Source organism: Muntiacus reevesi, chromosome 1 (genome assembly GCF_963930625.1).
Source record: "Muntiacus reevesi chromosome 1, mMunRee1.1, whole genome shotgun sequence".
In the NCBI taxonomy this organism is placed as follows: domain Eukaryota; kingdom Metazoa; phylum Chordata; class Mammalia; order Artiodactyla; family Cervidae; genus Muntiacus; species Muntiacus reevesi.
The window spans coordinates 230,451,699-230,592,778 of NC_089249.1; the positions used below are offsets into that span (position 1 = coordinate 230,451,699).

General features: G+C 46.6%; 5 protein-coding genes, 1 non-coding gene and 1 pseudogene across 15 annotated transcripts; 1 reads left to right on the forward strand and 6 right to left on the reverse strand.

Annotated features, from left to right (window-relative positions):
- Positions 1–11,018: 11,018 nt before the first annotated feature.
- Positions 11,019–56,163, reverse strand: LOC136156221 (protein diaphanous homolog 1-like). 2 transcript variants are annotated; one of them, XM_065918768.1, is made up of 17 exons: positions 55,920–56,162; positions 26,450–26,476; positions 25,283–25,438; positions 22,771–22,872; positions 22,292–22,422; positions 22,016–22,102; positions 21,141–21,204; positions 18,603–18,742; positions 17,420–17,528; positions 16,830–16,940; positions 16,414–16,532; positions 15,633–15,749; positions 15,052–15,167; positions 14,462–14,526; positions 13,612–13,791; positions 12,118–12,840; positions 11,019–11,248 (listed from the first exon to the last, which is right to left on the reverse strand). In XM_065918768.1, the coding sequence occupies exons 1-17, from the start codon at positions 56,034–56,036 to the stop codon at positions 11,024–11,026; spliced, it is 2,589 nt and encodes an 862-aa protein (XP_065774840.1). In that variant the 5' UTR covers positions 56,037–56,162; the 3' UTR covers positions 11,019–11,023. The 2 variants fall into 2 exon arrangements, with proteins under 2 accessions (XP_065774840.1, XP_065774841.1); XM_065918769.1 differs by lacking the exon at positions 26,450–26,476 and having other exon boundaries at positions 55,920–56,163.
- Positions 46,669–46,775, reverse strand: LOC136156683 (U6 spliceosomal RNA). The gene has a single exon (XR_010661171.1). It is a non-coding gene; the product is annotated as a U6 spliceosomal RNA (small nuclear RNA).
- A 2,027-nt stretch (positions 56,164–58,190) lies between the features above and the next one.
- HDAC3 (histone deacetylase 3) lies at positions 58,191–71,192 on the reverse strand. Its single transcript, XM_065935573.1, has 15 exons — positions 71,045–71,192; positions 70,855–70,937; positions 69,391–69,533; positions 67,017–67,098; positions 66,830–66,886; positions 66,649–66,704; positions 66,128–66,261; positions 65,569–65,649; positions 65,115–65,188; positions 64,894–64,958; positions 63,503–63,592; positions 63,326–63,384; positions 62,996–63,075; positions 62,532–62,689; positions 58,191–58,839 (listed from the first exon to the last, which is right to left on the reverse strand). The coding sequence occupies exons 1-15, from the start codon at positions 71,097–71,099 to the stop codon at positions 58,770–58,772; spliced, it is 1,287 nt and encodes a 428-aa protein (XP_065791645.1). The 5' UTR covers positions 71,100–71,192; the 3' UTR covers positions 58,191–58,769.
- Positions 71,193–71,384: 192 nt separating this feature from the next.
- On the forward strand, positions 71,385–75,164 carry RELL2 (RELT like 2). Of its 5 annotated transcripts, none has more exons than XM_065918779.1 (7): positions 71,385–71,489; positions 72,520–72,753; positions 73,136–73,201; positions 73,297–73,363; positions 73,812–73,997; positions 74,263–74,638; positions 75,030–75,164. In XM_065918779.1, exons 2-7 carry the CDS (start codon positions 72,570–72,572, stop codon positions 75,048–75,050), a joined length of 900 nt encoding a protein of 299 aa, XP_065774851.1. In that variant the 5' UTR covers positions 71,385–71,489; positions 72,520–72,569; the 3' UTR covers positions 75,051–75,164. The 5 variants fall into 5 exon arrangements, with proteins under 5 accessions (XP_065774851.1, XP_065774848.1, XP_065774850.1 ...); XM_065918776.1 differs by lacking the exon at positions 71,385–71,489 and adding an exon at positions 71,512–72,108 and having other exon boundaries at positions 72,514–72,753; XM_065918778.1 differs by lacking the exon at positions 71,385–71,489 and adding an exon at positions 71,512–72,100 and having other exon boundaries at positions 72,514–72,753.
- Positions 73,652–86,239, reverse strand: FCHSD1 (FCH and double SH3 domains 1). 3 transcript variants are annotated; one of them, XM_065918773.1, is made up of 20 exons: positions 86,176–86,239; positions 85,846–85,943; positions 85,224–85,269; positions 84,780–84,847; positions 84,321–84,456; positions 84,098–84,234; positions 83,938–84,001; positions 82,988–83,116; positions 82,458–82,580; positions 82,178–82,273; positions 80,688–80,813; positions 80,175–80,279; positions 79,837–79,998; positions 78,881–79,009; positions 78,720–78,803; positions 78,436–78,553; positions 78,110–78,330; positions 77,294–77,381; positions 76,081–76,136; positions 73,652–75,945 (listed from the first exon to the last, which is right to left on the reverse strand). In XM_065918773.1, the coding sequence occupies exons 1-20, from the start codon at positions 86,194–86,196 to the stop codon at positions 75,880–75,882; spliced, it is 2,073 nt and encodes a 690-aa protein (XP_065774845.1). In that variant the 5' UTR covers positions 86,197–86,239; the 3' UTR covers positions 73,652–75,879. The 3 variants fall into 3 exon arrangements, with proteins under 3 accessions (XP_065774845.1, XP_065774844.1, XP_065774846.1); XM_065918772.1 differs by having other exon boundaries at positions 84,321–84,462; XM_065918774.1 differs by lacking the exons at positions 85,846–85,943; positions 86,176–86,239 and having other exon boundaries at positions 84,321–84,460.
- Positions 86,240–88,726: 2,487 nt separating this feature from the next.
- Positions 88,727–114,955, reverse strand: ARAP3 (ArfGAP with RhoGAP domain, ankyrin repeat and PH domain 3). 3 transcript variants are annotated; one of them, XM_065918781.1, is made up of 33 exons: positions 114,878–114,955; positions 112,679–113,228; positions 112,506–112,567; positions 112,303–112,414; positions 108,660–108,860; positions 108,454–108,523; positions 108,065–108,185; positions 107,789–107,973; positions 107,590–107,696; positions 107,130–107,329; positions 106,952–107,037; positions 106,613–106,795; positions 106,340–106,475; positions 105,586–105,702; positions 104,990–105,137; positions 104,783–104,885; positions 102,609–102,828; positions 101,797–101,860; positions 101,388–101,551; positions 96,532–96,744; positions 96,168–96,273; positions 94,873–95,020; positions 94,489–94,557; positions 93,782–93,856; positions 93,569–93,683; positions 91,694–91,822; positions 91,466–91,599; positions 91,147–91,229; positions 91,015–91,050; positions 90,846–90,909; positions 90,610–90,747; positions 90,386–90,424; positions 88,727–89,894 (listed from the first exon to the last, which is right to left on the reverse strand). In XM_065918781.1, the coding sequence occupies exons 2-33, from the start codon at positions 113,209–113,211 to the stop codon at positions 89,409–89,411; spliced, it is 4,647 nt and encodes a 1,548-aa protein (XP_065774853.1). In that variant the 5' UTR covers positions 113,212–113,228; positions 114,878–114,955; the 3' UTR covers positions 88,727–89,408. The 3 variants fall into 3 exon arrangements, with proteins under 3 accessions (XP_065774853.1, XP_065774854.1, XP_065774852.1); XM_065918782.1 differs by lacking the exon at positions 114,878–114,955 and adding an exon at positions 114,448–114,542; XM_065918780.1 differs by lacking the exon at positions 114,878–114,955 and adding an exon at positions 114,448–114,486 and having other exon boundaries at positions 112,679–113,196.
- A 7,953-nt stretch (positions 114,956–122,908) lies between these two features.
- On the reverse strand, positions 122,909–122,981 carry LOC136156581 (U4 spliceosomal RNA; annotated as a pseudogene).
- Positions 122,982–141,080: the final 18,099 nt, after the last annotated feature.

Below are 141,080 nucleotides of genomic sequence, written 5' to 3' on the forward strand. Positions count from 1 at the left end.
TCAGACAACTAGGATCCCACAAGCTGTGCAACTCAGCCAGGGACAGACAAGGTTGGGATGGATGAATACTAGGAAGGGAATGAGACTTTTTAAAATATCATCTTGACTTCTGAAGTACTTATATTGTCTGCATAGAAAATGAGGTAATACAGAAGCAGAAATGAAAGCCCCAGAAGAAACATTCTATAGTGAAGACACCCTTGGTACTCCCTGAAAACTAGTATGTCCTTATGTTTGGAGGGACTTTGTCTCCTACCAGCAGAAAACCAAATTCAGACCCAGTGATTCCCAAGGACCATAAGGGATCCTCAGAACAGTGCTTTCCCCTTGAGGCAGCAGTGCCAGGCTCCAGTAAGGAGCCCAAGAGCACCAATGCCGCTTCTGCAAAACCCGCCCAAAGCACAGCTCTGCTCTGACACTTCCCTGAGACCCCGTTCCTCTTACTAAACACATCACTAATCTCTACCGACTCCAGGTGTCCATGGTGAGAGAAAAACCAAACGTGAGTCAGAGTTCTTTCCAGTCAGATGCAATATCCTTCCATCATGATCTGGACCCCTTCCAGGCCCTCACAACTCCATCTCTGTTTTACAGGCCTGAGAGGGCTCTCACCAGCTGCCCTCCACCCACCCTATCCAGGCCAGACAGTTTCTCAGTACTTCCCAGCTACCTCCCTGACTCCAGAGAACTTCTTGAGAACCTTACCTTCTAAGATGCCTATTGAGATCTGGCTGGGAAGATGGCAAGAAAATAAGTTTGTAAAAGCAAGTGTGGTAGCAGTTAATAGAAAATGTCATATTGTTTCCTAACTGATCTTCATGCCTCCATAAAAACAAGGATAATTGTACAATATTCACTCTGACAGAGACATCAAAAATGTTATTACCAGAAAAAGTAAAAGGCAGCTTTCCGACTATGGCAGAGAATGGAAGACAGCGAGCAGAAAATGGAAAAAGAAATAAACACTAAGGAAATGGATCGAGCCATATTAATATAACATATATATATATATCTATAACATATATGAGGAGCTCGTTAAAAACATACCCTCTACAGTCCCTCTAACTCAGACTCTGGAGGTATAGAGCCCAGGTATTTACCTCCTCATGTAATCCTTATGAGCACTCAAGTTTGGGAATTACTGGGAGAAATAGATATTTAAAGATAGGAACTAACTGCACTATGATGATAGGAGCTGAAGCAATATTCATCCCATACAGGATGGCATAAGTCTCAGACAGTGCCATACAAAAGGACATTTTGTCAGAAATCACATCTGGAATGTGTAGGTAACGGGAGATGGGACCTTGAGTTTAAAAGCTACAGTTGCAGTCTGTGTGTCTAGAATAGTAACAGAGGCACACACTAAAGTTTGAATAGCTAGAGGGAAGCTCTAAAAATGGGATTATTTTAAGATAATCAGAAGTTAATGAATGACAGAAGGGTTGACTATAAAAACCTTTCTGCACCAGCAAATTCTACCAAGGCAGGCCAGGGGAATTCCCTGAAGGAAATTAATACAGTACAGTATCTCTGGGAAATTATCAGTAAATAATCAGGGGGTAGTTCTATTACTACTTGTGCTTGTGCTTGAAGTACCTATTCAGTAGAAAATGAGACAAAGATGATATTAAGAATGTGTATATAATGGGATTACAAATATATACATATAATGAACTACCAAAATGGTAAAATATCAATATAAGCCTTTCTTTAAGTCCTCTGAAAGGAAGTCTGTTTTCATGAAGCTATCAGACTAAAACGAAAACAAAACCATAAACATTCTCCAGCCTCTGGGTCTCCAGAGAACAATAATAGCATTGCTCCTATAGGAATAAACGCGGCAACACGACATGATCCTTTTCTTAAAGGGCAAGCTACAACTTCCTGTCTTCATTTTGCTTCCAGTCCTCCAAGTGAATTTCCTGACCGGTAGAGGGCAGCATACCAGGAACTGTGTATTTGAACACAACAGAGGTTGCCGCTCTCTAACGTGTCTGCATCACTGCCAGACGTAACAATGACACAGCGAAAATAGAAGCGCTCCATGTGCCATCTGGTGGCAAAAAAGGAGAAGCACACACTGCAGATAAAACATATCAAATTCCTCTAGTTTAGAAGGAATTAAAGTTAATTAGCTTTATCTGATGACATCCTTCCTCAAATCTCCACGAGTAAGTCTTCTGTGGAATCTGTATCAGCAGCCTTCATGCATAAGTTTTAAAGTTTTACATCAGTTTAGCTCTTTATCCCCAAATACCTGTTGTAAGCAAGGGGCAACTCCTAACGCCTGGCTCCCCTGTATGGAATAAGCAGCATAAAACTCAGGACAAAACAAGCAAACCAACACAAGAAACTGTTCAGCTGTCAAAACAAAGAGTGAGATGTAGACAGATAGCACCAAAGAAAGCTTATTCAATAAAAAAAGAAAAATACAGTATGAGAACCATAAATTTAGAATGGAAAGGTATCTTTAGGTTTATCTATCTCATTTTACAGGTGAGGAAAGAGTCAAGGTAGGAAGGATAGATAACCTTTGGTTCAATCTCATTAGTGATCAGATAACAAGGTAACACTTTTGCCTTATTAGAAATTACCCAGTTTGGAAGGAAGTATAAAGTGGTACAATTCTACACTTAGTAATTTGGGTCCAGAAATTTTATTTTTAATCATTTACTATGCAGAAATACAAGTATGCAGGGATAAATAGAAAATGTTTCTGGCAGCATTGCCTGTTATATAAAAATTAGTAATTGAAATTCTCAATAAAGGATCATCTTATACTATTTTACCTGACAGAATTCAACCATCCATTAGAAATAATGAGGTAGAATACAAAAAAATATATATATGTATAACTGAATCACTTTGCTGTAGACCAGAAACTAACACAGCATTGTAAACAACTTATACTTCAATTTAAAAAAAGAAAAATGAGGTAGACCTGTTATCTAATGATATCAAGAGATGCTGAAACTTGTCACGCAAAATACAGAGTATTATATACCAAATGGGATCATACACATCTCATTAAAAATATATTCCCTCACATTTCTATAATGTTATCTTTTAATTCCTCTGCCCCTTAATTTTCCAGTAAGGTTCTATTTGAAAAGTTCTCACATTTTCTTCTCTGAACTAAAGAAGAAAAGGATTTTGCTTATTCCTTTATTAGAATAACATATACATATGAAAGGTACCTGGTCACTCTGAGAGGTGAGGAGAATTTATACTTTCAGTGTGTTCTATACATTTGTTAAAGTGAAGATATGATGTTAGACCAGAAACTGGCTTTAGACAGGAACACAGTCACAGAGGAAGACACAGAAAGTAGGTAAAAAGAATGGTGTAACTTCCTCTTCTGATTGTTTCAATTTTTTCAGTGAAGTAGGAGAGTAGGAAACTGAATGGACTAGAAATGTTTAATATCTGATGGCCTAGCAAGGCCAAGCAACATTGCAAACTGAGCAGAGGAGAGGCAGGGAAAAGAACAGCCACAGCCAGCGAGGCAAGAGAGAGACTGCTGTCCTGAGAGACAAGCAAGTAAAGTGTATCAAGCAGAGCAGGTTGTATCCCTTTCTCCAGTGTGTTTGCTTGCACAGCTACAGGTGCAAGATGGACAGACAGAATCAACCAGGACTGTGATCCTGCCAACCAAGCATGATGAAATGAGAGAGAAAGAGGGAAGGATTATTATAATTTTGATGATAATTTTACCTGAGGAGAGTGAAATCTTCTAGGAGGTGAGGGATGGTGAAAAAAGGATAAATGAAGTGGCTTCCTAGTAGGTTCAGGACTTTCCTGGTGGCTCAGACGGTAAAGCAACTGCCTACAATGCGGGAGACTGGTGTTTGATCCCTGGGTCAGGAAGATCCTCTGGAGAAGGAAATGGCAACCCACTCCAGTACTCTTGCCTGGAAAAGCCCATGGAAGGAGGAGCGTGGTAGGCTACAGTTCATGGGCTTGCAAAGAGTCAGACACAACTGAGTGACTTCACTTTCTTTCCTAGTGGGGTTGGAAGATTGCTGGGGTTAGGGTACCAAAGACAGTGAGGTAAAAAGATGGAAGGTGGTGCTATTAGGAAACACCCTCTCGTCCTTTTTCTGTTTCTAAACTTAAATCCACAGAACCCTGTTTTTAATTTGGGGACCATATCTTGGGTTCTCTAAAACCAAACTACTTTAGCATTTTATTTTATGCTGTTCCTATGGTTCAATTTCTCTTCACTTAGCTTTCTATCTAGTTTTTACTACAGTGATGGATACATATGCATATTTTGGGACATGAATTGTATCTTACATAAGAAAAAAAAAAAGGTGGGTAGTTTGAAATTGAGATTGCAGAGGGGCTGCAGTTCTGGTGATGATGGTAATTCAGATGGGTGAGATGGGGTGGAGGACAGATCACTGGAAAAGAAGAGTGCAAGGAAATGTGAGGCCAGACATGGTCTGGTCCTTCTGTATAGGTCATGACCCTTCTGTATAGAAACCACTAAGAATTAAGACAGAAGGAGTCCTGGAGTACTGCAGAGGAGGAATAACTTGGGGTGTTAGTAGATGACAGCAAAGAGAGAAACTGGATGATTATGATTCCATGTCATGAGATTCAAAATTACAGGTTTTTAGGAAAGAAAAAGATGGACTGATCTGAAAGTGGCAATGAAGAACAAAGGGGACATGGACCCTATACACTGGGGTGAGGAGTGTGAGAGGAACGAAACAACACATGAGAGGGAAGAGGGAAAGCAGTGTTGAGGGAAAGCCAAGTTGCTGTTAGAGCAACAGAGTAAAGTGATGACACAGGAGATTCTGTTAGTAATGGGCCATGAATTCCAGAGGGCACAGTGGACGCGTTTCAAGAGCTCAGATGAGATGGGAGGAGGCGGCAGAATAGGAGACACACAGAACCTTATAGGGATTTGAGTATGGAGATGAGGACAACCTGGGAGACTGGGACTTCTGTGGTGAGTGACATAAACCAACATAAATGACACAACATTAGATTCAGTGGGTTCAAGGCAAACAGTGACTGCAAGGTTTGGAGTACAGTGGGTATGTGTTGTAGTTCTTTTACACTACTGATGATGGAAGATCAAAACCCAGAGAAGGTGTGGTACTTATTCCACAGGCAGGAGTCCTTATAACACTAGGTGATACAGGTAGATTTATGTTTTTAAATCACAAGGGAGTAATATCTGATATTACAGAACTTCCCAGCTGCTCTGTGCTAACAGTCTGACCCTGCTCAAAATCCAAGACAAATTAGTAACTAAAAGACAAATGTTCACTTGAACAGCACTTCTGGTCCTAATCCTATACTCCTGAGAGGGTACGGAACTCATGAAACAAGTCACCTTTCTGCCGAAAGACTCACTGAGTAAGGTAGAGCGTGATGAGCTCTTAGAAACCCTTATTTCTAGAGGTTAAAGTTCCAGAGGCTGTAAAGAGTCACTAGGATGTTTTCTAATAAAGATCCAAATGGGTGGGTGCCACCTAGTGGACAGAAGAGGATCACAAGGAAAAGACCCTGAGGTCCCTTTAGGGAAAGATGGGGTTGCTTCTCCAACACAGGCACCTGATGCTGCCTGAAGCCTTAAGTAAGCAGGTTCTGGGCCAGCAGGAGACAGATAAACCTACCACTTGTTATCAATAGTTCTGACTTGGACTACAGCACAAACCTTGGAATCCGGACTCATAGTCAAATCCTAATTAGAATACTGTTATTTATGAAATCCTCAGCTTTTTGTCAGGATCTTAATTTCAAAATTAAGAGCTTTTTCAAAATTACTGCCACTAACCACTTGTAGAACTACTCTGATGCGCACTATTCTGGAAATGCACCTCACACTTTAACAGGGCAATGGCTGATGCCACATACTGTCCACCACACACCTACTAAGGATGATTATTAGCCTGTGGGTCTTCTAAGTCCAGAAGTTTTTTTGGAAGGAAGAAATAAACCTAAAAAGAAAAACATCACTGTACTCAGAACATCAGTTTTCACTTACCAGCCTTCATTTTAAGAAGCTATACTTTTTTTAATGGAAACATGATTATCTACAAGAAAGAGTAAGAGTTAGAAGAAAAGCACAATGAAAAACTAAAACTAGTTACTTGTATAACAAATAATGACCTGAGGCTACCACAGTGATGAAAATGCTCCCAAAGAGAAGATGAACAAGAATAAAATTTAACTACTGAACATGTTCTCAGGAATTCAAGAAGCAGATTCAATAAAGAAACTATGATAAAAGATTCCTTGCTGATCACCCTAAGGAAAGTGAGAGAGTGAAAAAGGACTAGATGTTTTACAGCACTGCCTATCAAATCAAAATTTAAAATATTCTCTGTCAAGGAATAAATCAAATAAGTAAATCCTTGATTTACAGAAAGTCAGGAGATCAGAAACAAAAGAATAATCCTAAAGAGAAAAATGCATAAAGGATTCTGTAGTATCAATTTGGGGACCACTTCCTCTCTCTTCAGGGCTTCCCCGGTGGCTCAGAGGTTAAAGCGCTGCCTGCAATGCGGGAGACCTGGGTACGATCCCTAGGTGTGGAAGATCCCCTGGAGAAAGAAATGGCAACCCACTCCAGTATTCTTGCCTGGAGAATCCCATGGATGGAGGAGCCTGGTGGGCTACAGTCCACGGGGTCACAAAGAATCAGACACAACTAAGCGACTTCACTTTCAGTTTCCTCTCTCTTCGCTCTTCTCTTAGTAAACAGCACACATCTTCCTGAACCTTAATGAAGCAATGGCTGGAGACCTCTGACTACAAGAGGCAGATGTCAAGAATAAGGTGGATGTTGTCTTTAATGGTCATTCCTGGAGAAGCCAGTCACTATATGGGAGGTTTCAGGTATCACTAAAATGTAAGAGGAATACAGACACACTTAACAAACAGCAGAGAGTTGTGTTTAGCAAGTGAGAGAGGAAACAATGTAATATTATGAAAACCTTGATGACTTCCTCATCAAGACTGGCAACTGTTGGGCTGAAATCAACTAAGCAAGACGTCTACTGTACTAGACACGCATGCTATACTTCTCCAGCTGGATTAGTTTGACTAGAGTTCAATATACTGTAGTCAGAAAATGGCTTCTCTTCTTCAACCCTAAATATCTGATATTTTACTTTCCCTAATCGAATGTTGCTCCTTTTTTGTACTCATAAGTGTCACTTTCAATTCAAGAATACTGGTGCCATGATGAACGAGGTGGTAGCAAAAGCCCTTCTTCTTCAAGCTTTCATCTGGATCTCAGCCTTCAGAAGCTCTTAAGAGCAGGAACATACACATCTGGAAAGGAGAGAGCTAAAGCAGGACTTTGGAGTCACAGCCTGGAGTCTGAATCCTGCCTCTGGCACTTACCATAGAGCCTTGAAAAAATTATTTAACCAATATCTCTACTTCTTCATCTGGAAGATGAAATAGTTAGAGTGGTAATGGTGACTCAGACGATAAAGAATCTGCCTGCAATGCAGGAGACTGGGATTTGATCCCTGAGTCAGGAAGATCCCCTGAAGCAGGGAATGGCTACCCACTCCAGTATTCTTGCCAGGAGAATGCCTTGGACAGAGAGGAACCTGGCAGGCTACAGTCCATGGGGTCACAAAGAATCAGCCACAACTGAGTGACTAACACTACTACTACTACTGAGTATTTACTTATCATTTAATTATAGCATCAATATTAAGACTGTGAATGAGACTTGGTTACTGAAACTGGTTACCTACTTGAAAAAAGGATTAAGAATGAAGGTATTCTGCAGTATCATGCTAGAGATGTTCAAAGAACCAGAAACCTTGCCTTCACACTGAGGACTCGGTCCCCTGAGTTCTCACCTCTGAAGTTTCTATAGCTTGAAATTCTTTACCTGATGAAAACCTAAACTCTAAGAATCCTAGTCTTTTTTACTAAAATGTTTTTGGGGGGCCAGGTTGAAAGAAAGGGGCTACCTGGGAAGAGTTTGTATTAAGTTTACCAACCAGAGCACCAAGAAAGGGAGGCTCAAAACTGCTCAGGAAAGGCAGAGCAGGTGAGCTCCCTGGATCACAGTGCATGCTGAGGCCCTGGGTCCACATACAGCATCTCCACCTGCTACTTGGATGTCAAAGCAACTATCCTGTCCCCGAGAAACACACATTAGAACCAGCCCTGACATTCAAATACTGCTTAAATCACCACAGATTTGCAGAATAAGTCAAAGGGAAGGAAAGCAAGAAAATGTAGAAGAAAAAAAATCAAAGTCAGTAAAACACTGAAAATCGAAAGAAGAAATAATTTTTAAAGGAAGAAGTGTTTGTTTTGGGTGGGAAGATAATTGGAAACATAGAGGTCTAGTGTGGTTGATGACAAGTAGGAAAGTTTCATTGCATGGGAGTGTTGCAGATAACTGTTAAGAGTTGGGTAAACTATAAGTACTTATTTGGCAGGAAAAAAAATTTCCCCCAGGAATTTCTTAAAGTGATTAAAATTTAGGCTGTTTAGAAAATTGCTCATGTTTTAATAATTTTCAAGACTACCCTCTCTAGTGCTTCCTAATAAAAAAAGACTGGGAAATTAAGACAGGGTGACAATTTAACACCTGAAAGTCCTAACTATACAGATATTTAAAGACTAGCTAGAACTGTCCTTCGTCAAAGTAGCAACAAACTATTAATGATGATTATTACTGCATGAAGATAAAAACGGACACTAAATTGACTAATTCACACTTATTCTTTTCAGATTAAGATACAGCTATATTTAAGAATAACTTAAGGGGGTGGGGAAGCCAAAGCTGTCAGGAAGTTAGAATCATCAGTGACTAGAAAGTAATTTCCAGGGCAGAAACTGAGACTAAAGAACATTGAAAAGTTTGGTTACACTGTTGAAAAATAATAAAAAATGAGATAAGGTCTTGCTTAGTACTTAAAAAACATTATATACCAATTCATAGTGGGAATGTAATGCCAAGGAAAACCACTAAACTGAAGAACTCTGCTGCAATCAACAGCAGTACAAATGTACAGAATAAAAGGAGGATGGTGACAGAGCAGGGAGGAAAAGGGACCCCGTCATTTGCTGTGGCACTCAGGGCAGCCACCAGAAAGAAAGTGACACCAGAAGCCAATACAGGGATAGATTCTGTGAGCTTACAAATTAGCAAATTTGATGTTGATCTTCACTGTCAACCAGTCTTTGTTGATATTCTAGAGTAGTATAAGTGGTCCTTATCACAGTGTTTTTATTTAACTAAGAGGGTGGAAGTAATTTTCTGGGCTGAACTTTAGTTCAGAAGGTGATAAATCTCTTAGAGGAAAAGGCAACTTTGCCCTGAATACTAGGGCAGCAGGACAGGCCTGAGCACTGTTATCTTTGACTCCCAGATACACACATATACCTAAGGACTGCCAGCAGCATGGGCTGTTTTGGGTTTTTGTTTTTATTTTGGCCCTGCCATGCTTCCCTGGTGGCTCAGACGGTAAAGAATCTGCCTGCAAGGAAGGAGACCTGGGTTCAATTTCTGGGTCAGAAATTTCCTCCAGAGAAGTGAACGGTTACCCACTCCAGTATTCTTGCCTGGAGAATCCCATGGACAGAGGAGCCTGGCAGGCTACAATCCGTGGGGTAGCAAAGAGTTGGACACCACTGAACAATTAACAGAGGTATGCCATGTAGCATGTGGGATGATGCCCCAACCAGGGACCAAACCTGGGCCTCTGCAGTGAAAGCACCGAATCCTAATCACTAGGCACCAGGGTATTCTCTCCAATAGATTTCTTATTAGAACAAAGTGCGGTCTAGTCTCATCAGATCACTTAAGGAAAAAGGTAGTAATTGTCTTTAAAAATGCTTATTTACTGATGAAGGGGAATGTTCTTAGCTGCACTCAGTTGTTAACACTAGGATCAAAATAAACCTCTAAATAAACAAAAAGCAGGTAGACGTTGGAAATACAAAATTATTAGGTTCTAACTATCATTAGGTAATGACAATATTTTTCAAATACTGCATCTCTCTGGGGAAATAACTACAATGCCCCATCACAAAAGAGTGTGAGACCACAAGAATTAGGAAGTGAAGAAAGAAGAGGCCAAAAGAGATCAGCTCTTCTAAAATAAAAGGGAAGATACGAAGGTGAAGATGAAAAGCAAAAATTTATATGAAAAGACAGACTAGAAGTCAGGATCCCTGGATCTGGTCATACAAACTTTGGCAAGTTACTTAACTAATCAGTCTATGAACACTATGGAATGGAGATAACATACACCCTGCCTATCTCATAAGGTTTCTTTGCAGGCTTAACAGGGTAAAATATGTTCAAGAACTTTCAAATTTGTAAAACACAACACAAATGTAAAGTAATAGCATTATTATTTAAGTTGTCCCTCACCTTCCAAAGAAAGAACAAGTATATGGTAGCTTTGACTTAAAATAATTTTTGTCCTTGTCAGTTAACATCAGAGTTACTGGTCCTTCTGGACTCTTAAAAAAAAACTAGCAAAAGAGAAATCAGTCCCCAGTTTCTAGTCTTAGTTTTTAAAGAGAAATTCCTTTACATCTGTTTCACTGTTTTCTCTAATATCCAAGAGACCCAACTACATGGCTCTTCGGTACACTTACCTTTTGAAGCTGTAGGAGCAAATGGCCAGGAAGGAGAAAGCATCAGATATTGGAAAGAAATGGAAAAAAAAAAAGGGATCACATATGGTTCTCTGTTATTGTACAAAGACAGTTGCTCAGCCACCTGACCTACTAATACTAAGGACTCTGCCCAACTCTGATCAACTACGTATATAGGTTTGAGGATAGCGCCTTAAAGGCAGTGCCAGAAACCTTTCAAGATGGGCCCAGCCTGAGCTCTGTGATGTTAATCTCACATCCCTACATGCTCCACTGACATAAAATACCTACATGCACAAAAACTGGGGGACAAAACACCTACATGCAATAGTTCTCTTTGCCAACTCCAGCATCCCCAGAACACAAAACCAAACTTACTTTCTTCTGAATAGGAACCCCCAGCTCTCTTCAGTCCTCAACCAGGGAAGGGAAAGAAATGGGAGACCACCTTAATGAACCTTCTAAGTCCTAGTCTGGCCCCTAGTCCTAAATCTGGCCCTTTGCCAGAAAGAGGAAAGGACTCACTCTTGGTCTGGGCAGAAAAGGTACTGGTAAGTTTGGCGAAAAGTTCACTGTTCTCAAATCGGTCCTCCTTCACCTTTGTCCAGAAGCAGTCTTGGGAAAGGTCCTCAGCAACAAACTGTAGATACAGGTAGGTATTAAGAGTTACTAAGCTGAGCTCTGTACTTCCCATCCTAGAAAACTGATTGAGATGCACAAGCAGCAGCTGGCTGGTCACTGTCAACATCTTACTAGAGCAAGCCTAACCTGGGACACAGAATAGCTATGCTCTTTGTGGTGGACCAGATGATGATTCCAGCTTGTGTGTTTATTGGTGTTTATTCAGAAACTAGACTCAGATATGCTGCTTATCCTCCTTCTAATCCCAAATCCTCTACTTTTAGAAGCAATAAGGCTTTATTTTACATCTTCCCTTGCTTTACATTATACTTGCCCCATCAATGTGGCTAAATGTACCAAATTTGTTCATTTTATGAACAAATCCCTAAGTTCCTTTATTTTCACTTGGTTTCCAAAAGCAAAGGACTGATGTAGAATCATAAGGGTCTCAAACACACACCATACCTGTGCAATCATATCCTGTGTAACTCATTTACTGGTAGGCAGAGGTGGTAGGGGGCTGTATCCATAAATCTATGACTTTTGGATCAGTAAAATTATCAGTACCTTGCAGATCAGTGAAATGACTATTATCAAACTGTACGGTATCATTGCACTCATATCCTCAGTGAAAAGGGCAAAAAACATTAACTGTAGGATAAGTTTAGGTTTTCTAGCAGAGTACAGGTTCCAAGAACTCTCCCAAGTGATATCTGGCATGCAGGATATGTCTCTTATCTGCTGAATAAACATATGCATGAGTGAACTTGAAGACATACAGATGTGAACCAAAAGAAAGGGTAGTCCAACCATGCACAAAACACAAAGTAAGAAGCTGAAGGGTTTTTTTCTTAATCTACTAATGAAGAGATGGACAGAAATTCTCACCTTGGACCAGTTTGGCCTCCGGAGCTGCACCTCTGGCTTGTAAAGTTTCTTTGGGGTTAACCCAAATGGCAGAACTGGGGCTGCAGGAACTCCAAAAGGGAGAGGCGGAGGAATGCCAGGGCCTCCAGGAAACGGAGGGGGTGGGGGGATTCCACCAGGAAAAGGGGGAGGGGGAGGCGGCACTCCTGGTTCTCCAGGCAAGGGAGGAGGGGGTGGGGGGATGCCAGGGCCCCCAGGCAGGGGAGGAGGTGGTGGTGGGATGCCAACACCTCCAGGCAAAGGGGGAGGAGGTGGTGGGGGGATGCCAACACCTCCAGGCAAAGGGGGAGGAGGTGGGGGGGGGATGCCAACACCTCCAGGCAAAGGGGGAGGAGGTGGTGGGGGGATGCCAACACCTCCAGGCAAAGGGGGAGGAGGTGGGGGGGGGATGCCAACACTTCCAGGCAAAGGGGGAGGAGGGGGGATGCTAGGACCCCCAGGTGGGGAGAGGAAAGCACACCCAGGTAGAGGAGGAGCAGGAGGTGGGGGAGGAGGACTGGCCCTGGCCTCAGGAAGTGGGGGTGTGGGGAATGATACAGGGGGTACAACAGGCCCAGAGTCAGCAGGTAAAGGAGGCGCAGGGGGAACAGCAGCACTGCTAGGAGGGGCTACAGCAGTAACTGCAGCAGAGAGAGAAGCCACTTCTTTCTTGGCATCTTCCAGTTCCTTGGACAGCTTGGCAACCTGCAGAAACACCACCAAGAGGACTATGTCTCACTCCACTTCAGGGACCACTGGAAAGCACCTAAGAAATTACTTGATCCAAACTTCTCATTTTACACATGAAGGGAGTGAAAACAGTTAGTTGACAGGCTCCACCTAAAGTCACAGAGCTACTTAGCAACAGAGACAAAACTAGAATTCAGATTTTCATGTTCTTAGTTCAGTATGCTTTGCATTAAGAAGGCAACTTCAAAGTTTATGTTAAACTCTCCCTTTGATTAGAAATTGCAAAGATCAAGTAAACCAAATATTCTAGTTATATAATTAACATATGTGCTATAAATGTAGTAATATAAACACATAAAGTGATCAAGTTATCAGGTATCACAGATGATATAAATATTTATAACTGCAGGCAGAGTATGTAGGCATAGATCTGTCCAGAGATGACTCAAGTAAGAGAAAATTAGTAAATAGAACAGTTTATTTAGTATTTACTCCTAAATTTACTAGAATATTTCTATACTAGAAATATTATCTTTATCTCTGGGTAGTTCGGTGACTCATTTTATTCTTTGTGTTGTTGTGTATTCTCCAAATTGTCTATCTTATGTATTACTTATCCCCAAAACAGTTCATGACTTAAAGACTATGCACCACCTAACTAGATGACCTATTAGTATCTGAACTCCTCCTAGTTGTAAGATGAGACAGTCCTGCTCCAACACATGCTCACCCTGAAGCTGCTGATGGCAGTCCCAGGTTATTCTGCCTTCCCTGTTCGGAAATTACCTCTCCTGTGAGCTGAGACACTTCTGCTTCCAGGTCCTGTTTCTCCGTGGCAATTTTTTGCTTTTCAGAATCCAATGCATCCTTTTCTCCCTGAATATCCTGGAGCTTCTGCTCAAAGTCACTTTCCATCTTTTTCATTTCCACCTGGAGCTCATGTCGAGCTGTTAACTCGGAGTCCAGCTAGAAGAGAAAGAAATCAGGTTCTCCATCTCAACAAAAGTCCAGTATTATTCCCCATAATTTACTGTTTTGTGTTAATCCTTGATCTGTTGAGCTCACTGACCCAAGGAATGCCTGGGAAAACAGGCCACTATGATTTTGACCTTAAAATCAAGCTTAAAGGTGGGGGAAGCCAGGGATTATTTCCATAGACTATCAATACTTGGGAGTGATTTTTTAAAAAAGCCACCACCACCAAGAATTTAAGGACATTTAACCAGGACAGCTAAGTGCACAGTCCCAACAGTCTCAAGGATCAAAAAGTTATCAACAATAGGAGTCCTTAATCAAAGAGAAAAAGAATTCAGACATATTCCAGTTCCGATTATTCTATGGCTAAGAGGCCTGAGACATCAAGTAAACCCAAGTGCTGACAACGTTATATGAGAGTTCCACCTGTCTTCCTCCTGCTCGGGGGCCCATGAACTGTGCAAACTCACAATGGACCAGCTCCTCATGATCACACTTTCTCCACTGAATAACCTACACCAGAAAGGTTTCCCCAAGGAACTGCTATTGTGTGAACACTTCCAAAATATCATGAGTAACTGTGTCACATGTCGGAAAAATCAAAACCCTTAAACAAAGAAAGAAAGATATAGCTCAATTATTTTTGATCTCTCATACATACCTTTTTTTCCAGCTCTGTAGCTTTGGCTTCTGATTTCTCCACCTTTGTTTTATCAATCATTTGGTCTAAAAAGAAGGCAAAGAGTGAGGAAGTCAAGTTCCCAATTCTCCCCTGCCCCTCTCACTAAGCCCTTCCATATAAACAAAAGGAGCAAAGACTGCCCTTTGGTTATTTTTCTTATCCTTCTTAATGTTCTGTATGGGACAAAGAAATGGAACTTTCAGCTAAGTTCAACATATAATTTCTGAGTGCCTGTTACACAGTATGGCCACCATGCTGGGTGGCACAGAAAATGCCTACAAGTAGTACTTATGAATCTCTGGGACCAGCAGGAGTTAGAGATAATACCTGAAGTCCCTTCAAAAGGTGGGGAGGTATATGAGAAGGGATAAACTTTTATAATTTTTTGGAAATAAACTAAAGGCCTGTATATTCCTAGCATAGATATTGTTATATCACCTAAGAAAGAGTGAAAATGGAAATACCCATGGGCTAAAAAAGTACCTTCTCTGAAATCTTCACTGAAAGAAAAATGGAAAATGAAAGGTGGAAGCAATGTTTCACAGAACCAAATAGATGAATACACTTACCAATCAGTCCCTCAATATCAATCTGGAGGTGCCGACACTTGAAGTCAGGATCAGCCCCGTTCTTATGCAGAACTATCTGAGAAATACATTCTTCAATCAACTTATAGTACTGCGGTCTACAGAAGAAACAAAACAAGGTTAATAATGGAAAACCAAAATATAATTTTGGTATTCAGGATCAAGAAAGGTAAATTGCTTTGACAATAGAAGGACCTGAGGATAAATGTCCTGGAAAAGACTTTTTCATAATATTAATGGAGTACTGCTGCCATTCTAAGAAATCCCCCTCTTCCGCATCAGCTATGCACATCTACTTCACAGAGTCAAAACTTCTTGCCATATGTCTCCCAGTGCAAATCATTTTCCATCTAAAATTCAAGCTAGACCCTGCCTGTGACGGACAGTACTATTGCTGAATCTCTAGTCTATGGCTTGAATCTCATGTTCCAACATGAAAGAACTTTATACTGCTGCCTTCCTTGGCTATCACCTTCACCCCACTATGAAAAAGGGCAGTTCACCTGAATTTTGCTCTCTCCATTTATGTTCAGATTAATCTTCCCAAAGGTATACCATCTCACCTGGCCTCATAGTCATTTCGGACTAAGAGTAAGTGCTGCAGGATAGACAGGAAGTGCTGCTCTGCCTTTGAATCCTTCACTGTGTTTAACAGAATCTGGAAGACTTCACTGAAGTCAGTGGAAAAGAAGAGGCTAAAGAAAGCATATACTTTTCTAAGTAGAAAATATGTCTGACAGGTAGCTTGACAACTCTCATGAAAAGGAACAAGATGCCACTTCTATTCTAACAGCTGTTCCTTCTGTACACACTGGCCTAAACTTTAAGCTGTGTAAACTTCCTTTGGCCAGAGGACCAGTAGGTCAGTGGTACTACACACAGAGACAAAATGTCTAGTACTTGACTTGAAAATCGAGCAATAGACAGAAAGAAAAAGGTAAGTGCCTTAAAGTCACTTGTGGAAAATACCGATAGGTAACCAAATTATTCCCCATGTCAGTCTCAGGGGCACATACAAGTTACAGCCCTATTCCCTGACTTGCCTATGTCCTTCCAAAACCAGTTCCACATCTTAATAAGCTAAGCTATTGTGTTCTAAGAGATCTATACTAACTATGATGGCTGCTTCCATGCTGAGCAACCCTCAGATGAGCTTTCCCAACTTCTCTAGTCCATGCTGAGGTAAATAAATCCACAGCAATCAAAAGACAGCTGCCTTATCTACTAGGAAGACGGACTAATGCCCTCTTCTGATCATCAACTCCACACCATTCCATATAGGGATCTATAACTGAAAACAACCGAATGTCTTATCTATCTTCAACCCAGTCAGTAAAAGGATATTCCATCTCCATTCGAATGTCATCCAGCCGTCCCTTCAGGTCATAGGAATCTTCTTCTCCTTGTTCATCAAATACAGCAAGCTGCACTCTCATATCATCATTTTCAATCTCTCGAAGGTCCTGTCAATGTCAGAAGAATAGGTCAGGGAACCCAGAAGTGCCTGATGCTGGCTAGAAACCCAAACCTTTTACCCTGTTTTTTTGGTTTGTTTGGCCACGCTGCATGACCTGCCATGGTTGCCCAACAGGAACTGAACCCAGGCCACAGCAGTGAAAGTGCTGAATCCTAACAGTAGACCACCAGGGAACTCCCTCAACCTGGTTTTTAAACTGAAAATGGAAGTTATCCCAGGGATGGTGGGGCTATAGGAACAGGAGGAACCAGCCCAGCCTTTCTAATAAAGAGCTGCCTCTCACCTGCAACACTTGGTGCAGCCCCAAGCGCATCAGTTCACTTCGGATGTGAACTCGGAAATCAAGTTCTTCAGCTGGTGTGATGAGAGCATTGATGAGCTGTAGGCATCCCACCTAAGATAAGAAAATTCAGCAGCTGTGTCAATGTTAACTCCTAGAGATCAAGATCCCACTCTCTTTACATGCATTCTGAGGCCCCCAAATATTACCTAGAAGATGGAGTACAAAAACGACAAGAATGATTTTCTGTTACAGCAAATTAGCCTGGTTTAAACACAGGTCCAGAGAGCTCAGAGGTCTAAAGAATTCCGGGGATTTGAAAGTGTAATTTGTTCTGGGCCTTGGTTTCCTAGCTTGTAAATAAATACCATGACTTTTTTCCACCTCGTAATGAGGAAAACAGTTCTTTCTCTGCTTTTTAGAGAGAAGAGTAACCATTTTCCCTTCAGAAAGAACTCTGAAATATAAAATACATTGTTGGTAACCACTCCATGTGTTCTTTTAAAAGGTCAAATTAAAAAAAAAGGTCAAATGAACTTCAGTCTTTCTATCTTGAATTCCACTTGTGGGCCATTTCACAGGTATATACATGCCTTGAGAGCAATGGAGGTCCCACTTTTTAATCCATCCAGCAGTGGCTGAAAACGTTCCACCTCATCCATTTCAGCTCTTTCTGTCATCGCCTCCAAAACCCTTTCATTCCTGCCCAAGAGTGAGGAAAGGGAGAGAATTGGTCAGGTGCTCCGGTCAGGTAGATTACACAGGGGCACAGATCAGTTAGGAAACAGACAATATCAACATTCTAGATTTCTCATATTCTTCTTCTTATCATATAGAGCAGAGGCCAGATCACCAGGAAACTAAGGACTATCTCTTCAGAAAAGTGCACTCCCTAAAAATACAGCCCTAGAGTCCTATCCATATTTACCAAATTAAGACCCCTGTTCTAGGGCGTATAAATTGGACAACTCTTGGAGAGGTATTTAACAGTACCAATTTTTAATGCCGGTAACATTGGCCTACTCCTAGAAAATCTACCCAACATAAGTACATAAATATGAAATAATATATATATATTGTACAAACAATACATGTATGTGTGCTCAGTCATGTCCGACTCTTTGCAGTCCCATGGACTGTAGCCCACCAGGCTCCTCCATCCATGGAATTTTCCAGGCAAGAATACTGGAGCAGGTTGCCATTTCCTACTCCAGGGGATCTTCCCAACCCAGGGGGAAGTGTCTCTAGCATCTCCTCATTTGGCAGGTGGATTCTTTACCACTAGCGCCACCTTTCCTTAATTCTAAGATACCATCTTTTGGAGTGGCAGGTATGTTATAACTTAGTATATTTGTCTACGCTAGAAAATGATCCATGAGATTACACCACACCATTAAAAGTGGTCACCTCTGTAGAACAGGGTTTGCCAAAGGGATGACATTGTTTAACTGTACTTCATATATTTCTGTGTTGTTCGGGGTTTTAAAATAACCTTGTGTTATTTCTGAATTTTAAAAAATTAAAAAGAAACGCTTGTCCTAGACAATACAGACATTACTGGAGATCTAGGAGGTACTCTGCTAGCAGCAGCAGTACATGCAGAACAGCCTCCATCTCTTAACAAACATTCTTAAATATTAAGATTCACAGTGTTCACGTAAGAAATATAGTTTCACCTAGTATTTAAGAGTAAGTGGACACCCAAGCAACTCAATATTCCTCAAGACTAAGGAAGATGATAAAAAAGAAAATAGAAAAATCATTCCAGCCACATACATGTCCTCTGGCTGCGGCAGGATACAGAGAGCAGACAGCAGCTTAGCAGCATCAATCATCATGTTGGGAACAGCAGGATCCATGGCTCTGACCAGTAGCAGAATTCCTTCTTCTGTCTCCAACATGGTCTTGATTCCAAACTATGAGAACAAAAACAGAAAAGAAAGGCTTAAAGATGAGAGCACCCAACCAGGGACAAGTTGATGAGTTGTTATGGGTTGAATGGTATTCCTCCCAAAATCCGTATGTTGAAGCCCTAACCCCTAGTACCTGAGACTGTGACCTCATTTGGAAACAGGGTCACAGGCAGATGTAGTCAGTTAGATTACCATTTGGTCAGACTAGAGTAGGGTGGGTCCTTAACCCAATATAACTGTTGTCTTTACAAAAAGAGGAGATGTAGGCAAACAGGGAGAACACCACGTGAAATCAAAGATGGAGACTGGGTGATGCATACACAAGTCAAGGAATCTCAAAGGTTGCCAGCAAGACACCAGAAGCTAGGAGAGAAGCATGGGACACACCCTCCCTCGCAGCCTTCAGAAGGAACCAATCCTATTGACACCCTGATATTGGACTTACAGCCTTTAGAGCTGTGAGGTAAATAAACTTCTGTTGTTTAAGACACCTAGTTTGTAGTACTGTGTTCTAGCAACCCTAGCAAACTAATACAGGATAGAATATGCTTCCCAAAATAGCTAAACAAAAATGAGCATAGGAAAAATAATTTTCTAGCAGACACAACAAGTAATGCTCAAAATTCGCCAAGCCAGGCTTCAACAATACGTGAACCGTGAACTACCAGATGTTCAAGCTAGTTTTAGAAAAGGCAGAGGAACCAGAGATCAAATTGCCAACATCTGCTGGATCATTGAAAAATCAAGAGAGTTCCAGAAAAACATCTATTTCTGCCTTATTGACTATGCTGAAGCCTTTAACTGTGTTGATCACAATAACTATGGAAAATTCTGAAAGAGATGGGAATACCAGACCACCTGACCTGCCTCTTGAGAAACCTGTATGCAAGTCAGGAAGCAACAGTTAGAACTGGACATGGAACAACAGATTGGTTCCAAATTAGGAAAGGAGTACATTAAGGCTGTATATTGTCACCCTGCTTATTTAACTTATATGCAAAGTACATCATGAGAAACGCTGGACTGGATGAAGCACAAGTTGGAATCAAGATTGCCAGGACAAATATCAATAACCTCAAATATGCAGATGACACCACCCTTATGGCAGAAAGTGAAGAAGAACTAAAGAGCCTCTTGATGAAAGTGGAAGAGGAGAGTGAAAAAGTTGGCTTAAAGCTCAACATTCAGAAAACTAAGATCATGGCATCCAATCCCATCACTTCATGGCAAGCAGATGGAGAAATAGTGGAAACAGAGCAGTGGAAACACTGACAGACTTTATTTTCTTGGGCTCCAAAATCACTGCGGATGGTGACTGCAGCCATGAAATTAGAAGACGCTTACTCCTTGGAAGAAAAGTTATGACTAACCTAGACAGCATGTTAAAAAGCAGAGACATTACTTTGCCAACAAAGGTCCGTCAAGTCAAGGCTATGGTTTTTCCAGTAGTCATGTATGGATGTGAGAGTTGGACTATAAAGAAAGCTGAGTGCAGAAGAATTGATGGTTTTGAACTGTGGTGTTGGAGAAGACTCTTGAGAGTCCCTTGGACTGCAAGGAAATCCAACTGGTCCATCCTGAAGGAGATCAGTCCTGGGTGTTCATTGGAAGGACTGATGCTGAAGCTGAAACGCCAATACTTTGGCCACCTGATGTGAAGAGCTGACTCATTGGAAAAGACCCTGATGCTGGGAAAGATTGAGGGCAGGAAGAGAAGGGGACAAGAGAGGATGAGATGGTTGGATGGCATCACTGACTCAATGGACATGAGTTGAGTGAACTCCAGGAGTTGGTGATGGACAGGGAAGTGCTACAGTCCATGGGGTCACAAAGAGTTGGACACGACTGAGAAACTGAACTGAACTGAACTGAGCAGACACAATAGAATTCTATGTCTTCCAAGAATAAAAACTGACTCTTACGTTTCTTTTTCAATGCCCCCACAAGCCAATAGAATAATTATAATAAAATTAAACAGTCAGGAAGACAGATTTGCACTCATGAACAAATCATTGAAGGCTCCCTAGGTTTAAATACTAAACAGAAAAAAATAAAGAGAAAGGAAATATTCTACAGTAGGAACACACAGGGGACAAAATAACAAAGCAGAGAATAAAGTAAATCTTCCAAAAATTAATAACTGCAGGTCAGGAAATTCAATCATTAACAAAAGTATAAACAGAAGAAGAAAATTAACCCTTTCCTCTGAAATAGACATTACAACTGAGGAAAAAGATATGTAACAGTATGTGTATGTGGTAATCAAAAGTTACAATACTAAAAAGGAAAGCTAAAAGTCTTGAACCTTGTATTTCTAGGTTCTTCTTTTTTAAGTTTGCCAACAGAAGAGCAAGAACAGGGGTCATGATGGGAGTCAGAATGAGAATGGGAACAATCTTACCTTGTTATTCATAAAAGCTTTCAAGCAGCGAATGATCTCATGCTTGTTACGGCTGTCATAGCCTCTGTGTGTAGAAGACATAATTAGTGAAGTCCCTTTATTCTACACCTGTCTCCCACTGACTTTTCAACTATAAACAAGGGTCTTAAGAACACTCCCAACTAGTAGCTGAGTAAACTCTAGCACATAGCACTTTGTCCTGAAACACTGGCAAAAAGAGATGGCTGAAGAAAAGAACCACTGGCTAATCCTCTCATTAACCAAGAATTTAGTATTATATTAAAATCTCCCCTTTAACTCCTAGTAGGCTCCTAAGGGCTAAATTCTATCACAATAGCATCCTATCTATTATTGCCTGCCTCATCTACACCAAAGGTTTCAAGTCTGTACTTTCAGGAGGCAGAGGACCTGTGTTTTGCTTTGGAAAGATTCCAGGAAGTAGAGAAACCATACTGGGTCAGGTTGGCTTCAAGAAAGCCTAACTTAAGTCAGTGCAAGAATTATTTCAACCCTGAAGACTATCATAAAGTTAGTCTCAAACTGATCACACATATTTCCAAATGAGATTATGACCCAGACCAGATCACGGGAGAGCTCTGGACTAATCAGACCACATTTCCAGATGGGATAAGAACCTGTATTGGGAGACTCACAATCATATGTGGTATATACTGAGAAATTTAAGTTGCTCTTCCTTTTCCTGTACCTATAATAATTATTCATCCTCCAGTCACTCCCACGATAAACCCCATTCTCAGCCAACATATAATGTCCTAGTCCTAACTTTACATTTATGTCATTTCCTCCTTTACAGCAAACAGCCAAGTCCTCTACTACCCTCCACCTAGAATATGACAAAACTTGGAAGTTCTCACCCAGCAGTCTCCTCCTTCTCATCATGAAGTCGTTTAAGGATGTCCAGTAAGGAGGCCAGGCCCTCAGCACCAAATGTTTGGACCCAACTGTAAGGAACAAAGACAACGCAATATCAAATCAATATACTCTTTATCCACAAAAATAAAATGTGTCCTGGCAACTTCTTACTCCCAATCCAGAACATTCTCATACTTCCCTGACTCCTCTGATCTCTAATCCCCACCAGTGAATTCTACAGTGGGCTTTTACTCCTGTTTCCACCTTCGAATCCTCACCTGACAGGGTTGTTGTTGAGGGAGACACGAAGGGACTCCAGGCAGCTGAGGAGAGGCATATCCCGCAAGCCTGACCTCAACTCCTGAATGTACATCATGGCTGACCTAGAGCTCTCCTTCTGGCTCATGCCCTGGAAAGAAGCAAATAGAGGTCAGTAAACACTGGACTCAGTCATAAATTGGACTAGTATTAGTTAATACCATTTAAACAGTATGAGGGCAGACACCCATCATACATACCACAGAACGATGAGATTCAGAATTTCCTTCCCATTACCCATACATACTTTATGATGATTGAATTAGGCAAATGTATGTAAGAAAAGTAACTCAAGTAAAGGTAAAAAATGAGTAAGTTTACATAAAAGAATGAAATAGAACTGACGTGGACATAAAATGTTCTATGAAAGTAACAAAACAAACATGGCCAAGATAAGGGCACAGTCTCCCATGTCATGGGTACCTGCCCCAGGACTCACAGCCTTGGAGGTGTGTAAGTACTGGGACACCATCTCTCTCTTGATGATAATGTCCTTCTCTCTCAAAGGTTGCTGTTTCTCCTCATTCAGGTTCATATCCAGCTAGTAGCAGGAGAAAAAAGGGGGAAAATTGCTTTAAATTCTTTATAAGTTTGAGTATTTAGTATTTAGTACAGCTAGTGAAGAGACGAAAACACTAAATGCTTACTGAATAAAGAAATTTTCCTGACCCCTAGAGACTTAAGCTATTATAGATGATGGGAATTCCTCAGGAATAAATATGGTTAATATTTCAGTATAAATCCCAACAGACATTTTTATATACATACACTTAAATTTACTCCTAACAAGAACGGACTCTCAATACAGAGGGAAAACTTACTTTGTATTATTGAAAGAAAAGCAAACATAGCATTAATATTTTCTGCACTTGGGATGGACTTTAGTAATTTCTTCAGGCTGAAGCACTGAACCACTGGCACCATTCAAACACCAGCAAAATCTGTGCCACTCTAGGCCTAAACACCCATTACTCCTGGTTAACTAAGTCCCTGGACAAACTCCTCCATGAAGAACAAACTGGAAACTGACAAATTCCCTCAACAGACATAATCTGGAGTGTGTTATCAGGAGAAAGGCCCTGCTTGAGCATGTTACATATGAAACCATCTGTCTGAGCCTCCTAACTCTGTGAGCAGAAGTTCAACCCTAACAAGTCCAGAATATTATTTAAAATGGGAATGTATAGGAGGAAAAAGTGGAAATATTCAATTTCTTCTCCGTGTGTGTGTGTGTGATGTGTGAAGGAATCACCACCACCAAACCGTAATAGTAATCTGACTTTTTTCTGACTCAATTTCTGGTGCTTTCTTCCTCCTTTTACAGATAAACTGAACAGAAAAGTTGCAAAATAGTGGCCCGGAGGCTGAATCAGACCCAAAGATGAAGTATACTTTGTCTTCTAAAATTTCTAAGTATGCTTTGTCTTCTAAAAATTTCAACATTTTAAATTTGAGAGACTTCATAAAAAAATATGAATTTCTAGCACCAAGGGATACAATCAGCAAATTTAAGATTACAGAAAACTGTAAAAGTCAAACAGCTTCTTCAAGAAACTTTTTATAGCAATAGGAAGGAAAGGAAAATCTATAGTTCAAATGAAACTTCGGAGAATATTACAATGGACCCTATCTGGAATCGCGACTTGAATAAACAAAAAATTTTTTTTAATGACCTTATTAGGGAAATCTGAATGCTGGCTATTTGTTTAAAAAAAACAATTTTTGTTGCTTTTTTAAAACGTACAGATTTCTGGCTTCTTGAAAAATAGAAACATCTGGGATTACTGGGCTAGCATTCCCAACCGGAATGCTTCAAAACCTGGAAGTGAACTGTGGCTGGCTTTTAACAAAAACGCCAAATGCTCTTCATTTTACTGCAGTCTCTTTTTCTTTTTATCATCTTTTATGTAGCCCTTAACTTATTAATGCTACCTCCCCTTGCCCTGAAGACATCTCAATTTGCAATCCAAAGCCCCTAACAGATTGTCTTAGACTCTTAACACACTTGGATCATTATGAGACAAACTGAAAGCTTCAGTGAAAAGTAATAGTAGCAGTACTGGTTGAGGGTTTACTACCACAGGTACCAGGCCCTGTATTAAGGGTTTTAATCCCATGCTTTTAACTTAGTTAGACTCGCCACTAGTCTCTAATTGAAGCTGAGATGGTAAATCTAAGTTAATCCATAGGTCTCATGAAACCGTATAAACATGCACTCAAAACTCTGCAACCCTCAGCACTGATGGACATTCTCTGAGTGTCCTTACTCAGCGGTTCTCACTGAGGGCAGCAAAGTCAGTGTCACCCATGCACAGGTTATTACTGAACTGACCCAGCCTCAATCTTTAAAGGTCTTCTAGTGATTATAACATCAGAATTCTCTTTCCAGATTTAGCACTAAACAGAAGACCTTGGGCAAATGACACCTTTCCACGTCTCCAAAGTATCTTCTTTGTAGAGATTTTGTTGTGAATGTTTTAAATCTTTATCTACTCTGGCTGTCATCACACTACCACATTAGTTGGCCCAGTCACTCTGTATCTTTGTGGCTTAAGTGCTGCTGGGCTAAAAGAGACTAACAAGGTGGTCAGTGATCAGATATTTCTAAGCCTAATTCACAGATTCCAATCTACGGACTGGTGCCTGTATATTTAGTCCCTTCATTAATGGAACTGCTATTAAGTTCTCTATTAAACCTAGAGCGTTTTTTTGGTAATTAAGGGCTAGTTAAGGAGGGCTGTGCATGAAAAAGGACCCATCATGCCTATAAATGGAGAAGGAAATGGCAACCCACTCCAGTATTCTTGCCTGGGAAATCCCATAGACAGAGAAGCCTGGCAGGTACAGTTCAGGAAGTCTCAAAGAGTTGGACACGACTTAATGACTAAACAACAAACATGCCCATAAAAGCATTTTCAAGAAGAAGCAATGTTTTGAGGTGGGGAACTTACCAGCATCTGTTCAAAGAGTACTAGAACTTGCTCATCTGAAACATCTTGCAATGACTGTGCTGTGGGATCATCCCCATAAAATGCAGAAGAATTTCTATGAGCAGAATTGGGCTTTTCTTTCTCTTTCTTACTTCTCATGCTGGTAAATCTCTCCAGCTGAGAAAGAGAAAAAAGAATTAGCAGTGATCCATTTTTATTTACACAACAAACCATACCTCAAATAGCCTCTAGCCTCTTTATATACCCATGGTTCCTTTGGTTTGTGGGCAATTCCAAGGCTCTTATGACATGAAAAAGAGAAACCAGTCTTTCCTGTATCTAATTTACTACACTGACTCTGTACTCTCACCTTCATCCAAAGATAAGGAGAATGAAATACTAAAATTTGGAACCTGTCTAAAAGAGAGAACTTTGCTCTTTAGCTCCTCTGCCATTTCTAAGCCCTCGAGCAACCCAGAACTGAAAGCACCTCACATGCGGAGTGCTCAGTAAAATGCCCTGTTTCCCTCTAGTTACCCAATAATAACTGTGGCCAGATCCTCAGAAGATCTCTCCCTTTGAGAGCTTAGTCTGATCATGATTTTGATATAAGTTATATACAAGAAACAAGGAAATGCCTTAAAACCAGGAACCATTGTTATTTCTTTCTTCTGTACACTACATAGCACTTGTGTTATGCAAGCAGCAAAAGTTCAAAATATATTCTCCAAAATCGTCTTTGCAAAGAATATAATCTATTGTACTTCAGGCTTCAGGGCTATATATGCCATCTCTCTGTCAACCAACCTCAACCATTCCTCAAACCACAAGGACAGGTATTCAACTCAGAAAGAGCTACAGATAAACTGCAGCTTATCGGCACTACCTGTTTGAAAATAAGAGTTAGCATCTGCAAGCATTCTGGGGCTTCCAATGATATGAATGGCACCCAGACAGCAAGTCAGCTCAGAGTTTAAAGAACATGCCCAACCTTGGAAGTCAGTGAACATGCCAGGGAAATGCATGCAATAAATCAAACAGAGCAAAGAGTTAGAAAAAGCTGTGGGAGGACCTGAGAGTAGAACCCATATCACATTTATAAGTTATAGAAAGTCAAAGTTATTGTAACTGGCAAATACCGTAAGTGTAGGAAATGAGCCATGCACATGCTGAACAAAATTTCCTTACCTCATCTGCCATGAGTCTCTTCAGAGTCTAGGAACAGGAAAAAGGAAGGAGAAGAGAGGGAAGAGAGATGAGTGAAATGCCAGGAAATTTCCTAAATACCAGATGGACTGGGGAAAAAAAGAGGAGAAAACAAGTTGAAAGGATCTAGGCTCCTTCCTACAAGCTAGATTTCTGCCATACTCCTTAGTACATTCCCTTAGGTAAGGGGCAGGAGGAGTTTTAAGGTCACTAACATATAATAATTGGGGGAAAAGAGGTAGAGAACTAAAAACTCTAAATCAGATAACCGATAAACCTATGAAATGTGTTCAACTTCATTAGTAAACAAGGAAATGCAAACCAAAACCACAACAAGATTATCATTTTACTCTCAAGACTGGCAAAAAATTGTCCTGTGTCTAGTCACATAGCAGCAGGAGCTCTCACACATTGTTGGTGTAATGTAAATTGTTATGGCCACTTTGGAAAACACAATGGAAAATGGAATCTAGTGAAGTGAAAATACGCAGATATATTCCAACTCAACACAACAGTTTCTATAAATCTACCTTTCCTTCAGAAAGTTGCACTTACATAGCAGGCTGAGTATAACAAGAATGTTCACAGTAACACTGTAATATCTAAAACAGAGAACAATCCAAACAGCCATCTGGAGTAGAATGGGTAAACTGGTGTAATGGTACAGTGGAAAATAATTATGTGCAGAAAGTGAATGAACATGTAGCTACTCACAAAAATAAAAGTGAATGTATTATTTCTTTTACATTGAGATTAAAAACATGCAAAATTAAATTACATTATCTAGGATGTATAATCATAAAGAGAATGATTACCACAAATGGCACAACAGTGGTTACCCGGGGTGGGTGGAAGAATAATGACTGCAGAAAGGGACGGGGGCTTCAGGGGTGCTTACGATAATACTCTATTTCTTGAGATGGATGACGGATACATGGATGTTCTGTTTATAACTTTTCTGTATGTTTTATATTCTCTTCTCTTCTGTATGTGTGCTGTACTTTACCAAAAAAAGTCTGATTCAACCAGGTACAGGAAAGCAGGAATTCTTCATTCTAATACTTAGTTTTAAACCAGGGATTTCCCTGGAGGTCCAGTGGTTAAGACACTGCCTTCCAATGCAGGGGACATGGGTTCAATCCCTGGTTGGGGACTAAGATGCCGCATGCCATTGAGTGCTGCCAAAAACATTTTTTTAATCTTATTTTTGCTGTTGTTCTTAGAAGAGTATAGTAAATGCCTCTTGACTAACATTCTTCAACTAACGAAAAACTATTTGACACTGCCACAAAATTATTCTACTAACCTTTTTACAGACAAGAAAAATCTATGTCATTATGCTCATGTGCCCAATGTCAAGAGTTTGGTTAAATCCCATGTAAACTGTGAATTTTAACTTTGCCCTCCAGAGTCCAGAGGAGGTCAACCTCCTGCTGATGGAATGCTAATCACTCACCCGAAACCCTAAGAACTTTGCTCAGTGTCCATGGAATCCGAAGCTACTCTGTGTGTGCGCTGCTCACTGGGCAGCCACGGCAGAAGACAGAGACAGAGACAGAGACAGAAACAGCAGGCAGACTCACAGTTCCTTTTGTCATCGCTCTGGGTCGCCTGACACAGAGATGAAACAAGCCACACAAAGAGTGAGTGTTTATAGTCAGGTTGCCACTACCAAGGTTACACTTACTTGCTCCTAGAGCAAGTGCTTCCAGTCCAGAACCTTGCCCTCCAAACTCAAAATGTTCCGTCAGAACCAAACAACCACCGAAACAATTCTGGGATGGATATAACATAGATAACAGAACCTGGGTCTAAATGAATCAGTGCCAGCTGGACTCTTCGTAGCTGCAGGTTAAGTTAAAGAACAGGAAACCAGCAACCTGTTTTTTTCTGCCTGCAGACTCATTTCTCTTCCCTCCATCTAGTGGTATGAGCTGTCGCTTGATTTACTGTAGTAGCCTCCTAACTCATGTCCCTTCCTTCACTCCCATCTGCCCAACACAAAATCTACGCTCTATACTAAATCCAAGAGTGATTGTTCTAAAATGTCGAGCTGTCTGGGTTATTCCTCATTTAAAACCTTGTAATAGTTCCCTACTGCCCTTGGGTTGAGATCCGAATTCCTCAGCATGGCATAGGACACTTCTGACTTCTTTGTTTTGACTCATCTCTCAACAAGTCCTCTACCTCAAACCCTATCTTCTGGGCATCCTGAATTCATTGTAAGTCCACAGACAGATCACGCTGTCTCACCACCACAAACCTTCCCTAGGCTGCTGCTTCCCTCAGTGGAGACTGCTTTCAAGGCTAGCTCCAACAGGCCCTCAGGATGACACCTCCTCTAATTGGAAAGGTACCTCTCCTTATGTTTCTGCAGAAATAGGTACTTACCCGCCTCACAGCACTACAAGTGGATTACAACTGTATTTTGATTGTCTGTCTCCTCTAGCTATTTCCAGACTAAGTTCCTTCAGGGGAGAGCCTAAGACTCAGTCATTGAACAAATACCATAATTTGGGGCTGCTCTCCTAAAATACCAATCCCTGGAGATCTGTTCCACCTTTTCATTTCACCGGTGAAGAAACTGAAGCCCACACAGATGGAGTAAATCACTGAGGTCATGTAAGGGCAAGCTGGGTATGGAACTCTGGTCTCCAGATAGCCCTAAACCTTTGCATTCCCCAAATTCTTGTCTTGTTCCCATTTAATGCCCACTGTTGCTTTTAGACATACACACAAAAAAATCTGTTTTCTTCAAAAGGAAAAAACCAGTCTCCTTAGGTTTCCTTGGTGCATCATTAGAAACTGATTAATTCCTTAAAAAAAAAGTATCCATGTTTTAGTGCTCAATTTGAGTAAGGACAGCAAAACTGATCCATGTATTTCTCAACTACTCCCAACAGAGGGCAGCATCTACCAGCAAAGTGAATCACAGTACAGGCAAAATTCTGTTTCAGAACCCAATAGAACACCCAAATTGTAGGCTCAGCTCTATTACTGAAATAGAACCTGCTGCTACAGTATATTGAGGGTGTATTAATTTACTGATTTAATGCTGATTTAATGTGTTTTCCTTAAGGATCTTACAGTTTACAAATGGTAAGTTTTGTGAGGCTTTTTTCCTAATTGTATCATTAACTGTTTTGTGAATTTTCTAAGATACAAAATATGCTTTGTGGATTCTCTGAGATAGGTAACAAGAGGTTCCTAGTTCATGAAAAGTAAGAATGACTAAAAATAGTGGAGTCCTAGAAGATAAATGCTACTGGACCTGTACTTATGCATTATGCCTCAGAAGTTCAAGCTTTTTGATGATCTCTAATGATCCCACCTACTTCTATATGCCTCTGTGCTCATCTTTTCCCTTGTTTGCTATCAATTATTTTCTGCCTTCAAACTACGAACCCTTACTGCACTAAATACTTCATCTTCCTGTCCCTCCTACCAAGTCTTCTAATGAAGCTATATACTAAAACCTTTAACTACAAATACAGATACTGAAGGAAGCATAAATACAGAATGAAAAATTTTTAACATATCAAAATCTGCTCATGAATACAAATTAATAGGGACATCCAGGTAAAAGACAGTAAACTGAATTAAATTTCCCCCCTTTTTGAAATATTTCTACATGTACAGAAAAGGAATTTTCAGAAAAAAAAAAAAAGGAAGGAGCCTACAAGGTTGGGAAAAACAAGAAAAGTGTAGTTATAACCAACTTTTGAAGCTGGAACTGAGACTCAACAGATCTAAGAAAAATGAGCCCTAAACCTGACGAAGGAAAAGCTAGTAACTATCCAGACTGTACTTAAGAATCCTCAACAGGCTCAGGAATTAGCAGTACCAGGTATAATCTTACAGATATGAGCAGCTGGAGGAGAGGGAGGCCAAAAATAAGATTGGTTTACCAAAGGCTGTTTAAAAAGCAGTTACATAGTTCAGTTGGTAAAGAATCCGCCTGCAATGCAGGAGAACCCGGTTCAATTCCTGGGTCAGGAAGATCCGCTGGAGAATGGATAGGCTACCCATTTCAGTATTCTTGGGCTTCCCTTGTAGCTCAGCTGGTAAAGAATCTGCCTGAAATGCTGAGACCTGGGTTTGATCCCTGGGTTGGGAAGATTTCCTGGAGAAGGGAAAGGCTACCCACTCCAGTATTCTGGCCTGGAGAATTCCATGGACTCTACAGTCCGTGGGGTCGCAAAGAGTTGGACACAACTGAGCGACTTTCACTTTTCATGTAAAGAAGCAGTTGGACCTGTAGATCCTCCTGTTATCCCAAAGCCCCTCCCCTCATGCCATCAGGAGACTACCCTCCCTTACTCCAGCATAAATCTGTAAATTTATTCTTAGAAGAGGGTAAAACACAGATCTCTGGCTCGGGGGATGCCAGGCACAGTTGTGGGCAGAAATCCTATACCAAAAGGACAAGTAAGTTAATCTATGTGTACTCTATATACTGAGACACCCAGCACCTTCCCCTTTCTAGTTTCTCAGGACTCCAGCACCCCAAAATCCTTACCCTTGAGGCAGAAGGTTGGAAGAGCCTTCTCTGGGGAACTGAAAAACAACCTTATACTACTGACATAGTCCAAGCAGGTCACCGTAGAGCTATGTAGTCCAATATGGTAGCTACCAGCCACAAGTAACGATTAAGCATTTATTTTATTTTTAATTGAAGGATAATTACTTTACAATATTGTGATGGTTTCCGTCACACACAAACATGAATCAGCCAGAGACATACAGGTGTCGTCTCCCTCTTGAACCTTCTTCCCACCTCCCTCCCCATCCCACCCCTCTAGGCACCCATAGAGCACTAGCTTTGGGTTCCCTGCTTCATCCAGCAAACTCCCACTGGCTATTTATTTTATATATGGCGTTGTATGTTTCCATGCTTTCCTGGTGGCTCAGATGGTAAAGAATCTCCCTGCAGTGTGGCAGACCTGGGTTTGATCCCTGGTTTGGAACGATGTCCTGGAGAAGGGAATACCCTGGAGAAGTCCATAGGGTTGCAAAGAGAAGGCACGACTGAGAGACCAACAGACACACACATTCCCACCAACAGTGCGAGAGTGCTCCCTTTTCTCCACGCCCTCTCCAGCACTTATTGCTTGTACATTTTTTGATGATGGCCATTCTGACTGGTGTAAAGTGATACCTCATTGTAGTTTTGATTTGTTTGTCTCTAATAATGAGCAATGTTGAGCATCTTTTCATGTGTTTATTAGCCATCTGTTATGTCTTCTTTGGAGAAATGTCTGTTTAGGTATTCTGCCCATTTTTTGATTGGGTTGTTTTCCTGATGTTGAGCTACATGAGCTGTTTATATATGCTGGAGATTAATCCTTTGCCAGTTGTTTGCAACTATTTTCTCCCATTCTGAGGGTTGTCTTTTAATCTTGTTTATTGTTTCCTTTGCTGTGCAAAAGCTTTTAAGTTTAATTAAGTCCCACTTGTTTATTTTTATTTCCATTACTCTAGGAGGTGGGTCAAAGAGGATCTTGCTGTGGTGTATGTCAAAGAGTGTACTGTCTTTGTTTTCCTCTAAAAGCTTTATAGTTTCTGGCCTTCATTTAAGTCTTTAATCCATTTTGAGTTTACTTTTGTGTATAGTGTTAGGAAGTATTCTAGTTTTACTCATTTACATATAGTTGTCCAGTTTTCCCACCACCACTTATTGAAGAGGCTGTTTTTTCTCCATTGTATATTCTTGCCTCTTTTGTTAAAGATAAGGTGCCCATAGGTGCATAGGTTTATCTCTGGGTTTTCTATCTTGTTCACCACTGAGCATTTCTAATGTGCCTAGTGCAACTGAAACAGGAATTTTAAATATTATTTAATTTTTAAAAAATTTAAAATTAAAAACTAGTATGTTAATGTTAAACTTAAGTATGTTTGGAATATGCTAGGTATGTGAATCTACCTTTCACTTGTAAATTTTATGAAATCTAAATACACATCAAGTATATCCATAAAAATTTAGCATTCAAATTGAGATGTGCTGTAAGATATAAAACAAACTGCAGTTCAATAACTTCATATAAAAAACAAGGTAAAAACATCATTAACAATCAATATATATCTATTACACATTAAAACTATTTTAGATATACAAGGTTAAAAAACATTATTAAAGTTAATTTCACATGATTCTTTTCCCTTTTTTTCATTTTGTCTTTTTCTGTGGCTACTGTAAAACCTACAATTACATGTGACTCACATTATATTTATATTGAACAGGGCAAGCCTACAATAAACTGCACAGCTAACAAGCTCTACCCATGGATCCAGTTTCCAATGAATTTTTTAGTCCCTCATTCTTAAATATGGACAACCAAGGATTATTAAACACATAAGGAAAAATACAAATGTGAGAGAGGGAAAAAGCAATTCCTTATATAGAGACAATGCAAGAAAAGAGAATAGAAAAAAATTAATATCTATGAGAGGACATGATGCCGTTTTTTGTGTTTGCTTTTTTTTAAATTTTTTGGTCACTCAATGCAGCATGCAAGAGCTTAGTTCCCTGATCAGGGATCGAACTGTGCCCCATTGTGGAAGCATAGAGTCTTTTAACCATTGGAGCCTAAGTGAAAGTGAAAGTCGCTCACTTGTGTCTGACTCTTTGTGGAATATACAGTCCGTGGAATTCTGCAGGCCAGAATACTGGAGTGGGTAGCCTATCCCTTCTCCAGTGGATCTTCCTGACCCAGGAATTGAACCGAGGTCTCCTGCATTGCAGGTGGATTCTTTACCAGCTGAGATACCAGGGAAGCCCACTGGAGCCTAGGAAGTCCTCATAATGTCATTTTAAAAAGAAATATTCAGAGAAAAAAGAACCCTTAGAAGTTGAACCCATGAAAACAGAAACTTAACAGAAAACTCAAGAAAGGCTGAAAGATAAGAACTTGAAGAAATCTCCCCAAAGTAGAGCAAAAAGACAGAGATGGGAAACTGAGAGTAAAGATAAGAAAATTAGATCAGTTTGGCAAGTATAATACCCAAACAACAGGAGAAAACAGAGGAGCAAGCTATCAGGGAAATAATTCAAGAATATTTCCTAGCACTGAATGTAAGCTGGTACAGCCACTATGGAAAACAGTATGGATGGAGGTTCCTCAAAAGACTAAAAACAGAGTTGCCATTTGATCCAGCAATCCCACCCCTGCGCATATATGCAGAAAACTGTAATTTAAAAAGATACATGCACCCCTATGTTCATAAACAGCACTGATCACAATAGCCAAGACAAGGCAACAACCCAAAAGTCCATCATCAGATGAATAAAGAAGATACGGTTCATATATACAATGGAATATTACATGGCAATAAAAAAAGAATGAAATAATGCTATTTGCAGTAACATGCATAAACCATAATTGAAAAAGATATAAAAAAAGAATGCACACATGTGTATATCTGAATCACTCTGCTGTGCAGCAGAAACTTACACAACATTGTAAATCAACTACACATTAATGTAGAAAAATATTTCCCAGGACTGAAGGATGTCTCCACCACAACAGACAGATCACCACACAAAGGCATATCATGGTGAAATTCCAAAACACTAGGAAAACAAAATTACAACTTGAAAGAAAGGGAACTTCCCCTTGCTATCCAGTGGTTGAGACTTCATGCTTTCACTGCAGAGTAGTGCAAGTTTGATCCCTGGTTTGGGAACTAAGATCCCAAATGCCACACGGGGGGGGGACGGGGGAGGTGTGAGAGAAAAAGAAGGGAGGAAAATTGGTCAAAGGAATCAGAGAAGCTTTGAATTTCTTCAACTAATAGTATACACAAAAAGCTAAACGACAAAAAAAGGCAGTTTAAAATATAAAAAAATAAAATAAAATATAAAAAAAATTTTCTAACTTAGAATTCTATACCCAAATTATTAATCAAATGTGAGTTCAGAGTAGACATTTTTCAGACATTAAAGTCTTCAGGAAATGTATCCAAGTGCACCTTAGGAAGCAACTGTAGGATACACTCTACCAAAATAAGTGAGCAAGCCAAGAAAGTGACAGACCTGAACTACAGGCAACAGGAGACCTATCGTCTGCGAGGTAAAGGAGACTCCCAGAGCAGAGACTTCAGGTTTGTACGCTGACCCCCACACCCCGTGGCTTGGCCACTGACACCCTCAGAAGGAGCCCTTGTAAGCAATCGGGGAATCTAAGGTCAGACTGTGCCTCCAAGATAGTACTATTTATTTTCTCCTGGGAGCCTCGATCTCACAGGAGCAATACTGTCACTTAAACATAGTCTAGATTTTTTCTGGTAACTCAATTTTTATAATAATCTTTCATTTATATGCAAACAATTATTGATAGAAGCACAAAATGTTTTTAAAGGGGCAGAATAACAATTTATTTGATAGCAATTTTTTGTTCAATAGAATTAATTGAGCAAATAAATTTCTGAAGGTCGTTAGTTGGTACAGGAAAAGAGCTTAAACTGCATTTAATAAAAATTCAATTTCTCTGAAAGATTCTCAGTATTATCAAATCTTACTTAAATTAACACAAATTGCTCAAAGGTGCACTGCATCAAAGTAATAGCATCAAAATAAACATATTTGGCTGGGCACTGCTCTGCATTAAGATCATCAATCAAAATAAAAATGAAAAGCTGTCCCCTCACTCTCTCCTTCCAGAGTGTAATTCAAAGCTCTGACTCAGTCACCACATCCTAATGTAATATGTGGTAAGATAAATCTTTTGGTTACCATCTACAGGAAACAAGAAACTTCCTAGACACTTTACAGTTTGGTTTCTCAAAGAAACCAAAAATTAAAGTCAAGATCCCAAAGTATGCCCTGTGAGGCCAGACTAATTAAATTGATGACTGAATGAGTTTGAAACATACCCTGATCAATTAGTATCATAATAAATGCAAATGAAATCTAAAACTCCTTTTCTATAGCTGGATTTGTTGTGGTGGTGGCCAATAGCCAAATAGCCAAATCTATTAATACTTGAGCTTTTTAAAAGTGGGTTGATTGGACTAAATTTGCCAGTCTTTTGGACTGAGGTTCCCTCTGTTTGCCTAGTAACAGAATTGGACTTATTATAGATTAAAGGATATAAGAAAATTCATCCAAGGCACTGATTCACTTCTAACCCAATTCCCTGAATCTTTAACTTTTCCCTCCAGTCACAAAAAGGGAATTCTCAATGAAGGATAGTCTCTCATGTAGCCAAACAAAAGGTAGTGTAATTAGGTAGTGTCCATAGCAGAAGAGAGGTAAGCAGAGATCTAATAAGAGAATATGATTAAACATTATTCTAATCACAGAGTACATTACACAGCAAAGAGTGTTTCTAATTTCTACCAATGTGCTTCGCAAGAATAGTTAATCATGAACAATTACCTCATGAACCATGTGGCTAGCACAGGGGTAATATAAGCCTACAAGAGCAAGAACATATTTTAGTACCTTCCAAAGATTTTGTTCAGGCTACCTTATCCGGAACAACTATATCTGAGCTCTTGGCTAAGGGAAAACACCACAGCTGAATGCCCCTTGGCCCCTACTCTGTGATGATTCTTAGGAGGATTCCTGGGAACTACAGGTTTTTCTCATAAAACCCACAATCACAATGCAGTTCACTGCCTCAATACACTTAATTCCCAGCTCTCCCTCTTCTGACATCCACACCTGCTCATGGGCTAATTCAGAGTGAGGGAAATGTTTAGTGTGGTAGGAAGAATTCTAGGACCTCCCTCAAGATTTCTAGCCTTAGGTACATAACCTGTATAATTATCAAAACTGTAAATATGATAGGCTATCACTCTTGTGATTAGGTTATATTATTTGCCACAACTGACTTTTAAGAGGGCTTCCCTGGTGGGTCAGTCAGTAAAAATAATCCGCCTGCAATGCTAGACACCTGGGTTCCATCCCTGGGTTGGAAAGATCCCCTGGAGGAGGGCATGGCAATCCATTCCAGTAGTCTTGCCAGGAGAATCCCCAAGGACAGACTTTTAAGGAGAAATTATTTGTGTGGGTCTGACCCAATTACACAAGCCCTTTAAATCTAGGGTGAGGAGTGAGAAATACAAGGTTCAACATTCCACTTCTGGTCTGAGCCAAAGAGGCCAAACGGCAGGGATTACAGGCAACCTCTAGAACTAAGAGACAATGAAGAAACAGGGACCTCAGTCCGACCACTGCAAGAGACTGAATTCTTCCAACCTGAATGCACTTGGAAGGCTTTCCTCCAGCAACTACAGATGAGGACTGGCCGGGCTGACACCTTGATTTCAACCCTGTGACACTGAGACCACAGCCGCACAATCCATGATGGACTCTGACCAAGGTAACTATGAGCTAACAAGTGGGTTTTATTTTAAGCTATTGAGTTTGTCATGTTAAAGCTAGCAACCAAAACGTTAAGCAAACTGACAAAATTTATCTAGAACTTTAACTAAAGGAAAAAGATTATGAGTCCTATTTTTTACTTCTAGCATCCTAAAACACTGCAAGTATGATTCTGAGTGAATCACATTAATTCTTCATACTTCAGTTCCCCTATTTATTAAAAACAAAACAAAACCAGACACACTTCTAGGAACAATTCAGTTCAGTCCCACAGTCGTGTCCGACTCTTCGCGACCCCATGGGCTGCAGCACACCAGGCCTCCTTAGGAACCATTAAGGTCATAAAATGTAGTAGTGAGAACATTCTATAAAAATAATGTGCTCTTATTACTACAGGAAAACTTCTAGAAAACATACACATGAAGATTGTACTAGTTGACAAAGCACTCTTACAAAATGTCGAAAGGAAAGTTATTCCTCATCTATAAATTGTATACTTAGCCATAGTAAGTCATGCCACAAAAAGATCTAAAGGACTCAGTCAAACCAGGCTCTAAATACTTTTATATTGGGTCCTTCTTCAGACCGTTTATTGTAGCTGTTTTTGTGGACCGAACTGTAAGTTGCTTGGGGGCAGAAACCCACGTTTGGTTCATTTGACATGTCTCAGTTCAGTTCAGTCGCTCAGTCATGTCCGATTCTTTGCGACCCCATGAACTGCAGCACGCCAGGCCTCCCTGTCCATCACCAACTCCCGGAGTTTACTCAGACTCATGTCCATTGAGTCGGTGATGCCATCCAACCATCTCATCCTCTGTCGTCCCCTTCTCCTCCTGCCTTCAATCTTTCCCAGCATCAGGGTCTTTTCAAATGAGTCAGTTCTTTGCATCAGGTGGCCAAGTACTGGAATTTCAGCTTCAACATCAGTCCTTCCAATGAATATTCAGGATCCATTTCCTTTAGGATGGACTAGCTGGATCTCCTTGCAGTCCAAGGGACTCTCAAGAGTCTTCTCCAACACCATAGTTCAAAACCATCAATTCTTTGGCACTCAGCTTTCTTTATAGTCCAACTCTCACATCCATACATGACTACTGGAAAAACCATAGCCTTGACTAGACAGACCTTTGTTGGCAAAGTAATGTCTCTGTTTTTTAATATGCTATCTAGGTTGGTCATAACTTTTCTTCCAAGGAGTAAGCGTCTTTTAATTTCATGGCTATAGTCATCATCTGCGTGATTTTGGAATCCCCCAAAATAAAGTCTGCCACTGTTTCCACTGTTTCCCCATGTATTTGCCATGAAATGATGGGACCAGATGCCATGATCTTAGTTTTCTGAATGTTGAGCTTTAAGCCAACTTTTTCATGCTCCTCTTTCACTTTCATCAAGAGGTTCTTTAGTTCTTCACTTTCTGCCATAAGGGTGGTGTCACCTGCATATCTGAGGTTATTGATATTTCTCCCGGCAATCTTGATTCCAACTTGTGCTTCATCCAGCCCAGTGTTTCTCATGATGTACTCTGCATAAAAGTTAAATAAGCAGGGTGACAATATACAGCCTTGACGTACTCCTTTTCCTATTTGGAACCAGTCCCTTGTTCCATGTCCAGTTCTAACTGTTGCTTCCTGACCTGCATACAGATTTCTCAAGAGGCAGGTCAGGTGGTCTGGTATTCCCATCTCTTTCAGAATTTTCCAGTTTATTGTGATCCACACAGTCAAAGGCTTTGGCATAGTCAATAAAGCAGACGTTGGCAATTTGATCTCTGGTTCCTCTGCCTTTTCTAAAACCAGCTTGAACATCTAGAAGTTCACGATTCATGTATTGGTGAAGCCTGGCTTGGAGAATTTTGAGCATTACTTTGCTAGCATTTGAGATGAGTGTTATTGCGCGGTAGTTTGAACATTTTTCGGCATTGCCTTTCTTTGGGATTGGAATGAAAACTGACCTTTTCCAGTCCTGTGGCCATTGCTGAGTTTTCCAGATTTGCTGGTATACTGAGTACAGCACTTTCACAGCATCATCTTTTAGGATTTGAAATAGCTCAACTGGAATTCCATCACCTCCACTAGCTTGTTCGTAGTGATGCTTCCTAAGGCCCACTTGACTTCACATTCCAGGATATCTGGCTCTAGGTGAGAGATCACACCATCGTGATTATCTGGGTCATGAAGATCTTTTCTGTATAGTTCTTCTGTGTATTCTTGCCATTTCAAATGTCTAATAGTTAATAAACATTTTTAAAAATTATCATCACTCTAGATTTAGGAGCATCATTCTAAGTCCAGTATATTAATTTATTCATTACTTTATTGAAATGAACAAACAAAGGAAAAGTTTCAAGTCAAGGTTTATGACAGTACCTTATGATTGTTGTAGACAGCTCAGACAAAACTTTTGAGAATAATGTCTTTCCCTATGAATAAGGCCAGGGGACCCTGAGTGGAGAAGGAAATAGGAACCCATTCCAGTATTCTTGCTTGGGAAATTCTGTGGACAGAGGAGCCTGGCAGACTACAGTCCAGGAGGTCAAACAGGATGGAGTGACTAAACAACAACAAAGAAACAAAGACATAGGCTACCTATGGGTAAAATGGGAAATAAGTCTCACCGTAGCCAACAATAGTTTCCTTCCAAGTCCTAATACACCTACCTAGGAAGGAACAGGTAAGGTATCTGTCACTCAGAATCAAAGTGAACAGAGAGAAAGGTGTGGCTCTGATTCAATTTTTTTTTTTTTTTTTTTTTTTTTTTTCAATTTTTTTATTTTAGTACAGGACTGACATTGTTTCTTAGGATAGCAAGGCAATGGATGATCATAGCAAAAACTTGAATTCAGTTACCAAAGAATCCCATTCCAGCTTTGCCACAAGATTTGCTACGTTTCCACTAAAGGACAGGAAAGGTAATGTAAGCTTTTCTTTTTATCCATCACAATTTCAGTCTTCCTATCTTTAGGACTATGTTGTCTCACAGGGCTTCTGTGAAGAATAATAAAACAGATGTAAAGCACTTTGTTTTGCAAAGTGCTTTGTAAAAGGTATACAATTTATGATGATGGAACCAGTGAAACTCCCTTCAATTCCCACTCCTTATAAAGAAGTCAATTAGAACTAGAGAGAAGGAAATAATGGATACCTTCCAATGTAGGAAACCTTCCCTTCCATTTTCAAATCATGGCCCAAAGATGGCACTGAATGAGCCAATACCTCATTGACCATTTACAGAGAAACAAACTAGATTCTGACATCATTACTTTCTGGTGCCAAAAGACTCAACAGGAGTTGTGTAGAACTGAAGTACCCACTTGGAAAAAGAAAATCAAAAGAAAAGGGTATATCTGAGGAAAGGAAGTCTACAGAAGAGAAGCAAAAAATGATGAGAAACTGAAAAACATGAACTATAAAGCTAATTTACCTTTATAAAGTTAAATGTGTTTCAGGGAAAGAAAACTGAAGATTATCTAGCAGACCCCAGGAATGAGATGGCACACTCCCATTCTCCGTGACTGCTAAGGAAAATGTGCTAAAGGAGTAAGAAGACTGTCGCAGCTTATCCACTTAGTTCCACACTGCCTGGGCAGCCCCACAGTTAAACTCAGTATTGTCAGAATTCATGCAAGAGACAACAAAGGAAACACAGTAGAGAGGAGTCCAAGATCTTTTATTCCTAATTAAAAGACTTCTTTCAGTCTACCCCTGCCTTCCAGAATCAGTATGTTTCCTGATACAAACCAGGGAGCGTGGAAAGATTCTAAGCAGTAGTAGCCTATGTGAAGCACAAGTGAGAAATGCCATATAAAGAACATTAGGTACCTATATTCCACTCCCTTTTTCATTCATTTACTTATAAACTGGAAGCAATTTACTTAGAAATTAAAGCAACAAACTCAATTTCCCTCATAACCATCTAAAACTGATGAGAGTCTGCTTTCCAATAAACATTTCCCAACTATTATTAAAATGAGGGGGAAAACTATATTAATATTAGAATCAATCCTCTGACAGATAGGTCCAGTATATTCTAACAGTTCTCTAGTTGTCCAACAAGGCAAGTCTCATGAAGAAAAGGAGAAGGCAAACTTTTGCCTCCAGCTTAGCTCATCCTGAAGCCTGGGACTGGTAGAGCCTGCATCCTAGATAGCTGATAGCCTCCAGGAAGGACAGTCCACTCAGGTTTCACTATTCCAGCTCAGCAGAACAGGTGGAAACCAGACTGGGAACATTGCATTCTTCCCCTATGTCCATCCAAAACAAACTGCCACCCCCTTGCACTACAAAGAACTCAGGGGTTGTGAAAGCAAGCTGCCAATAAAGCAAGTACTCAGGTTCTAAAGCCCTAGTTTCCTACTGTTTAGTCAAGGCTATGGTTTTTCCAATAGTCATGTATGGATGTGAGAGTTGGACTATACAGAAAGCTGAGTGTCAAAGAATTGATGCTTTTGGGTGTTTTTTTGTTTTTTTTTTTTTGTGAAAGTCACTCAGTCATGTCTTGACTCTGTGACCCCATGAACTGAAGACTATACAGTCCATGGAATTCTCCAGGCCAGAATACTGGAGTGGTTAGTTAGTTAGTTAAGTCGCTCAGTTGTGTCCAACTCTTTGCGACCCCGTGGACTGTAGCCCACCAAGCTCCTCCATCCATGGGATTCTCCAGGCAAGAATACATTTCCTTCTCCAGGGGATCTTCCTGACCCAGGGATCGAACCCAGGTCTCCTACAATGCAGGCAGACGCTTTAACCTCTGAGCCACCAGGGAAGCTGAATTGATGCTTTTGAACTGCGGTGTTAGAGAAGACTCTTGAGAGTCCCCTGGACTGCAAGGAGATCCAACCAGTCCATCCTAAAGGAAATCGATCCTGAATATTCATTGGAAGGACTGGTGCCGAAACTGAAACTCCTATACTTTGGCCACTTGATACAAAGAACTGACTCATTTAGAAAGACTCTGATACTAGGAAAGATTGAAGGCAGGAGGAGAAGGGGACGATAGAGGATGAGACGGTTGGATGGCATCACCGACTCAATGGACATGAGTTTGAGTAAACTCTGGGAGTTGGTGATGGACACGTAGGCCTGGCGTGCTGCAGTCCATGGGGTTGCAAAGAGTCAGACACGACTGAGCGACTGAACTGAACTGAGTTTCTGACCAATGTGTCACATGGTGTGGCAGACACGCCCATCTCCTTTGCTGTCAGGAAGGAGGTGCACACAGAGTCTGTCATTTGTGTGAGAGAACAGAGTAAGTAAAGCTTCCTCTCTTTCAAACATCTGAAGGTTCTAATAAAACTTCCAAATACATAAATAGAAAGCAATAAATAATGTTAACCTACTTTTCCAAAGTTTTGACATATTTCTCAAGATCCAAATACTGATACTTGTTCTTTACCTTCTTGTTAGATCTCATTACTGCCTTAGCTTAGACAAGCTAAGGAAAAAAGGGGTGTTGTTCATTCATTTGGAAACAGTCAATGACTCAGGAATGCTGTTTCCCAATCTCCGTAGCAACGGTCTTCTCCTCCCATGTTGTGATGTGAGAAGCAGAACATCTACCCTTCCTCATGGGTGAGCCTGTGACTGACACACCCAAAGGCCCGCAGACAGGAAGCTCCTGCAGCTGACACTGTTGCCACACACAGGCCCTGAGTGTGAGGCCACCTTGTGTTAAACACCATTCCAAACCCTTCATTTCTAAATGATGGTTACACCTCTTTTCTTTTATCCTCACATCTGATGTGAGGATAGAAGTCATCAGGGCCTACTGACAATAGCTTAACTGATCCAAAAATTATACTACTACTCAAAAAGCCAAACTAGATCTTACGAAACCACAGCAAACATTTACTGGCCTGTTAGAAATCTAGAACTAAGATTTTGCGAAAATTTGGGGAAGGGAGTAGGGAGACAGCATGAGGTGAAATCTCATTACTCCTCTGTAATGAGAAATATTGGTATAATCGAGAGTTAAAACAAGAACTTTCTAATACTTCCAGCACCTGTACTTGTGTGGAACTATGTTCTAACGCAAACACATTACAGAATTTCATGCCAAAGTACTCGGACTCCAACGAGACTTCCATATATTAACATGTATTTTTCTCTTTGGATCTAATTATTGAAAAATAAGTATGATTTCTGGAAAACAAGAGAGGGGATTGTTTTACTTCATTTTTATACACATCTATATTCTCTTAGAAAATGAGAATAACGAAAATCACTTTTATAATGAAAATACATTTCCAAGGAATTTCCCGGCAGTCTAGTGGTGAGGACTCTGCTTTCACTGCTGGGTGCCCAGGTTTGATTCCTGGTGGGGGGAACTAAGATCCCACAAGCCATGTGGTGTGGTTAAGAAAAACAAATTTCCACTTCAAACAAAAGTAGTAATTTTCAAAGATGAGAAAGCTGAAAAATGTTTATGACACTGTTTTACAAGAAGAAAACATGTAGAAACTGTAATTGCAATATTGTAAAAAATATCTGTACATAAAGATAATGACTAAAATGTTCAAATACTAAGTGAAATAAAAATTTTAAAATTGAGGGTTCTTAGACTTTGCTATTTTGAAAATGTATGTAAAAGTCATTTCAAAAGAAAAGTATAAAAAATCATAGCACAGCCTCTAAAGGCAAAGCAACATCAACCAATCTTCATATTCAAAATGCCCACGAGCATTTACTCTTTTCCAGTAATACTTTCCTTAAGGAAACACTTTGGCAGGGCACGGTTAATAAACTTTAGTTACAAAATGCAATATGAGAAAGAATAATGAACAGTTAGTGGAGTCTAAAAGCTAACTCACCTAATTACATGACCTTGGGCAACTTCATACCTCTAGGCCTCAGTGGCCTTCTCATGTTAAGATGAGGAGGCTGGGTCAGATCACGTCTAGGGTCTCTTCAGGGACCCTTAAAAGCAGTGCTTAGTTACTACTGCTCTTTTGAGGGCAGCCCAATGCCTGTTGCTTGCTGAATAGGACATATCCTACAGTGGCTTCTCACCACTTCTTGTGGTTTCAATCACAGGAAACAGACGTCACCCATGGGCCTAGAAGTAAGTAACGAACAAACTCTGACGGATGCAAAGAGCTGCCAACTAAGGCCAACTCCCATCTTTTTAAAATACCAGAATCAAGAAATCACTAGAAACCTCTATGCCTGGGGAGCCTGACACACATCTTTCACAAAAACTAACAAAACTAAAAATATCTCTTTAGGCCCCATGAAAGCAAGATGATATAATTTTAGAAGAGTCCAAAACAACTTTGCTTCTAAGGCCAAATGAAGGAACTGAAGGAACTCCATTGCTATAGGCAGAAATATGTGACTTTGGAGAAAAAAACAAAGGCAATCTTACTGCCAGCAGCATTTTTCGTGGAGATCCAGACATATCCTAGGGACTTGAAGACTCATCTTCATCTTCTTTATTCTATTAGACCTTTAATTTAATATTCTATGTAAAGCTATGAAAGACTACTGTACTAACAGATTCAGTAACACAGGGACTTAGCAATTGTTCACTTTAACTGCATGTTAAAGACCCTAGGATCAAACCCGGGTCTCCTGCATCGCAGGCAGATTCTTCACCATCTGAGCTACTAGGGAAGCCCCAAATGTATGTTATCAATCCCAAGACCATCGGGCCAAATACTGCTCTCATTTATAATGACAAAAGTTGACAGCCCTGTTCTGTGTGAAATAATGCTGAGATTTTTAATCCTATAGACATGTCCCTTCATTAAACACAAGACAAAAACTTAAGATACTATCTCTAGAGAAAATTAAAATCTTTTCTCAACAGAGTTCTTCTGGTCTGGTATAGTCATATCAGTGATTCTCTTTGCCTTACCGTTACCTTGGTGAGAGGACTAATGTTTTCAAAACTGTCATTAGATCACAGAAATGGAGAACCTTGAAAGTAATCCCAAGATTCAGAAGACAGTAAAACTAAAATACGTTAACAGGATATTGTTAACATGAACTAAACTCCATCACTGCTCTTAGATACCTTACAAGCTAGATGGGAGGTATGACCCACCCTCCCCAAAAGAGATCTCAATATCATATTCTCTTTCTCTTCATATATAGTGCCTTCACAAAAGACTAAAGAACATTTCAAATTAGCATATGATCAAATCCTACACTGCACTGTGCTGGAGTATGTTTAGAAGAAAATGAAAAGACCCAAAGATAGGCTCAGACTGTTCCCTCAATGGCAGTTCCTACCTGAGCCTACAATTTGACTTCAGATGAAGACAGTTACATCTTTTAAAATCTAGAATGATCACTGGATGTTTGAGAAGCTGGATTATTATAATGGAAAAGGAATGGAAATCAAACAAACAACTATCTAAACTTCATCTTGGCAGCAGAAGTGATTTGCTGGAACCTTAAGATTAATGTATTCAAGTTCTTCACCATCACATATTCACAAAGCCAAAAACTGCATCAACATGCATCATGACATGCTACCAAATGCAAATTTTCAGTCCTGCTTTCTATAGGTTTCTACAGAAAGAAAACCTAAAAGCTCTTCCCAGGGATAAAATAATCTCTATGAAGTGGCTTTCTTTAAATGATTCATCTCCCACTATCCCCTTGATGGCTATAACCAGGCCATTTCTTTTTACTACAGCCACACATTCAAACTTGAGCCTGTGTTCACACCACTCCCCACCCCATGAAACCCCTTACCCCTCTCCTCTACCAATCCTTGGATTTATTTCCAGGGCTGATCATGTTCCCCATCTTCTATGAAGCTAACTAGCATTGCCTGCAACTATATTCTAAATTATTCATGCAGAGTTTGGGATATTAGTATAGATCTTTGAAATCATTCACGCTATTAATAATTCTCTCATTTCATAAGAAAAGACCAAGAAAAGAGGAGTCACTTGCCCAGAGTTCACATGGTTAATTAGTAGCAGAGTCAGACTAAGTAGAAATATATGGAAAGAATATGTCACTGGGAATGAGAGATGGGGGTTCTAGTCCTAGCTGTAAATTTGGACAGATCACTTCTCTAGGCCCACATTTCTTTACCTAAAAGAGATATGAATTAAATAACTTTTAACCATCCTTTTCACCTCCAGCATTCTAAGATTCTGAATCCTAGGTCTTCTGACTCTCAGTTCAGTAATCTTTCCACTTAATTCCTTAAATTCTCTGAATTTCTACAACTTTTGAACAGCCAGAGCCTATAGCACACTGAGTAGTACAGGAAAACAAAAGGTTTCCACCACCACATACGCAGTGAAAATGCTTTCAGGACAAACAGAATCTCAAAGGTCCCCACTCCTATGCTCATGGCCTTTGAGCTTTTCCTGTCCATTCTTCTACAGCCATGGATGAGATTACAACCTCTTAAAATGCATGGACTGAACCTGTTACGTCAACCACATGACTTCTTGATCTTCCGCCTTTTGGATCTAGGGCAGATTCACACAAACAAGGAAACTGTATTCTCTACTCTTTGCCACCAACCATACAGAAAATCCTAGTTTCCAGGTACCTGGACCTCTGTGGCAATGTCTTAATTATTAACCAACTGCTAGGTCTAGAGAATAAACTTCAGCAGTTCCCAGACTCAGGAAAGACACTGGAGTTGGTAACCATTTGCAATCCTTATGGTTGAGTTTCAGGGCCAGTCTTTTTTCTTTTCCTGGGTATAAGGTACTTTTATTGATGGCTACACAACAAGGCAGGGCTCCCTAAGCCCCTCCCCTTCCTCAGGGCCTTGGGGATGGAAACTGTGTGGAGGTCGGGAGATTCTCAGTGTGGTGGAGGATGGAGGTGGGGCAAGGACTCCCCGGCAGCTGAGGAACTCTCTCTTCCTCTCCTGCTTCTGCTGGGCTGGGGGTCCAGGGACCTTAAAAGGTATGGAACGCTTCACGAATCTGCGTGTCATCCTTGTGCAGGGGCCATGCTAATCTTCTCTGTATCGTTCCAACTTTAGTATATGTGCTGCCGAAGCGAGTACTCAGGGCCAGTTCTAACATAGAGAGAAGACAGCTAGAGAGCGGGTCTAGCAGCAGCTTCCTCCTCCCTGCACGTCACCACTGCTTGTTGCTCTTGACAGTAATTCCTGACAGGTGATGCTGTTAGAGCTGTTCTATTTACAAAAGAGACATGGTTACATTTTAAAAATAATAATTTAGACAACTTTTTAATAACCAGGAGAAAGATAGGTTTTGCATGCACTATAACAGCTACTTTTATATGCTGAAGAAAAGAAAGATTTAATTAAGATTCCTGCAGTGGTTTAAAGTCTAAATTATTAAATGCAAAAAGCAGTTAGGTATTTAGCCACTGCACTTTGTTCACCTAGACCCAATACTTCTTTCCCACTAGCTGAACTGAAGGAAAGTCCAGTTTTAATAAACCACAGTAGTCTAAGGGCTCTAAAGATATACCATCAAAATTTTCTATGACACTACAGAATTCCTTTGACACTATACAAGTGAATTCCTTTGACACTATACAAGTGAAAAAAAACGGACACTTATAAACTGTCAACACAATGCAGTAAATAAAAACATGGTTTTGTGTGTGTTTTATTTTTTAATCGGCTAGACCTAGATTTGAATTCCACTTCTATGACCTAAAGCAAGTTGCTTGATCACACTGAGTTTCAGTTTAATTACCTATAAAGTGGGAATAATAACAGTACCTATTTTATAAGATTGATGTAGATCAATAATGAGTCTAAAACTCTTCAGTACAGCACTAGGACTAAGTAAGTATAACAGACAAGTGCTATTATTATTGTTACTCTTACTGTTATTATTACTCCCTGTCCTTACGGTCTGCAATGAAGTAATCTTCCTATCTATAAAGATGCTGAACAATCATTAATATTTATAGATAGGAAGATTGGCATTATACAACCTGTAACACACTGAGTACAGGCAAACAAAAGGTTTCTAATGCCACATAAGAGATGCAAATGCTTTCAGGATAAACAGAATCTCAAAGGTCCCCAATGCTAAAAGAATTGGAAATTGTCTGTCTTGTCTACAGGTGAAAATTTACACCCCAAAGAGAACATATGGAATATAACTCACATTTCCACAGTGATAAGAGGAGAATTTGAGTTAAATCTTTAAAACTTTAGGAAAAATATCTTAGTGACTGTGATTTTAGCAAAGATTTTTGAAATATGATACAAAAAGCAAAAGTAATTAATTGGACTTCAGTCCAAAAAGGAGGAGATATATTATATGTACGGCTGATTCATTTTGTTGTACAGCAGAAACTAAACAACACTATAAAGCAACTATACTTCAATAAAAATTAATTTTAAAAGAAAAAATTAATTGGTCTTCATCAAAACTAAACATTTTTGTTCTTCAAAATATACCGTTAAGAAAATGAAAAGGCAAGTCACAGGAGGAAGTAAACGTTTGTAAAATATATATTCAACAAAGGACTTGTATTTAGACTGTAATAGAAAGTTTAAAGTGGGCAAAATTTTTGAACAGATACTTCAAGGAAGATATACAGAGAGCAAGTAAACACATGAAACGATGCTCAACATCATTAAAGAAATGCAAATTAAAGCTACGCTGAGGACTTCCCTGGGGGTCCAGTGGTAAAGAATCCACCTGCCACTGCAGGGGAGAGGTGTTCGATCCCTTGTCAGGGAAGATTCCGCATGCCTCAGAGCAACTAATAAGCCCACGTGCCAAAATTACTGGAGCCCCTGAGACGCAGCTACTGAGCCCACATGCCCAGAGCTCATGCTCCGCAACGAGAGAAGCCACTGCAACAAGAAGCCCATGCACAGCAGAGTAGCCCCTGCTCACAGCAATGAAAACCTGGTGCCGCCAAAAAAAAAAAAGTCACACTGAGATACCATTTGTTGACTGAAAAAAAAAACAAAAAAAAAGCGCACAATCTAAAAGCTGAAATTTATGTTTTAATCAAAGGCCTTACTGAGGACTACAGCCTGGGATGGCAGTCTCTCAGACAGCTCTGAGGGACTATTACGAAGATGTAAGAAAGTAACTGGGATACATAGGAATTTTTGCTGGGAAAAAAACAACATGAGGTTGCACATCAACAGATTACTGCTAATTACAAAACAGATTATCTCAAGTTAATGATTTCAGCACTTTTCTGTATATGGGAAGATATAAGAGTATGGGCTTACTGAATCATTCCTCTGATACACATCTTAACTACCTAAGGCCAGTATCCTATTTCTCTCCATCCTGAATTCCACTCAGGGTACACTGTCAGGACAGCTACAGTGACTGATGACTTGGTGGCTGGCAACCTGTTTTTCCCCTTCCTGAATTCCCCTCAGGGTACACCATCAGTGACCCCAACAGTGGCTGATGGCTTTATGGCCACAACATCCTTTGCTTACTGAAATGGCAGACAAATTCTGTGTCCACACTATATATACCCACTGTGCATGTGTGCACGCATGCTCTTTGTGACCCCATGGACTGCAGCCTGCCAGGCTCCTACGTCCATGGAATTCTCCAGGCAAGAATACTGGAGTGGGTTGCCATTTCTTCCTTCAGGGTATCTTTCCAACCCAGGGATGGAACACACATCTCCAGTACTGGTGGGCAGATTCTTTACCACTGAGTCACCTGGGAAGCCCTCACACACTCACCAGAATGGCTAAAATTTAAAACTGATCATATGAATAGCTGACAAGGAACCAGAACCCATGCACTGCTTGTGAAACTGTAAAATGGTACAACCATTTGGGAAAACAGTTTGGCAATTTCTTGGAAAGTTAATCATAGCCGTATCATATAGCCTAGTCATTCCACTCCTAGGTATTTACAAAAGAAAAATAAAGGCGTATGCCCAGACAAAAACTTGTACATGAATGTTCCCAGCAAAACAACAAAGAACCAAAACTAGAAACAATCCAAACAACAAAGCCCCAAAACTGGAAACAATTCAAATGTCTATATAGTAAATAAATAAATTATGGTAGGGGTTTCCCTGGTAGCTCAGTGGTAGAGAAGCTGCCTGCCAATGCAGAAGGCACAGGTTCGATCTATGATCCAGGAAGATCTCACATTCAGCGGGGCAACTAAGCCAGTGCACCACAACCATTGAGGCTGTGCTCTGGAGCCTGGCAGCCACAACTATTGAGCCCAGATGCCGCAACTACAGAAACCTGAGTACCCTGGATCCCATGCTCTACAACAAGGGAAGGCACCACAATGAGAAACCTGTGCACCACAACTAAAGAGAAGCCTGGGCAGCAATGAAGACCCAGCACAGCCAAAACAAATAAATAAAATTATAAAAAAAATAAATTAGGGTAAACCCATACAGTGTAATACTACTCTGCAATAAAAAATGAGCTGTTAATATAGCTAACATAAATACATTATGCTGAAAGAAGTCAAAAGAAAGGATTCATATTGTGTATAATACCATTTATATAAGCTTCTAGAAAATACAAACAATCTAGAGTTAAAGAAAGCAAATCAGTGATTAGTTACCTGAGCATTGGGGCACAAGGAGGGGTGAGAAGGAGAGATTACAATGAGGCGGAAGGAACTGTTGAGGGTGTGGGATATATTCATTATCTTAACGATGGTAATGGCTTTACAAATTGTGCACTAAATATATGCAGTTTATTATATGTTAATTATACACCAATAAAAAAAGATGGTTAGAGTTAACAGCCAGAAAGGTGAAGACCCTGAATAAAGTATGAGCTACTCCGGGGCGGGGGAGCAGTGGGGAACAACACGAGAGGGGAAGTGAGGGTTATCTTTTTACTTGATCCTCAAGTTCTAACATAGGTTTAAAAAAGCAGCTATATCTGAGATATAAGCCTACTACCTTGGTTTTCTGTAACCTTTAGGATCAAAGACAGTTTATAAATCAATCTCTGCTGGATCCTTAAAGTATGCTAAGTCTTAAAAGAAAATGAAAATCCTATTGCTTTCAAACAGTATTATTCCTAAAACAGGGAATAAGTCACAATCAGAAACCTGGAAAAATCATCTAGGACACCATAAACTCTACCTGTATCTGCTACCCTGACAAAATGCCAAAGCAGCTACTGCCTAAAGACCACTTATAATCACAGCCAAGGATAAAATTTCCCATCTTCCATATAACATGGCTTCCACACACGAATGCAACGTGTTTCTCTTAATTCAGTTCATTATGACAATTCTTTCTTGTGTCCCCTTATCCGTCTCATCCCCCTTCTTGGAGGGAAGAAAATTTAAGCAACTATTTAAAGGACAAATTGATACTCCCTAATTGTCACAGAACTATACAACAGAGTCACTTTCTTCAATATTTTCTCTCTGTCTCAGAGTTTCTAGCATATCTCTTCCTTTTACATGATCACTTTCTTCTAAGATCCTGAAATTTACTAAAGGAAATGTAGAATCCAAAATCTATGCTTTTTTCCTCAGCTGGTTATTTATTCAATTTTCAACCTACAACTGTAAGAAGGGATTGCTGCTGCACTGAGTGGGTGTTTGGGCTTGATGACATTTAAAGTCCCCTCCAACTCTAAAATTTTAAGACTACCATTCATAGCAAGCGTTAATAATGAATGAAGTAAGAATCTCCAAGTTGAAAGAACAATGATTAACCCAGAGTTATCCTGTAATCAGTGGTAAAATTCCTTAAAATACTGGTCTCAATTTCCCTTTTCCTTCAGTATCTTTACTCTCTTAAGAGTTCTTCGATTAGAAAAATTGTTTGGAAAAAAAAAGAAAAATTGTTAAAAAAAAAAAAAGCAGGTAGATAATAAGATATGTTCATAGTGATTAAAATATTCTTTACTTTTCAATTTTAGCTTTGAAGTTTTAAGAAATTTCAGCATCAACATCTTTTACTACTACTGATTCCCCGAAGGCCTGAATATCAAAAGGGCTAGAATCAGCTTACAGCAGCTGGGCAATATTAAAAAACAAAGAGGGAGGGAATGGCAGACAGCAGGGCAGGGAGAGAGGGCTGGCACGGTCTCACCTGGTCTCACCTAACCCTAATCAGGGACAACCAATCAATGGTGCTCTGCTGGTTAGCAAGAGGTGATTTTTTCCCTACTGCTTTCAAATAAAAGTGATAAAGAATAGAAGGTTCAACATAATAAAGAAAAACACAAGGTTTGTTTGAATATGGGGATGTTTTTGGTAGTCATGAATGATTTCAACTGAGACACAAAATGATAGAAAACACCACCTGCATGTACAAACTGTTTCTCTACAATACTGAGTATTTCCTGTTAATAAACATTAACCTGTTCTTCTAATTCACACCTTATCTTTTAAGCCTCTATTACATTTCACTGAAAATATAACACTCTCCAAGAATAACTTGGCAATCCATTTACAAAATACAGTGAGCACCCCAGGGGTAACAAAAAATACCACAGAGGGAATAAAATTAGTCTACTCTGACCTGTATGCCCATCAACAAAGTTAAATCATTCCTCACTTGTTACTATTCTCTTAGCTTTTTAAATAAACAATTAACAAGTCATAAAATTTTCAACTCTTTTCATAAAAATATCCCAACATTTAACAACTCTCTCAAGAGATTTAAATGCTGAGGCATTCCCTCAGTTTCACCTCCTATGAACAGGATTTCCTTAGAGACAAGTGAAAATAACATTATCCAGTGATCCTTGGGCTCTGTCTTTAAAGACTAGGCAGGCAGAGAGCAAATTTTTAAGGTATCATGCGGTCGTCTCAAACTCTCAGTAACATTCCTGTAGGTTTCCCTCCCTCTTTTCAAACTATGTAATCCCTGTGTTTATCAACTTTCAAAAAACACAAATGACTTGTATAAAGTTCTCTGCATACTCTTTGGTTTTGAGCGACCTTTTGGATCAAAGTTAGTATCTTTAAGAGGAAAGAAGCAGGAACAATTCCACTTTTTTTAAATAATCTTCACCTTTCCTAATATTTGTTTAAAATTCTGCCTAGCATCCTTCATCCTTGCTCTCATTTTGGATGGACAGGGATCTACAACTAAATGTACTTTCACTCTCACTTTGCTTTTAGAAACTGCAACATAGTAAAAATTTAACATAGATGTCCAACAATAAACAAGATTTTTAAAAGTACATACCTTGTACTGTCTCTAATCCCACATTAAGCTTGTTTTACAAAGTCAGGCTCCTAGCTGAATCAAGATGCAATAGTCTTTCTTAAAACAGATCAATCCTTGATTGTACGGGAAGACATGTAGTCTACAAAATGCAGAAATGCTCTGCAGCCTCCTAACATCCTGCTTACACTTACTCCCCTTACACATATTTCAGAAATCAGTCTATCTGACACCCACACTCATCACTGCTAAAAAGTAAGAAAACACTCTGTTCATTTAGCATTTTTATCTTCCTTTGTCTTAAGGGCTTCCAAAAGGAACTGAAATAATGCTGGACGAGGGATAAGCTCATGGCCCACCCAGAGACAGACTGAAGAACCAAGGAATGGAACACCAGACAGCCTGGCTTCACCACACACGTTTGCATCTCGAACATGTTTTAAAAAGGTGATTCTCACCACTTTTTCAACTTAGGCTCCTTGTGTCCTTTCCACACAAGCTACCTCAAAGAGTAAAGAGCAAATCTTTGGTAACTTGTGAGTTCTGTATTCTCATCAGTTGACCTGCACTTAGAATCCGCATAAGCTTGGAAAGGTATACAGCAGCTAAAGGGATTAGTAACTCCTCAGATGCAAACAAATAATCTTCAGGCACACTCAGTCCAAACGAGTGCAGTTTTATAAAATGTATTCTTAATGGAGTTCCCGAGGACACACACTAGAAAAGGTGGAGTAGGCGAAACCCCTTTGACTTCACTTTTAGCCTACAGTTCAAGAAAACTAAGCCATGGGTAACAGAAGCAAACCAGCAATCTCACCCACTCTACCCACCCCCACATACATACACAGACACAAAGAGAAGTGGATTGCAATGCTCCTCCTCAGCTCTCATTTCCACAGAGTTCTTACATAAAAAGCAATGGTAAAGCCTTGAGGGATGGTATAGTTGGCAATAAAGGGGTTAAACAGCACTACTTTCCTGGAAACCTACCAACCCCCAGCCAGGAATGCAATTCTCCTCACTACCTGTGTGTGTTACCTATTTTCTAAAAATTCAGCAGATTAAGAGTTAAGAAAAACACCTCGAAAGAAAAAGAGAACTTGGTTCAGCTCCACCCTCCTTAAAGCAAATACCAACAACTCTGAGCCAAATCCACTCAGCATACACAAGACTCCATGGACATTCCAAAAAACAGGTGAAAAGAAGTTCAATTTCCTCAGGTATCTCACCTTTCAGACCCAAATACTTAGCAGAATTCACAAATTAGTGAAACTCATGTTAGGTAAAACAAAAGCACACATAAAATTCCATTTAGAATTTGAAAAACATTTACAAGTCACAAAGGTCACTATAAATCAGCAAAAATAGCTGGAATTCGGGTGAGTAAGGTCAAATAGTACCCATGGAAACAAAAGCAAAACAAAAGGATACAGAAATAGAAGATACACGGGCCCTAAAGCTTAAGACTTAGCAGGAAAGCTCCCTAACTATAGAGTGTCATGCTTATCTTAAAGAAACCTGGGAGAATGTTGCTTTGATCACCAGTGAGGGAAGGTTGTCACTACTATTAAACCCACATTTGGGGGGGTAAAAAGATAGTCACCAGATAAAAACAGGCACTGACTTGACAGCCTATAGTCACTGGAAAGGACAGTCCAGAAGCACCTGTCTTGATGGAAATAGGTAGGAAGAGATGAGTCACTATTTTAAATCTGTTCAGTACTCTCCACAGCTCAACCCTCTACGTCCTAAAGCAACATTATCTTCCTGTTTTCATCACTTTCTCAGTTTTCTTCCCAAACTTGTGGAGTTGCGTCAGAATGCTAATGGGTGGGGATAAGAGAAAAGAGAAAGAGGGAAAGTTAGAAACAATTTGGTTAGTAGAAAGAGACACTGGGGCGGCAGAGTGAATTACATGGAAGAGAAGACTACAAAACTAGTTAGGAAAAGTTATTAAGATCCAAGACGCCCTATCTTGGACAGCGCCCCCTATCTTTCCCTAGATAGAGTAAAAATCAAGATTCAGTGTGGGCAAAGATACTAAGATAACCACGGTGTTACATGAACACCAGTATTCTTTCAGATTGGAAGTAACTGGCACCTGAAGAAAGCCTGACTTTTCTACAGGTCGGGAAAAAGGTTATCAGTGTAGCCCTGGGCAAAGGAGGTAGCGGAAGAGCCGAGGAGATTGTTATCATGAAAATGCATAGAAGACAATATAATCAGGTACTCAAAAACTTCTGGACCATTGTAGTCCAACTTCTTCCCCGTGAGGAGGGTGATCACCACTCTTAAGTCAAGAAGGGCATATTCTTGAGAGAAGTTCCAATCCCCTGACTAGAGACCGATTAGCAACAGGGCAGAGACAGGTTCTCTGGATGAGGAAATACTGGAAAGCCAACTACCGTCATACCCAACGATCACAGGAACTGGGCAAGAACCCATTTCTGCAGTCACAAGGACAAACGTCCAAGGGAAGAGGGAAGGTAGCGCCCAAGACAGGTAACATTCCTGAGGGGAAGGATTATCAGGTGACACCCGGCTGAGGGCCCAGAGAGGGGACTGGGCGGGAGCAAAGTTAGCAGGTGAAAGGGATCAAGCTTGGGGAAGGAAGTGACCTTTGAAGAAGCAAATAAGAAGATACCAAAAAAGGGGGGAAGGGTAGTAAGAGAAAATGGACCCAGAAAAGCACTGAGGCTAGAGATAGAGAAGGCGTGTTCGGGTAACGGAGGAAGAAGAAAGGAAGTGGGGCTGAGAGGGAAGAGATAGGGCTGAGACTGTCCAGGGCTACGCGGGGTAAGGGCAGAACATGAGGGAGGGGAGAAGGGGGGTGAAGAAAGCCCCGAGGTTGCCAGGGCAAGAGCCGAGTGGGACTCCGGGGATTCCCGAGGTCCCAGAACGGTCGGAGGTCGGGCTTCGGAGCCCAGCACCGAGCAAAACGAGGAAGGGAGGCGCGGGGGCGGCTCCCTAGAAACGGGCGTGCACCCCTGGGGCCAGCTGCGGGGGGTCTCTGGGTCCTGAGGGCGGTTAAGGGGCCAGCCTGAGGGAACCAGGTGGGAGGGACACTCACAAATTTCTTGGATTTGCCGCCGTCGCCGCCTGCCGAAGGCAGCTCGTCCGGGTTCCGGCCCTTCTTCTTGTCCCGGGTCCCGCGGCCGGGTCCCAGGCCCCCGCCGGGCGGCTCCATGTCCAGGTCTGCGTTGCTAGTGACCCCGCGCCCACGCCGCTCCCGCCCGGCAGCTCCAAGCCCGCCGCCGCTGCCGCCGCCGCCGCCCAGCAGCTTCTCAGTCCGCCGCCGCGCCCCGCCTCATTAGCATGCCGGGCTGCGCGCGCCTCATGAATATACAACGACGACGCCTCGCTCCCGCCCGCCTGCCCCACTTCCGCCCGGACCCGCAGCCCCTACCAACAGGGGAAGGGAGAGGGTGGAGGAAAGCCGCGGAAGCGCACTACCTGCCTGGCGGGCCTAACCATTTGGACTCACGTGGGGGGGGGGGTGGTGAGTGGGCGGTGTAACTCTCTGGGACAGCGCCGCCTGCCGGTTGGAGCGGCGCAGGCCTCCCTGCTCCCACGCAGTGCCCACGTGGCTGTGAAGCCTGAACCCTCTCATCCCCCAGACCGAGATATTACCTGAACCAAAAAAATCGCATGAGAGAGACTTATCCTGGCAGAAAATTTAGTGCCAGGCTTTCCAGGATAATAGTTTTTATGTGTTCAATACCCATGGAGCACACGAAAAAATAAAGTGATAGCTACCATTTATGTGCCAAGAACAGAGCTTGGTTCAGGGCCAGTGCTAGAGCAAACTCTACTAGCTCTGGAGTTCAATTACCTAGTTCTAAATCCCAGGTCTACTATGTTCCATGTTCCTAATCTGGAAAAACTAGTTATTGCCATTGCTGTGCCTGAAACTTAATAATAGTTAACCATTTACCATACACTTGTTCTATGCCAGACCCTATGCAAAAACACAAATATTTTCTTACTGAATCTCCACAACGGCATGTGACAGATTCTACTAGTCTCACCATTTTAAGGACAGGAAATTTGTACAATGACAACTGAAGTGACTTGCCCAAGGACACATAATTGACAAAAAAAAAAAAAAATTAAAACCAGGTTGGTCTGATTGCCAAGCTCTGCGTTTAAAAAGGATTCCCTACTGACATGAAGAACTAACTGGAAAAGACCTTGATGCTGGGAAAAACTGAAGGCAAAAGGAGAAGCGGACGACAGTAGGAGAAGGGAACGACAGATGGTTGGATGGCATTACCAACTCGATTAACATGAGTTTGAGTAGGCTCTGGGAGTTGGTGATGAATAGGGAAGACTGGCATGCTGCAGTCCATGGGGTCCCAAAGAGTTGGACACAACTGAGCGACTGAACTCAACTGAATTGACATAAACCAAACTGAGTGAAAAGAACAGGCATTCTTCAAAAGTGTTTTCTTTGTTCTACTAGCTTGATTCTTCCCTCACCAATTTCCTCTATTCTCCCAGCTACATCTGGTCCCTTGTGTGAAAAGCATGTGGCACCCAGTAGGCCTTCAAACTCTGGACTTATTATCTTGCTCAGAACCAGCAAAAGATTTCAACTGCATGTTGCTAGAGAGCCACCAGCACTCAATCTAGGGTCTGGTATGTTACAAGGAGACTGCCAAAACGGCTGGTTCCTAAATCTGACCTTCAGCTTTTACCTTTCACTTTCTAATTGCCTGATGGAGAGTTGCATAGGACTGCCCAGCACACATTTCAAAATCAATTTGTCCAAAACAGTCCCAAACAGCTACTTACTTTCTAAGCTAGAGTGTTGAGAAACAGACAGGATCAAAGCATGGAAGGAGTGATCCAGGTATTACTCTTCTTTCCCATACCATTGTCTACATCTACTAAGGCATTTCTCTTCCTTCCTACTGGACTGTAAACTCCAGGGAAGAGTCCATATTTGTGGCTACTATAGTATCCAGCATCATTCTTCACATAAACAAGATAATGAGCAACTGCTTATATTAGGCACTGTGTTAAGTACCTGATATGTTTCCTCAGTGTATCTTAACTAGCATCACCAATCCAAACACCCAGGACTAAAAACCTGGAGTCATCCTCTATTCCCTCTCTTAAGCTACTATACTGCCCAGGTTTGTCTAACTCTTAATTAAATGCTCTATTAATGCCCTATATGTGAGTACAATAATCCATGTAGAATGCATATGCACAGGTACTAATATAAGGTAAGTGTTAACTATGTTAACTATGACTTTTATTATATACATCATCATCCCATTTCCTCTCTTCATACACAGGCAGCTAGTAACAAGAATATTCCTACAAAGGCAAAAGGTACAAAAAATACCAACTTGGTTTATTGGATAAAAAGAGTGGTAAAATGGACATAAAGCCAAAAGTCAGAACAGGACGTTTTCACATCCTCCCCCATCTCAAAACCGTACTTCCCATCATCTGGGCTAGGATGTTAAGGAACCAGAGCCCCCTAAAATCCTTTACTCTTCACCTGCACTGGAAGCAAGGCCTGTAGTAGGAGAACCCAGGAGAGGAGGAGGTCAAAGGCAACCTTACTCCTGTCTGCCCCTTCACTCCTGAAGTCTCTGGATTGGAAGGAAGTAGGGAAGGAATAAGCAAGCCAAAAGGGCTAGGACTGGCCTCTAGGGCCCAAGCCCAGGCTTTCCTAGAGATGGTTATCCTTGTCCCCATTCTATCCTTAATAGGTACCATTCTCAGGCCTTGAGGGAGAGAAGAAAGGGGTTGGTTCAAGAATCAGATGTGGTCTCCAAACCCTCCCCCAGCACTGGTAAAAGCTCTGAAAATAACCTGACCAGGGGTGGGAGAACCACACTTTTTCCCTCCCACCCAACCAAGAGGTAAAAAGGAATTCCTGGGAACATAACAAGCCCAGTTCCTCTTAAATCTCCACGTCGCTTTCCTTGTCATTGTCATGATCTCCATCATAAAATTCGTTGGGTGCCTCTGGCCTACAAAGCAAGGGAAGAGAGAAAGAGAGGTCAGGCTCCCACTCTCCAAAGTTCAGTCTTCTCCCACATAGGCACCCTGTCTGGAGCCACTTCTCAGGCCCCCACTGTCAGGGACCCACTCCTCTCCTGTTGGTAGAGACTGATTGCTATTCATTCATCCACTCATGTAGTCAATAAACATTTACTGACAGACTACTCTGTGCCAGACACTGTCGTAAGCCTTAGCAAAACAGGAGAGAATAAACCAGATGACATTTCTGCCTATCTTCAAAAAACTTACCTAATAAATGAGACTGACAATAACTAACAAAGTAAAAACAAAAATACAGTAATTTCACACGGTGGAAAGCACTATGAATAAAATGAAATAAAAGGATGTGACTAAGAGTTACAGGAGGAAAAGGGTAAAATTTCAGACAAGACTATTAGGAACAGCTGTTCTGACAAGGTAAGACCTGAAGACTAAGAAGAAACTGGACAGGCAAACATCTCAGGAAGACCACTTCAAGCTGTAAGAAAACCAAATACAGTAAGAAAACCAAGTACAGAAGTTATAAGGTTATGAGGAAGACAGGTGAGAAAAGTGAGAGAAGGAGGTCAAGACAGCTAGAGGAGAGAGAGTCATTAGAAATGAGACCAGGGACGAGGGTAAGGGCCAGCATGCAGGGCCTTTTAAAGTCATCATCAGAAATTTGGACTTTCTTCTAAGTGCAAGGGAAAGGAGCATTTCTAGCAGAGAAGTGACATATTATAAACCTGTATGTAGTGGGTGAAGGGATATGAAAGCAATACAAGACCCAATATGTACCCAATTCTGATTTCTTTTTGGAAAACTGTTCTCTGGGAGAATATGAATAACTAAGTTATCTTGCCTACAGCTGTTAACTGAGAAAGAAGGGAGAAAGTCATCAAAGAGAAGTTGAGGAACAAAATCAGGAAAGGCTCCCTCTGCCTGGAGAGCAAAGTCTCAGTTACCTCTAAGTGAACAAGGGTTAAAGGTGAGGAGACTTGGGTTTGAATCTCAGCCCTGGTATTTTACTAGCTGTGAGAACTTTGGAAAGCTACTTAATCTCTCTGAACCTTAGATTCCTCTTCTGTTAATTTAAGAATCGCATCTCTCAGGGTTGTCAGATGGCAAGAGAATGATGACTTGATGGCACTGTATCATGTATAATTTAATATAAATATCATATCCTATATAGCTGATATGCTACAAGCATCAAAGACAAGGAACTCAGTGGATAGTCCAACAGTAACAGGGCTTAGGACAGGAAGAGGCAAGAGGCTTCTGCTGGCTGTTGAGAACAGGCTGTATAATGGAGAGAAAAGGCCCAGATACCAACCTGGAATCACAGATGAAAAACATAAACTTTTCTAAAAGGAAGAAACTGAAAAACAGATTTTTAAGAAGATCAGTTTCCAGAAGTCAAGCCTCAGAGACCTGGAGAAGCTGAGATTGAGATGATGAGTCAGAAAGGATCCCTGAGGCCAGATGTTTAGATACATCCTCAACCAAGAGAGGAAATGAAGGGGTACACATGGAGGAGAAGGGTTGGAGTGGTCCCAAGAGTCTAAGCTGTAAAGCCCAGGTCCAGTGGAGAGATCTGGAAGTATGAACTCTTAAGACAGAGAGAAGATTCTGGAAAGGACTGAGAAGCCCATCAGATTCTACAGCAGAGTCAGCTCAGACTTCTTAACAGTGTGTGGGAGCAGGACCAGGTGTCCTGCAAACATCCAGCTGTGGTTATCCCCAGTCACGTAAGGAAATCTGTTCTCTATTAAATGCATCTGTTTCTGCACTTCTGGGTTCTCTTGTCTTTTTCCTTCATTTTTCAGAAAAGCTTGTTTCAGCTTTTGTGGTTTTTTAAAGTCTATTCTGGTTGCTTTTCCCCCTAATTTAGTGCATCTGTAAATATTTTAATATGTATCTCAGGAAGGTAAAGATATTAAAAAAGACACACATACACACAATACAACTATTACACCTGAAAAAATTAACAGAGGAAAGAAATCCAAGGGCCTTACAAGAGCAGTATATGTGCAGTGACCTGTCCAGCTTGTAATCTGGAAAGAGTCAGTAAAATGCTGGCAAGAATATAAACTGTTATAGACTGTCTGGAAGGCAGTTTGGCAACAAATAAAAAAAAACTTTACGGCACACAGCCTTTGACCTAGCAACAAGTCCAGGAATCTAACCAATTCAAGCTCTCAAAGACGTACATACACGGGGATTCACTGCCACACTCTTTGTAACAGTGAAAAAAACAGGAAATAATGTAAATGCCTGTCAATGGCACTTGGTTAAATTATAGCTATGTCCACACAATGGAATATTATACAGCTAATTAAATAACAAAGCAGATTTTTATATATATATTAGCACAGAAAGATACACTGGTTAAAAAAAAAAAACTTGGAAATTGTAGAACATGTACAGAATGATCCAACTTTTATTTTTAAAAAAAAAGACTGCACAACACTGAAAATGAGTGCATGTGTGCCCTTGTGTTTATACATAAATGTTGAACAGTGCAATTGTGATCTACAGAAACTGTAACATGGACTTAGAACTGGACATGGAACAACAAACTGGTTCCAACTCAGGAAAGGAGTACGTCAAGGCTGTATATTGTCACCCTGCTTATTTAACTTATATGCAGAGTACATCGTGAGAAACACTGGGCTAGATGAAGCACAAGCTGGAATCAAGATTGCCGGGAGAAATATCAATAATCTCAGATATGCAAATAACACCACCCTGATGGCAGAAAGTGAAGAACTAAAGAGCCTCTTGATGAAAGTGAAAGAGGAGCGTGAAAAAGTTGGCTTAAAACTCAACACTTAGAAAACTAAGATCATGGCATCTGGTCCCATCACTTCATGGCAAATAGATGGGGAAACAGTGGAAATAGTGACAGACTTTAGTTTCTTGGGCTCCAAAATCACTTCAGATGGTAACTTCAGCCATGAAATTAAAAGACGTTTACTCCTTGGAAGAAAAGTTATGACCAACCTAGACAGCATATTAAAAAGCAGAGACATTACTTTGCCAACAAAGGTCCATCTCGTCAAGGCTACGGTTTTTCCAGTAGTCATGTATGGATGTGAGAGTTGGACTATAAAGAAAGCTGAGTGCAGAAGAATTGATGCTTTTGAACTGTGGTGTTGGAGAAGACTCTTGAGAGTTCCTTGGACTGCAAGGAGATCCAATCAGTCCATCCTAAAGCAGATTAGTCCTGGGTGTTCATTGGAAGGACTGATGCTGAAGCTGAAATTCCAGTACTTTGGTCACCTGATGTGAAGAGCTGACTCATTGGAAAAGCCCCTGATGCTGGGAAAGATTGAGGGCAGGAGGAGAAGGGGAAGACAGAGGATGAGATGGTTGGATGGCATCACCGACTCAATGGACAAGAGTTTGAGTAAACTTCGGGAGTTGGTGATGGACAGGTAGGCCTGGCGTGCTGCAGTCCATGGGGTCGCAAAGAGTCGGACATGACTGAGCGACTGAACTGAACTGAAAAGTTTTACAATAAATGTATGTCACTTACATCATTAAATCAGGGCAAAAAAAAAAGCATGGGATGGTTGCATACTGAAGAAGGTAAACTGAGGACAATTAGACTAATGCTGTCTAACTTACTTTTCCCCCAAAGTTTGCTGGAATTCCCTGCTCTTATGTCCCTGCTACAGACCTGCTGTAGTTTTCCTCGGGACCCCTCTCCTCCGCATCAGCCTCATCAGTCCTGTCGTAGGTTAGGAGGTCTGCCGGCACATCATGAATCTGGACACTAGGTGCATGGTTCAGCATCTTCAGGTTTTCAAAGATTGTCTGGCGGATCTGGTCCAAATACTGGTTGGGGATGAGTAACAGACAATGAGCAGCTCCCAGTGACTCCCAGGATATCAATGCTTGTAGTTGCCTTTTGTCCCCGCAGTCCTAGTTTCAGTCCTATTTTACATCTTAGTTTTAATCCCCCAGCTAGTAACTGTCCGTCCTCCCAACCCTGACTGCCTGTACTTTCACCGGGGCTGCCTACTAGCTGATAACAGAGATAGTGAGGGCTGAGATTCTCTTCCCTGGTTTCTCTGATTTCCCACATCCTGGACCTTTCCTTGGCTCCTCCACCCTTGTGCTCAGCTTCTCCAAGCTGCTGACCTGGCGTGAATTCTGATTCTCGATGCGGGTGCTGACATCCGGATGGAGCGTGAAGTCCGGGGCAAAGTACTCGAAGTATTCTTGGGGAAAAAGGAGGAGACATGATGGCTCAAATAGACACAGGCAGGTCCCTAGAGTTGCCTATCTCTTTCCTTTCCATCCAAAACACCTACATAACAGCTGCTCAACCTCTTCCCCGCTCTGGGCTCAGGGGTTTAGTCTGCAGAGCTCTGAGAAAGTCAAACTTCCCACCCGGTTTCAAACCAGGCCATTCTATGGTCTTGTGAGAATGGCCTTCTTGCTGTGGGGGCATCATGGGGTGGTCCTTACCGCTATAGGGAAGCTCTTCACTAATGGCCTCTTCTACCAGCAGCGATGTCTCATATGTCCTGAAACAAACCAGCAGGGCAGGCTGAGCGAGTGGGCTGAAAGGTCCACTGGCCATTTCTCAGGGAGCCCCTAGCTCACACTGTACAAGGGAGAGGAGAAAACATGGGGCATGCTCACCAGCAGCGGGCAACATTCCGGACAGTGTAGCCACCACCACCTAGCACCAGCAGAGGGATATTGAAGCTCTTGACATATTCAACGCATTCCCTGTTAAAAGAAACCAGAGGAATGGGTGGAGGAAGTTACCAAAAGCCAGAGAACACACTTCTAGACACTAACTGGAAAGGGGCACAAGGAAACTAGGAATGTTCTGTATCTTGATCTTGGTAGTGAAAATCACTGAGTTATATCCCTGAGATATGCGCACTTTATTGTCTGCACGCTGTGTCTCAGTGAAATTTAAAACAGACTGCACTCTCACCTCTGTCCTGCTCAGCACCCACCCTGGCACCCCACCTGTTAATCAACTAGTCTCACCAATGTACCAGCAAGTGCTGTCAGTTTAGCCACCAAAATATAACTCATATCATCTACCTCTCTCCCCCGCCACCTCCTCCAACTTAGCCCCCTGTCTAAGACAACACCAAGAGCTCCCTAACTTTCACTTCCACTTCTGTGTGCCCAGTCCCACCCCAAACCTTTCTCCATTTAGCACTCAGAGCAGTGGCTTTTTTTTTTTTCGGCCGTGCCTCAAGGCGTGTGAGATCTTACTTCCCCAACCAGGGATCAAGCCCATGCCTCCTACAGTGGAAGTGCGGAGTCCTAACCACTGAACTGCCAGGGACGTCTTGAGCGTCACTTTAAAACGCAAGCTGGATCATGTCACTTCCCTGCTTAAAACCTGTCAACAGTTTCCCAACACATCTGAAATATAATCCAGACTCCTTAGCAAGGTCTAAAGGCTCTGCACGACCCCAATGCTGCCGACTTCTCAGACGTCACCTCAAACCACCTCCAGCCTGCTCTCTGTGTTCCACTTGACTGGTTTTACTTCATCTCCTCCATGACACCCTCTGCCCTGTCTCGCATGTCTGCACGTGCTCTTCTCACTGCTTGGGATGGATCTCTCTCTGTTCCTCTTATGGCTCACTCCTTTTGGAAAATTGCTTCCAAATGACAGTATCTAAAGTAGTTTCCCCACTGTTATCCCATATCTTAACTTTCTTTTCCTTCTATAGAGTTTATAACAATCTACCTATCTTGTTTGCTTACTTATAGTTTTGCCTGTTTCCTAGACTGAACCATAAACTCCATGGGAGTTCCCTGACTGCCTCCCCATCTCCTAGTAGGAATGCCTGGAACACAACAGGTGCTTAACAAAAACCTAATGTGAATGTTGCCAACTGGGGAACCCTGCTCAAGATGACACTTCTGGTTCAAAGTACAACATGTAGCTATTTTTGAGTCCCAAAAGGAGGTGAGGCCTGTTTCCCGGCTACCCCTGTTCCATGTATTGAGGCCCAAGGCTACTTGAAAACCTGGGGGAGTGGAAGGAGAGCAGGTCTCACCCGTGTCCTCTAATGCTGAGGTTGAAGCAGCCCAATCGATCACAGCCCAGAGAGTCAGCTCCACACTGCAAAAATCAAAACCCCAGGTGGCTGCAGTGAGAGAACTACTCAGAATGTCACCAATGTCCTTCACTTCCCTTCCCCCACCAGCCTAGGGATTCTCCTCTTTCCTGCTCTCTTCCCTCAAGCCTGAGTGCCTGAGGAGGCACTGACCATATTACCTGGAGCACAATGCACGTGGGTTGGTAGAAGTCCACCACCTGGTTGATAACTGGCTGGAAAAGGTGCTTGTAACCTGGGAGAGGGCCAAAGATGGGCACCTGGCACCCCAAGGGGATGGGGAGACAGGGAACAAAAGGAAAAAGGGGGTTCAGAGAGCGTGTAGCCCGGGAAAGGGGCAACCCAAAGGGACAACCATTGGTTCCGAACTTCTGGGTGGAGAAGTTCATGAGACTTCTGGAGGGACCGATGGAAGCTAATGACCTTTTTCCCAGAAAAATGTACATACACACAATATGTTGCATACAATTTCTGGGGAGTTCATGGTCCCTCTGAAGGCCATTCATCCTGAAGGACACCTGGCCCAACAGTAGATAATACCAGGCAGAAGAGGTTAACTCAAGGAGGGAGAGAGAGAAGGAGTCTAGTGAGCAGGAAGAAGACTTTAGTACGTACTCTGGTCATCAATGCCATCCCGCAGGGGTACATTGAGGCAGTAGTATCGGCCACTCTCTGCTCCAACTTCATACATGTCACCTGTGGGGAAGAGGGGGGTGGCGGTGCCGGCTGCTTCAACCCCACCATGTACTCTGAGGGCCTCTCACTCCATCTTTGTACATCTGCCACACACTCCCTCAAACCACTAAATCTCTGCAGCTTGCATTCATTCAACAGATACTCTTGGAGGGCCTACTATGAGCCAAGCTGTGAACTAGGTATTGGGATACAACAGGAAAAAGAACTAATGAAATAAATGAAATCCCACCAAGCTCATATTCTTGGGCGATAGGCATGATTAGGTGGGAGACAGTAAGCAAAACAAAGCCCCACAATAAATTCAAACAGCAATCAGTGCTTGAAAAGAAAAAAGCAGAGTGATGTGACAGAGTAACAGGGTGATCAGGAAAGGTTTCTCCAAGGAGGGGCCACCTGAACTGAGACCTGAGCCTGCAGAGGAGGCAGTCATGGTAAAAACTGAGGAGTATGAAGGGGACAGGCATTCCTATTCCCATACCTGTGCCAGGGAAGAAGTAGTTTCCATACTTGTGGAAAGATACTGTCATGACTCGGTCAGTGAGGTAGAAGGCTTCCTGAACCCCATCGCCATGGTGGATGTCAATATCAATGTAGAGCACTCGAGGGTGGTACCTAGGGTGAGGGCAAAGCCAGCGTCTGAGGCAGAGGTGAACCCCAGGAGGAAAAGCCCCCATCCCACTCCTTCCAAACACAAGGCCAGAAATTATGAAGATTCTACTTTGGCCCAAGTCACCTGAAACCTAATACCACCAGTTCCCTAAGGGCAACCCTGGGGCTCCAGCCTGGAGGCAGGGACAGGAGAGGGATGTGCAGAGAAGGCTGAAATGTGAGCAGGCAGCGGGGAATCTGCAGCAGAGCACAGGAAGAGGCAGCCTGAGAAAAGCATCAAGAACTTGGGAGAAGCTAGTGTGGGGCTGGAGGTCAAGGTCAGGGCCAGGGCAGTCTCAGACCTCAGCCAAGAGCCTCGTAAGTGGCCCCATCTCCTCCCGGGCTACTTACTTGAGCAGCTCCAGGATGCCAATCACAATGTCATTGACATAGCAGAAACCAGAAGCCTATGGTAAGATAGTACAGCGCTATTACAAAGAAGAACAATTCCTCCACCCAGCTGCCCCCCGACTGCCATCCTGACCTCCTACCCTAGCGGAGCTGTTGTCTCCCCCATTACCTCCTCACTTACCTCAAACTTCTTGGCGTGGTGCAGACCACCAGCCCAGTTAATGGCAATATCACAGATCTGAAATACAAATGCCCAACTCATAATCCTTCTCCTGCCCACCCCCAAAGCTGGGAGCTCAGGATCACAGTTAAGGCCTTGGATTCAGGGATCCACAGGAAGGGGGAAACAGGACTCAGGGTAAAGTTACCTTGTTGTTCAGCTGGGTTGCTCCTTGCAGAGATGCACCTGTGTAACGGGAGCAGAACTCAAACAGCCCGGGAAACACGGGGCTGCAGGAAGAAGAGCAAGTCAGAGCCCTTTTTCCTCTGTCCACTTCCTTCCTTCACCCTTCTCCCCAGCCCAAAGCCCTATAGTCTCCTTTCTTCAATAACCCCTTCTGCCCCTCCTACATACCCAAGTTATCTGCAAATTTATTCAACAAATATTTTGGACCAAACCATATACTGAGACTTGTTCGAGGCACTGGATGGGAAGTAGAGAAGCACAGTGACTGTAGTGCTAGTTGCACAAAGAGCAATCACAGGGCCCCAGGCTGTGGGTGAGGGTGGACTTTACATTCCCAGGCCTATAAAGTAAACTCAAAACTAGTAGGAGCAATAACACAAAAAACAAGAAAGCTCCCAAGACAGCACGTGCCTGAACAACCCAATGAGCAGGGTAGTGTGTGCAGGACAGACCTCTGGGGCTGGTGTGGTCAAGAAAGCCTTCATGACATGAAGCTTTGTGGTGGCTTGAAGGCTGTGAAGGCCCTGGAGGCTGAATGGGGAACAAAGGGTATTCTGAGAAGACACCCTGTGCAGCAGAGGTGTGGGGATAAGGTTGGCAAGGTGCTCATTGCCGGCCTAAGGAGTCGGCCTCAATCTTCCAGCCCAGTCTGCTTCTATTGGTAGGCTCTTTCGGGGAAACCGATTGGTGTAGTGTTTAAAAACCTAGCCTCTGGACCTGAATCCTGCCACTGCCACTGTCCAGGCTAAGTTATCAAAATCTCCTCAAATTTCAATGTATGTACTTAATGCTCACCATCATGAAAAGGACTATTACATCTCAGGGTTGGTGTAAGAATTAAGTGGATATACCAGCAATTCTCAGCACAGCAGAGTAAATTACTCAAGAAACTGTAGCTGTTATAGGAAACCACAGGATCAATAGCCTCATTTCATCAAAAAATAAATTCAAGGAATTCCCTGGCAATCTAGTGGTTAGGACTCCATGTTTTCACTGTAGAGGGCCTGGGTTCAATCACTGGTCAGGGAACTAAGATCCTGCAAGTCAAGGCATGGCAAAAATAAATTCAAAGGCGAGAAGGAAACATTAAGGGTTAAAAGTCTTAAGAGATGGAGCCACCAAATACAATATGTGGACCTTGTTTAAATCCTAATTTAAATAAATCAACTGCAAAAAAGAAAAAAATGTGAGACAACTGGAGAAACTTAAGTACTGACTGCACATTTGATGATATGAATTACTGTTGACTTTTCAGGTGTGATGATTATGCATTTTTTTAAAGAGTATCATTTGGAGATATATAGTAACATATTTATAGACAAAAGGGAGTGACATCTCAAATTAGCTTTAAAATAACCTAACGTGCGGGGACAGAGATGAAGCAAGATTAGCCATCTGCTCTAAGTATTGCAGCTCAGTGATAAGATAGACGGGGATTCACTGTACTATTCTACTTGCAGAAATGTTTAAAATTTTCCCTAATAAATAAAAAGTTTAAAAATGAATGGAGCAGCTGGCAGCTGTTGTGGTCACTATCTTTTAGTGGATGCAGACTAGAGTGGAAGCAAGGATCATGGCTTATCTTTGTCAGCCACCTTTTCCCCACAAGACTCTGAGCTGACTTCTCATATGAAATAAGCTCAACATAAATGTGGTCATACCTAAACACTCTTTTGCTTTTAAAAACCCTCCAATGACTTCTCCCTGCTCTAGAAGTTAAAAATCCCAGTTCATAATAGGGCTGTTTATTTTTTAAAGGCCCTACCTATCTCTTTAGACACAATTCAGATCACTCTTCAGATATCGTGCATAGCCTTTTCTCTGTTCCTTAAATAAGTCACACTCTGTCCTGCTGCAGACCGTTAGGGCATGTTGTCCCTACTTCCCATTCCTTCCCTCATCCTCCATCCTCCCAACTATCTTTCACCTAATTACTTCCTACTTTCTTTAGAACTCAACCCAATTTTCATTACTTCCTCTAGGAAGCCGCCACTGACCAGCGCCAGCCCAGGCTAGATAATTCTCCCGTGTCTACCCTCCCATAGTCTGTCATGTACCTCTCCTCTAAAGGACTTAGCACAAGGGCTATATTAAAATTGTGTTGGTATTGTTTATCATTGCATCTCTAGCACTTAGCATAGGGCCTGGCCCACAGTCAATAACCAATCAATATTTGTTGAATAAGCAAATGAGTAAATGATGATTCATTGACAAGTATTCCCCACCCCATCCACCTACATATCTTCCATTGCTGCCATAAGATCTCACTCAAGTATTCTCACTGAAATGCCTGGCATCAAGTTGCCTGGCATCAAAGGTCCCAGTTCTCCCCTTACCAGTCATCGCCCACGTTGAAGGCATTAAGGCTCTTGGTAAAGCCTTGCATATTGGTGGGGCTGACTCTCTGCAGGAAGTCAATGTAGTCCTCAGAGTGGAAGCGGCACATGTCATGCTGGGAGGCCTGGTATGGCTTGAAGACCTTGAGAGGGAAACACAAGATGAAGTCAGGCAGGGTCAGTCCTACTCATCCGGCTGAGACTGACCACACTGAGCCCAGCCCTGGGGACTGTCCAGAACCACACACAGCAGTCCCCTCGCTCCCTCCCCTCTAATCCTTGTTATTCTATGAGACAAACGTCTGTGAAGACGAGAGACTCTTGATTAGCTTGAGAGTTTATGATCAAGCCCTCTAAAGACCACTGGGCCTGCCTTTTCCTTCCTACCTCCAGCCCAGCCTTTTCTACCTTCTCAAACCTTAACTCCCTTCACCTGCCCTGTTCCCTGGATCTCCTATTCCTTATTCTCATCATACTCATCTCCCCTGGGTGCTGACTCTGTCCTCTCTCTCCTCTGAGTTCTTCTTAATTTTGGAATCAAATAATATGGGACACACAACAACCTTCTAATTAAAACCCAAGATGCCCAGGTGCTAAGCCAAAGATTAATTATCTCTTGAGAGGATCACACGCTTTAGAAATTGGACAAGAGCAAAAAATTTTTCCTCCCCAGAAAATGCTCATAGGCACACATAGGCAAACAATTTCAAGAGCCAGAGATTCAGGCATTAACATCACCTCAGTTGTTTCTATGATCAATTCACTAGTCTGTGGCTCAGCACAAGCAGTGGACACTCATTCATGCTGCTGGCTAATTCCCCTTGCAATGCACAAGGGCCGTATGTTATGATCACATATCACACTGCTATAAATTCCAAGCTAGGGACAGACAGGATGTGTATACAGGGGGAGATGGAGGAATGAGTAGTAATTAAATAAAACTCTGTGTGTGGGCGGGGGTATTCTAGATTGAAAAGGGAATATCCAGAACACCTCCTACTGTCCTCCACACACATACACATTTACACACAGGGCTACAAAGTCCTCCCTAGAACTCTAGCTTGGTGGTGGAGAGAGGTGGCGGAGGAGAAGGGGTGGGAATGAGGGTAAACCTCATATCCAGCTACACTGAGCCAGCCGCTTTCCCTTCTCTGAGGCCACAGAACTGTCCTAAGATGCAAGGGAGGGAAATACTCTGTCTGCAAACCAGCTCCACTCCACCCTAACCGTAGGCCAAAGGTTGGTCCACTTGAGGTCAAAAGGTGGCCGACCTAAAAACTGACTCTCATTAAGACAGTGGATACACCCACCAACATTCTGCATATGAGGGTGCTCCTGGTTCCGTCTATCCACCTCCCCCCTGACTGGGGTGGGTCACTCTTGATGCATTCAGTGCAGCCTACCTATCCCTAAGGCCGCAGCTCGTCCCCACCCTCAATCCCCAGCAGAAGCCGTGAGACTCACGATCATCTTCTTATAGAGGCCGTAGTGCAGGACCAGACTATGAGTCAATGCCAAGCGATGGGGCTTCATAGGGTGACCAGCCCCTGGGGGTGGGAGAAGAGAGTTCGTCAGTACCCATCCCTGGAGTTGTAGGCCCGGCTTCGAAACCCCCGCGTCCCGAAATCCCACGCGTGCAATGTTGCTCCCTCACCGTAGTGGAAGTTGCCCACGTCGGGGTCGTAGAAATAGGCCACAGTCTTGGCCATGGTGCCGGCGGGACCAGGCCCCGCGCCTCCGCCGCCAGCCTGTCCACCTGCCCCACCCCCGGCCTTGCGTGCTGCGTAAGCACGCTGCCTGCCTCTGCGGAACCAGGAAACCCAAGCCCGACTCCGTTAGACCACGCCCAGGTCACGCCTCCTGCGGAGTTCAGCCCTCGGCTTGCTCCGCCCTTCTAGGTTCTGGGGCGTGAGCGTCTGTCTGGTCTCCGCCGGAGGACAGTAGCATCGGTCCTAGGATGACAGGGCCATTTCCTTCCCGGCGGGGGTCAAATCCTCGGGAAGCCGATCCATCCTGTCCAGCTACCTGTCCCAAGCGGGGCGCAGGCCGTGTCGCCTCTTTAGGAGGCTCCGGAGAACTGGCCACGCTGACCCTCTCAGGTGCAGAAAGCCAGCTTCCCCTGGCCCGCTGGGGAAGATTCCCAGCTACACATCCAGCCGGGGCATCTGAGGGTTGGAGCCAAGCCAGGCGTGCCCAATAGACCAGTGGAGAGCGCTCTCGCCTGACTGCCCGTCCTCCTCACCCGGACCCAGACTCGGCACCGCACCGTCACCGGGCGGCAGTGGGGGGGCTGCGCAGTCACGCGCGCACCACACTTGCGCTCAGAAGCGCGCAGGGCTCTCTCTCTCCGCCCCGCACACCTGGGCTCCGCCCCCTGGTTCCCGGTCGGCGGCCGAAGGCTTTGGGGGACCCAGGGCGGCTGCGGCAGCTCCCCCCTTCTCCTTCTCTTTCCACGGCTGGAGTTGTCCAGAGCCTGTCGCCGGTCCCAACCAGCCCTCATCCCTTTCCATCCTTCCCTCCCCCCACCCCTGCCGCGGCACGGGTATCTGCAGCCGCAGCCCGGAGCCCTTGAGGCGGCGAAGGGGGGAGGGGAAGGAAGCGAGTGATGAGCGCCGGGAGGGCGTCGGGGGCCCTGAGCCGGACTAGGACGCCCCTGGAACCGGAGCCGGAGCCGGAGCCAGAACCAAACCACCGGTACCGGGTGGGCCAGGTGGTCAGGTCGGGAGAACCCGAAAGGCGGGAGGGGGTGTGTGTGAGACAGTACAGGAAGGGGAAGGGGCTGCGGAGGCCTGACTCAGGCCCGCGCAGAAGAGATGTGGACGCTGACTCAGGCACTATCCTTGTGCCGGCCGCCTGAGAATTCCGTCCCATCTCGCTCTGCAGTGTCCTTGGGAGGGACGAAAGCTCAGGACAAGCTGGAAAGGGGGAGCCCTGGGCGTCTGGGAAGCGGGACCAGGGTCGTGGAAGAGGGCTTGAGCAGCCGCCGTCTGACACCCCTGGCCCGGACCAGCACCCCTGGCCCGGACAGCTCCTTGGTTGGGTAGGGGGTGGGGCCAGACCTCAAAGGCTTGTCTGTCTCTCGAATCCTGAGGATGGCATTCCTAACCCTCCCCCCATCCTTAGCTGCAGCCCCCTAACTCCAGGAGCCGCCCTGGCCCGTGCTCACCCGCCAGGGCCTCATGTCGGAACCACAGCCTGACCTGGAACCGCCCCAACATGGGCTGTACATGCTCTTCCTGCTTGTGCTGGTCTTCTTCCTCATGGGCCTTGTAGGCTTTATGATCTGCCACGTGCTCAAGAAGAAGGGCTACCGCTGCCGCACCTCGAGGGGCTCGGAGCCTGACGACGCCCAGCTCCAGCCCCGTGAGTGAACAGCCTAGAACCTGACTCAATCACCTTCCTCCCTCACCCTTCTCCCCACACCTCTTCCTGGCCAACAGACCCAAGCTAAATCCTGACCAAGATAGGAGGCCTAGTAACGCTTTCTTGAGTCAGCAAGTGGGGTGCCACCACCCTGAGTAGGGCTAGAGAAGGCACCATTGGTGGGAAGGGCCCACTGGTGGTAGTCTTGGACTCCACTGATTTTCCCTTCTTTTCTGCCCTGGTCCTTGAAATGCTAAGATACAGCATGATGCAGTTTGGTAAAGGGGTAGGTCTTGAGCAGTAAGTCATAGAAGCCACCAGGTAATGTACCCTCAAAGTTGACTCATTTCCCTCTGCCTCACCAACTTCTTTCATCCTTCAGCTGAGGACGATGACATGAATGAGGACACAGTAGAAAGGATTGTTCGCTGCATCATCCAAAATGAAGGTGGGTGTAGGCTGTCCCCTTGTCCCCCAACTCCTCAACTTTCTCTTGCCCTGGCCTTTGCCTCCACTGACCCCTTCTTTTCCTTCTCCCCTCAGCCAACGCTGAGGCCCTGAAGGAGATGCTGGGGGACAGTGAAGGAGAAGGGACAGTGCAGCTGTCCAGGTGAGCTGGAAACACGGTCCAGTATGATTTAGCTTGCATTGGAAAGTATCCTCTCCTCCAGCACATTCTTCTCCCAGTCTCCTTGCATGATTAGGGTGACAGGGGAGAGTAAGGCTGAATAACAGACAGGAAGAAGAAAGTTTGGTAGAAATCCTGAATCCTCCAAACCACATCTCTCCTTTAGATGTCATCAAGCCTAACCTTCATCCCTTATGCCACTCCCCTGGGTTATACATTGCACACTTTCTAGCCCTGGGAGGGAAAACAACACATGGTCAGTAACATCTTCATATTCAGTTTATTAGATAAAGACAATAAAAGAATGGTGCAGCCTGGGGGAAGTGGGACATCTGTGGGGGGGGGGTTAAGGAGCACGCTGAAAGAACAGGAGCAAACAGGAAGAAAAATGGGAATGTTCCCCCCTGCTCCCTTCCTCCCTACCATCCAGCGTGGATGCCACCTCCAGCCTGCAAGACGGAGCCCCCTCCCATCATCACACAGTGCACCTGGGCTCCTCAGCCCCGTGCATCCACTGCAGCCGCAACAAGAGACCCCCACTTGTCCGTCAGGGACGCTCCAAGGAAGGAAAGAGTCGCCCCCGGCCTGGGGAGACCACCGTGTTCTCTGTGGGCAGGTGGGTATAGAGTACCCCAGTGACAGGGAGGTTGAGGTGGGGGTCCAGTGCTCAGGCATTTGACTCCAAAGGTGGGCCCTGGCTCTTTCTTCCTGGACTGGGAGCTACAGCAGGAGTCAGGCTGCACAATATGCCTCACAAAGGCTGTCTCCCCTGCCTTAGATCAGAAGGACATGACTATCAAACCCAGGATGTCCCTGACCAGAAGGAAGGGCCAAGCAGTCTCTGAGTGGTGGCCCTAAGCCCGTGTCCCCTCCCCTCCCAGGTTCCGGGTGACGCACATTGAGAAGCGCTATGGGCTGCATGAGCATCGTGACGGCTCTCCCACGGACAGGAGCTGGGGGTCTGGTGGGGGGCAGGACCCAGGGGGCGGCCAGGGGCCTGGGGGAGGGCAGCCCAGGACAGGGATGCCTGCCATCGAAAGCCTTCCCCCTGAGAGGCCGCAGCCCCCAACCCTTGCCAGCACCCCCATGCAGAATGGAGGACTCAGGGACAGCAGCCAAGTCCCTCGTGCACTTGAGGGGAACCCTGGAGCCTCTGCAGAGCTGATGCTTGGGGCTGGAGGGAGGGGCCCAAGCCCAGGGACGGCCAGAAAAGAAGCAAACGGACAGTCAAGCAAACAGGACACCTCAGATCACCAGGTATGAAGACATGGCCAGCGCTGCAATGGGCTGAGCTCTTATTGCCCCTGCTCTGCAAGGGCACTGGTATGACCCACGTCCTGTTCTCTCATTGTCCTCCCCTCCTCTCTCTCAGGTGTCCCCACCACGGGGAGCAGGGCGGGTGTGAGGTGATTCTGCCTGGGCCCCAAGTCAATCTCATCCTCCCAACCCCTAAATGAAACTACCTCAGCCCATTGGTTCCCTGAATTCCCGGGGTCAGCCGCAAGCTCAGCCTTTGGTACATATTCCTTGGTTTGGTGGTGGGGAGTGGCCATGTGCTCCAGGGAGTAGGGAAGGTCCCGCAGCCTCTGGGGAAAAGCAGGGGCTCCGCTTGAACAGGAGGCAACAGTCACCCTTCCTTTCCTCCAAGCCGCCTCCTTCACTGTGCTGACGGACTACCAGCTGGCAGGCCAGGGAGTGGGTGGGCATGAAGCCCCTCCTCTCCACTGGACAGCACTGCCCCCCAGCTGAGGGACCCACTCTACTTCCACCTGGCGTTGCACAGTCTCAGGCTGGGGGGACCTGGGGGGAAGTCCCATCCCTGGCCCTCAGCCTCTTCCCCTTCCCCTGCCTGCCCACAGGCCGCCTGACCCACCTTCCCCATCACCTCACTCCATGTGCTACAGCGTGGCGGCTGGGAGCAGGCCCCTGCCCTTGGTGGACCCTTAAAGCAATAGCACCTTAGGCCCTCTGTCCTCTTGGCACAAGAGGCCCAGGCCCTGGCTCGGGCTTTGTGATCTTTATTCACTGTCAATAAATCCGCTCAGACCATTACAGCTGCTTCGCATACTGGCTCCAGCTCCTTCTGACAGGCCTATCCCCATCCCAGGCCCCAACCCCAGTGGTGCTGGCATCTGTAGTGGGGTGGTTCACAGAATCAGGGTGGAGACACAAATGAGCCAGAGTCACTCAAGACTTCGGGGGACAAATTCCAGTCCCAGAGATTTCAGGGTAGTTCACCACCCTAGAGATGGGGTGGTGGCAGAAGAGAAAGGGGGTAGTTTCAGCCCCAGAGATGGCTGAATGATCATGGGGGAAAAGGAGTGGGTTCCAGCCCCAGAAATGGGCGGAGAAGTAGTGTCTACCCCTGAAGGTGAGAATGGAAATCAGGGAGATTCCAGCATTTGACTGTGTCGCTTTGGATCACCATGGGGAGGGGCAGTCTGACAGCACGGAGATGGGGCAGCAGCATCACTAGGGGATGGAGAGTCCCCCTGGCTTCAGGTGAGGGGATCTGGGTGGCCAGGATCTGGGGCTTTAGCCGGCGGGGGAGGCGGTGGACGCATCTGTAGGAAACACAGTCAGTGCTCCTGAGGCTTCCCTTGGGGATATCCCATCCATTCCCTCTGCTCTGCAGATAAAACAGGACAAATTGGACTGACCCCTCTTCCAACACTCTCCTCCAAGGGAGGGGCCCTTACCGGCCTGAGTCGAGGTGCCGTCATATCCAGAGACCCAGGGCAGTCCGGGTCTTGGTCTGGAAATAAGAACCGCAAGTCAGCCTTCTGACTTTATTTTGTTCACTTCTGTATCTCCAGCACTTAAGACCATGAAAGTCACTCAGTTGTGTCCAACTCTTTGCGACTCCATGGACTATACAGTTCATGGAATTCTCCAGGCCAGAATACTGGAGTGGACAGCCGTTCCCTTCTCCAGGGGATCTTCCCAACCCAGGGATTGAACCCAGGTCTCCCACACTGCAGGCAGATCCTTTACCAGCTGAGCCACCAGGGAAGCCCAAGAATACTGGAGTGGGTAGCCTATCCCTTCTCCAGGAGATCTTCCCGACCCAGGAATTGAAGCAGAGTTTCTGTATTGCAGGTGGATTCTTTACCAACTGAGCTACTAGGTCCATGGCACTCTGTAAATATTTTCTGATTTAACAGTCACTAACCTGGGTCATAACATCCATCAATCCATCTAACCTCAACACTTACTGGGCACCTGTTGTATACTCAGCCCTGCTAAAGGTACCAGAGTAGGGGAGGTGGGATCAGAGCTCCCCCACCCCTAATGGCTGTCAGCGACTGAATAATGAAACACCAACAAACACAATGAATGAGTACTAAAGGATTCAAAGTAAACTAAGGGTTCTGGAGAAGTAGGGTGCAGAAAATGCTAACAGGGGCTCCAGGGACAGGGAGAAAGATGCAGAGAAGTGGAAATAAGTTTTAGAAGAGATGGTTTTGGAAAAGATGGACGAGGAAAATGATGATGCAAACCAGACGTTTGCAGGATTCAAGAACACTAACGATGTGTATTGGGAAAACACTGTGGGAGAAACTGGTTAATTTTAATAATAATAATAATGAGAAACAGTTACTAATTGCATGCTTGCTATGTGCCCAGCACAACGCTGGGTACTGTACAGACATCTCTTTACCTCTCAAAACTCAGTGAGGGAGGAACCTTCCTCCTCACTCTGTAAAGGCCCAGACAGGTTAAATTGCACGCTAGGAAGTCTGGGCAGAGTTTGAACAGTGGGCCTGGCTCCAAAGCCCAAACTCTTTCCATCAAGCCTCAGAGAGCCTGAGGGAGGAGGTTCATGAGGGCAAGCAAAGGGGCCAAGTATAACCCAAGAGTCCCAGACTTCCTGTCTCTTACCCTCCCGGGGGCCCAGCTCCTTCTACTCACCACTGGGCAGGACAGGTGCAGGGGATCCATCCACAGCAGAGGTGGGTGCAGGAGGGGAAAAGCTGGGAGGGGAAGGGGATGGCAGTATCTGGGAATGAGAGGGCAAAGGCTTATTCCTGGCATGTGGGAAGATTTCACCAGCTTATTCTTCTCATCCCATCTTCAGTTCCTGTCCCATCACTTCCCAAGCCAGAAAGCAGTCAAATGCTTGTATATGGGTAGGGTTGTAGGTGATACACATTTCAACAGCCCATATGTATTGACACTTAATATGTCCCAGGCATTTTGCTGGCACTTCACATGCACTAAAAATTTATTCATTCCTCATCACCAACCCATGAAGGAGGTATTTGATGATTACTATGTCAGAGGTGAGACTCAGATTAAACCATCTATCCCAAATCACAAAGCTAGTTAGTGACAAAATCTTACTAGAACAATAGGTACCATATATCAAAGCACCTCCTAGGGGCCATTGTGCTAAGCGTTTTACCTCCATTATCTCAAATCAGGAAAGTGAGTCTCTTGAAAAAGATATTATTATCCCCCTTCTACATGCATGTGAAGAAACAAGCTCAGCGAGGCCTAATCATTGCCTAAAGTAATCAAACAGGAATCTGAACTTAAATCCAGCTCTAAAACAGAACAACTAAACTCTTATGAAGACTGCCTTGCTTTCTCTTTTCTCTGTGCCAAAGGAGATGGGGAGGCCCAAGTCACAATACAGGGGATGGGGCATTAAGATGAATATGGGAACTCCGTGCATGGGAGGGTCAACCAGAAGTGCCTGGCGACCCAGGGAAAAGGAAGACTCACCTGCTCAGGGTCTGAGAGTTCACATGGCCCTAGGGGGCCAAGTAGCTCCTCCACCAGCAGGGAGGGGAAGACCCCAACATGGCCCCCAAATTCTCCCCTCCAGAAGCCATCATCCACTCCATCCTGGGCCCGGGGCAGCAGGCGGATGAGCGCCCCCTCAGGGAAGCTCAGTTCCTCGGCACTCTGTCCAGTGTAGCTGTACAGGGCACGGGCCAGGAACGCTGTAGAAGCCCGGGAGAGATGGTGAGGGGAGGAGGTAGGCTGCGTGCCCTGGACCATGACACCCCAGGGCCACAATGACTCAGCAATTCTTGTCCCTTTCTTACCTGTGGGCTCCGCCCCCAAAGGGTTGTCGCTGTCACGGCTGCTCTCAGGGAAGGAGAGGTCCGCGAAGTTGAGATAGCGCTCAGGGACAAAGCCTACCTCACCGTGCTGGTTCCGAGCCTGCTCTCCCAGCAATGTGAACAGAAAGTGGGCTTGCCTCAGCTGTCCACGGCCCTGGCCCTCCTCCACTCAGGCTTCCAGCTTTTCTGGCTGGGTCTTTATGGGCCACAGAGAAGTCCCTCCCACTGCTCCCTTGCCAAGGTCTGAGTCCCAGGTCCCTACCCACCTTGACCCATTCGTCAGCATCTCCCTCCTCTATGACCTCCAGCCACTCGCCCTCTGTGATGGTCAGCTCGTCCTCACGTCCTGCCTGGGCCCCACAAAGAAGAATTCAGGACTGGTTGTCCCCTAGCCCTGACGGTCTGAGGTCCTTGCCCCCATTCACACCTGATAGCCAAACACCACATGGGCAGGGCAGGGGAGGGGCCTGGTGGCCAGGGCTGGGGGGGCGGGCTCCTCAAAGAGCTCCCCAGTCTCCTCACATTCCTCAAAGTCAGACAGCTCAGCATCCTCAGCCTGTAGGGGCAGAGAACAGACATCACTGTGAGGCCCGGTCTCAAGTACCCTCTGTGTCTCCCATTCCATCCTCCTGTTAACCTTGTGGATCCTCCTCCAAGGCAGTACCAACCAACCATTCGCTCTGGATCACAGGGAGTCATCAGAGAGCAGGAAAACACTAATGATAATCACAGGGTTACAGTAGTGAGCGCTTACCGTGTGCCAGGCACAGCGCTATGTATCTCAAGTATGTTGTCTTGTTTAAGCTTCTTAATGGCACGCATGCTCAGTCGTGTCCAACTCTTTGCAACCCCTGCCGGGCTTCTCTGCCCGTGGAATTTTCTCAGGCAAGAATACTGGAGTGGGTTGCCATTTCCTACTCCAGGGGATCTTCCCGACCCAGGGATCAACCCACATCTGCACCCCCTGCATGGGCAGGCGGGTTCTTTACCACTGGCGCCACCGGCGAAGCCAAGTTTCTTAATAACCCTGTGTTATTTTGTGAAACTACCAACCTCATTTTACTTATGAAGAAATTGAGGCCCAGAAAGCTTAAATCACTTTCCAAGATCACACTGCTAGTAAATGCAGTGTCTGGTACTCAAACTGCTTACGGCCTGCTCTCAGGACCTTAGTTCATAACCACCATTCTATACTCACAGTAAAAGTTAACTGAGAACTCTGTTACAAACCGTGCCAAGAATTAAACACTTAAGTGATTCCATTCAAGCCTCACAACAACCTGTTGAGTTATGTACCATTGAGATTCCTGCTTCATAAAGTCTGCTTTCCACTAGGGCTCTTTACCCTCCCGTGTGTAAGGCTAGGGAGTGGAGGGAGCTCACCGTGGGAGAGAAGTCCCTCTGGGACAGCCGGGCCTCGCTGAGCCGTCGCTCCTGCTCCACCTCATCCTGGGCCTGGGTCATGGCTGGCTTCAGCCAGTGCTGCACATCCAGGCCAGCCTCCTGCAGCAGGGCCAGTCGGGCAGCCCCCTTCACCTGGCTCACCTAACATGGGGAAGAGGGCGATGGCTGGGTCTGCCTTTGGGAAATGAGTGGAGCCTCCCCAGATATGTCCACCCTCTACTACCTCCTGCTTGCAGTCTCCCCACCATCAGATGGAGTGGAGGAGGCCAGAGGAGGTGTGATCTCAGTGGCCTTAAACCCCCAGCGTGGTGCCTCACCTGTGCCCTTTGGATGCTCTCCCTTACTTCCTGCAGCCGCTGTTCTATGCCTGGAGCCTCTCGCTCTGGAGCCTGCTGCCGCCTCTGCTCCAGCCGCTGCAGCACCTGGTTGGGGAGGTGGAGGACAGGGGAGGGTGGAGACACCATGGGGCACAACTTAGAACAAACTGGTAGTTAGCTAGTTGCTTCACACGCATTATGTCATTTAATCTTCCCTGGGATGTGGGTGCTATTATTAGCCCCACTTTAATGACAAGGAAACTGAGGTCCAAAGAGCTGAAGTCACTCAGTACTCTCTGACTCAGTTATATAACTAGGAAGCAACAGAGCAGAATTTGAGTCCAGGTGAGTCTTGCTCCCAAGGCTATGCTCTTAATTACTGTGCCACACTGTTGGCTTGAATTACTCTTCCCTCCCCTCCTGCCTACAGCCCCATGACATCCCTCAGTGACTCAGGGACCCCCATCGCTCAGCATTTCTTGCCCACCCACGACAGCTGCACCCCCACCTCACCCGATGCCCATGATGCTGGATCTTATAGTCTCGGGCAGCTCGGCTCGTCCATCGTTGAACTTCTTTCTCCAGGCCACTCTCCCCCGCCACACCTCCTGCACCCCCTTCCAGCTCCAGGACACACACCTGAATGAATAGGGAACTGTGAGGACTGCGTGACGCTGCTCCTTTTACACCTCCTCCCTATAGTTTCCTCCTTATCGCCTCCCCACAAACAGGTGGGAGCACACATCTACGACTGTGGACGCACGAACACAGTCCTGGAAATGGGATCCACGTTGAGGGGAAGAGGTAGAATGAAAAAGATAGTGAAGTGAAAAGAGACAAGGGTGGGATAAAGAGTGTTAATCTGTGTCCTGGTGGGAGGGAGGTGAACTGGGGTTCTGAAACCCTCTGTCCATGGTTTAACAGTCTCTAAGTAAATTCCACTGATGAACTAAAAAGCCTCTTGAAAGTAAAAGAGGAGAGTGAAAAAGTTGGCTTAAAACTCAACATTTAGAAAACTAAGATCATGGCATCCGGTCCCATCACTTCATGGGAAATAGATGGGGAGACAGTGGAAACAGTGTCAGACTTTATTTTGGGGGGCTCCAAAATCACTGCAGATGGCGACTGCAGCCATGAAATTAAAAGACGCTTACTCCTTGGAAGGAAAGTTATGACCAACCTAGACAGCATATTAAAAAGCAGAGACATTACTTTGCCAACAAAGGTCCATCTGGTCAAGGCTATGGTTTTTCAGTGGTCATGTATGGATGTGAGAGTTGAATTGTGAAGAAAGCTGAGCGCCGAAAAATTGTTGCTTTTGAACTATGGTGTTGGAGAAGACTCTTGAGAGTCCCTTGGACTGCAAGGAGATCCAACCAGTCCATCCTAAAGGAGATCAGTCCTGGGTGTTGACTGGAAGGACTGATGCTGAAGCTGAAACTCCAGTACTTTGGCCACCTCATGCGAAGAGTTGACTCATTGGAGAAGACCCTGATGCTGGGAGGGATTGGGGGCAGGAGGAGAAGGGGACGACAGAGGATGAGATGGCTGGATGGCATCACCGACTAAATGGACATGGGTTTGAGTAAACTCCAGGAGCTGACGATGGATGGGAGGCCTGGCGTGCTGCGATTCATGGGGTCGCAAAGAGTCAGACATGACTGAGTGACTGAACTGAACTGAACTGAAGTAAATTCCACAGGCTTCCCTGGGGGCTCAGTGGTAAAGAATCTGCCTATCCATGCAGGAGGAGATGTGGGTTTGATCCCTGAGTTGGGATGACCCCCTGGAGAAAGAAATGGCAACCCACTCCAGTATTCTTGCCTGGGAAATCCCATGGACAGAGGAGCCTGGTGGGCTACCATGGGATCACAAAAGAGTCGGACATGACTGAGCAACTAAAGAACAACAAAGTTAATACTAGGATGTGAATAATCAGGGAGAGGCCTAAACCACAGTCCCCTTTACAACTGGCCTGGATCCACCTAGCACAGAGGTCTCACCTGATCATTCCCTGCTGGCTGAAACTGCTGAGGTGGGGTGGGGGAAAACACTCCAGGTTTCTGAAGAAAAAGCTCCAGATCCTGCTCCCAGCTTACCTTGGGGGTTGGAAAAAATCAGTCAGTCACTCACTGGCTCCCTCTCCAAGCCTGTCCCCAGCCCTTCTTGGAAGAGAAAGGACAAGGTGAGAAGGAAATGAGCAGACATGTGGTGGGGTGGGCTGCACTGGGAGAGAAGGGTAAAGAGGATCTCTGGGGGGCTCCAATAGGGCACAGCCCTCACCTGGGAGGTCGCTTGCCTCCCGCGGCGAGCATGCTCCAGGGCCATCTCTGCAGCTTCCAACTCAGTGCGGCTCAGTGAGGTCAGCGGGTCCCTCAGGTGTTCTAACAGCTCACTGACCAGAGCCTGGAGAGAGTCCCAAGATGCTGACACCACCCTCCCCCCAAGCAGGCTCTCTGTCCAGGTTTGGGTGGGTGATGGGCATGAGGTATGGGAAATTGGGAAGGAATAAGACATTATTATTGCTTCTAAAAACAGACCCTCTTGTGTACATAGCACTTAACAGTTTAAAAAGCATTTTCACATTCATTCTCTCCCTTGAGTCCCATTAGTCTTATAAAGTAGTCTGAGCAGGGGTTATTCCTGTTGCGGAAACAGGAGTTCAGAAGGGTTAAGTGTTCTGCACAATGTCACGCAGCCAGCTAGAAGCAGAAGCCAGGAATGTCTCTTCTGGCCATTCTAAGCAGGCTAGATCCCCCGCCCTACTCAGCCTGTCGGTGATGAGAGGCAGGAGTATCTAGGCTGAGACTAGCCTTGAGTAGGGCCGGCAGTTCTTCCTGGTAGTAGTGGTCAAGGTGGGCATTGGTGGCCACCAAGTTCAGCAGGTACTCATTGCGGGCTGCTCTCAGCTGCTGGGAGTACTGGGCTGATTGGGCAGACAGCTAGGAGAGGAACATAGGTGTCAGCTGGGAGCTCGAGACTCTTGGTGTTCTTCCAAGGCTAATCCAGATCCAGAAAGAATTCTCACATTATTGAGATAACTGGCAAACTATACTAAAAATTTTACATACTCACAATTCCTGATCAAAGTCCGCTAATGGAAACTGCATACATTTAGAAGAAAATCCCAACTGCTCCTTATCATGGTCTACCTGGGCCAACATGAGCTGGCCCCAGCACCTTCCCTCTTTCTACAGTGCTCGTCCCACTGCTCACAGTGCTCCAGCCACACTGGCCTTCTCTCAGTTCCTTGCGCCTACAAAGTTATTGTCACCTCAGAGCCTTTGCACTTATCACTGCCTCTCCCTAGAATGTTCTTCCTCTACATCTTTGCACAGCTGGTTCCTTCTTGACACTCAGGCTTTCTCTCTAAATTACATTCCCCTGTTATGCTTTATCAAAGAACCTTTTCATCTATTCTGAGTCTTTGTATGTTTACTATCTGTCCTCCCTAACCAGGTTGTGAAGGCAGGAAGTCTACAGGTAGTGTTCCCCACTGTATCCCTCGTGTTTCGAACAATGCCTAGTACATAAAGGTCCTCAATAAGTGCATAAAAAAAGAACAAAAAACAAAGGTAGTATGTCTATTTTATAGATGAAGAAAATGAGTCTCAGAGAGAACAAGTTTACCAAGGTCATGCACCAAGGAAGTAGGGTAGCCTGGATTCATCCCAGTCTCTCTGACTTATGCCCCTGAGTTCTAAACCACTAGACTAATCTGTCCACCTCTCCCTGTCCCCACTCATGCCCACATCCTCTGAACCTTGGTGCTGAGTTTCTGAAGACTGGTCCGAGTGTGAAAGAGGCCATGGTCACTTCGGTTAAGCCTGCGCAGGCAAAGGAAAGGAGTGGAGGTCAGACCCAGACATGGAGACTTGGCTCTACACCCTGTCCGCAGGCTTCCCAACTCCCCATCAGCCCACCTGGCCTGGACATCAGCTGCCTTCTCCTGGGCCAAGGCCCACACGCGTTCCCGCTGCCCATACAGCTTTCGGCTTCGGCTCAGCTCCCGGACAGACTGCAGCACCTCAGCCTGTGCCCTCTGGAGGTTCTCTGCTCCCTAGGGGCGTGGACACAGGAAGTCCTGATCCAGACCACCTCCATCCCTGAGTCAGCCCTTCCTTCACCCCATGCACTGAACCATACCTTCCGAAGCACCTGCTCCTTAGCACTCCGCCCCGTGCCCCCAGCCAGGTCACGGTATCGGTCAGATGCCTGGAGCCGGGCTTGGCCCCCAGCCATGGTGGCATCTAGCAGGCAGCGCCAGGCACCGAACACCATCCTGCCTCTCCCCAGAGAAAGACTGTGTTAAGGAGAGGAGTACTCCAAAGCTTCATGAGACGCCCCTCTTCCAGCACCATGGGAGACAGACAGCTTTCCCATCCCCCTCGTCTGGGAGCCCATCAATCGATCCGCCCATTATCTCAGCCACAAGGATCCCTCATGCCCTCCCCCGCCATCCAGTGTCCTTGCTGGGTCAGCTGCTCTCCTGCTGCATCAGCTCCACCTACAGCTCACGTGCCCTCCCTACAGGTTCCTGGGGTTGAGTGCTTCATTCTTTCTTGGCCCCCAGTTCCTCCCACCCCACCCCACTGTGGGACTCACCTATTGTCCATCTCCCCAATCCGGTGTCCTTCCCTCTTCAAGAATGGCCCAGCCAGTTTCTGAAGTGCCTGGCGGGAAAATCATCACAGACCCGATTCTCTTTCAAAGACCCCACGTGTGAGAACATAGGACCACAATATAATAATACTCCTCACTTTGCTAAGTGCTTTACATGCATTAACTTACTCCATCCTTGCAAGAACGCTGCGTGAAGGTACAATTATTATTATTCCCATTTTACAGACAAAGAAATTGAGGCCCAGAGGTTAAGTAACTTGTCCAAGGTCACACAACTAAATAGTACCACAGCAGAGACTTGACACACACATGCCTGATTCTAGGCATGTGCTCTTGACCAGCACAGGAGTATGTGTGGAGTCACATTGCTGGTGGTGTAAAGGAGGCCAGAACAAAAGGCAAGGTCCAGAGAAGAGAGTCCCATACCTGCCCATACTCCCGTTCAATGGCTGCCCTCTGCTTGCTGTAGGATCTGTGGAGATTGGGGGTGGGGGAGGGGGTGTTACTGTTTGGTCCATTTCTCCCACCCTCTATCCTGCCTTCAGCGAGGGCAGGAAGCAGTGGGGAGTCAGGCCTAGAGCATGACTACACTGACGCTGAAGAGAGAGTCCTTGAGATCACCTCGGGCAGCCGCAGCACAGGACAACCTCACCTCAGTGCTCAGAGACCCAGCAGGAACCTCCCCACCCCTGGAGAACCATCTGTGGGCTTGGAGGTGAGGACGCATGGGGGCCTGGGTACAGTGTCCGCCAGCCTTCCAACAGGTCTCGAAGCGGGGGGGTGGGCTTCTGCCCAAAGCTTGATTGGGGGGTAGCGGGGCGGTGTGGAGTGAAGGGCTTTGAGGGAGGGTCCCAGTGTGTTTATATGTGTTGGAGTGGGCGGAAGGATAATTCCTATCCGGTATGAGAGAGGCCTAGGGTGAAGGACTTGAATGGGCAGGTTGGAGAGCTCTTCACCCCCGCCCGCCCCGACAGCTGTAGTATGTTGGAGAAGGGGCGGAGCATGTGACAGAGAAAGTGGGGGATATGTGGAGGGGGTCAGGGGCTACCTGATATCCTCCAGTAGGTCTGCCTCTCTCTGCTGCCGGGTCTGAAGGATGCTCAGCTGCTCCAGGAAGCGAAGCTTCACCTCCTGGGCCGGCTTCACCTGTAGGGGTAAAAAGAGGATGAAGACCCTGGGCGCGGGGACCTGAAAAACACTCCGCGCGGGGAGCGGTGAGGGGGCGGGGCCAAGGAGGAGCTGGGCTGTTTCCTCGGTTACTTCTGGGTTGGCCTTTGACCCCTCCCTACTCTTCGACCCCCCGGTCGGGTCTGGTGCCCCCTTGGTCCCCATCACTCCCCCGGCCCGCCGGGAGTCCCCGTTTCCAGGCCAAGCTCACTTTTCGGGGCGGCGGCTGCATCTCCGCTCCGGCCCAGGCAGCGAGTCGACTCCGGAACTCAAGGAAGCCCCGCCCACATGTAAGCCCCGCCCCGGTCCAGCTCCGCCCTCGCCCCGCCCACGCCTGGTCAGTCTACTTGCTGCGCGGCAGAGCGCGAGGGGGGCCGCAGAGAAACTAAACCTCTATCACTGCTGTGAATACCCCGGAAAGGGTCCTCGCCGCCCGGTGGACGCCTAGTCCGCCAGACAGTAGGGGAAAACCTCAGGTTTCTGTGTCAAGACGCCTGGGTTCTATTTCTAGTAGGGAGCTGCTGACTCAGCCCATAATTATTTCTAATCATTCATTTACATATGCAGATCTCCAATCCTGACGCGACGGCTGAAGGACGGCGAGGAACTCAATCTGTGACCAGAAAAATTGAATCACTGGATGCCTCATCGAAGATGTGTCTGATGAGGGAAACAGGGCTGGTCCTAGGCCTTTTCCCAATTCCCACTGAACTGGAAAAGCCGGCGTGTGAGCAAGGATGAGAAAGATGCCTGGAGCCAGGAAGCAACCCGTACCAGAGGAAAAGATAGGTACATCCTGGGCCAGTGGAGAAGAAACAACCAGCGTGCGTGAGCTGGGAGATGAGCGTGGGGACCTGTGGCCTAGTAAGCCTCTATCACCTTTAGGTTCTGCACCCTTAAGGTTCTGCACCCCAGGACATACCCTGCTCCACCCCACCCCCGCACTGCCTTCTGAAGATTTGCACACCCTTTCCTCATCCTTCTCACCTTTCCGTGGCTCACACCTCCTCACCACACCCCTGACTTGGAAAAGGCAGGTATCTGTGGCCCAAACTCCAGGTTCATATTTCCAACAGCTTACCTCCATGGAGAGCACCTCACGAGATCTAAATAGGTACCTCAAACTTTTAAAACAGCTCCTTCCACCTGATCCTTCCCCAGTCACCTCCCCCAGTTAACATACTAAATGGAACCATTCTCCATACAGTGAGGAAAGTCAGAAACCCAGAGTCTATGTGCCTTCCCTTCTACCCCCACATTCCACCCATCAGTTTAGTTCTTCACTCAGTTGTGTCTGATTCTTTGAGACCCCATGAACTGCAGCACACCAGGCTTCCCTGTCCATCACCAACTCCTGGAACTTACTCAAACTCATGTCCATTGAGCCTGTGATGCCATCCAATTATCTCATCCTCTGTCGTCCCCTTCTCTTCCTACCTTCAATCTTTCCCAGCATCAAGGTCTTTTCCAGTGAGTCAGTTCTTCACATCAGGTGGCCAAAGTATTGGAGTTTCAGCTTCAACATCAGTCCTTCCAATGAATATTCAGGATCGATTTCCTTTAGGATGGACTGGTTGGATCTCCTTGCAGTCCAAGGGACTCTCAAGAGTCTTCTCCAACACCACAGTTCAAAAGCATCAATTCATCAGTGCTCAGCTTTCTTTATAGTCCCACTCTCATATCCATACATGACTACTGGAAAAACCATAGCTTTGATTATATGGACCTTTGTTGGCAAAGTAATGTCTCTGCTTTTTAATATGCTGTCTAGGTTGGCCATAGCTTTTCTTCCAAGGAGCAAGTGTCTTTTAATTTCATGGCTGTAGTCACCATCTGCAGTGATTTTGGAGCCCCCCAAAATAAAGTCTCTCACTGTTTCCATTGTTTCCCCATCTATTTGCCATGAAGTGATGGGACCAGATGCCATGATCTTAGTTTTCTGAATGTTGAGTTTAAGCCAACTTTTTCACTCTCCTCTTTCACTTTCAACAAGAAGTTCTTTAGATCTTCTTCATTTTCTGCCATAAGGGTGGTGTCATCTGCATATCTGAGGTTATTGATATTTCCATCCATCAGCAAGTCTTAAATGTTCTGTCTCCCACTGATCAACTTCTCTCAATTTCCAGAACCAACAGCCTGGTCCAAGCCCCTATTATCAGTCTCCCATATGGTCTGGTATCTGGTCTCTGCTTTCAGTCTTTCCCCCAACAACCCATTGTTCAGAAAATAGCCTAAGTGATCAATCTTTTTTTAAAAAGGAAAGAAAATCTCATCCCTCTCTACTCTTTGATTGCTTCAGAATAAAATCATGGCCTACAAGACTGCATGATCAGGTCCCTGCCCATCTTTCCCCTTCAGCCCATACTGTGCTGTCACTCCAGTCTCCTTGCTCTCCCCCCAATATGCCAAGTCCCTTCCCATTGCAGAGCCTTCATACCTACTGCCTTTCCATTCCTTCTGGAGTGATCCTTCTCCCAGCATTCCACATGCCTGGCTTCTTATTCTTACATTTCAGCTCTTCACAGAAACCCTTCCACCCAGCCCAGTGCCACCTCCTCAAGCACATCACTTTGGTTAATTCTTTCACAGCGCTGATTCTGTGTGTGCATTTTCTGTTTTCCCTCTACAGTGGAAGTTGCATTAAAGCAAGGACCCCATCTCTTTTGTTCACACTATATCCCCAATACCTGGCACCAATTAGGTGTTCAGCATATACATGTTGAATAACTGAATGAATGAATGGCAGCCTTTTTGTTTCAAGGTTTATTAACAGTGACCCATCCTTTTGGGCTTCTCTTTGCCCCAGCTCCCAACCCTAATCAACCTCCTACTCTAGGGCTTCACTGTAGTTTCTGAATGTTGAAGGTGGGGTAGGATAAACTTGGAGATCATTCAAATTTGTGCCTTCCAGGGACTTCCCTGGCAGTCCAGTGGTTGAGACTTCATGCTTCCACTGCAGGGGTATGCCAGTTTGATCCCTGGTCGGGGAACTAAGATCCCGCATACCGAGTGGTGTGGCCAAAAAAAAAAAAAAAAAAAGTTTGCCTTCCAAATCTTTTTACTGTTAATGCATAAAACAATTCTTTTCAAACCCCAAATCTCTCACAGAATCCCTACATATCAAATACATAAAGCAGGAATTGCCCTTCTTGAGGGAAACTATGTGGGGCTTACAGTTCTGAGAAACAGTTTGACATTCATTGTTCTGCTTATTTCAGTTACTTCATGGTACAGGTGAGTCAGCGGAGGCTGAGAGCGGCGCCATGACCTGCCTCTTTTCTGAGCCGGATGCTGTCTCGGGAGCTCTTGGCCCTGTGCTCCTTCCACAGCACCAGACTGGACTCTGTAGAGTCTTTCCAGCCAGGGCAGACGTGCCCCAGCAGTGTCTGCCACGGGGAGAGCTTGGGTCTTTGATTACCTACCCCTCAGACCGCTGTCCCAGAGTCATGTGAGGGGCTGGCTGGGGGGTAGACTTGAAGTGCAGGGAGTTTGGGTGGGGAAGCCAGGTGTCTGTGTCGGAAGGCCACTGGGGCTCGGGGGCTGGGGGCTGGAGGGTTGAGAAGGGCTGCCCAGGCCTGCGGTGGTCTCTCCCTTCCTCAGGATGAGGCTGCTCAGCTCCTGGAGTAGCTGCTCCTCCAGGGACCCATGTGTCTGGGGGCTGCTTTTGGAAGGGGGTCCCGGAGGGGGCTCAGGCGGCCTCTCCTCCCAGCCCTGGGGGCCTGCTTTGGACAGAAGATATTGATCAAAGGACCTCTGGCTGGGGAGGGGGGTCTCCAGCTTGGCTGTCCGCTCCCGTAGGGTAGAGAAGGAGGTGGAGATATCCTCGGTCAACTCAGGGAAGGCCCCAACTTCCTCATACACCGGCTCCTCATACACAGGCTCCTCCAGATCTTCCTGCTCCTCCACAGACCCCTGGGATGACTTCATTGGCTGGATGAGAATGGGGTAACCAGAGGCAGGCACAGAGTTAGAGTTCCCAGATTATTAATCACTAATATTTATTGAGCTCTTCCTCTTGACCAGATGCTGCAAAAATACTTTTGCGTGTATGATGTCAAAAACAGCCCTGTATGATGGATACACTTCAGGTGAGTGAGCTGAGGTACGGAGGAGTTAAGTAAGTTCCCCAGGATCACACAGTAAGTAAATGGTGGAGCTGGAGCTTGAACCCAGGTCTGTCTGACTCCAAAATGCATTCACTTAACCACTTCCTTCTACTTCTCAAACCCTGTGACACTTTCCCCTTTCTTCACTGCATCCTACCATCCCTTGTTTTCCTCATTCCTTCAGGTGGCAACACTCTGTCCATCCGCACACACACTCACGGATGGCCTGCATCAGACAAATAGAGAGCACATGGGCTCCAGCAGCACAGAGCACAGGGCTGACAGGCACAGAACTGGAGCAGGCACAGTACTCACAAAGAACATGGACAGGGTCCTCCGGTTGTGAAGTCGCCGCTGGGCACAGGTAGGGTGGGGAGGCAAGGAGGGAGAGACACAGAGACACAGTGAGGCCTGGCAGCAGGAACTGCACAGAGAAGGCAGAGGGGGCACCAGGCTGGCAGACATGCCATTTCCTCCTGCAGTGTGGCCAGGACATGGGCAGGGACCCCGAGGCATTAGGCAGGCTAGGGGAACCTCACCAGGGTCTGATTGGCAGACAGGAGAGTGGCCCCACTGTCATCCCCACGGATGGGCAGCAAAGGCATGGTGCCAAACTTCTGACGGGCGAGGTCAGAGGAGGAATGGCGTCGTAAGACCACTGGCTGCTGGTCATCGTGCTGGAGAGAGGGCGAGGGGAGGCACCGGTGGGCATGGGAGGTGCTGAAGGTAGAGCTGGGCCCACAGACCTGGCTCTCAGCTCCCTCCTTCCCCTTACCTGGGCTTTGAGGATGCTGGTGGTCCAGTCCCACATCTCGTCCTCGTCTGTGCAGGACAGGTAGCTGGGGGTGATCAGAGTGGGATCACCAGGAGAGAAGGGGTCACAACTAGAGGGGTGGAGGATAGGAAAGGCCGGAGGACAGGGAGCCTAGCTGGGAGGTACTCACAGGTGCATCTTCTCCAGGATCAATGTGAAGCCCCACCTGAGAAGCAAAGGAGACCAGTGATAGGTGGTCAGAAAGGCCAGAGGGTTGGTGGCATGAAGGCTTTAGAAGGCTGGACTGGGGGAAAAAACTCACGGGGTGGGAGGCTTGAACTTTTTGCGGATTCCCAGGTAGACCTTGGCATCTTCCAAAGGCCACTCTCGCTCCGGTTTAGAGCTCTGACAACATGAAAGCCGGCAGTGAGGTTGAAAGGTGAGAGAGAAGGATCATGGTTAAGGAGGTCAAGAAACCATGGAAGCACTGGAGTTGTGTGAAGTCAAAGGGTCACAGAGGTCAAAAGGCCAGGAAAGCAATCATATTGATGGAAAAATGGGCTGGGGAGTGACAGGATAGAGCAGTCAGGGCTCCTCACGCATAGCCATCCAGTCTCCCTCCACACTCGCCCAGGGCCCACCTTCTTCTCCTTGAGCAGCAGCAGGCAGCGGCCACGCAGCAGAAAGAACCTCTCCTGGAAGCGGTTTCCCAGCAAGCGGGGTGGCTCCTCCCGACACCGCAGCAGCCCCACTCGTGGGCTCTCACGCCGGATACCTGGGCACAGAGGGGCAGGGCAGGGCTAGGTGGAGGGTCCCTGGGAGAGGCCGGAGGCAGGGGGGCTGGTGCTGGGCTGAAGAAGGAGGCTCACCTGTGAAGAGGCAGCCAGCATGGGCCAGAGAAACTTTTCTCAGGAGCAGGGAGGCTGAGCAGGGCTCTGGGAGCTGGCACCATTGGAGGGCCTGCTCAAGGACTCTTTCCTTGGGGTGCAGTGGCCGCTCTACGAGGCAAGGTGAGGGTAGGTGTCAACCAGATATCCATCCACAGCCTGGCGCCCCCTCCTCTTCGCCCACCAGTCACTCATTCATTTGTCCAGCCAGCCACAGATGTAATTTAACACTGACTGTGCCAGGCACGGGGCTGCCGTGGGGATACAGTAGGGAGTTTAAAACACCTGGCCTGCCTTCACAAAGCCCACAGCCTGGCAAGGCAGAAGAGAGTAACAGATAAGTAAACGAAGTAAATACAAACCATTATTCTGAAGGAAACAATAAAAACCTGAGAGAGAGAAACGGGGCAGCTACTGAGATAGGGTGACCAGGCAAAGCCTTTCAGAGGAAGCATTTGAAGATGAGACACAGAGCCTGGAGGATTGGGAAGAACAAGCCATGCAGAGATGGGGGAAGAAGACTCCAGGGACGACAAAATGCAGCACCAAAGGCCCTGAGTTAGGAAAGATGTGCTTGAGGAACTTAACAGCCAGCGTGGCTGAAGCAAGGAACACACGTCATTTGAGATGAAAATAAGTGAGTGCCAGATATTCAGTCTTGTGGGCTAGAATAAAGGGTTTGAATTTTAAGTGCAATGGGAAGCCATTGGAAGGTTTTAACCACGGGAATGGCATGATGTGATTTATGCTTGAACATGCTCATTGACTGCCGTGTAGAAAATGGATTGTTGGAAGGCAAGAAGGGACACTGGCCAGCTGGGCCCTTTATGGAGCTCTACATTTTCGTGGTTAGTGTTGGGTTGCAGAAAGATCATGGTGACTTCAACTAAAGTGGTAGCAATGGAGATGGAGAAGTGGTATATTTAGAAAGATACATTTAGACTCAAGAGGACTAGTTAGCTGGTAGGTATGAAGATTAAGGAACAGAAGGAGTCCCAGACGACTCCCAAGTCTCTGGCCTTGATAACTGGTGAATGCTGATTCAATGACTGAGTCAGGAAAACTAGGAAATGGTTTGGGCTTTGTGTCAAGGGAGGGGGTTGGGAATTGAGTTTGGTCTTAGAATTTTTTATTCACTTTTTTTTTGGTTGTACATGTGGCATGTGGGACCACTGGTTCCCCAACCAGAGATCAAACCTCCATCCCTCTAGCGGAAGTGTGGAGTCTTAACCACTGGACTGCCAGGAAGTCCTGGTCTTAGGCGTTTAAAATATGAGATGTTAGAAGATGTACAAGTGGAGATATCAAGCGGGCAGCTGGCTATGTGAGTCTGGAGCTCAGAGGAGGGGTCTGGACCACACATAAACATTTGGGGCCAGCTTATTAGTGGCATTTAGAGCCGTAAAAATGGATGAGTTCACCCAAGGAAACACACAGAGAAAGGAAGAGGGTCGAGGATTGAGCCCCAAGTCCCTCCAGCATTTGAAGCCTGGGCAAAGTAGAAAAAGACGCCTCCTTCGAGGTGAAAAACCAAGGGTCTTTGGGGCCCACGAAAGACAAGAGAACAGAAAGTATTGAGAAAGGGTGAGTAGGGACTTCTCTGGTGGTCCAGTGGCTGAGACTCCGCACTTCCGATGCAGGGGGTCCGGGTTCAATCCCTGGTCAGGGAATAGATGCCACATGCCACAGCTAATAATCCCACTTGATGCAACTAACACATGGCACAGCCACACAAGTAAATAAATACAAAAAGAAAAAGAAAAAAGAAAGACCGAGAGGACAGCTGCACATCTGGTAACCCAGAAGTCTTGGTGACTTTCACCCCAAACGCACGTGCACATGTGCTGGCATACGCACCAAGCTCCCCATGCTCTCGAATCTCAAATGTCACCCACAAGTCCGTCCCAGCTGCTGTCCCCCGAATCTCCAATACTTGGTTGGTCAGCTCCTCAGCAGTCAGTGTTGGGGACACCTGGGGTCAGGGCACAAGCAGAGGACCCATGCAGGTCAGGCCACTGCCCCTGCTCCCTGCCACCCTCTCATCTCCCCTCCTGTCCCCTCAGGACTCACCTTCAGGGTGACACAGTTGTCTGGGAGCTGCTGCTCTATGAAGACCTCCATGATGAGGTCTCCAGCCTGGGACAGCTGAGGGGAGGAGTAAAGAAATGAGGAAGACATAGACAGTACAAAGAATCAAGGTCAGAGGACCCCTTAGGTTGTCTCATGAGTGCTTCCCCCAAAGAGGCCTCCTCTGAACCCTCATCCCAAACATCCCTCAGGCCCTTTAAAGAGAAGGAACTCCAGGCATGGTGGCACTGTGTAAAGTAGCGCTTGAGAAGACAGGTTGGAGTCTGGGTTTCAACTCTGCTGCTCACTACAGTACAGCCTTGAATAAGTGACCCTTCAAACCTCAGTTCCTTTGAAAAAAATGGGACCACCAACCTCCTAGAGTTGTGTGGCACTAAAGTGAGATTACAGGTGCTTGAAATATACTTTGTCCCCAGATGCTAGCTACAGCATTTATTATTCTTCTCACCTCTTTGTCTAACTTAGCTAACCCTTCTTTGGATCTCTACACCTGAAACTGAAGTGTTCCTGCCACCCGTTTGTAATGAAGAACCCTCAGGGTAGAATCAATGGAGCAAATCCTAAACTAACCACCCCTCCCCAAGGTGCTCCTCTCCTTGGGTTTCCTGTGGCCCAGAAGCTGAAGGTCACCTTCCTATCTCGATGTCCCCTCCTGGCCCACTCAGGAGTCTAGGGTCAGGACAAGTTACCTGCACATCCTTCCAGGTGGTGATAAGACTGACCTCCAAGTCAATCTGGGCTACCTGGTCAGGGTCGATCTGTGGAAGAGCCAAAATGCTGTGTGTGTATCTGTGTCTGTGTGTGTGCGTTAGCGGGAGGCTGCCAGGAAAGGGGGTAAGCCCAGAGATATGTGCAGGACCAGAGCCCCTGGAGGAGAGGGGGAGAGGCCAGAAGAGCTGAGAGCTAAGGGGCAAGGATGTTAGGAGTGCGGTTACAGGAGACAGGGCCCAGGGATCTGGGACGGAGTTCCTGGTGCAGGGGGCCTTTAGAGGGCGAGGTTAGGGGTTTGTTGGGACGAGCAGGACCCAGCGTCCAAGGAGAGGGGCCGTAGGTCAGGGGTCGGGAAAGCTTACATCGAAGACAGAGATGTAGCCATCGATGAGCTCCTGCAGCACTCGCACCTCGTGCTCCCCCCGCCCATCTGTCTGGAACACGCTGGGCGCGAACAGCAGGGCCAGGTTTCGCGTGCACATCTGGTTCAGAGAAGCACACTTCTGCACCCTGTGGAGGGGTGTGCGGGTCACGGGTAGGTACAGCAATCATTCGGCAAACACTTATTATTGGGTCCCTGCTATGTGCCTGGGCTAAGCACTTGGGCTATAGCAGTGAGTTAGACACAACCCTGCCCTCAAGGAGCTCCCAGTCTAGGGGAGAGCCAGGCTTATATATAGGGGTCAGCAAACTTTTTATGTAAGTTTATAGATAGTAAATATTTTAGGGTTTCATGCTGTACCATCAGTCACAACCCCTCAACTCTGCTCTGGTCATGTGAAAGGAACCATGGGATATATATAGAAGAATGGGTATGACTTTACATTTTATGTACAAAACTTTATTTACAAAAATAAGCAATGAGCTGGATTTGACCCAGAGGCCATAACTGTCCAGTCTGTAATCAGTACCATACAACTGAGGCTCATCCTAGAATCATTTAAAAAATCTGTCTCTCCCAATAGACTGGTAAAGGTAGACCTGCATCTTATTCCTCTTTGTGTCTCCAACATCTAATCCTTTGCTGACATAGAATATTAAATAAAACAAAATAATGCTGGTTGTTCACCATTTCTGAATGCTTACCACATATATGCCAGGTGCTGTAGTAAGAAGTTTACAATGAGTACGTCATTTAAATCTCATATAGCCTATGGAGTGGATGGTGGTGGTGATGATTTAGTTGCTGAGTCATGTCCGACTCTTTGTGACCCCCTGGACTGTAGCCCACCAGGCTCCTCTGTCCATGGGATTTCCAGGCAAGAACACTGGAGTGTGCTGCCCTGCCCTACTACAGGGAACCTTCCCAGACCAGGGATTGAACCCTGGTCTCCTGCATTGGCAGGAGGATTCTTTACCACTGAGCCATCAGGGAAGCCCATGAGGTGGATGCTGTACCTTATACCATCTTCCTGTTACAAATGAGGAAACTGAGGCTCAAAGAAAACAGATAATTTATCCAAAGTCATGTGCTAGAATAGTGGAGTCAGATTGAGGCCTAGGTCTGTCTGACCCCAAAGTCCATCCTGTGAACTTTTATGCTGTTATACCTTCACTGAACAATTGTCTATGGGATGGATATGTGAATGTAAGTGAGGGATTGGACAGAGGTGACGAAGGGTCAGGGGGAAGCCTGCAGGAGTCTGGCTGTACTGACCGATAGAGATGCCCAATGAGGGTGGCCAGTGTGCGGCGGTTGACCCGTGGCAGGCAACCAATCACTTCTTTGTATTTCTCCAGGCGCTGGTTCTTCTGGGGCAGCTCTGGGGATGTGATGGGCAAGGGGTGGAGAGGGTCGGGGAAAGAAGAACAGAGGGATTTTTAGAGAAACAAACCCAGGATGGATGTGTGTCTGCCCCTTCCCACCTTTCCCTGGCTGAGTCCCTGGGTGATTGGCCAACTGCGCCAGGAGTGTTGGGGCAGGAGCTGCCCGATCCCACAAGGGAGCCTCAGTGATTCTGGGGGAGTGTGGAGTTGCTGATCGGGTCTCAGTTGCCCGTGAGGCTCTTAGGAGTACCTACCAGCAGCCTCCCTCCAGCGAGGCAGCAACCGTGCAGAGGTCACAGGATCATCAAGCTCTCGAAAGAAGCGTTTGAGCGTGTCGGTGACATCTTCCACAAAGTGCTCCCCTGGTCGGAGCTTCACAGACCGGGCATCCCGCCGGAACTCAGCCAGCAGCTTCAGGCTGCGGGCACGGGCACCCCCTTTCCGGTATATGCCCTCCAGCCGGAGCCCTGCAAACAGCCAGCATCTCAGCTCACCACTGCCCAAGACCGGCTATCACTCACCCAGTGCCCTATCTGTGACCCACCCCCCGCCTTCCTATACGTGGTGATTGGGGGTAGGAGGGTCAGACAGAAATCAGCCTCTCTGGTCTTGCTTCTCAGGTCCCTACTCCAGCCCTCGCCTTCAGAAGGCCCATCCCTAACCATGCCATCACACTGCAGCTCCCTTCTCTCCTCACCACTTTGATCTTTAAATAGCACTCTATGAAATCATATCACACTCAGGACAGGTTCTTCACAGGTTTTGAATTTATGAATTCATCTACCTGCTAAAATATTTTGGAACCCCCAAATCAATACCTGTGGCACTCTGCAGTCACCTGTGAACATGTGCAAATGGAGAAAATTTTCAGTTGCCTGATGAACATTTTCCCAGCTAAGGCTTCAAGCGGTAAACAAGTGTCATACTAATGGTATATTTAGAGCCACATATTTTTGCATTCTTGTACTTCTTTTGGGGGGGGAATTTCACTGTGTAAAATGGTCCCCAGTTTAGGGTTGAAGTGCTGTCTAGTGTTCTAAATACCAGAAGGCCTTGTGGAGAAAACACGTGTGTCAGATGAGCTTTGTTCAGGCATGAGTTACAGTACTGCTGGCAGCAAGTTCAAAGTTAACGAATCAGCTGTATAGTAAATAAAGTGTCTTTAAAGCAGACTCATGGATGCAGAAAACAAACTAGTGGTGACCAGTATGAAGAGGGAATAGGGGAGGAGCAGTATACTATTAGGTATAAAATAAACTGTAAGGATATATTGTATAACGGGGAAAACGGCAAATATTTTAGAATAACTATAAATGGAGTACAGTCTTCAAAAATAGTGAATCAGTATGTTGTACCCCTATAATTTATCAAACATTTTACATCAACCATGCTTCAATTAAAAACATAATAAAATAAAAAAATTTTAAAGATGAAAGCTCAGACCTACACTCAGTATCTTATAATAACCTATAATGAAAAAGAATCTGAAAAAGAATATAGGTATTATGTATTTATACACACACACACACACACACACACACACATATAACTGAATTACTTTGTCATACACCTGAAACTAATACAACATTGTGAATTAATTATAATTCAATTTAAAAAGAGAGGAAAAGAAGATGAAAACTGAAAAAAATTATAAGTGCCTTTAAACAGAAGCACACATAAAACAAAGTTACATGATGAAAATATGACCAGAATTTCCCAGGAACTTAACCCTGTATTTCCACTGGGGCGACAGTTCAGCATTCATTGATCCAGTGATTCAGTGACTTTATAACTGCCATGAATCATGAGAACTGAGTGTATTTGTGTTCTTAATTATTACCCATAGTTCCCACCAGTCTCTGAGCTTCACAGAACCTTCCTCGTTCACTGCCCCACCTGCCGTGGCTGGCACAGGGGAGCAGCTCAATAAATATCTGTTGAATGAAGAGTGGCAGTGCAAGATCTATGGAGCAGCAGGGAAGAACACCCACACTTTCTCCAGGGCTTTTCACTGGGCCTCTGACTTCAATCCTCCCAGGAACACGTGTGAGGCTGAGAAGTGGATGGGGTCTAGTAAGTTTGGGGAGTCAGTACATGAGGCTACTGCAAAGGCGTGGAGGATGTCTTTAACCACTGACTATCCATTGTCTGTGTAGGAAGCACAACTATTTGTAGGCACATGGATGTGCCTTTTCCCCCTTTACTGTCCTCCTTAGTTTTCTGAGAATTTTCTTCTCAAGAGTCTAGCCTTCTAAAGAGGGTTTGCTGGGGGAAAAGAATCAATTCGATCCTTACTCGGTAAAGAGAAAAAAGCAGAGGCCAAAAACTCACAAAGAATTCAGGGAACTCCTTGCATAGTTCATCCTTTATGGCTGGAAAGCCCTCCCACACAGAATAATTCTACTCAGACCCTCAAGGATTTTGCTACTCAGCTTGGCTCTTGCCTAATAGCTGCGCTCTCTCTGTTCTCCATAGCTCTGCATCTCCAGTCACATCTGAGGGCCCCCCTCCTTCCATGCCCACGCCCTGATAAGAGCGGCTATGGAACACTTCAGTTCAGTTCAGTTCAGTCGCTCAGTCGTGTCTGACTCTGCGATCCCATGGACTGCAGCACGCAAGGCCTCCCTGTCCATCACCAACTCCCGGAGCTTACTCAAACTCATGTCCGTTGAGTCGGTAATGCCATCCAACCATCTCATCCTCTGTCATCCCCTTCTCCTCCCACCTTCAATCTTTCCCAGCATCAGGGTCTTTTCCAATGAGTCAGTTCTTCACATCAGGCAGCCAAAGTATTGGAGTTTCAGCTTCAGCATCAGTCCTTCCAATGAATATTCAGGATCGATTTCCTTTAGGATGGACTGGTTGGATCTCCTTGCAGCCCAAAGGACTCTCAAGAGCCTTCTCCACCACAATTCAAAAGCATCAATTCTTCAGTGCTCAGCTTTCTTTATAGTCCAACTCTCACATCCATACATGACTACTGGAAAAAGCATGACTTTGACTAGATGACCCTTTGTTGGCAAAGTAATGTCTGCTTTTTAACATGCTGTCTAGGTTAGTCATAACTTTCCTTCCAAGGAGTAAGCGTCTTTTAATTTCATGGCTGCAGTCACCATCTGCAGTGATTTTGAAGACCCAAAGAATAAAGTCTCTCACTGTTTCCACTGTTTCCCCATGTATTTGCCATGAAGTGATGGGACCAGATGCCATGATCTTAGTTTTCTGAATGTTGAGCTTTAAGCCAACTTTTTTACTCTCCTCTTCCACTTTCATCAAGAGGCTCTTTAGTTCTTTTTCACTTTCTGCCATAAGGGTGGTGTCATCTGCATATCTGAGGTTAGTGATATTTCTCCCAGCAATCTTGATTCCAGCTTGTGCTTCATCCAGCCCAGCGTTTCTCATGATGTACTCTGCATATAAGTTAAATACACAGGGTGATAATATACAGCCTTGACGTACTCCTTTTCCTATTTGGAACCAGTCTGTTGTTCCATGTCCAGTTCTGACTGTTGCTTCCTGACCTGCATATAGATTTCTCAAGAGACAGGTCAGGTGGTCTGGTATTCCCATCTCTTTCAGAATTTTCCACAGTTTATTGTGATCCACACAGTCAAAGGCTTTAGCATAGTCAATAAGGCAGAAATAGATGTTTTTCTGGAACTCTCTTGCTTTTTCAATGATCTAGCGGATGTTGGCAATTTGATCTCTGATTCCTCTGCCTTTTCTAAAACCAGCTTGAACATCTGGAAGTTCATGGTTCACGTTTGTTGAAGCCTGACTTGGAGAATTTCGAGCATTACTTTACTAGTGTGTGAGATGTGTAGAATTGTGCGGTAGTTTGAGCATTCTTTGGCATTGCCTTTCTTTGGAATTGGAATGAAAACTGACCTTTTCCAGTCCTGTGGCCACTGCTGAATTTTCCAAATTTGCTGGCATATTGAGTGCAGCACTTTCACAGCATCATCTTTTAGGATTTGAAATAGCTCAACTGGAATTCCATCACCTCCACTAGCTTTGTTCATAGTGATGCTTCCTAAGGCCCATTTGACTTCGCATTTCAGGATATCTGGCTCTAGGTGAGTGATCACACCATCGTGATTATCTGGGTCATGAAGATCTTTTTTGTACAGTTCTTCTGTGTATTCTTGCCACCTCTTCTTAATATCTTCTGCTTCTGTTAGGTCCATACAATTTCTGTCCTTTATTGAGCTCATCTTTGCATGAAAATTCTATTTTTTTCCCTCTATTTCTTTGCACTGATCACTGAGGAAGACTTTCTTATCTCTACTTGCTATTCTTTGGAACTCTGCATTCAAATGGGTATATCTTTCCTTTTCTCCTTTGCTTTTCACTTCTCTTCTTTTCACACCTATTTGTAAGGCCTCCTCAGACAGTCATTTTGCCTTTTTGCATTTCTTTTTCTTGGGGATGATCTTGATCCCTGTCTCCTATACAGTGTCACAAACCTCCATCCATAGTTCATCAGGCACTCTGTATATAAGATCTAGTCCCTTAAATCTATTTCTCACTTAACCACCTATAAGTCCTGAATGCTTCACATGTGCTTTCTCACTATTACCACTATCCTGGAACATGAGACTGTGAGGACCCCCATTTTTTTTCTTTTTATTTTTTGGCCACACCATGTGGCTTGTGGGATCTTCCTCGACCAGGGATCGAACCTGTGCCCCCTGCATTGCGAACGTGGAGTCTTAACCACTGGAACTGCCAGGGAAGTCCAATAGCCCCATTTTATTTTTTAAAATCTATTTTATTATTATTAAAGTTTTCAGCTGTACGGTGTGGCATGTGGGATGCTAGTGGCATGCGGGATCTTTGTTTTCTGACCAGGTGTTGAACCTGTGCCCCCTGCATTGGGAGCCTTGACTCCTAACCATTTAACCAGCAAGAAAGTCCTGGCCCACTTTAAAGATGAGGGAACTGAGATTCAGAAAGGCAGAGCAGCTTGTCACTGTCAGATTGCAGTCTCTGGAGGCAAAGTTTTTGAAGGCAAGTCACATGCACACATCTCCCTCCTCAATCCCATCTGACCTGCAGTGCCCATGTTCCCCATCCCTCACTAGCTCAGTGTCAGCCAGTACCCACTCACCATGCTGAGTGACAAAACTGATGCAGGCATCCACGATGATGGGGATGTCACCCCGGCTCATCTGCTGCTCCTGCAGCCCTGTGCCTCCCCCGCTGGCTGCCCCCCCAATGGCCGCGTTCCATGCTGAGAAGTCTAGCCGGCCCTCTGCCTGCAGATACAGTGTCCTGAGACCCGAGAGATCTGAGTCAGAGCCAGCTCCAGGGGAGTCCTCAGGCTAAGAGGCCCAGGAGCACAAGGATCAGACTTCCCAGAGACACCAGCAGGGGGCAGCAACACCCAACCCAGACAGGGCCCATGACTAGGGAAGTGACTTTGAGGAAGTGGGCAGTGGTCCAGCAGGCCTGGGTGGAAGGTGTGAGCTGTGCTCTAGGAAGGGCAGCCCAGAGTCAAGGACAGGGGCAAGACTTACCTTCCTGTCTCCACCAAAACCAAATGCTCTTTCTTGTCTGGGGTGTCAGCTGCTGAGACCACACCTGGGAGGAGAACCAGGAACATTATCATCAGTGTCATCTTCATCATAGTGATTAATATTCATTAAGTATTTAAGGTATGTAGGTCCCATGCTAGGAGGTTTACAAACAATACTGCCTTAAACCTTATGAGTTACATACTATTATCCCCATTTTGGGTTCAGACGGTAAAGAACCCGCCAGCAATGAGGGACACCCATTTCACCTAAACTCAGGGAGGTTAAGTGACATGGCTCAGATTACTTGTTATGGCAAAGCTGAGCTTGAACTCAAGTTTCTTGTCTCCAGATCTTTAAAACACTATCCTACACTGTTCCTCTTTTAGGAGGAAATGAGAATTCCCAGCCCCTTCTCCCAGTCCCCAACCAGCAAGCGACTCCAAAGAATGATAATAACAATAACCTATATAACATATAACATTTATTGAATACCTGTAAGATGCCTCCTGCCAGGTTCTGTGATAAGTGTTTTACATGCACTGCCTTATATGAAACTCATTACAACCCTATTATTGTACCTATTGTGAAGATGAGGCAACTGAAGCACAGAGAAGTTAAGTAACTTGTCTAAGGTCACAGAGCCAGCAAGTGATGGAGATGTGGGGGGGGGTCTAAATCTGGGCAATTTGACTGTAGAGCTTCTGCCTGAATCCACTATTCCTGCTATCTCCCATAGGGACCCCAAATACATGAAGGTCCACTACCCCCACCCCTCACAGCCACCCTTCCTCCCTCTCCCCAGCCCTGCTCACTGATCTCTTGTAGCCGGCGCAGATGCACCATGTCCTCAGGGGCTGGGGGGCCAGGGCCTGACGCTGGGCACAGGAAGAGATGGTCTCCACGAAGAAGTCCAAACCCAGACATCCAGAGGCCAGGGGCCAGGGCGGCATGGGAGGGGGACCGCAGCCACAGGCGACCCAGCCGCAGCAGCCCAGGGCCCAACAGCTGGTGACAGCTCAGTGGGGAGAACCACTGTGAGGAGGAGGACAATGGGAAAGAGGAGGATAGGGAAACAGACAGGGGGTGGGGAGAGAAGTAAGAGTGAGAGGGATAAGGGGAGGCAGAGGAGGACATGGAGAGAAAGCCAAGGAAAGAGGGGGGTTAAAGGGATGGGGAGAGAGTAAAGGAAAGACGGTGCAGGAGACAGGAGATGGATGGAGAAAAACAAGAAAGAAACGCAGTTCAATTCAATTTGCTCCAGCCAACACAGAGAAGACCCCTGTGCGGCAGGCAGTGTTATCCCCTTAATTGGGATGTAGGGAAAGACAGACTGGGTAGCTGCATGCTGTGACCGAAGAGTCATGAGGCCCCGGGAAGTCCCACCCCCAGGGGGACAGGCAGAGGCTTCACGGAGAAAGGACTATTCGACTATTCGAGGTGTAATTCAAAGCAGTGCTTCTCAAGCTACTTGTGCTGAAGGAACAGGGAATTTAAAATTTTTTTACCAATCTGTCACTAACCAACACTTTGATTAAAAAACAACAAAATGAATTACTAGAAAAGTGAAATGAAAAAAGAATGACATATAAAATATAAGCCTCCAATTTTTAAAAATTAGACTCCACACATAAAATTATTCTGTCACATTGCTATGAAAGATTCTAAATAGTGACTCTCAAGCTCTATACTTAACCTGTCATGGGCCGTAAGAGAATATGGTGGCTCAGTGGTAAAGAACCCGCCTGCCAGTGTAAGAGACATGAGTTTGATCCCTGGGTAGGGAAGATCCCCTGGAGGAATAAATGGCAACTCACTCCAGTATTCTTGCCTGGGAAATGGACAGAGGAGCCTGGCAGGCTACAGTCCATGGGTTCTCAAAAAAGTCAAGCACGACTTAGCAAATAAACAACAAGAGGTAATAAGAGGAGACTTGGAGGACCATATCAGAGCCCTTAGAGGATATGGAGACAGCTTATTGGTGTGAGGAGTTCTGAGTGGGGTCAGAAGCCAGAGCAGGGGAGCGTTTCCTACAGAGTAGTGTCAGATGCGACCTGGTGAGGCCAGAGGACGGCCCTTGAACCTTACCCAGGGCAAGTCGCTGGCCACCTGCAGGGGAGTCGCTCAGAAAAGCAAGGCAGAGGAGGGCAGCCAGAAGGGGTTAGGGAGGAGCTGCAGGCTGCCAGAGCTTGTAACTTTCTAAGTTGTGGTGGGACAGGGAGGTGGCATGCCAGGGTGATGAGCTGAAGGTGGAGCAGGGCTTGGGGGAAAGCTGTTTAAGGATGGGAGCGATTATCACTGTCATCGCCATTACTACTTCAACACCCACAGATTGCGGCTTGCCAGGCAGTGTGGGCCTCACGTGTCACTTAATCCTCAACCCTAGGGGGTAGATCTTTGACACCCACTCTACCCATATGGAAGAGCTCACACGTGGGAGTCGGAGGACTCAAATCCCAGGATATCTGATTCCAGGGCCTGAACTTTTAATGCCAGGGGCGGGGTGCAGGATGGAGAGAGAGTGGTTTGCCTGGGGATAGAGAAGCTGGGTCAGATGAAGGCAGCTTTGCTGTGGACTTGGAGATCTGAGCCTGGGGGAGGGGGTGGGAGTCAGATGGCAGCCTCTCTGTGGGAAGAGCCCAGCACAGTGCAGTCTGGCCTGTGAGCTTTGCACACAGAGGCCTGACTTCCATCCTGTGTGTGCTGCTGCCTTCTAGCTCTGTGACCTTGACTGAGTGGCTTCGTAACCTCTGAGTTCTCAAGGTGTGAAATATTGAAAATCCTTACCTCTAAGTGTTGTTGTGAAAATTAAATGAGATATTGAGTGGGCAGCGTTTAACACAGGACCTGGCACAGAGTAAGTGCTCAGTCAACCTCAGCTGTTAGTGGCAGGGGTGGGAGTGGCTGCAGGAATAGGAGGGGACAGGATGGGGGCAGGGTGGATACAGGGAACCCTCGAGCTGTATGGGAGGGGTCTCAGCTGTGTCACCTTGCCCAGGGCACTGGTCCAGGCCTCCAGACTGTCAGCTCCATCTGTGCCAAAATGCTGAATTCTACCCCCGGTGAGGATGAGCTCGAAGGAGAAGGGGAACCTGGAGAGATGAGGTCCGGGAGGAGGGACGGGGTGAGTGAGGGGGCTGGCAGGCTCAGGATCAGGAGGGGAAAAGGGAAGTTCAGGAAACAGGGTGGGTGTTACCTGTCGAGGTCACCTGGGTCAGTGGGTGGGGGGTTCACACCCAAACATACAACATCCTGGGGCTGGATGAGGTGGAGGGGTTCAGGGCTGCTTTCCGACACAAACATTTCCAGAGCCGCACCCAGGACACACCACAGTCGGGGGGGAGCTAAGAGGGAAAGTGGTGGTCAGCAGGCAGCAGACCTCTGTCCCCACTGTCAGAATTCCCATTTGCCAGATATTATTCTGTGCCAAGCCCTCTACCTATGTATGATCTCCTGTAGTCGTCACAACTCTATGAGGGGAGTTTTACATTCACTCCTGTTTTACAGATGGGGAAACTGAGGCTCACAGTTGAAGTACGTGCCCGAGTCACATGGGGAGAAAGCAGCAGAGCTGAGATTTGACCCCCTGCGGTGTGACTTCAAAGCACAGCCTCTCAACCATCACCCGATGCTGCCCCTCCCCACCCCTGCCATGGTCCCCGTGATCCCAGCACCCTTGTCCACTTCAGGGCATGTCCTATCCCAGTCCTCTCCTCCTTGTCCCTCTAGGGAACACTCCCAACCGTCCTGGCTTCTGCCCATCCCCCTCCAGTCCCTTGGCTCCCCTCTCACCATCTCGGCCCCTGCGAGGAGGTGGGGGTCCAGCTTTGTTGCTGATGGGACCACAGTACAGGAAGCTGCTATATGTGGCAGGCACCACCACCTCATTGTACACGCCAGGGGAGGGGTCTGCAAGGGAAAGGAGACATGGTCACGTCAGGCCAGCGCGATGGAACGGCCTGACCCCCTTGGGGAAGTGCTTGAATCGAGGAAGACAGTGGGACCCAATTCCATCGGCAGCATGGCCCAGTAGAGCCCAGTGGTGCTGGACGCCTCACCATCCAGATCAGAGAAGAAGGTGGCAGGCAGTGATGAGGCTTCTAAGCCAGCCCTTGCCCACTGCCTGTCCCCACCAGCCAGCGAATAACAAGTAAGCTCTGGGTGGAAGGCTCAGAGCAGGGGCCCTCCTGTAAGTGTCTTGGCCCCTGTGGCATGACTACTCGATCCCAGCCTGTATAAGATGACCATTTCTATGATCAGACTTCCCTTAGGCAGGTGAGACCTGACCTATGGGTTGACCCTGACAGGGATAGGCCAGCACTAACACCTCAAGCATCCAGATTCACTCCAGACAGTGGTCATTAGTGGTCATTTCAAATATCAAGAAATAGGGTCTAGAGGACTTGGAGGGTTGGGAAACTGCCCAAGTTGGGCCATTGTGATGGCCTAGCTGAGAGGTAATTGGGGGCCCCCGCCAGAAGAACCAAGGCACAGGTCAGGGCAGAGAATTCTTGCAGGGAGAGAGAGGAAGCCTTGTGGGGATTACCTGGGGGCAGGAGACTAGGGAAGCTGCCATCGAGGGCTGAGGGGGTCCAGGGCTCCTCTCCCTCAAAAGCCTCGACACAGAGGAGCTGGGTCATGTTCTTCAGCAGGTTGGGTCCTGCCACAGCTGCGCACAGTGCCTACAGGGAGAAAAGGCCTCTGTCAACCCCAGAACACAACCTGGGAGTCCTGGGGACAGTCCTCCTGTCTCCAAGCCCCCACTCCAAGCTTAGGCATGTCAACTCAGAGACCCATTAGCCCCAACCTTCCCTCCTACCTGGAGAAGCTGGCTATGATCTGGATACTGAGGGTGGGGCTTCCGGAAGAGACCGAGCCGGTACTTCCGAGAGATGAACTCTCCCCGAGGGCCAGGGGGGGTATCTGGGTGCAGCCCCTCACCAGGGGGGAGTGACCCTGCCCAGAAGCGGTTGGCACGATCGTTTCCCAGGACAATGAACAACTGCAAGGTCACAGAGGGCAGAGGCAAGTGACAGAAACTTGTATCCCCAGGCATTCCAATCCTGTCCCCAAGCTGGACCCAAGGCCTTTTCACACATGCTCCTTCCACCCCAGCCCACACTCCGAGACACACTTTTTCCCTCTGCAGACTTCTCACCTGCACTATCTCATTACTCCACACACTTGTGTCCAGCTTCAGGCTCTGCACCTTGGAGATCCCAGAACCCAGGGCCCGGTGCTGACCTGTTAGGGTGTGAAGGGCATGGGCACCCTGAGTCCTCCTGCCCCAAGCCCCCAACCCCCTCCCCATTTCAGCCAAAGGCCCCGGCCCTCACCTGCGCACTGCTTGCAGATGACCACTCCCAGGTTGACCGCGGCCCAGTCTGGGCGGGAGGCGCCACAGTCCGCGCAGTGCCGGTTTGCCCGATTGGACCAGATCTTCTCAGCCACCTCGTAGTCAGACAGGGTCTCGGTTACTGCTTCCTGCAGAGCGGCCGCCCAGCTCTGCCGAGCCCCCCCAGACTCGGCTGTGAAGCTGAGGGGTGGACAGCCAGTCCGTGGGCCTGGACACCCACCCCACTACCCGCCCCACCACCCGGGGCATTCCTGCAGCAGTCACCACAGCCATATGTGGGCCAGCCCAGCCCCTCCTGACATCCTTGACCCTGTTCACTGGACTCCTGTCGGGACACACCCACTGACATCCTAAGGAGAAGGCCTTGGAGCCTCTGCACCCCAGTGTTCCCCCCCCAATGTCTCTCCCCCGGCCTTGCCTCCTGCCAGTCTGGGCCCCACCTGAAGCAGCGATGTGGTGTGAGCAGGTCGAAGCTGCGACTCTTGGTCTCCCGCACACTGCAGCCTTGTAGTTCAATGAAGCAGATCCCAATGCCCAGAGAGAAGGCCTGGCAGAGTCAGGGTGGGGGGTGGTGGGCAGGCACAGTGAGGTCCGAGTGGGCTAGGTCAGGCCCCTCGGCCCCGGCCCTGCCCTCCTCACCTGCTCACTCTTGTACAGGGCCAGCTCTCCGGGGCTCAATGCAGCAAACACCTTGGCCTTATGCCCACGCAGCTCCAGCATGCCCGTGCGGAGGGGTCGAGGTGGCTGCGGGGGCCTGGGGTGGCCCAGGAGGCGTTGCTCCTTTAGGCAGGACTGCAGCGTGGAGCACCACATGTCCCGCTGAGCTGGCGGGGGACGGGCAAGCAGGTAAAGTGGGCTGTGAGCTCACCTGGCCTCCCCAGCCCTGCTCTGAACCCAGGGGGCCCTGGCCCTCACCCTCACTCTCTGTGCGGAACACGAACACCCTCTGGCCGGTGATGACCTGGAACTTGTTGTCCTTGCTGCTGCGGGTCATCTCAATGGCTGTCAGAGGGATCACGCCCTTGGGGAAGGGGTCCTGGAGGGACAGACAGCCCATTGGCCCATGGGGACAGGAACCCAGCCATGTGCGCTGACCCCCGGGGCCAGCACCAATATTTAATGAGATTCAGCACTCATTCCGCAAGCAGTGGGGTACAGCTGCTAACCATGCTCCTTTTGACCCCTGACATCAGTCACGTGGTGCCTGCCTCCCCATCACAGGGCAATTGGCCTTCCAATCCTGAGCCTCTCTCAGCTCTCCCTCTCCCTTTCCCCAGGCCCCATGAAGCACCTCCCAGACCTACCTTATCACTGCCAAAGTACATCAGACTCCTCCCGTTGAACTGCACAAAGCGCCTCTGAAAGACGTAGTTTCTGGGGATGGGAGAGGTTGAGATCAGTAACTGGTGGAGGCTGCACCCCAGGGGTCCTAAGATCTGGGAGCACTTGAGACCCGACCTCCAGCACCAGCCAGCCTCCCGTGCCCCGCTCCCCTTCCCAGCAGCCCCACCCCTGAGGGGAGAGCTTGTCTAGCCAGCCACTGAGCAGGGGCGTGGGGCGGTCTGCCGTGGAGGAGAAGCTGGCATAGGGTGAAATGAGGTCATCGTTGATCTCTGTGTCCAGGGTGGGCAGGGAGAGGGTGGAGTCCCCGGGCAGCTCAAGGCTGGCATAACCAGCATCCTCACGTGCCTCCAGATCCGGCCTGCTGAGCCTTGTGGGGGCCAAGACAGAGGGGGACACACTTTAGAGCCAGTTCCCTGGACAGCCCCACCCACAGCACCTAGTGGAATGCCCAGCAGGTACCAGATCTGCTTTTTAAACAGGGGAACAGGGAGGCCGAGAACCCAAAACACAAGCATGGGTCTTCTTCCCAGGGCACACTAGGACTTTTCATTTCAAAAATTGTCAGTCCTTTGCCTCTGCCATTAGTATTACATGGTGGAAAAGTTGAGGAATAACTACACAGATGACTTTCTGCCACAGCTGCCTATCTCGTCAATAAGTCTAATTGGTTCTTTCTCCAAAAAGTTCTTGCCTTTCTCTCCCTGGACCAAGTTCCCAATAGCTCTCACCGAGGTGAAGGGAATCATCTAACCAGTCACTTGCTTCCATTCTCGCCCTTCCACCAGTCATTCTCCCACTAAGGATGCAAATAAGATCATTTCACACACCTGCAGGAACCTCTACAATGACTGCCCATCAACACTTAGGATAAATCAAAATTCCTTACCAGTGGATGCCAAGACTGTGTACAGAGAGACCCAGGGTAACTCTGACGACCTCATCCTGCATCGCCTTCGCCTTGCTCACTACAGTTCAGCCACATTCTCTTCCCTAGTTCAGAGTCTTTGCCATACTGTTCCCTCTGTCTGGAACACACTTCCCTTAGACTGCTTCTTTCTATCCTTCAGATATTCCTTCCCAGAAAGTCCTCTATTATTCTGTCACTTTCCAGTGGTTCCTTACCTCAGCTGTACAAATCAGTTGGGAAACTTAAACATATCTGCATATGAACCCCAAGTGCATGCGTGCGTGCTCAGTCACGTCCACCTCCTTGTGACCTCATGGACTAGAGTCACCAGCCTCCTCTGTCCATGGGATTTTCCAGGCAAGAATACTGGTCTGGATTGTCATTTCCTACTGCAGGGGATCTTCCTGACCCAGGGATTGAACCTGAGTCTCCTGCACTGGCAGGTGGATTCTTTACCACTGAGCTACTGGGGAAGCCCTGTGTGAGCCCCATGCCAGACACTTAAATTTGAGTCATTGGAAACAAGGCCCAGGCGTCTGTCATTTTCAAAGTTCCCCAGGCTGCAGTGCAGCTCGGGTTAAGAACCTCCACTCTACCCTACCTGTTTCCTACTTCATAGAGAAACTGAAGCAACCAGAGGATAATCCCCGCAGACTCCCAGCGCCACATCTGCCCCATTCCACATACACACCGTTTTCCTCCTGGTACTATGAAAAATACCCCTGTCTAAAGCTGATCTGTCCTCTGGGCACTTGGTTCCAGTCCTCTCACCTACACAAGGACATCACTCCAGACTTTGTCCCTTTTCTCTCTCCTGTATCCACTAGCTTTCCCTCTCTATCAGATCATCCCTATTCACCTACGAATATACACAGCATTCCATGCTATTAAAACCCCTTTCTTGACTCCACTTACACTATCAATAACCACTCAAACTCTCTGCTCTTCTTTGCAGAAAAACTCCTCAAAAATGTTGTCTTCATATTTCCAGTTCCTCTCCTTTGTTCTCTCTTGAGCCCACTCAGATCAAGCCTTCACTCCCAGTACTTGTCAAGGTCCCGAGTAACCTCCGTGTCACCAATTCCAGAGGTCAATTCTCAGTGCTCATCTTACCCAACCTCTCAGTAGCATTGGATTCATCTCACCTGAGCTCTTCCTCCTCCTTATATCTTTTCTTCAGTTAGCTCCTGTGGCATCAGCTTCTCCTGATTTTCCTTCTACTTCACTAAGTGTTTCTTTTCAGCCTTTTTTGCTGATTCTTCCTCTTATCCCCAATCTCTGGATCCTGGAGTATGCCAGGACCTTATCTTGGTCCTCTGCTTTACCTACACTCACTTACAGCTACATACACCCATTTAAATGCTGACAACACACAAACCTAGATCTCCTGTTCAGACCTCTCCCCCAAACTCCAGACTTGTATATCCAACGGCCTATTTGCCACTTCTTCTTGGGCATATATTACACACCTCAAGTTCAACACATCAAAACCTGAACTCCGAATCTGCCTTATTCCTGCATTATGCAAAGTCTTCCCCATTTCAGACCACAGCAACTCCATGAACTTTCAGTTGCTCAGAAGAGCGCTGTCAAACTGTCTTCGAAATTTGGTTGTTTTATAGTTTCAGCACAGCTCACACCAGACTAGCCACATTTCAAGCGTTCAGCAGTCACACGTGGTTACTGGCTACCACACCGGACAGTGCAGGCTCAGACGGAAACCCCTGAAGTCTTTCTTGCCTCCTCTTTTTCTGTCACACTTCAATTTACTAGGACAGTTTGTCTTCAAAATATAACCCAAACCAACCACTCCTCACCCTTTCCACTCTCATAGCAGTAGCCTGAGATTTCTCACCTAGATCACGGTAAGAACCTCCAAACTAGTCTCTCTGTTTCTGCTTTGGCCCCTACAGATCACTGCCAACACAGCAACCAGAGGGATTCTTAAAATGTAAGTCAAAAAAAAAAAAAGTAAGTCAAAACCCTTCCAATAGCTCGCTTCCCATTTCACTTAAGAGTAAAAGCGAAAGTCCCAATATGGCTCCTTTTGCCTCTCTGACAGTGTCTGCCCCAACTCTTCCCAGCCTGGCCCTCTCTGTCCCAGCCCTGCTGACCTTGTCATCGCTACCGGATCCCCTGGTTACACGGCCTTCTTAAAGTCTCTATTCTGGCCACTCTTCCCACATGCACCATTCTTCTCCTAGAAGAGGGCTAACTCCCTCACTTCTTTCAAGTTTTAGCTCAAATATCATCTTCTTAACACTCTGGCAACTCTTAATGAAAAACTGCAGTCCTTTCCTCCCTCACCCCTTCCAGCCATCTTACGCTGTTCAATTTTTTTTCATGGCACTTACCACCTTTTACTGGAGGAGGGCATGGCAACCCACTCCAGTATTCTTGCCTGGAGAATTCCATGGATTGAGGAACCTGGCGGGCTACAGTCCATGGGGTCGCAAAGAGTCGGACACAACTGAGCAACTAGCACTTTCACTTTCACTATTACCTTTCAATATAGGTATAACTCATTTATTACATCTATTGTTAATTGACTAATTTCCCACAAGGGCAGGGATTTCTGATCTATCCCAAGTATTTACAACAATATCTGACATTCAATAGGTGCTCAAAAAGATCATTAAATGAAAGAATGAAAGGCACTTCTCCATATATTAAGTCATATATCCATTTCTTTGTCTACCTGTTTTATTTCCTATCTGTCTCCACTGAGTCACAGGCTGCCTAATGGGAGACTGGGTCTGTCTGTCATATTCATCCTGAATCTCAATAACCCAGTTGGCACACAGTGGACGCTCAACACACACTTGATGACCAATGGGAAACACAGCTGCCACCAGCTCAACCTGCTCCTCTTCCTGCCATCATCCCTCTATGGACCACTCACCTGTGTTCAGCCCTTTCCTGACAGACACCTCTGCCTTCTCTTCTGTCAGGGGCCCCTGGGACCCCCACAGGCTGGACACCATAGTACAGGCAACCAGGGTCCATGATGTGCACTGCCAGGTGGAGAAACGGGGGAGACAGGGAAGAGGTCAGGTGAGAGTCCTGAAGGGCAACCTTTCCCCCAACCCATGATAGCTAACCTACCTGTGCCCGTTGTGGGCCTGAGGGCAGGGGTGGGGGCAGCTGTCTGAGAGCCGTCTGGGGCCCTACGAGAGAGGTCTAGCGGTCATTCAGGGAGCGAGAAGGAAGGACAAGTCCTCCCGCCCTGCTCCTCCCCGCCCCCAGCGTTGGATCCCCAGGGAGCTGACCCCACTCACATGTCCTGAGCTGTCTGGGCCCCGCCTCTTAAGTCCAAGCCAAAGTAGATGGCATTGGGCATCATCTCCACAGTATTTGAGGCCGACGGCTGCTCGGAGGACGACCTCGGAGGGACAGTAGGGGACTTCGGACTCAGGCTGGGCTCTGGGCTCTTGGATGCCTCTGGTCTCCAGACGGCTGGACTCAACCCAGGCCTCTGGGTGGTGGCAGAGCCACTGAGTCCACCAAATACTGTCCTGGGCTTAGGCACAGGCTTGGTGGGCTGGGCTGGGGGTGCTGGGCTGGGCGAAGGCTCCATGGCACTCTCGGGCTGGGGATCCGGGGGGCCCTCGGCAGGGTCTGCCTGCAGCAGGCGCAGGATGCGCTTCCGGTGCCCCGTGGCGTTGATGCCCAGCTGCCTCAGCTCCCCGTGGCCCAGGCCACGGGCCGCACCCGCCGTAGCCAGCCCCTGCTGCCGGAACGCGTCTGCATACTGCTCCAGGTGCACCGAGGCCAGCCACACAGCGATGTCCAGGTCCTGAGGGGCAGCCATGGGGGCTCAGGCCATTGCTGGGGGAGGGGTAGGGTGAAGGGAGGGCTCAGGCTGAGATTCCCCCTCCCTGTCCCAACGTCTGAGGCTTGGACAGAGGCCACCAGACTCCTGTCTTCCTCCAGAGAAAAACGACCAGAAGCCTGTGATCCGGGGGCAGAGCCAACCCCAAACATTGGAAAGGGCCTCCCCATTGTAGGAGCACCCCTTCATTTGCAGAGGAGGAAACTGAGGCCAGGGAGGGGAGGAGGCTTGCTTCAGGCTCCGGGCAAGTTGGCTTCTTGGTGAGAATGTTGGCCCCTTAGCTCCCACCCACACAGTGTCTGGGTCAAAGCTCTGCATACACTCAAGTCAGCAAGCCTGGGACAAGATGCCAGAACCCTGCAGGGGTGGGGATGACAGGGGCTGGTGGGGAGGAGGGGCCCAGGATGAAGCTGCTGTGGCACAGAGCTGTGACAGAGGAGTGGGGAGGAGGCGAGGGGAGATGCACCTCCCACTCCCACTGGTTCCAGAGCTGAGTACAGGCTCGGGCCATCCTAATCCTGGTCGTTCCCAGTTCCTCCTCCCCTTCCACCTATTGTCTCTGCTCAGACTTCCTTCCTGTCCCTCCAGCTCTGGCCGCCCCCACATCCTGCCTGCCTTGGTCAGGCTGTCCAGAGAGCTCTAGGCAGTACCAACATCTGGGCAGAGGCCACTTGGGGAGTGAGGATGGGGCAAAGAACTAACTGGGCCAGAGAGATGAGGGACCGGGGATACACCAGGGTCTCCACTCAGCACCCACCTGCAGCATCTTCTCCCATATGTGTGCACAAACTGGAACACCCACCCTGCAGGAACTCACACTGTGAAATGACAACCCCCTACCTCTGCTTTCTCCAAGCCTTCCTTCACCCTGTCCATGCCTTTGGACTCAGGTCTCTAAGGTTCTGTCCCATTCCACCACCCTGACGTGGTGGACCCTGATCTAGTTAGTACCTAGACCTCTCTTGGATCCTGTCTCCCTGAGTTTTCTGTCTACCCTGTCCCTGTCCCCACCCCATTCATCGCCATCTCTACGTCTAAATCCATCTCCGTTCCTTTCCTTGTTTTGCTGTCATTAAGTCTCTCCTTGCCTCTGTCTCCATTTCAACTAGATCTTCAGTTTTATCTGTCTCTGGCCAACTCTGACTCTTAGGTTTCTATCTCTGCCTCTGCCCGTACTTCTCTCTCCCAATTTCTCTCCTGTGGGGTCCTTCTTACCAGGACTGCCTCTCGCCCCAGCATCAGTTCTGGCCTCTCTCCGCCTCTCTGCGGCGGACGGAGCCCCCTCCCCAAGCTAGGGCCCGGGTGCTGCACCTCCCGTCCTGACTCAGAGTCCAGTTTCCCGGTGACTCAGGCCCGACTCGAGGGCACGGGACTGAGAACTAGGAGGTGAGCGGGGCAGGAGTGCGGCGGGTGGGGGGCAGGGCGGGGGGCGGGCCGGGCAGCGCAGGGCAGCTGCGGCGGCGACGAGGGAGGGGGCAAGGAGGGAGGGGGCCGAGGCCGGCAACCGGAGGGAGGGGCTGATCGCGGCGGGGAGGAGGAGAGGGGAGGGCCGCGGGCGCGGAGTGGGGCCAGGGATCCCACAGAGGCCCTCGAGGTGATGGGGAGGAGTCTGGGAGGCAGGAGCCGGGGGGCGCGGGGTCCTCACCTCACTACGCGGCCGCCGTCCGCTCCCCGGTACCCACCCGCCGCGCCGTCCGAGGCTCCGGGTCGCCGCTCCGGCCCCGCCTCCCCTCAGCCCTCCCCCGACGGAGCCCCGCCCCGTCCCGCTCGTCGGTTCCCTCCGCGGGGGCCCCGGCCACTCCTTGTGCAAGCGGCGGTCTTCAAAAGGTCTGGGCTCCTTACCCAACCGCTGTGCTTATCTCGCGGCCTAACCAGCTCAGCCCCTTTAGGGGCCCAGAAAGGAGGGGGGTGGGGGGGGACCGGAACAGGTTGGAGGCCAAGTCAGCCTTAAAGAGCGGGACAAAGAGGCAGAGACTAGACGGAACTGGGGACACGGGTAGAACCAGAGAGAGAAGGAGAGTGCTGCGAGGGACAGCTCTGCATCCCCGCCGCCGTTCCCTCCCCGTCCGTCGGATCAAAAGGGGAGGGAAGGCATAGGACCCTAAGTCCTCAGGGCACCTCTCCCACGCCCAGCAGGGTGGCCGGACTCTGGTACCCAGTTAACAGGGAACAGAAGCTGACATCCACAAGTCACGGATATTCACAGCCTTCCAAAACGGCGAACCTTCAGAAGCCCCGCGGTCTGACTTGGGGGAGAGAGGCTGAGGCCCAGCAGAGGAGCCCTCAGCTGCTTCTCCCTCTCCAAGCGCCCAGTGTAGGACTCCTCCCAGGGATGAAGGGCAGCAAGGCAACGTCCTTACTCCCAGACCAGGCTCTGCGGCGGCCCTTTGTGAAGATAAGCGTGGTGCCCTGTCAGCACGGTTACCCAGCAAGCAGGCTTTTCATCCTGGGGTGAAACCCCTTCTTCCCACCTCCCTGTTGCAATTTGGAGGGGGGTGGTGAGAAGAAGGCCTGAGCATAACCTGCTCCTCTCCCTTCTCAGGATCTTGCCTGGAGCCCCAACCTTGGAGCCTGTCCCCCAGGGCCTGAGGCACTTCCCCCTCAGAGCTGGGCTGGCCTTTAGCTGTGCGTGGTGTTGGGGGGGGAGGGGGGACACCCGCTGGCCGGCTTTGCTTTCCTGTTTGTATGAGAGGAAGTTGGCTGTGAGTCAGCAGACACAGGAACTGTCTGTCAGTAGCTAGGGGAAGACCCCTGCCCCCCAGGGAAGGTGAAGGGAATGTGGGGAAGTGCCCCCTCCTCTCCCAGTTGCCCCAGCTTGGAACTGGGCAGCCATTTCCAGCATCCTGGAGCCATTCTAGCTGAGAAGGAGAATGATAATAACACTTAAAATGGCCATAATAATGGCTACCAATTATTGAGCACTGACTAGGCCCCAGGCCCTGTGCAAACACTGCTTTGCAAATTTTGATTCATTCTCACCACAACCCTTAAGCTAGGGAATTTTACCACCTCAATTTTACAAATAAGGAGAGTTTTCTGAATGCCTTTGTACTGGATGGGTAACTGGGGGGCCAGGAGAAGGTTCTTCATAGAACTCCAACTATAAGGAGTGAAAATTGACCAAGGGTTTTGGCTGGTTCTCTCTGAAATCTATCGGCCTCCACTCTAAGGCCAGCATCCCCCTGGGAGGCTCCCAGCCAGTGACCCAGTTCAGTGGAGATCCTAAGACAGGTCCAGTCTTGGGAGATAGGTGGCTCTCCTGACAGCGGACATTGACTAGAGAATTCTCTCTAGGATATTTCCTCTCAACCTTCCTTCTTTCCCTCTCTCCTTCATAGATGTCCTAGCTAGCTCCTGGCTCCCTTCCTCTTTCACAGGCATTTGCTTTAATCAAATCCTTGCACATTTCATCCTGCCTTGGCAACTTCTTCTTGGAGGATTCAGAGTAACTCAACAAGAGAGAAGATTTGGGTAAATTAGTACAGGGCACAGGGAGCTTGAGGGATGGGTGCCAGGAGTCCTGGTCAGGACCCAGATACGGGAGTTCTGAGCCTATTTTTGTGTATGTCAGGCTCCCCTTTGACAATCTGGCAAAATGTATGGACCCAGCCTCAGAAGAATGTTTTAAAAATGCATAAGATGAAATATGCAGGATTACAAAGGAAACCAATATATTGCAATATACTTATAAAACTATTTTAAGTGATATAGTAATATATGTGCTTCTGTATTAATGCTTTAAATAAGATCTAGCAGTAGGTCGATGCCTCACATAATTTTGAAGCAGTGATGAGCATAAATGATATTTTAAAATATCTGCAGTGCTGCAATCTGATACAAAAATATATATGATTTCTACTGGTGACAAAGCCATAGTTATGGCTAATAGGACTGGTTTGTAATTCCTATTATAAATGAAGAACGTGCTACATTTCAGCCAGAGATTAGTGAAAATAATGTAATTTTTTCCCATCCAAGTTCAGTGACTCCTCTGACTTGAGTCAGAAGGTTGGGGCGGAGCTGCAGAGGAGACCCAGCTCCCTCAGACCCCACTTCCCTTCTCTGACTCAACCCTTTGGGACCAGGGGCCCATCTGGCCCTTGGATGATATCTTTCTTTCCTCTTTCTCCCTGGCTCCTCTCAGTTTTTCTAATCTCTGTCTCTGTCTCTGTGTGCCTCTGTCTGTGTCTCCCTGTGGCCTCACAGTCTTATCACTGAGGGGACAGGACAGACTCAGGGGATTCCTGTAACCTGGGCACAGTGGAGCAAGAAGAGCTCTTTAATTCCAGGGTCACTGGGAGCTGGAAGAGGGGCTGTCCCTGAGCCTTGGAGTTCTGGGGGGAAGTGTGGGTGTTTCCTTCCCCACCCCCTTTCCCACTCTCAGCCTTCTTAGGGGCAGAAATAGGCCAAGACAGAGATGAGTGAGAATGAAGGCAGGAAATGAAGGCATCCCAGGCTCCTGAAGACAAGGGCTGACACCTCTGTGATCCTGGACTTGGGTCCAAGGGATCTTTTCCCAAACTCCCCTCTGTGGAGCTGCAGTCCAGGAATTGAGTACTCACCTCCAGCCCCCAAGAGAGCACTGACCAGCTGACCAGGTATGGGGTGAGGGCACCGGGACTCTGGAGTGAGCCTGCAGCTGATGTCAGCTCTGACATGACATCATGAAAGGACAAAGGGAGATCGGGGGGCCTCAAGGAAGAGGAGAATGGGCTTCTGGGGTTGATATTTTCTCTGAATACTTAAGAATGAGGGGAGCACCAACTCAGCTCTCCCCTTGTTGGAGTGCACACCCTCCAAGATGATTGGGACCAAGGGAGGGCTGTGGGTCAGAGAAATTAGAGACAGAGAATGGTCACAGAACGTCCTGGAAGAGCTGAAGGCATCCTGGGAGAGAGCAGGGGTATTGGTAGTGTGCAGGATGAGCCAGCTCTTAGGAATGAAACTGAGACAGGGATGGTGGTTCTTGTCCCTTGAAGGGGCTCCTCCCCGGGCCGGGGGGTTGTCTTGGTCCCTGCTCCTTAGCCAGACCTCCTTCATTCTCGCTGCCCAAGGAGTCCACCTATAGCAAGATTGGCAAATCCAGGCAGTACCAGGGGACTCACTTTATACTCCAGGGACAGCCGTGGCTGGCAGTCTGGGCTGAGCTGCCTTTGCCTTTTGGGGTATCATCTGTGCTACTACTTGGGAAGAACCGTCTCCAGACTTGAACCCCAGACTCCCACAAGTTCACCCTGGCAAGAGGTTCTGTGTTACCAACCTTCATCGTCTGATCTGCCTGCTCTAGTCTAATCCAAACATAAGCTGCAGGGCTCACATGACCCAGAGTATGCACGGAGCTACGGTTTTATCAATAAGGTAAGGTACAGTCCAGATACCAAAAAGAATGAAGAGGTTCTCCAGTGTTTCATCTCTCAAATGACCGTATAACATACAGCCACACTTCCGTGTGCTTCACAAACCTCAGTTGTCTGGGTCCTCTCCTTGATAACCCATCTCCCCAAAGACCTTCTCATAGCCAGCCCTGTCTGTCTCTCTCCCATGGTCTTTTTTGTGCAGTTTGATTCAACCTCTCTGGCATTTTGAAGGGAGAGAGGAGTAAGAACGAACCATGACATTAGTGAACCTTAACCCTAACACATGGGATAAAGGGGCACTAGTGAGCAGAGGAAGGGGCAGAACCAAGCAGGGGTGGTGGTGTGGAAGGGAATTTTCTAACAGCCCTTCCCATGTCTCTTTGCTCCTCCCCTTCCCCACCCACACCGTAGACTGACTGCTACAACCCCCATCGCTTAGGAGACCGTTTTGCTCACTGGAAGGGGATGGTATGATGTAGTAATTAAAAGCAAAGCCTCTAAAGTCAAATCCTGACCACACCTCTACCAGCTCTGGGACCTGAGCAAGTTACTCACATCTTAGTGCTTCAGCTTCCTTTTCTGCAAAGTGGAGATAGTAATAGTGCCTTCCTCATAGGATTATTGTAAAGATTTACCCATGGAAATATATAGATAATATGTGCAAAGGACATGAAACACAATTAAGTGTTCATAAACACTTCCCATTCTTTGTCACTATTTTCACTAGTCACTTCCACGGTGACTCTAGAATACAACTAGCTTGCTTGTTACCCTATCGCCCTGGTACATCCCATGATCTTGTTTTAATCAATCATCCCATGGCATCCATTGTCAAATTAGGGCACGTTGTATTTGTCCTACTTCTGCCATCCCCCAGGGTCCCTGGTTGTCATCTTGTCAGTTCCACCAATTTGGTTATTCCTCATCCAATTTCCTGTCACCCGGATCACCTCCATTGTCTTCAGTGGCCTCCAGATCTCACTCCCCTTCTGTGTGGTAGACGGCACAACCTCACTCACATTTGGGCCAGTCAGGCTGGGGGTGGGCTCTGAGGGGCATGTTTTTCTTAGGAGGAAACACTCCCCTTCAATTATTTCATTTATTTCTCACATTTCTCCCCATGCTTAGATACCTATCATGTTTTTATTGAGCATCTCTTATGAACCAACCACTGCTCAGGGGTTTAGAGATTGTTGGGGTCTGTGGTTGGCCACCCCAAACTGTGCCTCGATAGCATATTGATTCTTTTGAATTAAAGTTACCTAAGAAACAGCCAATGCAAGAGGGACACCCTGACTTTCCTTTCTGTCTCTCTGGAAGCAGGAAATCCATCTCTCATGTGAAAGGTGCCCTCCCTGCATCTGGAGGTGGAAGGACGCCCTTATCACCAAAGATAGAAGTTCAGGCCAAGAAGCCTGTATAAACAAATCTTGCTACTTCTTTAATTTACTGCCCCAAGCCCAAACGCTATTTAAATTCTTCACTAATTGGGCACCCCAAACCCAAGTTTCTTTGTCCTGTCAATCTCATGCATTTATTGTTTCTTTCTCTTAAAAGTACAAAAGCTACCTTATTTGGCTACTTCTTAGGTCCCATTTCTATGAGACCTCCATGTACATGAATTAAAATTTCTTCTTTCTCCTGTTAATCTCTCTTGTGTCAATTTTATTGTTAGTCCAGCCACAAGAACTCAAGATGGGTAGAAGGGGAAATTTTCCCTCCCCAACTAGGTATAACAATGAGCAGAAACAGACTGCAGAGAGTGTGGTCTGCTACTAGGGGACTGAGACACTTATCAAAGAACCCCATATAAATGTATTAATACACACCAAAATGGGTTTTCTGGAGGGAGTACTATAACAACATGTAACAGAGGAAGTTGACCCAGTCTGGGGTTCTGCAACGGCCTGTCCAGAAAGCTGTGCTTAAGCTGAGATCAGAAAGAAGGCTAGGAGTTGTTTGAGGGTGGGAGGGAGGGTCTGTGAGGCAGAGGAACCACAATGGGATGCAAGCCTGGTGAGGAACAGAGACTTAGCAAAGACCCAGGGAGTTTGAGGCTACCCAAGATTAAGGGACCTCAGGGGTCAGGCTGTGAAGAAGACTCTTGTTCTTGGTTGGGATCTGGTCTCCATTCCCAAAAGAGTTTAGACAGGTGATGCATTTTTAGGAAGATAGCTGCACGGAGACCGGTGAAGATCAGCGCGGCCCTCCCCACCCCCAGTTTCTCTGGCCTGAGGACTGTGCCATCTCCCTCACCCACACACTCTCCTCCACACAGCCCCTCCCCAGTGCCCTCCTCACATTTTTGTGAGGATGAGGTCATCGTGGGGGAGGAGAGGGAGTTCCAGGCCTCTGAGCCTCCTTTATCCTGGAGGGCCAGGGCAGCCCTGGGATGGGGGAGGGGAGGAATAAACACAGAAGAGCTCCCTTCCCTCCCCCCCATCCTCACCCCTGAAACTAGAGCCCCGTTCCTTCCACCCTAGGCTGTTGATGTCAGCTGTATCTACAAGGAGGTATTTTAATGCAGTTTCACTGCCAGATATTTGAAGAAAGGCATCTAGTCCTGCGCTTAGCACTGGCTCCCCTTGGGACCTTGGGCAGGTCACCCCTTCACAGCTTTCAGTTTCCCGATGTGTACATTTTGTGGGCAGGGATCTCATGTTCAACATAGTGACTACAGTTAAGAATACTGTACTGAATCCTGGAAATTTGCTAAGGGAGATCTTAAACGTTCCCACCACACAAAAAAATGGTAACTATGTGAAGTGGTAGATGCGTTAACTAAACGGCATTGTGGTCATCATTCCACAATACATATAAACATATATCAAACTACTGCACTGTATACTTGAAATTCATACGATTCTGTCAATAAAGCTGGAAAACAAGTTTTTCATGGATCCAACCTGCACATCCTTGCAGTGGAAGCATGGAGTCTTAATCACTGGACTGCTGGGGAAGTCCCAAAGCTGGAAAGAAATTTTAAGGTTAATGGGCAGCAGTGCTATCCAATAAAACCTGCTACAGTGATGGGCATGTTCTGTATCTGTGCTGTCCAACATGGTGGCCACTAGCCACATGTGGCCATTGAGACACTGACATATGGCTGGTGAGGCGGAGGAGCTGAATGATTTTATTTTATTGTAATTAATTTAAAATAGTGACATGTAACTAGTGGCTACCTTACAGGACAGCACAGACATACCTTAAACTTTTGAGGAGGTCTCTGGTGGCCTAGGGGTTAGGATTCTAGGCTTTTACTGCCATGGCTCAGGTTCAATCCCTGGTCAGAGAACTATGATCCTGCAAGCCATGCAGCGCGGCAAAACTTTTATGAGAATTCTCCTTCTCACGCACTCTATCAATGGCCCCCTCTAGTCCCATTTATGTGGCCCAGGCGAGCAGGGCCAACTGCCTGGGGCTCAGGTCCCAGATCTACCTGCCTCTCTTTCTGCCTTTAATGTGAAGAAAAATAGGGTCTGGCTTGGAGGTAGAAGAATGACTGGGAGGACCCCAGAAACTAGCAGTACACAGTCTTTCTTTAAAAAATTGAACTACAGTTGATATACAATATTATATAAGTTATAGGTGTACAATATAGTGATTTGGAAATTTTAAAAGTTATAATCCATTTATAGTTATTATAAAATACTGGCAGTACTCCAAGCAGAACAACTTTAAGCCTGGACTTCTGCCCCAGCCTGGAGTACTTCCCACACATCTAAATAAAGGGAGAGTGAGGCCAGAGCTGACATTAGGGACATTTGGTCTCTTAGTCTTGGTTTGAACTTCCTCCTGCCCTGCCTCCCTGAAAACCACCAGATTGCCACTGGGACGGTCCCTCCTGGGCACATAACTCCACTGTAGTGTGAAGCTGTGCTCTAGAGATGAGGTCGTGCCAGAAGCCTGCAGTGTTTATAAACTGGGGGATGTGGAGGAGCCAGAGGAGAGGGAGGGACCTCAGGTAGGAAGGAGGTCGCTCAGCCCTCATCCTGCCCCTCTCCTCACACTAGCAAAGGGAGTGGTCCCTCTGGACCCACTGCTTGAGGCTGCCTTCCCCTGCCCCCAGCACTATCTACTCGCTTCTGCAGTTTTTACTGTCCACATCATCCGAGAATCAGACACTCCCCCTCCCAAGAATGTGAAGGGGACTCAGAGGACCTCGCCTGCAGCACTGCGGGGATGGGCATGTCCACCAGATGCAAATATTGCCCTCCCTTCTCACCTCAGGGCTCCAGCCCCTCCTTCTCCAAAGCTCCATGCATAGACCTGTTTACAGAAGACAACTTTCACTAGGACTTTTTTTTCCATTTAGCTTTCTTTTTTTCCATTTAGCAATAATCAAGCCTTGGATAAATCTCACTGGCTATGATACTGCCACTGAACAAAGCTGGAGGGACTCAGCTTTCTACCCTCTCTGCTCTCCCTCCTTCATTTCTCAGGTGCCCACCCTCTTTTTCGACAAACCCCAACTGGAAAGACCTTGGTTGGTTCCTGCCCTCCCCACCCCCCACCCCGCCCCCTGTCTTCATTTCTTTGGCTTTGGCAGGACTGGAGTGGTCAGGCAGGCTCTAGCAGTGACCATGGCGTGGGACACACGAGGGGAGACGGCTCTCAGACGCCCCTCGTCTTAGGTCTTCTGAAGCAGTTTGTGGCCAGGATTCAGGTGAAACCCAGGGGGCCAAGGGTGAGACAAAGGCGGACAAGGGGGCAGAAAAGATGTGCAGGTGGGGAGGAGCACTGCCCTGAGATCCCGGCTGCGTTTCACGGTGGACACGCAGCATGCGGGGGGCTTCTGCTTTAGGCTGTGAGGAGACTCACACTTTGGAGTGGCCCACGGTTCCCACCCACAACCTGGCCCCCCCGAGTGTCAAGGTGCACCCCAAGCTCCTGGGTTCTGTTGTCCAGCCCCAGGTTGACACTCGGCACCTGCACAGCGTGGCCTTTCGTCTAAACCTGAAAGCAGAGGGGCAGCATCAGCGAGAGCAAGGAGGTAATCAAGGCATTTGAGAAGAAAGGTTTGTGTCTCCAGGCGGCCCACCGCTGGAGCTGCTGAGATCCCCTCGAGCCTTCTGGTTTTACCTGACTTACCTACTGCAACAGGGTGCCTTCATTTTCTTTCATGAGAACAAAGTTGTCATCACCTTCCTTTTCCTCAAAGTGAGGTACAGTCCACTGTAGACAAGTCCCCTTTAAGATAGTGCTAGGTGGGATCTCAAGGAAGACCCAGGCAAGAGGGTTAAGAAGCAAGTCGGAGAGCCACAGCCGTATCTGGTCCTGAGTCCAAATTGATGATGTTATCTCTCTCCCCCTCCCCTCAGCTAGCCCTTTGCAGATCTGGGCTACTAGCCTGATAATATCATACATACTCTTGTCCCAGAAAGGTCTGATTCTTTGATTATCTGCCCTTTGGGGACTGTCATTTTTGAAGTTGTCCATTGTCAGTTAGCACTGGTGGGACAGTCTAAGAGATGTCCCATGAATCCCCTGACTGGGTCCAGGCGTACTCTGCCCTACCTTCATTGTATCTATGTGTGTTCTATCTAAAGTCATGCTTCCTCCTGGCAACCAGGATCAATGACCTTGAACAGTACAGTGATGCCCTTTTTGGCTATTGGGCCCCTGGTATAGGAGCTTCCCTGATGGCTCAGCAGGTAAAGAATCTGCCTGCAATGCAGGAGACATAGGAGATGCTGGTTTGATCCCTGGGTCAGGAAGATCCCCTGGAGAAGGAAATGGCAATTCAGTCCACTATTCTTTTTTTTTTTTTTCAGTCCACTATTCTTGCTTGAGCAATCTCATGGACAGAGGGCTATGGTCCATGGGGTCACAAAGAGTCAGACACGACTGAACGGTTAGGCGTGCACGCACACCCCTACTGTGAGGAGCTTCAGGTGGCTAGGTTTAGTGGAAACATTACTGTGTTCCCTAGTGTAAGTTCTCCCTCTCTGGGAACCAGGACCTCTAACTGGCACAGCCTAAAGTTTGGGGGACAAGAAGGAAAAGTTGTGCAAATCTGAGAGTGAGATAGTCCACTTCTGCATGGATTCTGAGACCTGTAATTTCTAGGTATGGGGGACACAGTGCTATTCAAAGAAAGCATCCTGTCAAGGTCCAAACCCACAGGTGTTGTACCACTGCTGGCATCTTCTGAGCATTCCACAGGTTGCTCCAATGTTCTGCCAGACCGACTGCTTGTGGGTGCTGTGATACAAGTGTGTAAGAGTGATAAATCAGCTGATCAGCATCCCATGATTACCTCATACCATATATTTTATTTTATTTTTATTTATTTATTTTTTTGAATTAAATCAACAGCTTTATTGAAAGATAAAAGGCGAGATCCCCACTGCCCCCCACGGTCTTGGTGGCATTGGCCTCAGGTTCTGGGCATCCAGCTGTCCTGCAGCCGGAAAACCAAAAAAAAAAAAAAAAGGAATGAAAGCCCTAAATGTAATAGCTGAAAGTGTAAAAGTCTTAGCTGGCCCCACTATTGTACCTTCTTTGTGGAGGCTCTGTAGACAAGGAAGACAAGCTTGAATCCTGAGCACTCGCTGGTTCCAGGAAGGATGAATGACGGTCCCCTTCGGGGTGGAAGGAAGGGGTTCAGAGCAATCCTCCTGCCATCATGGCTTGGCTGGCTCTTCTATGCCACGCGCTTGGGGTGGGTCTTGCAGTAGGTGGGTCTTGCAGCAGGTAGGTCGAGCCCCCAGCGTGGTAGAAGCAGCTCAGCCTTGGTGAGGGGAGCCCGTGCTGCCTGGCATACACAGCAAGCTCACCTCTGGCCCACCGATGCTCTGCCTTTGCAAAGGCTGCGGTGCAGGCACTTGGGGTGGGCAGGAAGAGAGGCCCCGCCTGATGACCCGTTCTGTTTGCCTGGTTCAGAGCCTCCCAGGAAAGGATGCCCTGCAGCGTGTTTACCTAAGACCGGCAGTGTGCACACGTGATGCCCCCTCCCAGGGTCTGTCCATCTACTCTTCCCCCAGCCTGTTTGCTACCTATCCTGGTCTTGTTCAATCCAGGCTCCTGACCAAGTGGCCAAGACATTCATTATTTCCCAGGAGTCAGGGAATATCCACACCTCCGTCCATCTCTTCTTCTGGACCAAGTGTACTCTTCAAAGCTTTGCACATTGGATAGGACTTCCCTTCACTGATGGCTTAAAAAAATTATCTACATATATTTATAATATATACCTGTATATATTATCTATAATATATTTACTTAATTTATTGCCTGCATGCATTGCACTTAGTTCCCTGACCAGGGATCAAAACTGTGCCCCCTGCAGTGGAAGCACAGAGTACTAACCACTGGACCGCCAGGAAAGTCCCCATGGATGCTCTCTGGGGTCACCCTGAGGGGGCCATGAGTGGCCAAAGTCCACTTCCAACTCTCAACGGCGTATCACAGTGATCTTCTGTGAATCAGGCCTGTGTTCCGTCTTTATCTATCAGTTGGGCACAGGGAATCTGAGAAGCCACAAGAGGTTTGTGACCTAATATCCCCCTCCATCCTACCTGTCTGTGCCTTCCTCTCCATTCCTGACTCTTTGGGAAGCACCCCCTCACCTCTCTGGCCTCCAAATTTGCTTCACACCCTTGACAGGCCAGGCCAGCAGGCGTCTTCTATGCCTTGGAGGTAGAGCTGTCTTCCCAAGGCTCAGCATCCTCTAAGCAGTAATGCTATGATAATATCACCAGCAATAGCTCCCCCACTGCCAGGCAATGTGCTAACAAGGAAGGCCAGGACAAGCGGTAAAAGAATGAGGGGCCTAGGACACAAATGTTAAGAGGGTGTCTCAGTGTCCTCAAGTTTTGTGTCCTTAAATTTTGTGTCCCAGGGACCTCACTTGCTTTTCCCTAGTCCTAATCCTACTAATAATCTCTTAACATATATTCGCCCCTGTGGGTCCCGCAAGTAAAGATTATCATCCCCCCTTGATGGATAAGGTAACTGATTCAGAGGTTAATTTGCAAAAGTCACAATATTAGTACTGGCACAGCCATGTTCTTCTGATTTTAAAGCTTAAGCTCCTCATAAGCTATATTAGTCTATCTTAGCCTGACCTGAGCCCGAGAGGAAGCTCCCTGCTGGCGATCCTCTGGAAAGTTGTAATTCCCAGGCAGGCTGCAGGACCGTGATTCACACTGTGCATCTTCCGTAGGGGCAAAATCGATACCCATTTTCCGCAGGCCGTTAGAGGAAGGGGCAGATGGTGACTGCAGCCATGAAATTAAAAGACACTTGCTCCTTGGAAGAAAAGCTACGACCAACTTAGACAGCATATTAAAAAGCAGAGATGTTACTTTGCCGAGAAATGTCCGTCTAGTCAAGGCTATGGTTTTTCCAGTAGTCATGTATGGATGTGAGCATTGGACAGTAAAGAAAGATAAGCGCTGAAGAAATAATGCTTTTGAACTGTGGTGTGTTGGAGAAGGCTCCTGAGAGGTCCTTCAACTTGCAAGGAGAGCCAACCAGTCCATCCTAAAGGAAATCAGTTCTGAATATTCATTGGAAGGACTGATACTGAAGCTGAAACTCCAACACTTTGGCCACCTGATGCGACGACCTGATTCATTTGAAAAGACCCTGATGCTGGGAAAGATTGAGGGCAGGAGGAGAAGGGGACGGCAGAGGATGAGATGGTTGGATGGCATCACCGACTCGATAGACATGAGTTTAAGCAAGCTGCGGAGTTGGTGATGGACAGGGAAGCCTGGCGTGCTGCAGTGCAGGGGTCTCTAAGAGTCGGACACTACTGAGCGACTGAACTGAACTGAGGATGGAAGGGGCGCCTTCTTAAATATTTCCACTAGATGGCGCCCCAATACCGAACCACTGAGCTCCAGCAGCTGAGTGGGCAGCCGCCCCAGCCGGGAGACAACAGGGCTAGGCCCTCCCCTGTCCTCCTGCCAGTCTTCCCAGGACCTAGGGCTGCGGGTTCCCAACCCAGGCCTCAGCCTAGGCGTTCCTCTTGAGCGCTACTCACTAATTTAGGTCCCGCACCCTCCTCTGTTCTCTCCGATTTCTGAACCCGCCATCCCTTCTGCACTGCCCTCAGGGGAAGGACTCAGGGCACAGGGGAGAGAACCTTCCTGCTTTCCCCTAGAAACTGTCTCTTTGCTGTGTCCAGCACCTCCCATTGCTTCCACAGCACTGCCTTTTTCCTCTTTCCCTTCCCCGAATTACCCAGGCCCTACTCGTCACTCCCACCCTCTTAGCTTCTGCCAGTCTTCCAAGGCAGGGACCATTAGGGCCGATTCCACAGATTTGGTGATGCAAATACATGCAAATATATGCAAATCACCATGTAAAGGAGGCTTGCCACTGTGGTTCTAAGTGGCTGTCACAGCTTCTCTGACACCTGTTCTGAGAGACAGCTGCCCTGCCCCCTCCTGCTCAGGCATCTCTGTGCTATTTGCCCCCTTCTCCTTCAAGACTGGCTTCCAGCCCCTGTTCCTTTAGACACCCTGGATACAAAGGACCCTTTGGGGTCTTTTCTCCAAACCCCCTAGAGGGGGCAAGGAGGAAAGCACGTGTTGTTGGGCACAGGTTTTGGCATCTGAAAATTACATCATTTCCTGGCTGTGTGACCTTGGAAAAGAAGTGTAACTTCTCTGAGCCTTGGTTTCATCAGTAGAGTGGGAATAATGATGGTACTCACGTCAAAAGGCTGTTGTATGGGTTCCACACGATGCAAAATTTTAAATGCTTAGGACAGTGCCTTTGAACATATGAAGTGTGTCTGCTGTTAACATTATGAGTATCGCTGACCCTGCTGGTCATCGTCTCCTGCAGGCTCGGGCTAGGAAACAAGGCTGCAGATGGACACAGGTGCACAAGTGGACTCATCCGTGTGTGTGCACATGCACACACACACATGCACAGCTGACAGCCTCATGCACTGGCGGGACACATGCTCGGGTACACACACATTCAGAAGCATACACAGGAGGAGGCTGTGGGAGGTGGAGTCTGAGTCATCGAGACCAGAGCTGTGGGTGGTGCTTTTGTCCTGATTTCCAGGGCTCCATGCTCCATTTCGAACAAGGAAATGTATGGGGGAAGGCACAGCCACCCCTGAAACTGAAGGACCCATTGTGTGGGCCCCTCTCTTGCATCAGCCCCCTCCCCAGACCTGCTGTCATCCTGGTTCCTACCCGGTACTTCATCATCTGGGCTTTTCCTCCCCCTGACCTCACTCTCAGCGTCACTAAGTCCCCACAGGTGGGGCAGAGCGGGCCCACTGGGGCTGTGACGTCATAACACAGGCCCTGGGTGACATCATTGAACAGTGGGTGCGTACTCCCTGGAGCTTGCTTCTGTGCCTAGTGGGGAAGGAGATCTAGGGAAGGCGGCATATGGTGGGAGTTAAGAGCCCTTAATTGGGAAGGGAGTAGACTCAAGTTCAAGTGAGTTCTGGTTCTGTGTGACTTTTTATAGTTTCCTGAACCTCTCAGGTCTCAATTTCTTTATCAGTAGAATGAGCTCAGTTATACCTAACTCAGAGTGTTTGGGGGACTTTTCAGTAGGATAATGCACATAAACATGTCCTTCATTCAGGGCTGCCTGGACTGAATGTTCATATGTAGCCCTCATTCTGGATGATGCTTATTGAAAGTGAGAGGAGATCCTCTGGGCAACTCCACCCCCAGCAGTTTCATCTCATTCCCTGGGGCTGCCTCTCTTCCCACACCACTCAGTCCAGGATTGGAGAAAGTGGTACAAGGTACACGGGGTTTCAGAGGGCTGCCTCCTAGTTCCACTGGGTATCAACAAGCTCCTAGAGGACTGGGTATCAACAAGCAGCTGCATGTGACTCAGGAGACATGTTTGACCAACTTTTCTTCTCTGATGGGAGATGATTGGTCAGGATGGGACAGTTTTGAAAGTCCTTTCCTTGAAAGGTCTGCCATTTACTGTGTACCTACTGCATGCTAGGCTCCTGCCTGTTGCTGCTCCATGGGGGATCTCTTCACCTTTATAATAGCCCAATGTTATATCAGGGTCCCCCGTGTCAAAGACAGGAAGATAATGGGTGATTTGCCCAAGGATACAGGTAGGTAAACAGAGAAACTGGGATTCACACTGTCCCCCATTCCAGGCTTTCTACCTTACTACATACATCATTGGTTTTGATTGACTTGTGTGGACTCCAGGGACATGACATTAGGCAGGGGAGGGGTCTCTATTTCTCCAATCAGTCTCTCTCTCTTTTTTCGCCACAATGCGAGGCTTGTGGGATCTTAATCCCCCAACTAGGATGGAACCCAGGCCCACAGCAGTGAGAACAGAGTCCTAACTGCTTGACCGCCAGAGAATTCCCTCAGGTCAGTCCCTTGAGAGCCTTGTGGGCGATGGCAGAGCTGGTATGAGTGAGTTAATTTATCGAAAGTGCCCCCAGGAGTCATGCAGTTGGCTCCCAGCCAGTGGTTACATGATATCAGAGAAGGGACACAGGTGCTTGGGACACAGGTGCTTGGAGACAGGCAGAGGGTGTGAGCAGCCTAGACACCGGCGAAAGCCTCAGTCCTGTGCTGGCGGGTGGGTGGGTGGGGAGGGGAAACAGCAGATGGACAGGGTCAGGGTGGGGGCAGGGATGCTGAGTCTGCACTGAAGCTCAAGGTGACTCGGGATTCTGCCAGGAAGAGGAAAATGTGAAGGAGAGGAAAAGACAGGAGGGGAGGTGAGCTGTAGTGCAGGAGACACCAAGGCAGCCCCGGGGAAGGACGGTGGGGATGGGGAGATTGACAGAGAACGGTTAGGTGTGCAGGCTCTGGGGTCCACAACATAGGCTCTTAGCCAGTCCAATGGCAAGGACTGTCCTTTGGTTTTCTCAGCTGCAAACCAAGACACAAATAACACCTACCCTGGGAACCTCTAGTCCTCTACCGCTAGAACCTGAACTTCATCTTGGCCCAGCTGCCAGGCAGCCATCCACAAGCACATTAATCACCGTTGGGCCCAGGAATGGCAGCTTCCAAGGGCTCCTGGGGCTGGCTTTCCACCCCAGTCTAACCACACACTCCATTTTTTCCCCAAGTTAATGATCACCTTTTCCTCTGGCCTCAGGTCTTTAGGCTCCAAGAATACTCATTGGAAAGATGAAATGAAGAGTACATGTCAAGTGTCTGGTACTTTGTTCAATAATTACACCGTAGTTGATTTAATGTCTGCAAATATTTTTGGCACATCCAACTCGTGCTTAGTAAGACTCAGTCCCTACACTCATGATCTCACAGATCAGTGGGTGAAGAGTTCAAGGTGGTGATGAGTATAACCAAGGTAACATCAGGGGTGGTCCTAAACCAAGACCCAGAGAAAAAGGTGACCAGTGCTTGGAGGAAAAAAAATGTGTGTGGTTAGGCTGGGTGGGGGAGCCAGCCCCTAGGGCCTTCTGAAGCAGGCCCTTCCTGGTCCCAACAGTGATTAAGGTCCCTGTGGCTGGTTACTCAGCAGTCAGGCCGGAAGAGAAAGCCCGTAATTAACAAACTGGCACTCACACAACCACATGTCAGCACGCCCAAGCACTGGGATAGCTGTCTGTCAGTCGTAGCTGCTGCTGGAATTTTTTAGACAGCTGGGCTCAAGCCGGGAAATGAATATAAGTTACATTTCTATGCATCGTTGTTCATGGTGGTAAAAAAAAATTAATCAGTGACATAGCTGTGACACATACTCATTTAAGAGTCTACAGAGAAATGTTCATTTGTCAGAGGCAGCAAAGAAGAGATTATGTGTCAGCTGGGGAGGGGTGAAATATTTATACAATGGCTGGTAAACACCGGTGTGTAAGGGGGTCAATTGATTGTGTCAGTGGCCACATGACAAATCCATCATTGAGCAGCCATAGGCACTACCCCTATGCCCGGGGGCTTCATTCTGATGACAAATACACAACCTGTTACTGTTAATGTCCCCCACCGACCACCCACTCGGCCCTCCTTGCCGGCTGGGTGAACACAGACTGCTAGGAAGCAGAACTCCCATGGAAGCTGCCTACCCCCAACTTCATTAAGTTGAACTCCAAGTTGGTAAATTACTCCCCAAATGCCAAAACAGCTGCAAAAAACCATTTCTTTACGTGTGTGCTGTTTTTTTTTTTTAATTTCATGTTTCTGAATTTCAGAAGGCCTAGAAAATGATTGGCCTTGCTCCCTGCCTCCACCAAGGCGGTAGACCAGTACTCCCAATGCAGACCTCGCCCTGCTCCAGGCTCCATATCTTGTGTGCTGATTTGTCCAGCCAGCCCTGTGGCTGATTTGTCCTCCTTCCCAGTTTTCAAAGCTGAGGCCAAGACCCGATTTGTTCCCCAGCTGAAGTCAGAGGTTCCCATTCCCTTTCAGGCACAGCTGTCTTTCTGAGCATGGACCCTTCTTGCAACCTGCCATTGCCTAAGGGGACAGTAGTCCGGTTGAAGCACGTTAATACCCAGACAGAGGGCCCCAGCCTCTTGCCCCTCTCTATGGGCAGTCTACCTGAGACTGGCCATCGAGTTTCCCCGAAGGAGAAGCACATCATATCAGCAATGACCACGGCCAGTTTCTGAGCCTGATTGTGTGTCAGGGCCCATGTCAAGCACTGTACAGGAGTTATTTCTTTGAATCTTAACACAACCCTTGAGATAGGTCTGATTATTGGTTCAGATATATAGGCAAGGAAACCAAAATTCAGAGAAGTAGCTTGTCTAAGACCCAGAGCTGCAGAAATGGAGGCGGGATTCCAACTAGGCAGGACTCTGGAACACAGGTTTATCGGTTCTTGATCACCTGTCTGCCCATGTAGGAGCTATGGGTCTCACTGTTAATACCTGAAAAATCTTAATCCCTTCGCTGAAACAATTCAGATTCTATAAAATTAATCTATAACTCTAGAAGATGATAAACTTCTGGAGGCAGGGGGCCAGGTCCCAGACTGTTTACAGCATTCAGTCCAGAAAAAAAAACGTCTGATCCTTTTTTTTTTTTTTTTTTTAATTTATTTATCTTTGGCTATGCTGGGTCTTCGTTACTGCAAGGGGTTTTCTCTAGTTTCAGCAATGGGGACTACTCTCTAGTTGCAGTGGGTGGGCTTCTCATTGCTGTGACTTCTCCTGTTGCAGAGGTCGGCTCTAGGGCTCACAGACTTCAGCAGTTGAGGTTCCTGGACTCTAGAGCACAGGTTCTATAGTTGTGGTGCACCAGCTGAGTTGTTCCACAGCGTGTGGGATCAGCCTGGATCAGGGATTAAACCCCTGTCTCTTGCATCAACAGGTAGATTCTTTATCACTGAGCCACCAGGGAAGCCCCCAAACGTGGCTGATTCTAACTCTCATCCTAACTGGGGCAGGTAGAGTCACTCCTAATCCTCGAAGTGCCCCCCACCATCTCAACTCAGAAACATGCAGCTTGTCATCCCCCCAGGGACTAAGAAAGGCCCCCTCCTCTCCCCTGCACCCGCTCCCAGCCTCAAGCCTGTTACCAGTTGCTGTGATGCCCTTACTATTCCTGTAACGACATCCAACATCATCATTTGATTTGGGATGGGATGACACCCTGAGAAAACAGTTGCAGATGAAATTTCACACATATCTGTGAATGTGGAGATTACAGATAAGCACATTTGCAACTTGTTTTTACTTTTTAAAATGAGATTCCTCCCTTACAAAGTGGTACTCCTCCTTGGATTTCTCACTGCAAAACAGCTAATAATGATAATAGTAGTGATAGCGATAATAACATAGGTTGCATTTATTGAGTATTTATTATATGCTGAGTGTTTCATGTATTATTGGTATAATCCTCACAGCAATTCCATTTTATAGAGGAGAAAACAGAACCAGAGAAATGGTGTAATTTGCCCCAGGACACAAGATAGTAGGAGCTGGGAGTAGGACCCTACAGAGGACCGCCTGCAGAGCCCCAGGACTCACCCATTAAAGCCTGAGTTCACTCCCACTAAAGCACAGTAGAGACTCCACCCCGCCCAGAGCGCCGCCCCCCACCCCCTACTCCCCGAGACACACACACACTTTAGTCACTTAGAAGGTCTCTAGCTCCCTGCTGGTCTTGCTCTGTTTTGCCTCTGGGCCTATGCACATGAAGTACCTATTTTCTAGAATGTCCTTCCTTCTGCTTCCTCTGAAATGAGTACCTGATTGGGGATCACTTGCGGGGAAGCTTTGGCTCTCACATCTCACCCCATTCACAAACCGCTCTCCTACCCCTGGCCTCCGAAGTATCCCCAGGCTCAGCCAAGAGTCTGCTGGAAGGACACTCCCACATCCCCACAGCCTGTAAGCCCAACTCCAAAGGTCCTAGATCAGAAGGGACCTGGGAACACATGTCCCCATGTCCAGCCCCACCCTCCACACAGCCTCCATAGCATCCCCCCAACTTCTTTTTTTGAGGTGGACCATTTTTAAAGCCTTTATTGAATTTGTTACAATACTGCTTCTGTTTTATGTTTTGGCTTTTTGAACACAAGATATGTGGGATCTTACTTCCCTGACCAGAGATTCAACCAGTACCTCCTGCACTGGAAAGTGAAGTCTTAACCACTGGACCACCAGGGAGGGCCCATAGCACACTTAACAGACCTGACGGGGTCACTACCCTGCCACAGGCCCCTCTACAGCACTGCATTAGCCTTAACTCTCTTCTCTTCTCTTGTCAAGCTACCACACTAACAGTGTCTCTGAACAGGTGCTGCTCTCTTGCCTCTGGCTCTTTGTGCTTGCAACATTCTTCCTTCTCTGCTGCCTGCTCCCAACTCATCTTTCAAAATTCATCTTGGGTGCCCCTTCCTCCAGGAAGCCCTCCCAGGTTTCCCCAGCTGGGGCTAGATCCTCCAGAGCAGGAGACTGACCCACTGTCCACTGTGGAATTCATAATGCCATGCACACAGGAGGGCCTCAGTGAATGTCTATCAAATGAATGTATGAGTGAATGCATGAGTTGGGAATGCAGAGAGCCATTGAAAAAGACGATCTCTAGTTGTCCTGGACTACAAGGAAAAGGTTCTGAAGTTTTGGGGTCTGAGAAGGAGCCTTGGTTAAGTCAAGGAGAGCCTAAGGATAGGGATTAAGGTCAGACTGGTCAAAGAAACCAGTGTTATGTCCTGAAGAACCTGTGTGACACAAGACTGTTACTTAACTTCTCTGAGCTTTGGCCTCCTCACCTGTAACATGGGCAGAAAAGCTGAGAGGGTTAGTGCTGTAGAGGCTATTCCAGGCTCCTGGGCAAAGGGATAATTAAGAGCCACAAATTATTAGGAATCTGCATTCTAGGCTCTGACCTCCATATGCTGTGTGACCTCAGACAAGACTCTTTCCTCTCTGAGTTTTGGTTTTCTCCTCTGCAAAATAAGGACATTCATTTTCTTCCTAGTAATTACCCAATAGGATTATTGTTTGAGATCATATGAGATAATATATGTGAAAAGGCTTTGAAATGCATGCAGGGGTGTATAAATGCAGGGATTCTGCTTATCTACAGGCAGTTTATAGGGGCTTAATTATTAGTCAGCATTCCCAGGCACCAAAGCTTTGGCGCAGCCCTGCAGAGGTTCCCTTGGTAGCCCCTTCATGGGAAGGGTCCCCTGGAGAAACTGAGGCTGGGTGGTCAGCGTGTGTCCATGGTCCTTGCAGTGGAGGGTGGGATGGGGAGGTGGCACTGAGAGGGGACAGTGGTCCCACCTGGCTTTGGGCCTCTATCCCCCTGTTTGGAAGTCGGAGTCTGCACAAAGGGAACGGGAAGTCTTTGGCTCCAGGTGGAAAGTGCTTCAGATGCTGCCAGGGGCTGCTCTGCTGGGTTTGCTCCTGGCGGCTCCTCGGGCTGGAAGAGCTGGAGACAGGCAGCAGCTGGCAAGGCAGTGACTCGGCATTCGCTAGTCTGGGCTGGCTGCTGAGGGGAGAGAGGCGCTTAGCCTCACTGTGTCTGCAGATTCAGAGTTGGGGTCTTTGGAGTGGGGAAGGGAAGTGGGCCTACTGTGCCCAGGGCCAAGCCTACCCTCAGGAGCTCAGAGCAGACCCTGCTCTTCCTCAGAGAAAGCAAACCAGAGCTGAGAGGGCCCAGGCAGAAGGGTGGCCCCAAGAGCCAGGGTGTGGCCTGGAAATGAATGGTTACGGAAGACGGAGAGGGAAGGAAGAGGGGCTGGAGAACAAAGACCTGGTTCTGATATACCAGAAGTCATTCCTTTGAAGTTAGGGAAGGAGGGTGAGTCAGGGTGAAGACAGGGAGGATAGAAAGGGACTAAAACCGAAGGCAGGGAGTCCTGGTACCATCTCTCCATTTATTAACTCACTCAAAATATTTCTTGAGCACCTACGACATGCTGAGTAATGAAGACAGCAGTAAACAAGAAAAGGCTGTCCCTGCCCTTGTAGAGTTTAGTCCATTTCCCAGGGGAGGTACTTTCCCAGGCTTTCGGAGGGGAAACAAGAGTCTCTATCCAGCCTCTGCAGCAGAAAGTCTTTTCTTGAGAAGTGAAGTTTCAGTCGAGGCCAGAAGGAGCCAGTTGGGATGTGGATGGATTCAACTCAGTTCAACAAATAGTTTCTGATCATCCACTTGATAAACCAGTAGCCCAAGTCCCTATTATCAGGGGGTTAGAGTCTGAAAGGAGAAGTGTCCCAGGAAGGAGGAACTGCACATGTGAGGGCAGAGACAAGAGGTACCAAGTATAGCATAGGAGCCCCAGGGAGCTCGGCATGCAGAGGGCAGGAGAGGTGAGTGGCAAGGTGGGACCAGAAGACACAACCAGGCCATCCAGGACATTGGGAACTTATCCCAGGACCATGAATGAAATGAAAACAATGAAAATACTCAGATTTGTGCGCTTGAAGGCCACTCTCAAGCACCTACTGGCGCCAGGGCAGACACAAAATCACGTGTGGGAGCTTCTGTTCCACAATGCCTGCTATCGGGCTGAGAATAAAGGCAGGGGTGGGGGAGGTGTATCTGTCGAAACAGCTGTCAGTGTGTGTGTGTGTGTCTGTCACTGACCCAGTGCGGGAGCGACTAAATATGTGTGTCTGCCTCACGCCTCCTCACACCTTTATTAGCAATGGTGAGCTGGCCATGGATCAACAGTAGTCCTCACGTGGGCCAGGCGCCTCTGTCCATTTGTGTTTCAGCAGAGATCTGTCCATGAAGCAGAGCCAGCACTCCTACTTCCATTTTACATATAATGATATTAATAACCATAGCTGACACGACTGTGTGTTTACTGTGTGAAAACCATGTGCATACACTGCCTCATTAAATATCCTCAGAATATTCTCCTCACCTCCATTTTACAGAAAAATAATTACCCAAGGGCACACGGCTTGGAAATAGCAGAGGTGGGATCATAGCCCTGTTCTCCTGATCTTCTGACCCTGTCCTGGGCCATCTTAGCCTCTTCTGCCTCCTTGCATCCAAAGATGCAAGAGCTACAAAGCTATCAAGTGAACAGTAATCTGGCCCTATGGAAACAGCCCCATCTCCTGAACTCAAATGGTGAACTTTGCCCCTTCATCCCCACACCTTTATACCCTGGCTGCACTCCATTTTGCAGGGCAGTGCCCCTGAAACCCTGAGCATCTGCCATCTGAATGCTGCAGGCCCCTGCCCACAGCAAGCACCGGTGCACCCCTAAATCTTTCCAGAGTGGAGGCTCCTCCCACCTCTGTCTCAGAGCCTCACTTGGTCAGAACAGCCAGGGGAGGCAGGATCGATGTGCAGAGAACTCAGTAATAATCCCCACGCAGGCAGCCAGGCTTCTGTATAAAGACAGATTAAAAACTCATCGGGTTGAGATGAGAAAATAACTCAGCCTGTTGGCCACAGTGGGAAAGCCTGGGGCTGCAGGTGCTGGTGGTGGCACATGGGAGGAGGTGCCAGGGACGGGAGCGGCTCCCAAGAATGGTCTTGGGAATCTACACCCCCCACACCTTAGTTTCTCCCCCAGAGCCACCATCCTTTGCTGCCTGCCTTGAAGCCAAGGCTGACAAATTTTACTCCCCAGGGAGCAGTGAGGGGGAGGCAGGCGGGGGGGAAGCTGAGAGCACTTGCTGCCTGGTTCCACACCCTGGTTTATTTCCTCCACAGCACTCATATTATTTTGCTTATTTATTTGTTTACTTGTGTACTGTCTATCTCCTCACCTAGACCATAAGCCCCAGGAGGCCAGGGACTCGTTGGTCTCCTGTACTGAAGTATCCCCCCAGTTGTTGTTGTTGTTTAGTCACTAAGTTGAGTCCACTCTGCCACCCCATGGACTGTAGCCCACCAGGCTCCTCTGTCCACAGGATTTCACAGGCAAGAATACTGGAGTGGGATGTACGGGCTTCTTAATGGGGGTTATGGAATGAATGAATGCACAGACTTGAATCCTGTTTCTTGCCACCGAGATTTAGAGGTGTAACCTCGCTGGCCCTCCATTCCCTTAACTGAAAAATGGTCACGGTGGTATCCTCCAAAGAGTTCAGCCCAGAGACGGGGCTCCCAGGAAGCTCTTCCTGAAGGATTTTGCTAAACTGATCAGGGAAGAAAATAGAAGCCTTGCCTGACACGAGAGGAGCCATCAGGGGGCGCCCTTGTGCAAGGCGCTGGGCGAGGGGCGCCCTCCGCAGGCTCGGGAGTGAGCGCATCCGAGGCCGCCCCCACACCCCCGCCCGCGTCTTTGGAGAGTTACCTCCTCCCCTCTCCGTCCAGTTCACACGCCCACCCCCCTCTCCAGTGCGTGTCCCGGCTCCCGGCGCCCTGTGCCCCCTCCCCCACACCCGGCCCAGACTCCTTCCGCCCACGCGGCTCCATATGCTGGGAAGAGCCTCCTACTCCCCATCTGTCGATTCACTTCCTAGCCCGGTTCCCCCGCTCTGCCGCCGTCCCCTCCTCCGGGAAGCCGGTCGTGGTTGAGGGAACGAGAGCCAAGGTCTTCTGACAACTGCCTTCTACTGCCCACTCCCACAACGACCCAGAAATGGCTTTGGGGAAATGCTGATGCCCTGTGCAGACGACCCCTAGAGCCAAGCTCTGAGCCTGGGGTCACGATGTGCGAACAGATGCAAGGGAGAGCTCTGTGCTCGCCTGAGACCGGGTGGGCAACTTGTCGAGGCGGGAAGCGAAAGCGCCAGGAAGGACCCCCTTGAGTCAGGTCCGCTGGCGGGGAACAGACTGCTCCGCAGGTCCCCGTCACACGCAGGTGCCAAATCCTGGGGTCACAGCTTTGGAGCAGAAAGCTAACGGACAGGGACGGGTGCACAGCCAGGGAGGGAGCCACGGTCTCCGGGGGCGTACCCACTGCCTCTGGAGCTTCGTGCGGGGGCGCACAGCCTGCTTTTCTTGCCTGAAGGAAGGGACTGGTTTCATTTCGCAGATTGATTATTAGTGTGTGTGTGTGTGTGTGTGTGTGTGTGTGTGTGTGTGTGTGTGTGTGTGTGTGTGTGTGTGTGTGTGTGTGTGTGTGTGTGGTGTTTGGGCGTTGTTAGTTTTTTTTTTTTTAATGTACCTTGCTTGTCTAATGAATGTTTGATTGCACCTACATCCGGAGGCTGTTTTAATGAAAGGTGAAGGCTCTGAGAGGGAAATAAATAAATAAAGGATCGTTCCCCATCCCTCGGGCACCCCCCTCCTTCCTAACAACAACTCTCCATCCACAGCTGTCTTCTAAAGCCCATGCCCTCGCGGAAGAATTCTGTTCCTGTTTGAATGTTTCCATGTAAATGATGCTGCTTTCTAGAGGAAATCACATCCTTCAATCGGTCACTCTCAGGACTTTCATTGAGGGTGCAAAGGGGGAGATGAATGAGCAGAGGGAAGCTCTGAGGGAGCGAAGGGAGGCCCTCCTCTGTGGCCTGAAAGCTGAGATCTGCTCACTGCTTGAGCCCCTTGCCCACGGTGTGCCAGTTTGGGGGCTGAGGGCAGTGGGCTCACAGAAAGCAGGCACCAGTTACTGCCGGTGTCATCAGTTCAATTCATCAGCTATTAGTTTAGCATCCAAGTCCTTTTGACCCTGGGGAGTTTACTTAACCTCTGAGAGCCACAGTTACCTCACTTGGAAAATGGAGATAATAAACATGTTTATCTCAAAGATGTGTTGGGAGGATTAAGTGAGATAGTGCATGTAATGTGCTTAGTATTGTGCCTCGTGCACAGTAAGCACTCAGTAATGTCAGCTCTTATTATCTCCTGTAGGTAGGGGCTTCAGTTCAGTTCAGTCGCTCAGTTGTGTCCGACTCTTTGCGACCCCATGGACTGTAGCACGCCAGACTTCCCTGTCCATCCCTAACTCCTGGAACTACTCAAACTCATGTCCATTGAGTTGGTGATGCCATCCAACCATCTCATCCTCTGTCTGTCCCCTTCTCCTCCTGCCTTCAATCTTTCCCAGCATCAGGGTCTTTTCCAGTGAGTAAGCTCTTTGTATCAGGTGGCCAAAGTATTGGAGTTTCAGCTTCAGCATCAGTCCTTCCAGTGAACACTCAGGACTGATCTCCTTTAGGATGGACTGGTTGGATCTCCTTGCAGTCCAAGAGACTGTCAAGAATCTTCACCACCACAGTTCAAAAGCATCAATTCTTCGGCGCTCAGCTCTCTTTATAGTCCCACTCTCACATCCATACATGACTATTGGAAAAACCATAGCCTTGACTAGATGGCCCTTTGTTGGCAAAGTAATGTCTCTGCTTTTTAATATGCTGTCTAGGCTGGTCATAACTTTCCTTCCAAGGAGCAATCATCTTTTAATTTCATGGTTGCAGTCATCATCTGCAGTGATTTTGGAACCCCCCAAAATAAAGTCTGCCACTGTTTCCACTGTTTCCCCATGTATTTGCCATAAAGTGATAGAACCAGATGCCATGATATTAGTTTTCTGAACGTTGAACTTTAAGCCAACTTTTTCACTCTCCTCTTTCACTTTCATCAAGAGGCTCTTTAGTTCTTCACTTTCTGCCATAAGGGTGGTGTCATCTGCATATTTGAGGTTATTGATATTTCTCCCGGCAATCTTGATTCCAGCTTGTGCTTCATCCAGCTCAGCATTTCTCATGATGTACTCTGCATAAAAGTTAAATAAGCAGGGTAACAATATACAGCCTTGACGTACTCCTTTTCCTATTTGGAACCAGTCATTTGTTCCATGTCCAGTTCTAACTGTTGCTTCCTGACCTGCATACAAGTTTCTCAAGAGTCAGGTCAGGTGGTTTGGTATTCCCATCTCTTTCAGAATTTTCCACAGTTTATTGTGGTCCACACAGTCGGAGGTAAATATTCAATAACTGTTAAACAATAGTATTTACTTTTGCCCAAGATTAGACTACTAGCATGGGGAGGTGAGTGGTGGGGGTGGGTGTTCAGATCATGAAGGACCTTATAATCTGTGTTAAGGGGTTGGGACAAACCGAAGAGCCATGGGGAAGTAGTGCAGTGACAAGATCAAATCTGTAGTCATCCATGGCTTCATTCCTGACTCCTCTCTTTCATTCTCCACATCTGACTCATTATATTGTTGGCTCTACCTTCA

Coding starts and splice junctions, on each gene's coding strand:
- HDAC3 (XM_065935573.1), bottom strand. CDS start 71,099: ATGGCCAAGACTGTGGCCTATTTCTACGACCCCGACGTGGGCAACTTC. Junction 65,189..65,568: donor GGATGGCATTGATGACCAGA/GTACGTACTAAA, acceptor GCCCTCTCCCAG/GTTACAAGCACCTTTTCCAG. Junction 64,959..65,114: donor CCACGTGCATTGTGCTCCAG/GTAATATGGTCA, acceptor TGATTTTTGCAG/TGTGGAGCTGACTCTCTGGG.
- LOC136156221 (XM_065918768.1), bottom strand. CDS start 56,036: ATGGAGCCGCCCGGCGGGGGCCTGGGACCCGGCCGCGGGACCCGGGAC. Junction 26,477..55,919: donor GCGGCAAATCCAAGAAATTT/GTGAGTGTCCCT, acceptor TCCTGTTCCTAG/ACTCTGAAGAGACTCATGGC. Junction 25,439..26,449: donor AGAGACTCATGGCAGATGAG/GTAAGGAAATTT, acceptor TCTCTTTCTCAG/CTGGAGAGATTTACCAGCAT.
- FCHSD1 (XM_065918772.1), bottom strand. CDS start 86,196: ATGCAGCCGCCGCCCCGAAAA. Junction 83,117..83,937: donor TTCAGAAACTCAGCACCAAG/GTTCAGAGGATG, acceptor TTCCTCTCCTAG/CTGTCTGCCCAATCAGCCCA. Junction 82,274..82,457: donor GGAGGCAAGCGACCTCCCAG/GTGAGGGCTGTG, acceptor CCAACCCCCAAG/GTAAGCTGGGAGCAGGATCT.
- ARAP3 (XM_065918780.1), bottom strand. CDS start 114,471: ATGCTGGGGCGAGAGGCAGTCCTG. Junction 108,861..112,302: donor CAGGAAAGGGCTGAACACAG/GTGAGTGGTCCA, acceptor GGCCCCCACAAG/GCTCAGCAGGCCGGATCTGG. Junction 94,558..94,872: donor GCTACATCTCTGTCTTCGAT/GTAAGCTTTCCC, acceptor GCTCTTCCACAG/ATCGACCCTGACCAGGTAGC.
- RELL2 (XM_065918779.1), top strand. CDS start 72,570: ATGTCGGAACCACAGCCTGACCTGGAACCGCCCCAACATGGGCTGTAC. Junction 73,364..73,811: donor GGGACAGTGCAGCTGTCCAG/GTGAGCTGGAAA, acceptor CCTACCATCCAG/CGTGGATGCCACCTCCAGCC. Junction 73,998..74,262: donor ACCGTGTTCTCTGTGGGCAG/GTGGGTATAGAG, acceptor CTCCCCTCCCAG/GTTCCGGGTGACGCACATTG.